The following is a 144,179-nucleotide window of genomic DNA, read 5'->3' as shown; positions in this document are numbered from 1 at the left end:
TAATATCTACCACTTCTGATGGGAGGCTGTTCCATTTATCTACTGCCCATTCAGTAAAGTATCTTACTTGGTCCTTGTAATTCTTTTATATTCAAGCTTATGCCCGTTGCATGCATGTTTAAACACTCCAGCCATCGCATGCACTTTAACCCCTTCAATCCCAGGGGTTTTTCGTACCTCAAAGCCCGGAGCAATTTTGCCATTTTTGCGGTATGCCGGTTCAGCGATTATTCTCTGTTCCTGTGAGTAGTGTACCTATGTAAACTATATATTGTTTTTTCAAGGAGAGATAGAGCTTTTGTTTGATACCATAGTTGGATGATTAGCTGTAAATTTAGAATGAGAAATTTTGTAAAAACTAGCGAAGATTAGAAAAGAAAACTATTTTTTTTTACATTTTCCCTCTGAATCCTCACAAAATTAGGTAAAGTGATGGAAAATCCCCTCCAAGTTTATCAATTCAGGTGTCCTGATTTCAGAAATACCTAATTTATATTATATAGATTTTCCAGACTTTCCCAGCACCAGGGAGCATACTATAAGGCAGGGGCGTCCAACCTGCGTCCCTCCAGCTGTTGCAGGACTACATCTCCCATAATGCTCTTTCAGCTAAGGGGCTGGCTGAGGAGGATGGGAGATGTAGTCCTGCAGCAGCTGGAGGGCCGCAGGTTGGACGCCCCTGCTATAAGGTGTACAATTTTCTATAATTTTTATGCCTATGGCTTAACGGGTTTGGGGGATGTGAATGGGGGCAGGAGGGTTATACTGGCTAGATGTTATGCTAGGGCAATGGGAAGTAAGGTTTTTTAATTATTTTTTTATTATCTTTTTTTATATATTTTTTTTTTATTTTAATTTTTTTACATTTTTTTTTGTATTTTTTGTATATATTTTTTTTACATAGAAATGGTTAGAGGTCCTCCTAGGGACCTCCTGAACATGCCAGTGATGTCACAATGACATCACAGCTCACATTATAATTTTTTTAAGTATTATTTATATTATTATTTTAATTTTTTAATATTATTTTAAATAATGAATTAACGTGGTTTTTTTTCAGCTTTTCTGTTTCAGGACGGGAGGGGGGGGTGAGAGACATGGTTTCTCACTCCCCTCCCCGCGATCCCCCTGCACTGATCACACTGCGATCTCTATGCAGGTCCTCACAGACGTGCATAGAGATCGCAGCCGGAAGCTGTTACAGGAGATCGGACAGCAGAAAGCCGGCAACGCCGGCTTCTGCTGTCAGTGGGGAGTCCAGGCTGTCAAACGACGGGCTGGACGTACCGGGACATCCATAGGGGTTTCTTAATAGGCGTTTTGTGGACGTCCCGGTACGTCTATAGGAGATTGAAGGGGTTAATGTGTATGAAACCTGCGGGGTGCACTTCATTTGTCATAGTGTCCCCTTTTAGATGCATTAGCAGAATCACCCCATATGTATCTGCCCTTTCCCTGCCCAGCAGTTATTTTCAGTGCAAGAGGTGTGCTCGGCCAAATGCGTCTCCCTATCCAGCTTCATAAACCCCCCCCTATGCGCATGCGCAGAAAGAGCTCCTATTGATTTCAATGGGATTTGTTTTGAGCAACTGATTGGCTGCTTGAAGGAAAACATCTATGAGTTCTCTTAAGTAAAACATTATATACAATTATTTTATTTACTGTAAATAAAAAGCAGACAGTTGGTTATTTGTCGTTAGTGACATCGTGATGTGACTTGGGTCTGCTTGCCCTGGGTTAGGATGAACCATGAGCTTTTATCACCCCTCCTGAATGATTGATCATCCTTGACCACCAGAGACCCCCAAACAGCCCTCCACCTCTTATGTAGGGGTGGTAAAGGAACAGTACCAAATTCTAAGACGTTTTGATGAGCTTTATTTTGTTGCGCTCTAAATCCACAAGAGGGAATAGTGGATACAGTTCACACAATTTACATTTTTATTGAGTGTATAAAAGGATTTAGTTTGATAGATATCAAAAATATGTAAGCTAGAAAGAAAAAATACAGTATTTAGGGACTGCACCCTAATAGACAATAGAAATAATGTGATTGTTAAAAAATATCTAAGTAACTGTTTGTTTTTGTAATTATAAGATCAATAAAATGTTCAACATGCTATACTTTGCGACTGGAGCAAGAAAGTCGAGATCACGTTGTGATGTCACAGAAGTCACCCCTAGTAACTGCTGCAACATTCTATTTGTGCTCAGTCACATCTGAGTCTCTGACAGATCTTCACACCTACACCCTTGGAGCTGATCCTCGTCTTCCCAGCACAGAAATCCTTGGATATGGGTGAGAGCTTGGAGGTTTACTACTTAAAATCTGACTTTTAGATTTGGGGGTTGTAGTTAGAGAGGTTTTCGTTGTATAGTACTACTACTCCTGTGCCATTTGCTCAAGCCTCGTGTCTCAACAAAGGGTATGAACATCCATTCTATTCATAATTTTGGGCTTCTAAAGATCTTCTGATGGATTAGCCAAGCGACTCGTGTAACATTTGTTATAGAATGGGAATTGTATCTATTTCATTGTTGCTGACCTTGAAATTTGGGGGTTCTAGCTAAGGAGGGTCCACATGATTAGAACCACATCTCGTGTACCATTTGCTGGAGACTGGTGACTCTGCAAAGGGTTTCAAGATCATTTTCATTTCTGCTGCCCACGAGCTTTGGGTGTTCTAGCTAAGGAGGTCCTAATTGATTAGAGCAGCAATTAGTGTACCATTTCTTGGAGACTAATGCAGCTACAAAATGGATCAACAACCATTAGGTTTGGTGGTTCTAACTAAGGAGGTTATAACTAGACTTGGGTGCCAGCATGGAACAGGAATGTCATAGAGATCACATTGTGATGTCACAGTAGTCACCCCTAGTAACTGCTGCAACATTATTTTTGTGATCAGTCACATCTGAGTCTCTGACAGATCTTCACACCTACACCCTTGGAGCTGATACTTGTCTTCACAGCAGGGCCAGACTAGCCCACCGGGATACCGGGAAATTTCCCGGTGGGACGGCAGGTCCGTGGGCTGGGAGGCCGGCAGACTAACACTGAAGACGGCATTGTAGACCTCCCCCGGCGCCAGGGGCGGGCTGGCAGGGGGGCAATTGCCCCCCCAGGCTGCCCGGAATCTAATCTAAGCGGCCGCTGGGTGCTGATGCGGTCGGCCGGCACTACTATAATACTTGATTTTTTAATTTAATATGGCAAACGGGTCCGGCTTGGCATATTAAATTTTAAAAATGTATTAAAGTAGCACCGGCCGGCGGCATCAGCAACCAGCAGCCGTGTGCGATGGCCGCCTAGTGATGGGAGCAGCGTGAGGGGTGAAAGCTCCGCCCCCTCGCACGGCGCTTTCACCCCTCACGCTGCTTCCATCACTATGCAGCCATCAGGTTGCTGGGAATGTAATCTAAACGGCCGATGCGTGCTGATGCCTGCCGACCGGCTCTGCTTTAATACTTTTTTTTTTTACTTTATATGGCAATCCGATCCAGCTTGCCATATTACATTTTAAAAAAAAGTGTCAAAGTTGCTCCGGCCGGCGGCATCAGCACGCATCGGCCGTTTCGATTACATTCCCAGCAACCTGTTGGCTGCATAGTGATGGGAGCAGCGTGAAGGGTGAAAGCTCCGCCCCCTCGCACTCAGACTGCTGGAGCACCGGATGTCGAGTCAGTGACATCCTGTCAGGATAGAGAAGAGAACAGTGTGCAGCTACCAGAGGACGGAAGTCAAGAGAAGTAGAAGGTCAGTAAACTAATGTATTTTTTGTACAAACTGTATATTTTTTTGCATTTGTTAAAAACAAAAAAAATCGGCATGTGTGTGTGTGTAAGTGTGTCCACCTATATGCCACTCTGCCTCCAGAAATTCCTTATACCCCCCTATATGCCACTCTGTCCCTTGATATGCCTTTTAACCCCCTATATGCCAGAGTGGCATATAGGGGTATAAGGCATTTCTGGATGCAGAGTGACATATAGTGGGTCAAAAGGCATATCTGGAGGCAGAGTGGCATATAGGGGATTAAAAGGCATATCATGGGGCAGAGTGGCATATAGGAGGGTATAAAGCATATATCGGGGAGGCAGAGTGGCATATAGGGGGGCATAAGGCTTTTCTGGAGGCAGAGTGCCGCATGATATGCCTTTTAACCCCCTTTATGCCACTCTGCCTCCAGAAATGCCTTATACCCCCCTATATGCCACTCTGTCCCATGATATGCCTTTTAACCCCCTATATGGCAGAGTGGCATATACTATAGTACTACTACTCCTGTGCCATTTGCTGAAGCCTCGTGTCTCAACAAAGGGGATGAACATCGATTCTATTCTTCATAATTTTCAAGCTAAGGAGGTCCTAATTTATTAGAGCAGAAATTAGTGTACCATTTCTTGGAGGCTAATGCAACCACAAAATTGATCAAAAACCTTCTCCACCCTAATAGACAATAGAAATAATGTGATTGTTAAAGTAATATCTAAATAACTATTTGTTTTTGTAATTATCAGATTAATAATATGTTCAAAATGCTATACTTTGCGACTGGAGCAAGAATGTCAAAGGGAGATCACGTTGTGATGTCACAGTAGTCACCCCTAGTAACTGCTGCAACATTCTATTTGTGCTCAGTCACATCTGAGTCTCTGACAGATCTTCACACCTACACCCTTGGAGCTGATCCTCGCCTTCCCAGCACAGAAATCCTTGGATATGGGTGAGAGTTTGGAGGTTTACTACTTAAAATCTGACTTTTAGATTTGGGGGTTGTAGTTAGAGAGGTTTTCGTTGTATAGTACTACTACTCCTGTGCCATTTGCTGAAGCCTTGTGTCTCAACAAAGGGTATGAAGATCCATTCTGTTCTTCATAATTTTGGACTTCTAAAGCTTTTGATGGATAAGCCAAGCGACTCGTGTAACATTTGTTATAGAATGGGAATTCTATCTATTCCATTGTTGCTGACCTTGAAAATTGGGGGTTCTAGCTAAGGAGGGTCCTCATGATTAGAACCACATCTCGTGTACCATTTGCTGGAGACTGGTGTCTCTGCAAAGGGTTTCAAGATCATTTTCATTTCTGCTGCCCACGAGCTTTGGGTGTTCTAGCTAAGGAGGTCCTAATTGATTAGAGCAGCAATTAGTGTACCATTGCATGGAGACTAATGCAGCTACAAAATGGATCTAAAACCATTAGGTTTGGTGGTTTTAACTAAGGAGGTTATAACTAGACTTGGGTGCCAGCATGGAACAGGAATGTCATAGAGAGACACATTGTGATATCACACTAGTCACCACTAGTAACTGCTGCAACATTCTTTTTGTGATTAGTGACATCTCAGTCTCTGACGGATCTTCACACCTACACCCTTGGAGCTGATCCTCGTCTTCACAGCACAGAAATCCTTGGATATTGGTGAGAGCTTGGAGGTTTACTACTTAAAATCTGACTTTTAGATTTGGGGGTTGTAGTTAGAGAGGTTTTCGTTGTATAGTACTACTACTCCTGTGCCATTTGCTCAAGCCTCGTGTCTCAACAAAGGGTATGAAAATCCATTCTATTCTTCATAATTTTGGGCTTCTAAAGAGCTTCTTATGGATTAGCCAAGCAACTCCTGTAACATTTGTTATAGACTGGGAATTGTATCTAGATCTATTTCATTGTTGCTGGCCTTGAAAATTGGGGGTTCTAGCTAAGGAGGGTCCTCATGGTTAGAACCACATCTCGTGTACCATTTCCTGGAGACTGGTGACTCTGCAAAGGGTTTCAAGATCATTTTCATTTCTGCTGGCCAGGAGCTTTGGATGTTTTAGCTAAGGAGTTCCTAATTGATTAGAGCAGCAATTAGTGTACCATTTCTTGGAGACTAATGCAACTAAAAAATTGATCAAAAACCTTCTCCACCCTAATAGACAATAGAAATAATGTGCTTGTTTTTGTAATTATCAGATTAATAATATGTTCAACATGCTATACTTTGCGACTGGAGCAAGAATGTCAAAGAGAGATCACGTTGTGATGTCACAGAAGTCACCACTAGTAACTGCTGCAACATTCTATTTGTGCTCAGTCACATCTGAGTCTCTGACAGATCTTCACACCTACACCCTTGGAGCTGATCCTCGTCTTCACAGCACAGAAATCCTTGGATATGGGTGAGAGCTTGGAGGTTTACTACTTAAAATCTGACTTTTAGATTTCGGGGTTGTAGTTAGAGAGGTTTTCGTTGTATAGTACTACTACTCCTGTGCCATATGCTGGGTATAAACATCCATTCTGTTCTTCATAATTTGGGGTTTCTAAAGAGCTTCTGATGGATTAGCCCAGCGACCATGTAACATTCCACTCCATTGTTGCTATGCTTGAAGATTGGGGGTCTAGTTAAGGAGGTTCTAATTAGAGCATTAATTTGTATCATTTTTTGAAGACTGGTGCCTCTGCCAAAGGTATTAATACTGTATCTATTGTTACTGATCTGCAAATTTGGGGATTTTAGCTCAGGAGGTTCAGACTGAGTAGTAAATCAACTCTTGTGTCATTTATTAGAGACTTGTGCCTCACCAAAAGGTATCATGATCTACTCTATTGTTTCTGACCTTGAGAGATAGGAAGTCTAGCTAAATATGTTCTAAATGAGTAGATCAGCAAATTAGGTACCTTTTATCCAATCCATTGTTGCTATCCTTTAGATTTGGGGGTCTAGCTAAGGAGGGTGTAGTTGATTAGAACATTAAGGTTGTTAACCTTGGCAGAGGCAAAAGTCTTTATCAACATTGTTTCTATTATTACTGATCTTCAAATGTGGGGATTCTAGCTCAGAAGGTTTAGTCTGAGTATAGCAGCAAATCGTGTGCCATTTATTAGAGACGAGTGCCTCTGCAAAGGGTATCCCAATCAACTCAATTGCTGCTGGCCTTGAGATTTAGGCATTCTAGCTAAATAGGTTTTGAATGATTAGAGCAGCAACATCTGAACCAGTTTTTGGAAACTGATGCCTCCATGAAGGGTATCATCAGTCATTCCATTGCTGCTGACATTTAGATATCAGGGTCCTAGTTTAGGACATTGTATCTGATAGGAGCAGCAACCTTTGTAACACTTTTGTGGATACTTTTTCCTCTCAAAGGGTATCAAAATCCACTCCATTGTTGCTATCCTTGAGATTTAGACAACTAGCTAGTGGGTTTTAATTAATTAGAGCATTAACTTGTGTTCCATTGCTGCTGACATTTAGATTTCAGGGTCCTAGTTTAGGACATTGTATCTGATAGGAGCAGCAACCTTTGTAACACTTTTGTGGATACTTTTTCCTCTCAAAGGATATCAAAATCCACTCCATCGTTGCTATCCTTGAGGTTTGGAGGTCTAGTTAAGGAGGTTCTAATTAATTAGAGCATTAACTTGTGTACTGTTTGTTAGAGACAAATGCCTCCACAAAGGGTATCATAAGTTATTCCATTGCTTCCAACATTGAGATTTGATAGCTGTAGCAAATTAGGTTCTAATTGATAAATTAGAACTTGTATGTAGTTTATTAGAGACAAATACCTCATCAAAAGGTGTCATGATTGATTCCATTGCTGCAAACCTTGCAATTTGAAGGTCTTACTTCAGGAGGATAAATCTGATATGAGAAGCAACTCTTGATTGTTTTTTTTTTTTGTAAGACTATTGCCTTTCTAAGACCTTGAGATTTATTGGTGTAGCTAAGTAGGGTCTAATTAATTAGAGCATTAACTAACGTACCATATGTTTAAGTATGGTGCCTCTGACAAGGGTATCAACATTGTTTGCTAACCTTGAGATTCAGGAGTCTAGCTAACAATGTTCTAATTAATTAGAGCAGGGCTCGACAAATCCCAGGCGCCAGGTCGCCATGGCAACAGAGAATTTTGTCCTGGCGCCTAGGTTTTGTCAGCCTCTTACATCCAGAAAAAATTGTGGATGTAAGAGGCTGAGTCACCACACGGGGGCGCTGCTTCTGCTGTCTGCCCAGGAGTCTGAGCAGACAGCACAGCCACTCAGAGCCCACCCCCGAGCCTGAGATCCCTCCCACGGAGTGATCCTGTAGGCTGAAAACGCGGTTGCTGCAAAACCAGCAATCGTGTTTTCAGCTGCCACAGGCGGCTTCAGGGAAGGGGGTTGTGTGTTGATTGGGTCCCCACACAAGTGTGGGGACCTGACCCAACACCCCCCTGCTGCCTGATCGCTCCATGAGAGCGACAGTGCAGCGTTAACCCCTTCAATGCCACAATTGTGTATGACACATTTGTGGCATTGCAGGGGTTAACATTTGTCCCCACAAGCTTGTGGGGACTAAATATCAGTCAATGCTGTGCTCCAATGGAACATCAGCATCGAAAGAGTTAATAAAAGTTAATTAAAAATTAATAAAAAAAAAAAAAACAGCACTGAATTGAAAGTCTAGGGTGCTTCCAGGTCAAACGCTGTGAGTTTAGTAAGTGGGCTGATGATGATCAGATCACTCCTGACCAACTGTTAGTTTAAAAAAATCCTGGCTCCTAACTTTTTTACCTGGCGCCTAGATTCACAACAAATTTGTCAAGCCCTGAATTAGAGGATTGACTCATGTACCATTTTTTGAAGACTGGTGCCTCTGCCAAAGGTATTAATATTGTATCTATTGTTACTGATCTGCAAATTTGGGGATTTTAGCTCAGGAGGTTCAGACTGAGTAGTAAATCAACTCTTGTGTCATTTATTAGAGACTTGTGCCTCACCAAAAGGTATCATGATCTACTCTATTGTTTCTGACCTTGAGAGATAGGAAGTCTAGCTAAATATGTTCTAAATGAGTAGATCAGCAAATTAGGTACCATTTATCCAATCCATTGTTGCTATCCTTTCGATCTGGGGGTCTAGCTAAGGAGGGTGTAGTTGATTAGATGATTAAGTCACGTACCAGTTGTTAACCATGGCAGAGGCAAAAGTCTTTATCAACATTGTTTCTATTATTACTGATCTTCAAATTTGGGGATTCTAGCTCAGGAGGTTTCGTCTGAGTATAGCAGCAAATCGTGTGCCATTTATTAGAGACGAGTGCCTCTGCAAAGGGTATCCCGATCAACTCAATTGCTGCTCGGCTTGAGATTTAGGCATTCTAGCTAAATAGGTTTTGAATGATTAGAGCAGGAACATCTGATCCAGTTTTTGGAAACTGATGCCTCCATGAAGGGTATCATCAGTCATTCCATTGCTGCTGACATTTAGATTTCAGGGTCCTAGTTTAGGACATTGTTTCTTTTAGGAGCAGCAACCTGTGTAACATTTTTGTGGATACTTTTTCCTCTCAAAGGGTATCAAAATCCACTCCATTGTTGGGATCCTTTAGATTTAGACAACTAGCTAGTGGGTTTTAATTAATTAGAGCATTAACTTGTGTTCCATTGCTGCGGACATTTATATTTCAGGGTCCTAGTTTAGGACATTGTATCTGATAGGAGCAGCAACCTTTGTAACATTTTTGTGGATACTTTTTCCTCTCAAAGGGTATCAAAATCCACTCCATCGTTGCTATCCTTGAGGTTTGGGGGTCTAGTTAAGGTGGTTCTAATTAATTAGAGCATTAACTTGTGTACTGTTTGTTAGAGATTAGTGCCTTCACAAAGGCTATCATAAGTTATTCCATTGCTTCCAACATTGAGATTTGATAGCTGTAGCAAATTAGGTTCTAATTGATAAATTAGAACTTGTATGTAGTTTATTAGAGACAAATGCCTCATCAGAAGGTGTAATGATTGATTCCATTGCTGCCAGCCTTGGGATTTGAAGGTCTTACTTCAGGAGGATAAATATGATATCAGCAGCAACTCTTGATTGTTATTTTTTGTAAGACTATTGCCTCTCTAAGACCTTGAGATTTATTGGTGTAGCTAAGTAGGGTCTATTTAATTAGAGCATTAACTAATGTACCATATTTTTAAGTCTGGTGCCTCTGACAAGGGTATCAGCATTGTTTGCTAACCTTGAGATTCAGGAGTCTAGCTAATAATGTTCTAATTAATTAGAGGATTGACTCATGTACTATTTTTTGAAGACTGGTGCCTCTACAAAAGGTATTAATATTGTATCTATTGTTACTGATCTGCAAATTTGGGGATTTTAGCTCAGGAGGTTCAGACTGAGTAGTAAATCAACTCTTGTGTCATTTATTAGAGACTTGTGCCTCACCAAAAGGTATCATGATCTACTCTATTGTTTCTGACCTTGACAGATAAGAAGTTTAGCTAAATATGTTCTAAATGAGTAGATCAGCAAATTAGGTACCTTTTATCCAATCCATTGTTGCTATCCTTTAGATTTGGGGGTCTAGCTAAGGAGGGTGTATTTGATTAGATCATTAAGTCATGTACCAGTTGTTAACCTTGGCAGAGGCAAAAGTCTTTATCAACATTGTTTCTATTATTACTGATCTTCAAATGTGGGGATTCTAGCTCAGGAGGTGTAGTCTGAGTATAGCAGCAAATCGTGTGCCATTTATTAGAGACGAGTGCCTCTGCAAAGGGTATCCCGATCAACTCAATTGCTGCTGGCCTTGAGATTTAGGCATTCTAGCTAAATAGGTTTTGAATGATTAGAGCAGCAACATCTGATCCAGTTTTTGGAAAATGATGCCTCCATGAAGGGTATCATCAGTCATTCCATTGCTGCTGACATTTAGATTTCAGGGTCCTAGTTTAGGACATTGTTTCTGATAGGAGCAGCAACCTTTGTAACACTTTTGTGGATACGTTTTCCTCTCAAAGGGTATCAAAATCCACTCCATTGTTGGTATCCTTTAGATTTAGACAACTAGCTAGTGGGTTTTAATTAATTAGAGCATTATCTTGTGTTCCATTGCTGCGGACATTTAGATATCAGGGTCCTAGTTTAGGACATTGTATCTGATAGGAGCAGCAACCTTTGTAACATTTTTGTGGATACTTTTTCCTCTCAAAGGGTATCAAAATCCACTCCATTGTTGGGATCCTTTAGATTTAGACAACTAGCTAGTGGGTTTTAATTAATTAGGGAATTAACTCGTGTACCCTATGTTAAAGACTGATGCCTCCACAAAGGGTATGATCAGTCATTCCATTGCTGCTGACATTTAGATTTCAGGGTCCTAGTTTAGGACATTGTTTCTTTTAGGAGCAGCAACCTGTGTAACATTTTTGTGGATACTTTTTCCTCTCAAAGGGTATCAAAATCCACTCCATTGTTGGGATCCTTTAGATTTAGACAACTAGCTAGTGGGTTTTAATTAATTAGAGCATTAACTTGTGTTCCATTGCTGCCATCATTTAGATTCCAGGGTCCTAGTTTAGGATATTGTTTCTGATAGGAGCAGCAACCTTTGTAACATTTTTGTGGATACTTTTTCCTCTCAAAGGGTATCAAAATCCACTCCATTGTTGGGATCCTTTAGATTTAGACAACTAGCTAGTGGGTTTTAATTAATTAGGGCATTAACTCGTGTACCCTATGTTAAAGACTGATGCCTCCACAAAGGGTATCATGAGTCATTCCATTGCTTCTGACATTAAGAAGCAATCTCAAGATGTGTGTCTCATAGGAGCAGCAACCAATGTACCATTTTTGAGAATACTGTTGCCTTTCAAAGGGCATCAAGTTTGATTTAGTTGTTGCTGACGTTAAGATTAAGGGTTTCTAGCTAAAGAGCTGGTAAATGACTAGAACACTTACTTGTGTACCATTTTTTGGAGCATGACATGAGTCCTTCCATTTATGCTTACCTTTTAATTTGAGAGTCCAAGCTCAGAATATTGTACCTGATAGGAGCAGCAACTGGCATACTATTTTTGGTGGAGAAGGTTGCCTCTCAGAGGGTATCAATATCTACTCCATCATTGCTATCCTTGAGATTTGGGGGTCTAGTTAAGGAGGTTCTAATTAATTAGAGCATTAACTTGTGTACTGTTTGTTAGAGATTGGTGCCTCCACAAAGGGTATCATAAGTTATTCCATTGCTTCCAACCTTGAGATTTGATAGCTGTAGCAAATTAGGTTCTAATTGATAAATTAGAACTTGTATGTAGTTTATTAGAGACAAATGCCTCATCAGAAGGTGTAATGATTGATTCCATTGCTGCCAACCTTGTGATTTGAAGGTCTTACTTCAGGAGGATAAATCTGATATCAGCAGCAACTCTTGATTGTTTTTTTTTGGTTAGACTATTGCCTCTCTAAGACCTTGAGATTTATTGGTGTAGCTAAGTAGGGTCTATTTAATTAGAGCATTAACTAACGTACCATATGTTTAAGTCTGGTGCCTCTGACAAGGGTATCAGCATTGTTTGCTAACCTTGAGATTCAGGAGTCTAGCTAACAATGTTCTAATTAATTAGAGGATTGACTCATGTACCATTTTTTGAAGACTGGTGCCTCTGCCAAAGGTATTAATACTGTATCTATTGTTACTGATCTGCAAATTTGGGGATTTTAGCTCAGGAGGTTCAGACTGAGTAGTAAATCAACTCTTGTGTCATTTATTAGAGACTTGTGCCTCACCAAAAGGTATCATGATCTACTCTATTGTTTCTGACCTTGAGAGATAGGAAGTCTAGCTAACTATGTTCTAAATGAGTAGATCAGCAAATTAGGTACCTTTTATCCAATCCATTGTTGCTATCCTTTAGATTTGGGGGTCTAGCTAAGGAGGGTGTAGTTGATTAGAACATTAAGGTTGTTAACCTTGGCAGAGGCAAAAGTCTTTATCAACATTGTTTCTATTATTACTGATCTTCAAATGTGGGGGATTCTAGCTCAGGAGGTTTAGTCTGAGTAAAGCAGCAAATCGTGTGCCATTTATTAGAGACGAGTGCCTCTGCAAAGGGTATCCCGATCAACTCAATTGCTGCTCGGCTTGAGATTTAGGCATTCTAGCTAAATAGGTTTTGAATGATTAGAGCAGCAACATCTGAACCAGTTTTTGGAAACTGATGCCTCCATGAAGGGTATCATCAGTCATTCCATTGCTGCTGACATTTAGATATCAGGGTCCTAGTTTAGGACATTGTATCTGATAGGAGCAGCAACCTTTGTAACACTTTTGTGGATACTTTTTCCTCTCAAAGGGTATCAAAATCCACTCCATTGTTGCTATCCTTGAGATTTAGACAACTAGCTAGTGGGTTTTAATTAATTAGAGCATTAACTTGTGTTCCATTGCTGCCAACAGTTAGATTCCAGGGTCCTAGTTTAGGATATTGTTTCTGATAGGAGCAGCAACCTTTGTAACATTTTTGTGGATACTTTTTCCTCTCAAAGGGTATCAAAATCCACTCCACTGTTGGGATCCTTTAGATTTAGACAACTAGCTAGTGGGTTTTAATTAATTAGGTAATTTACTCGTGTACCCTATGTTAAAGACTGATGCCTCCACAAAGGGTATGATCAGTCATTCCATTGCTGCTGACATTTAGATTTCAGGGTCCTAGTTTAGGATATTGTTTCTGATAGGAGCAGCAACCTTTGTAACATTTTTGTGGATACTTTTTCCTCTCAAAGGGTATCAAAATCCACTCCATTGTTGGGATCCTTTAGATTTAGACAACTAGCTAGTGGGTTTTAATTAATTAGGGAATTAACTCGTGTACCCTATGTTAAAGACTGATGCCTCCACAAAGGGTATGATCAGTCATTCCATTGCTGCTGACATTTAGATTTCAGGGTCCTGGTTTAGGACATTGTTTCTTTTAGGAGCAGCAACCTGTGTAACATTTTTGTGGATACTTTTTCCTCTCAAAGGGTATCAAAATCCACTCCATTGTTGGGATCCTTTAGATTTAGACAACTAGCTAGTGAGTTTTAATTAATTAGAGCATTAACTTGTGTTCCATTGCTGCAGACATTTAGATTTCAGGGTCCTAGTTTAGGACATTGTATCTGATAGGAGCAGCAACCTTTGTAACACTTTTGTGGATACTTTTTCCTCTCAAAGGGTATCAAAATCCACTCCATTGTTTCTATCCTTGAGATTTAGACAACTAGCTAGTGGGTTTTAATTAATTAGGGCATTAACTCGTGTACCCTATGTTAAAGACTGATGCCTCCACAAAGGGTATCATGAGTCATTCCATTGCTTCTGACATTAAGAAGCAATCTCAAGATGTGTGTCTCATAGGAGCAGCAACCAATGTACCATTTTTGAGAATACTGTTGCCTTTCAAAGGGCATCAAGTTTGATTTAGTTGTTGCTGACGTTAAGATTAAGGGTTTCTAGCTAAAGAGCTGGTAAATGACTAGAACACTTACTTGTGTACCATTTTTTGGAGCATGACATGAGTCCTTCCATTTATGCTTACCTTTTAATTTGAGAGTCCAAGCTCAGAATATTGTACCTGACAGGAGCAGCAACTGGTGTTACGGAATCAGGCACCGCAGGTGATGGACCCACTATGCAGAAATGGCGAGCAAATCCAATAAACAAGCCGGGATCGAGGCAGGCAGCACAGGAGCGAAGTCAAACAACAATAGCCAAGGTCGGGACGGGCAGCACAGGATCGTAGTCAAGAAACAATAGCCAAGGTCGGGACGGGCAGCGCAGGATCGTAGTCAAGGAACAATAGCCAAGGTCTGGTACACAAGAATAGTAATCAAAAGGCACTAGCGAAACAAACACCCCGAGAACAAAGATTTGGACTCGTTGAACGGGCAAGGAAACACAGGACCAGGAAGTTTAAATAGGGCCAATGGCGGGAAAGCAGGTACGATGACGTCATCGCGGCCGGCGCAAGAGAAGCGTCGTCGCGATGACAACGAACAAACACAAACCCTATTGCCTGTGGTACCTCCGCGAATGACGCGGAAGCGCCACACAGGCAGGGGAGGAAGAGACAGCAACCGTGGACAGGCAGCGGCGATCGAACACTCGATCGCCGCCGACACGTCCGCGGCGGCTAACCACACTCTCCTCTCTGCCTGTGTTGCCGCCGCGAGCGACGCGGCAGCGCCGCACAGGCAGAAGAGGTACTGGTCGGGTCGCCGCGAGCATGTAGCGGCAGATCGTCTCTTCGATCGCCGCTGACATGTAGCGGCAGCCCGATCAGGACTGACAGTGGCAGGAAGGCGTGCCTGCCCGATACACACGGGCGGGAAGGACGCCGAGGGACCCCAGCCGGCCGGGTAGGTACGACACAACCCCCCCTCCCAGGAGCGCGCTCCGGGCGCGAAGGACCGGGACGGAGAGGGAAGCGGGCATGGAATCGGGAGACACAGAGAGGCGCGTGCACAGCACGGGCAGGTATCCAGGACCGCTCCTCCGGACCGTACCCTCGCCAGTCGATCAGATACTGCAGGGAGCCGCGGTGCCAACGGGAGTCGAGCACGCGGCGGACGACGTGCTCCTCGTGGCCGCGGACAAGGACAGGGGCAGGAGGACGAAGGGCCACAGAACAGCGGTTACGCACACAGGGCTTGAGGAGAGACACGTGGAACGTGTTGGGGATACGCATGGAAGGAGGAAGAGCAAGGGACACGGCGACCTCGTTGACACGCCGGACGACGCGGAAGGGACCAAGAAACCGGGGACCTAGAGTCCTACAGGGTTGACGGAGTGCAACGTTCCGCGCGGATAGCCATACGTAGTCGCCGACCCTGTAGTGGGGAGGCGAAGCACGACGTTTGTCAGCAGCTGTCTTGCTGCGGGCTTGGGCCTTGACCAGCTGGTCATGGAGAGCCTGCCAATGGGCATGCATGTCAGCGACTCGTTCCTCGACGGCAGGGATAGTGACCCCGCGAGAGGTGGCAGGAGGCGGCAGGACAACTGGATGGTATCCCAACGCGGCAAAAAACGGCGAACAACGCAAGGCTTCATGGACAGCGTTGTTGTAGGACAATTCGGCCAAGGGTAACAGGGAAGACCAGTTGTCGTGGCGTTCATTGACGTGGAGGCGTAGGTACTGTTTCAAGGTCTGGTTGGTGCGTTCAGTCTGGCCGTTAGATTGTGGGTGATAAGCCGAGGACAGATGCGTCCGGATCCCTAACTTGCAGCAAAGGGCTCTCCAGTATTTGGATATAAACTGGGGACCCCTATCTGATACCACGTGGAGAGGCAGACCATGCAGGCGTACCACGTCTCTGATGAACACATCCGCCAACTGGGATGCCGAGGGTAGCTTGCGTAGGGCGATGAAGTGGGCCTGTTTCGTGAACCTGTCAACCACAACGAGGATGGTAGTGAACCCTTGAGAGACAGGAAGGTCGACAATGAAGTCCATAGCGATGTGAGTCCATGGGATTCTTGGGACTGGAAGAGGCAATAGGAAACCAGCAGGCCGAGTATGCATGGATTTGTGACGGGAACATTGAGGACAGGTGGCAATAAAGGCGCTGACGTCACGCGTTAAGGACGGCCACCAGAAGGTTTTCCGGATGTGGTACTCGGTCTTGCGGGCTCCAGGATGACCGGCTAGTGGTGGGTTATGACCCCAGTGGAGAACAGCAGCACGAAACTGTTGGGAGACATAGAGCCTTCCCGAAGGAGGTCGTTGGGACGCTGTAATGTGCGTCTGTTGCATACGAATCCGGTGCATCACGGAAGACGATAAGGCAGAGATGATGCGTGCCTGAGGGATGATGGGTTCCTCTTGGGCGACATCACGATGGCTGTCGAATTGACGGGAGAGAGCATCTGCTTTGATGTTTTTACTTCCGGGCTGATATGTCATGACGTAATTAAATCGGGTGAAGAACAAGGCCCATCTGGCCTGTCGAGGGTTCAGGCGTCGAGCGGATTCTACATATTGTAGATTCTTGTGGTCTGTCATGACCACAACAGGCAGTTTGGTTCCTTCGAGTAGGTGACGCCATTCCTCGAAGGCCAGTTTGACCGCGAGAAGTTCTCTGTTTCCTACGTCGTAGTTACGTTCGGCGGACGAGAAACCCTTGGAAAAGAACGCACAGGGGTGGTACTTGGAGGTTGTCGGATTCCGTTGAGAAAGCACAGCCCCCGCACCGGTCTCTGATGCGTCTACTTCAAGCAGGTATTGCAAAGTAGGATCTGGACGTTGCAGAACGGGAGCTGAACAGAAGGCATGTTTGAGGCGTTCGAAGGCTTTCACAGCTTCCACAGACCAGTACTTGGGATCAGCCCCTTTTTTAGTAAAGGCGATGATAGGCGCTGCGATGGAGGCATAATTGCGTATGAAGCGCCGATAATAATTGGCGAATCCCAAAAAGCGTTGTACTGCTTTTACGGTATGGGGGATTGGCCAATCGAGGATGGCCTTCAACTTGCTAGGGTCCATTTCGAGACCGTTAGCGGAGATGATGTACCCGAGGAACGGGAGGCTGTTTTTTTCGAAGTCGCACTTTTCGGCTTTGGCATAGAGACCGTTCTCACGCAGTCTCTGCAGCACTGAGCGTAGATGCAGGCGATGTGTTATGATGTCCGGTGAATAGACAAGGATGTCATCGAGGTAGACGACCACGTGTGATAGCAACATGTCTCGGAACACGTCATTGATGAAGGCTTGAAACACGGCAGGAGCGTTACATAGTCCGAAGGGCATCACCCGGTATTCATAATGACCGAATCTCGTATTGAAGGCGGTCTTCCATTCATCGTTTTCCTTAATGCGTACTAGGTTGTAAGCCCCTCTTAGATCGAGCTTGGTGAAAACCGTAGCCCCCTTCAACCTGTCATAGATCTCCGTGATTAACGGAAGAGGATACCGGTTCTTTACGGTGATACGATTTAGTCCCCTATAATCTATGCATGGCCGAAGGGAGCCCTCCTTTTTGGAGACAAAAAAGAATCCAGCCCCTGCTGGTGAGGAGGAGGGTCGGATGAAGCCCTTCTCCAGGCTCTCTTTGATGTATAGTTCCAGAGCTTCATTCTCTGGCTCAGATAGGGGATATGTACGTCCCCGAGGAGGCGTGGTACCTGGTAACAAGTCTATGGCACAGTCGTAGGGTCTGTGAGGAGGTAGGCGTTCTGCCTGTCGTTTGGAGAACACGTCCAGGAAGGCCCAATACTGTTGCGGCACTAGCAGCTTGGGGTCTGTAGGCTTGAGTTCCAAAACGAGATTCACCCTTGTGCAAGGTAAGGAACAAAGGCGGTGACAAGAAGGACTCCATGCAAGTATCTCGCCTTTGTCCCAATCGATGCGAGGATTGTGAAGCCTTAGCCAGGTGAACCCCAGTATCAAGGGGGCATGAGGTGATTGTATTAGTTCAAAAGTGATTGTTTCTCTGTGGGTTGCCCCAATGAACATAGAGAGCGGACAGGTCTCTCGTGTGACCACTCCCCGACCTAAGAGGCTACCGTCAACAGCGGTCACCACAGAAGGACTCTCTTTGGGACGTAGTGGTAGCCCATGTTGTACGGCCCATTGTTCGTCCAAAAACACTCCAGCCGCCCCGGAGTCTATGAAAGCTTGGGTGACCACGGAGTGGTCTAGCCACCTAAGCGAGACGGAGATCAACATGCGATGGGGAGGAGATGTGTTCTTACTGCTTAGGGGTTCTCCTCCTTTGGTCCCTAAGCTTTTTCGTTTCCCGGACGTAACGGACATGTACGTAGGAGGTGATCCGCTTGTCCGCAGTAGAAACAGAGACCGTGAGTCCTCCTTCGCGTTTTCTCTGCTTCCGTGAGGTGCCGTATAGTGCCGATCTCCATGGGTTCCTCGGGAGGTTGGCTGGGTGCAGTAGGTGGTGTGTGAGAACCGCAATGGGAGGAAAGCGGCCGATGTCGCCTGCCTTTGTCTTTCTCTGCGTTTCTCTCCTGAATGCGCTTGTCCACACGCAAACAGAGGGTAATAAAGTCCTCTAGATCAGATGGGGGATCGTGGAACAACAGCACGTCCTTGATCTTCTCATTGAGCCCCTTCCGATACGCTGCTCGGAGGGAACCCTGATCCCACTGGAGTTCACATGCCAGAGTACGGAATTCCACAGTATATTGGGCTAGAGTCTTATGTCCCTGCTGTAGCTCCAACAAGGAGTTTTCGGCTGTTTCTTTGCGGCCTGGAACATCAAAGACCGACCGTAAGGCCTCCATGAAAGCAGGACAGTCATCCATCAGGTCGGATCCCTGCTCGATAAGGGGAGAGGCCCACAGCAGTGCCTCACCCTTCAACAATGAAATGATGAAGGACACCCGTTTGGAGGAGGTGCGAAACGCCCGTGGATGGTTGCGGAAATGTAGCAAACATTGATTCAGGAATCCCCTGCATTCTTTGGGATCCCCAGCATACTTGTCCGGAAGAGGCAAGCGAGCGGCAGCGCCTCCGTCCTCAGGGCTGGGATCCCTGGGTACGAAAGGCGGTCTCGCAGAGGGAGCGACAGCCAGAGACCGTAGCAAGTCAGTCATAGTGTCCATTTTGCTGGATAAGGACTGCAGTTGCGAGGAGTGAGACGTAAGCAGCTGCTCCTGCAGGTCCTGGCGGGAGAGGACGTTAGCCATATCCGCGGGGTCCATGGTATGGCCCGTTCAATGTGTTACGGAATCAGGCACCGCAGGTGATGGACCCACTATGCAGAAATGGCGAGCAAATCCAATAAACAAGCCGGGATCGAGGCAGGCAGCACAGGAGCGAAGTCAAACAACAATAGCCAAGGTCGGGACGGGCAGCACAGGATCGTAGTCAAGAAACAATAGCCAAGGTCGGGACGGGCAGCGCAGGATCGTAGTCAAGGAACAATAGCCAAGGTCTGGTACACAAGAATAGTAATCAAAAGGCACTAGCGAAACAAACACCCCGAGAACAAAGATTTGGACTCGTTGAACGGGCAAGGAAACACAGGACCAGGAAGTTTAAATAGGGCCAATGGCGGGAAAGCAGGTACGATGACGTCATCGCGGCCGGCGCAAGAGAAGCGTCGTCGCGATGACAACGAACAAACACAAACCCTATTGCCTGTGGTACCTCCGCGAATGACGCGGAAGCGCCACACAGGCAGGGGAGGAAGAGACAGCAACCGTGGACAGGCAGCGGCGATCGAACACTCGATCGCCGCCGACACGTCCGCGGCGGCTAACCACACTCTCCTCTCTGCCTGTGTTGCCGCCGTGAGCGACGCGGCAGCGCCGCACAGGCAGAAGAGGTACTGGTCGGGCGCCGCGAGCATGTAGCGGCAGATCGTCTCTTCGATCGCCGCTGACATGTAGCGGCAGCCCGATCAGGACTGACAGTGGCAGGAAGGCGTGCCTGCCCGATACACACGCCCCCTCGTGTGCGCGCCGCACGCACGGCGACACACGAGGAGGACGGGCGCGAAGGACGCCGAGGGACCCCAGCCGGCCGGGTAGGTACGACAACTGGCATACTATTTTTGGTGGAGAAGGTTGCCTCTCAGAGGGTATCAATATCTACTCCATCGTTGCTATCCTTGAGGTTTGGGGGTCTAGTTAAGGAGGTTCTAATTAATTAGAGCATTAACTTGTGTACTGTTTGTTAGAGATTGGTGCCTCCACAAAGAGTATCATAAGTTATTCCATTGCTTCCAACATTGAGATTTGATAGCTGCAGCAAATTAGGTTCTAATTGATAAATTAGAACTTGTATGTAGTTTATTAGAGACAAATGCCTCATCAAAAGGTGTCATGATTGATTCCATTGCTGCAAACCTTGCAATTTGAAGGTCTTACTTCAGGAGGATAAATCTGATATGAGCAGCAACTCTTGATTGTTTTTTTTTGTAAGACTATTGCCTCTCTAAGACCTTGAGATTTATTGGTGTAGCTATGTAGGGTCAAATTAATTAGAGTATTAACTAACGTACCATATGTTTAAGTATCGTGCCTCTGACCAGGGTATCAACATTGTTTGCTAACCTTGAGATTCAGGAGTCTAGCTAACAATGTTCTAATTAAGTAGAGGATTGACTCATGTACCATTTTTTAAAGACTAGTGCCTCTGCCAAACATCCTTTCTATTTATGCTTACCTGGCAATTTGAGGGTTCTAGCTGAGGAGGTTGTAGCTGATTAGATTAACATGTACCATTTGTGCTTCTGCAAAAGATCCATTCCATGGTTGCTGACCTTGTGAGTTGGTGGTTATGTCACAAGGTTGTAAATGATTATAACAGCAACATCTGTAGACAAATCTTTTGCAAAGGGTCTCAACATTTCTTCCATTATTGTTTCTTTTGGGGGTGCAGATGGTAAGGAAGGGAACACAAACTTGGCAAATAATTCCATTCTGTTAAAACATAGATTGTAAATTCCTGCGGGAACAGGCCGCTTTATTTCTCTTGTAGCTGTATGTCAATTGCTGTATTGTACTTGTCGTTATCTGTAAAATTTTCAGCTCTGCAGAATCTAAAATATAATGATAATAATAATAATTTGAAAGAAACACACTGTTAATGGTAATTTTAATTGAAGAACAATTAAGGGCATTTTATATTTTCCTACTTAAGCCCAGAGGGAAGGGCAGTCCTTTTTGCCACGGTTCCCCAGAGGTTTCCTCCATAATGGGGGTTTTTCCTCTCCTGAGTGCTGAAGGATGACTCTTTGTGAGTCCAGATGTAGCCCTTATTTTGGCCATATTTCTGACTGTCATGTTGTCTCTTAACTTCTTAATGTTTTTATCCGGAAACTGCAAAATGTTTCTGATTCTGTTTAATTTTTCTAAATAAATGTGAAGTTTCTAAATCTATATTGTCTAATGTTGGTTTTATTCGTCTCATTTACTCAATTTGTTTACATTAAAAATGGAGGTTATTTTGTGTAGTGAGATTTTGGAATCAGGTGATTTTGATCATTATGGGATTTAATTTATAGGATACAAAAATAATCAAGATAGTGTGTGAGAAAAACACAATAAAACAGTTTTTGAGAAGACAAAGAGTAGAAGAGGTATGAGCAAAGTTTAGAAAAGGACATTGCCCTGCTGTATGCTTACCTGAGAAAGAACTACAAAGCTCATAATCTCAGATGACCATATGCATGCTTCTCATCCTTAAAGATTCTGACTAAACTCAAGGAAATCATAGGCCCATGACAGCTGGAGAGCCACTATTTTTCTATCTATTTGCCATGTGCCACTTCTCACATTGTTTATTTCAGTTAACAATGAGTTATTAATCATAGTTATTAAACAGTAAAAATATCAATCATGTTCTATGTTATCGCACAAAAACATACCTATATTGATGGTATAGAACCCATTGCAGGAGACTGTCTCGTAACCAAGGCAGTCTGTAGGAACCAATTAGCAACCACCTATGTCATACAATCACTGTGATTGGCCGATAAATGTATACTGCATGGCACACTGTTTGTCTCTCTGCCTCCATATTCTGTCTTTTCTGAACACTATTTAGTGATACATTGAGTTCCACTGAGAATAAAGGCAACCTGATTACTGATAATTCTGTACAATGTTTTTTCATTGCACCCAGACCGATTTTATTCTAAGCACCATTGCTGCCACTCACAAGATGGCACTACCAACTGAACAGCTAATGACTTCACAAGGGTCTGTCCAGGCACTGAATTCAACCATGCAGTCAATGGAGCCCAGCTCACTAACCACAAGTGATCCGTAAAATCATAATAATAATAAAATAGTTTAAAAAATGTGTAACATGTAAAAATAATTTGCCACGGATGTCAGCATCAGGAGAACCATCCAGTTTCACAAATCAGATATGAGCAAACATTATCACATGGAAAGAGTTTAAAAAAATGGTGTTGTAAATGCCCATGGAGTATGTAGTTTAAAAAAATGTATGATTTGATGGGGTAGATCGACTTGGCCAGGTTGAAAGATCTCCTAAAAATAGGACATGGCACATGGCAGGAATGCGCACTACTCCAAGCAGGCACGTGACTTATTTTTGCGGTAAGAGGGTCTAAATCACTATCTGTCTTCACTAGACTGGAAAATAATAATTAAATGCACCGCTTACACACCTCTCACTCTGATATAAAGATAGGTAATGCTGCCACCAAACCTGGTTAAAACGCTCAATTTACTTTTTAATCTACTGTCCCCAAATAGTTTATGAAAGATATCCAAACATGCAGATTAGCCAAGCATCTAAGAAGACTACGGATTATTAAATAACTCTCTTCAAGGCAAATGTGGTTCTTATACCAGACAAAGGCAGGAACTTAATAAATGAATGATTTATTATAAAATAAAAAATATTCACAGTAAATACAAAAACAGATATTAACAATTTAGCCACACCAAGCAGATAAAAATAAAAGGGAGAACAGTTAATAGAAATCCTACTTACAGAAGTACTTTATTCTACTCCCGGAAGAGCTTTTGGCAAGAATAATGGCGATTTATTGCAAAATTAGATCTTGGCCACCAAAATAAGGACACCTTAATATCGAAGTACACAATACTTTATACCTGTTGACTGCAGGTCAGATGGCATGGCTGCAGTCCGCAGAAGAATAGGAGGAGCTACGAGATTGGGCCACTTATTCGACACCTAGCAAAGGGTTTTTCTATCCAGTTACAGAATATAAAGGTTATATTTTTTCAGATCCAGACTTGTCAGAAATGCCTCTTTCCATAATGACCTTCCTTGGTCAGTCTGTGATCTAACACTGCAGACATTAGTTTATCGATTAAATGATTGGAGATAACCCAACCTTGTCTGATGTCATTCTGCTAGGAAAAATGTGGGCACCTCAAATATACATATGAGGACCCCAGATCCCTGGATCTAGATTTAATCTTTTAAATATAACCTTTAGTAGAAAAGGGGCTGAGATTGTAACGCCTTTGTTTGTTGGAGGGTTCTTTGCAGGGTCAAAATGGTGCCTTTCTGGCTAGGAGAGGTGTCACATTTGCCAACTTGGAATGGTTTAGGCAAAATGAGTCCCATAATAACACAAAGAAACTAATCGACTGGAGTAAACCTCATGTATGGTTCATTGGGTTCACACCGCATCTTATTTAAACTCCGTTAACTCTCGCCACTCCACCCTCGTACCATTTCTGACTGAAAGGGTAACGGCTCCATGTATCTACTACACACATATTGGCTAAACACTAGATTCACAATAAACCAAGTCTACTAGGCCTGGCAGCACAGACTGATGTTGAAACTGAAAGAAAAATGCAAACCTTGCCAAGATGGCCTTTTACCTCCCAGACAACCCAACAAACCCCTATGCGTGGGGGTGTCCCTGTACTCAGTGTTGCTGAACACAAATTGGGCTGTTTTTTGACAGTAACATATACCAGGAGCTGCAAATTCATACATAAATGTGTGTGGAAAAAAACACAAAAAATACTACTGCAAATGTTGAGAAAGGCTGGTGATAAAAAATGAAAATATCAATATTTGAAATACCCTGGGGTTTAGTTTTCAAAAATATATAATATATGATATGTAATGTTTGTGGTAAAATGTGTATATAATGTGTGCGGATGCACAAAATGACCGCAAAAATATTAAAACAGCCTTTGCCCAAACGTGTACAGTCTTATCATTAAGGGGTTAATGCAATAAAAAGGAAGGCTGATATTTAAACAACATATAAGTTCCAAGAGGGCAAGGTAACGGTCAAGCTGTACAAGCTTTGTTAAAGAGACGGACATTCCTTTTCTTTTTGGATTTATGGGGTGGGGGGGTCACTTGCAATTAAATTACCCAGGCTATGCCGGCTCTGTGGGGATAAGTGGTGAAAATTGCCTGGAACCTCATCTCAACCCGTCTTAATAATGGGTATCATATGTACATTGACAACTACCACTGAAGTGTCCCTTTATTCGGAAATATTTATTTGGAACCGTGGCCTGTGGGACTGAACAAAAACAACTGCCACCAAAGGTAAGCCACGGAGAAGTTGTAGGGTCTGCTGCTAAATAAAATGACATGTGGAAGGACAGTAGCTTTTACTGCCCTCTCGCCCATCGCTGTATCGGAAGTTGCTTTCAAAACTACAACCCACAGTGCTATTAATCACAAGGACCAACAATGACTCCCTAACAAGCCCAGGTTATCCAGTTGCAATTTGTTAGCTGCAATAAATTACCTGTACCTGAGCTTTATGTCTTTAATGTCATCAAAGTCCCTGGAATAAACATCTGCTACCGATCTAAGAGATAGAATTACCCCAAAAACTTTGCCTGAAAAGTACTCGGATATGCAATAAAGTCTGTATATTCCTCCTGGAACAAAATTTGGCAGTTTTCAAAATAATATGAAAAATATTTCAATAATGACTTTGTTTCTTTGTGTAGTGATTTTTGTTACACTATATGCCGCTGGAACACCAATAAATTATTCAGCCAGGGATTTTTTTTTTACTATTAAATTGTTGTGGTATCTTTACTCAGCAATTGTACATCAGGTTTGTTATGTTTCCTTCTGCGTGATGATTATACCTAAAAATATGCAGATTTTAAATATAAAAGTTTTCCTGGACCTGAGAGCAAGTTGGCAAGCCCAAAAAATATTCTATACACAAAGGTGGGGAACTGGTTCAATGAAGGGTAATGTAAACAATGGGTGGGGGTAGCAAATTACCCTATACCGCCATATCCCACTATTGTGTGACTGCCCGATGGATACGGGCGACCGCACACTCCAAAACTGTAATAACGTTACTCGCAGCCACACATATCCTGCTGATCTCTGCACAAATGTTATTTGGTGGCCTTCAAGTGCCAGAGCCAGTTGGTCATCCTCAGTCAAGCCCTGTTTAGAGTCAGGTCCTTTAGTTTTTTAATACCGCTCCCGCTGATTTTGTGACCATTACCGCCCGCTTCCGCAATGTGTGTGTTCCACTCCCAACCGCTCCCGCAACATATGTGTCCAATCCCGCCCGCTCCCGCAACATATGTGGTCAATCACACCCACTCCCTTACCTGTACTGCAGATTTTCTGTGCAGTCCCGCAAGGCTGCCTTCATGTTGCTCCCGTACAGCGTCTCTTCTCTTGTTCCACCCAGGAGCTGAGCAGAGTCATGTGACATGACGTAAAATCACGTGACTCCGCTGGCTTCCTTTTGCGGAACAAGAGAATAGATGTTGTGAGGGAGCAACGCGAAGGCAGCCTTGCGGGAGTGCGCGGGATTACTGGGACCCGCAGGTACAGTGCCTGACCGCCTGCAGCGCCCGAAAGACCACCCGAGTCTGCTGTTTGTAGCTATTCACCAACAGTAGACTTGTCAGGAAAGTTGTGGTTTCAGCTCCTTGATTTCACGAACTTCCCTCTGATACATTGTGAAATGCCTTTATTTATGGAAATGTTTCTATAATACCCCCCCTCCTCTGTTTTCTATATTGAGCCCCCATGTTATTTCCTGATAGATCCCTCAGTCTTTTTTTGATAGATCATTTGTACCAGCCTATGGTGCTGCTCCATATTCAGCCCTAGGCTGTAGACGATTGTATTGAGTGTATATACAGGTACTCAGTATATTTCATAAGATATTGGAATACTTCAACAAGTTTGTTTAAGGTTTTATTCTGAAAACCCATGACCTTTAAGTAAAGGTCAGTATATACATTGCAGACCATTTACAAACACACATGCAGAAGCGCATTAATAAGTATAATGAGGTTTGTTAAATGCATGTTCCAGCAACATTGTATCACTTTTGTTCTTCTAATGCTTGTCTTTTTTCTTCTCTCCTCCCTGTAAGATATTTAGAAAGAAAAAGAAATACTTAACATCAGAAATTCATATAAATATAAATCACACAAAATAAGTGACAAGTGAGCTTTTGTTACTTTATATGTATTTCTATTTCAGCCTAATAAAGTGTATCAACTGTCTAAAGGCTCCATTTTCTCTTGGAATAATACAGCCATATCATTTTTTTTCTTACTGCATGACTTTACTTCTATATTGACCCAAACATTATGTCACGTTGCCGCTCCGTCATAGAAGCCCCGGCACATTGCGCAGATGTCCACCAGCTGACAGAGACAAGGATCCAGGTCCCCTGTAGCGCTGCGGGGATCTGGATCTTACTCTTATTTGAGGTTGGATTTTAAAATGAGGGGTATTTTTCAGAGCATTTCCCTTTAATGGCTTTAATCCTATTTCCCATTAAGACATACTTGCCAGGGGCTGGTAATTGACTCTAAAAAATGAAAAATATACAATATACAAAAATCTTTATGTATTAGTTATTGGCAGGGCTGGATTAAGATCATCGTGGGCCTGGTGCTGAGGATTTTAGTGGGCCTTTTTATAGAAATAAATACAATAGACTCTTAGAATCTTAACTCCTCAGCATCCATGTGTACTGGATAAGATGACATCAGTGCTAGGCAGATAATATAGGATAGAATCTAATGTGATGGGATCGGGAGTACATCAGTACACTAAAAAAGTCATCATACACAGGATGCCTGAAGTCACTAATCAATTTTAATAAAATATGCAGATTGAAATAGAGTAAATAACACAATAACTTTACTTCTCCTCTGATTTTTGGGCCTGGAAAGGTTTGTCCTCTGACGTGATCTACAAAGGAGGGTGCTTTATCTCTGAAATGGTAAAAATTAAATAGTTCAATTTATTTCTACAGTGCCAGGTAACAGATGACCAAACACACACACCAGGACAGGCTCTGCCACACCAACACCCAAACACACCAGGACATGCTCTGCCACACCGACAAACACACCAGGACAGGCTCTGCCACACCAGCACCCAAGCACAGACACCAGGACAGGCTCTTCCACATCTACACCCAGATGCACACACACACCAGGGTAGGCTCTGCCACACGGGGACACACATCAGGACAGGCTCTGCCACACCAACACCCAAACACACACACCAGGACATTGACACCCAAACACACACACCAGGACAGGCTCTGCCGCACTGACACACACACCAGGACAGGCTCTTCCACATCGACACCCAAACACACACACACACCAGGACAGGCTCTGTCACACATCTGGATGGGCTAAGCTACAACAATAAAAACAATGTTTTTCCCCCACACTTCTTTGTCATTGACCCCCCCTTTTGTGTTTTTGCCCCCAGCCAGCCCCTCCTTTTAGTATTGATTTATGTAATGGCCCCAGCTGCCCCTTGTGTATTGATGCTGCCAGCACAGATAAAATGATGCCCCATACTGCAGGTTTTGTCAGCAATATGTAAAAATTATATGTGTCCTGGAAAACAAGGCCAATTTGGTCACCCTAAAGCCCCCACACCCTTGCTGAATTTTCGAAAATGAGAGAATGTGTAAAAAAGTTACTTGGTGCCATTTAATGGAGTACAGGAGGAATGAGATTATTTAAAAGTTCAATTATTGAAGGTAACAAAGTTTTATTAGGCTGGTCAGTAAGAGCAAACATTAAAGAAAACACTGTGATACCCCGCAGAAGTGGCCAGAATAGTAAAAAACAAGAAGCATTTAGTAAATACAGAGAAAAGCAAAGTTAGGAAGACAGACAGATCTATAAGATTAGACAGAAAGAGGAAAAGCATGTTATAAGAGCTGCCAGACCACATGCAGAAGAGAGAATTGCTCTGTTAATAAAAAGGGCCAGGGCTTCTTTGGTGGAGCACTGGAAGGTCATGTGATGCCGGCGCTCTGTCATAGAAGCCACTGGCTGCCAGAGAGAAGGATTCAGGTCCCCTGCAGCGCTGCGGGGAATCTGGATCTTAGTCTTGTAGTCAGATCTCTATTTGAGGTTTGATTATAATAAATATAAGACGAGGGATATTTTTCAGACCATTTACTCAAAAACGGTATTTACCTAATTTCTTCAATTTCTCCTTTTTAGTCATATTTACATGTTAATATAAAACAATTTGAGTAAACACAAAATGCAGCTTTTAAATCATTATTTTAATTATTGAAGGTAAAGAGTTCATCAAAACCTTTTTTACTCATGTGAAAAAATAATGCCATTACTGGTTGCCATCCTTTGCGCAAAAAGTGCAATCAAACATTTGCAATAAATAGCAATATTATTATTAATATTGGTGACTCTCCTTGGTAGAGTTGTCTTAATTCAGCCACATTGGAAGGTTTTCGAGCATTACCAACGGATTTAAGTCAGGACTTTGACTTGGTAGCACCGAACCTTCATTTTGTTTATTTTGAGCCATTAAGAGGTGGACTTGCTTATGTGCTTCGGATCACGGTCCTGCTGCATAACCAACTGCGCTTGTGCTTTAGGTCACAAACTGATGGCTGGACATTCTCCTTCAGGATTTTCTGGTAGAGAGCAAAATTCATGGTGTCATCAATTCTGGGAAGTCGCCCAGGCCCTGAAACAGCAAAGCAGCCCCAGGCCACCACACTACCACCACCACCACGTTTAACTGTTGGTGTGAAGTTCTTGTTATGGAATGCTGTGTTAAGATTTACTTCAGATTTACCAGGAAGCATGTCTTTCAAAAAAATTCCACTTTAGACTCATCAGTCCACAGAATATTATCCCAAAAGTCTTGAGGATCATCAAGATATATTTTGGCAAATGTCAGACAAGAGTTTGTGTTCTTTTTGTTTGTTTTCTCCATTTGTAGATAATGGCTCTCACAGTGCTTTGCTGGAGTCCCAGAGCCTTAGAAATTGCTTTGGATGATTCCCAGTTGTTTCTTCTTTGATCTGGAGTTTCTTCAGATTGTGGCATCATGTGCTGCTTTCTAAGACCTTTAAGCCTACATCACTTCGCAAAAAACATTCTATTTAATTGATATTTAGATTCAGCAGGGCTGGCAGTAATCAGTGTCTAGTGAAATTGAACCCAATTATCATTTAAATTTGGTTAATTAATTGATTCAATAAGTAAGGGGGCAATTACTTTTTCACATAGTGCCAGGTTGGGTAGGATAGCTTAGCATTTTCCTCCCATACATAAAATCTTCATTTCAAAACTGCATTTTGTGTTTTACTGGAGTTATCTTTATTTAATATTAAAATTAGTTTGATGATCTGAAACATTTCAATGTGACAAATATGCAAAAGCCAGAAAAAATAGGAAAGAGTGGAAATACTTTTTCACAGTACAATGTATATGTACGCATATTTATTTTTTACTACGTGTTTGTGCATCTACGTAGCGCTTTACAGTATAATAAAAGGGGAGGTACAATAAGTGCAGTCATATAATATGTGACGTTGTCTAAAGACATTTTGATTGGGGTACGATAAGTATTAGTCCCTGTCCCATCCAGAGCCGGCCTTAGGTGTTCTGGCGCCCTGTGCGGACTACTCCTCTGGCGCCACCCCCATCCCAAAAAAGAAAGGAATAAAAACTTGTAAAAAAACTCCCCTTTCTCACTATCTATCCCCCTGTATCACTATCTACCACCTCTGCCCCTTCTCACTGACCCCCACTCTTCTCACTGACCCCCCCTTCTGCCCCTTCCCCTTACTTACCTTGTTGAGTCCATCGGTGGGAGCGGGAGGCGTCTGTCTTCCCGTGGTGCGCGCTTCACAGCTGAACGCCGGAATATTCTGGCGCTCAGCATAAAACGCAGCACCGCGATGGAGTCACGGAGCGTGAGGGGCGCCGAGCGGTTGCTGAAAACTTCACAAGCAACCGCTCGGCACCCCTGCACGGGACATAAATGAAAACATTGGGGGGTTTTTTGTGTGTTTTAACTTTATTTAACATCCTGCATGTTAAATAAAGTTAAAAAAACTTTATTTAACATGGAGGATGTTAAATAAAGTTAAAAAAAAACCCCGATGTTTTAATTTAGGTACAGAGGGGGCGGCAGTGGACCCAGCGGCAGCGGCGTCGGACCCCGCGGCGGCGGCGGTCGCACACCCCAAAGGCCGGCCCTGGTCCCATCATTAGCTGTCCCACTGTGTCAGTCCCTCCACTAGCTCTGCATACCCTCTGAAACTAAATTTAAAATGTGGCCCTTTACCTATAGCTTGCTCTGACTCTTTCTCCTGGCTCACACTGTATTGATGACATCAGATGTATCTCAACATTTCAATCTTATGCCCCCTGAGCCAGAGGTAAGTTATGAATTTGGTTCCTACTGTTTGTGATTTTTGTATGTCTCTTGGTAAGGTAAACCTGCAGTATCCCAATCATACCAAAACTTAAGGTTACCTTCACATTCGCTATTGTGTCACATGAATCAATGGATGCAGCTTTTAGAGGAGCTATGAGGGTAGCGGCGTCTGGACTGGACGACTTCAAGTAATGAGAGACCTCGTCTAACAGCTCTTCAGGAGATGAAGGCCCCCGGAAAACCAAGATCTACAACATAATTACATTAAATGTTACATGTGTCGATATTCAACGTACTCTACAGAATATACTTTTGTAACTAAATATACATACAGTTTTGAAATAATTCTTGAATGATAATAATTATTATTATTATTAATTGTTGCTATGGCAATATAATTGTTTAATTCCCAATGTATGTAGTCCATTATGGCTACGGTTCTCAATGCCAATGTAGAGTTCTTCTGTGTATGTCCAGGCATTAAGGGTCTTTTTTGTGGCCCCTAGTGGGTGGGGGTCCAACCTACTTATACATTGCGGGTATTTTCTTACATTACATTGGGACCTACTTTCATTGGAGGACACCATATTTTCTGGAGTGACAGCTGGCATTCTCCTGGTCCAGGCAGGGCTGTAGCAAGGGTGAGGCGAGTGAGGCACTCGCCTTGGGCGCACCTGCGAGGGGGTGCACAGCCGCCCGATCAGAAGCTGCAGCCCCCAGGTCTGCTTGGGGAGATCACGGACAGTACCATTTCTATATGGGAGAGGGTGACCGGAAAGGCCCCCTCCCCTGTGCCGGTCTTCAGGGGACTGCACGATTGTGCTCTCCCCAAACAGCCCTGCTCATCAGGCGCCCCTGTGAGCAGTGCGCACCCAGGCACCATCAGCCCTGGTCTGGGGTGGAGGTGCCCGATGAGCAGGGCTGGTTGGGGATATCACAATCCCCCTCAAACCGGCCCAACATTAGGGAGCGTGAGGTCTGTCAATTCAGACCTCGTCTTCCGTTCTCCCTAACCACTATGCGACGGCAAATGATGCAGAGCTACGGGATATGATGTCAAGCAGAGGCCTGGAGTGACAGACCTCGAGCTCCCACCACAGGATGGAAGATGAGAAAAGTAATAGATGAGAGAAAGGGCTGTGTATAGGTGTGTGTTTGTAAGCTGGTGTGTGTGAGGGCTGTGTATGTGTGTGTGTTTGTAAGCTGGTGTGTGTGTATGGGCAGTGTGTGTGTGTATGTGTATGGGCAGTGTGTGTGTGTGTGTGTGTGTGTGTGTCTATGGGCAGTGTAGGTATTTCTGTGTTTGTAAGCTGGTGTGTGTGTGTATATGTGCGTGTGTAAATGTAGGGAAGTGTGAGGGCAGTGTATGTGTATACACGTGTTAAAGGGCAGGTGTGTGTTTGTAAGCTGGTGTGTGTGCGTGTGTAAGGGCAGTGTAGGTATTTGTATGTTTGTAAGCTGGTGTATGTGTATATGCATATTAATGGAAAGGTGTGTGTGTAAGGGCAGTTGCGTGTAAGGGCAGTGTATGTGTGTGTTTATGGGCAGTTGTGTGTAAAGGCAACGTGTATGTGTATTTATGGACAGGTGTGTGTAAGGGCAGTGTAAATAAAACAACCTCTGTAAAAAAAAAAAAAAAAAAATAGCTGGGGGGGGCAATTTTCCATTGTTGCCTCGGGTGCAAAAGGGACTAGCTCCGGCTCTTGGTCCAGGTGCCACAGAAGGGCACCATCTGTCACCCAGAAAATAATGTCAGTATGTGGAAGTAGGTCTGATCGCCCATACTACATGTAGCACTATATGTGTCTCATAGACAGAACCCAGTGACTCCCTCTTGGATGTTCGAGAAAGTGTCACCAGACTGCTCTGAAGTATTCAATAGCTACCAACAGCACTCAGGTTAAAGATCTCGCTAATTACTTATCGTTAAATGCTGCTTATTACCCAAGCCGTGTCATAAGCATTCAAAGAAAAGGAATCCCAGCACTCCAAACAGCTTCCAGTCTCTAGGACACTTTATTAAGCGAAAACAAACAAAAGCAACGTTTCGGCCAAACAGGGCCTTTGTCAAGCTGTCATAAGCAGACACACAGCGTTCACAGGTGCTCCCCGATCCACCCAGAACTGGTTTACGTTCCTCCTACTCCACAGGTAGCTATGATTTTAGATAATCTGCTATTGGACAGAACATAAAAAAAAACCTAACATGGCAAACATTCGTAAATCTAAATATGTCAGCGTCTGCAGAGCAGGGTGAGAGACAAGGAACGTTCCCTCTCTCACCCAAACGTCCAATTTTGCACCAAAGAATAAGTGAGCCCCATAATTCTTGTAAGAGCCTAGCTGGGAACTCTTAAAGTTTGACCCGGAGTCCGTGGTTTGTTGCCCAAATATCAGCGTCTCTGGATGAAGGAGTAAAATCTCCAGATCACACGGTCTGGAACTGACTCCTGTCCTATTCTACACTGCTGTGATCATACATAAGACCCCTGCTTATGATACCAGTATGTTATGGATGATATCCCTGCTTGAATGCAGGTGACTCAGTAAAGTCTTACAATTTGGCAAATCACTCCAAAGAATCTTCTTGACGTGCTATTAAAGGGTTAATACCTAAAGAGTCTCAGTCAGCTGACTAAGGAAGCTCTCCAAGGTATGCCTAACAGGCACTGATGTCACGTCTGATGGTTCAACTAACCTGAGGCTATCAGAGATGAGTCCAGTCTTGGACATGCGCCTCTACCTCCGTCTTTCCCCCTCTCCATCTAAGAAGGTTCTGCACTTTAATGCATTGCTGGGCTCTGGGCAGACATTTCAATACCTGAAAGACCCTCTAAGCCTAATCTAATGGTAGGAGGGCACAGATCAACCACCAGTACAAATATTTTAAGTAACAAAAAAGGTTTTTAGGTTCCATTCTCAGGATGGCGTCCTACGTAGACACAATTAAGGGCACCTAACATGCTGCCACCAGCGTAATGCCCTTAATGCTCATTGGATACATCATTTGGGCAACATATACAGGGTTCTCCACTTATACGCTACAATGGCGGTATATACAACAATAAATAATAATAACAATCATACAACAGGCCATTAAAAGACAGAAACGCACTGATAATGATCACTGTCCACAATTTTACAAAAACTCAATATGCACTGGCTATGGATGAGTTAATCCCGGTATATAATAGCAATGATCATATATAATGTGATATATGATCTACTCTTATATCATCATGAGGATCACATATAGACATTTAAATGCCCCCCTCCCCCGGCACCTCCTACAGAAACTCACCCATCACAACTCCTCTGGAGGCCACTTTTGCTGCCTCTTCGTGGTCCTGGAGTGAGAGCAGATCGCGCAGGTCGCTTCTCACCCTGTTCAGTCTGGTTTCGCTCTGCAGGCACTGCTCCAGCAGGTTGCATAAAAGGGTGTTACATTTCAGCTCCTGGGCACCCCTGGGCTTCAGCTTGCAAACGTGGCACCTGTCCACTGCTGGCCCCCGCAAGCACCTTTTGCAGAAAGAGTGGCCGCATCTTACAGTTACAGGGTCCCAGAGGGCCTGCTGGCAGGAGGGGCAGTTAAAGACATCCATGGGTCACAGGAGGGTAACTCTCCACGCAAGAACAATAAAGCCGAGGGCATAAAACAGCACAGGGCGGGTGATCAGAGGCTCATATTATACAAAGTCTATAACCTCCTCCACACAGCAGCTGACGAGGGGAGTCCTTGCCCCGGCATCAGTGACAGCGAGCAGCTGATCAGAGTCCTATAGGTGGGGAGAAGAGATGTCACGGAGCTCCTCTTCTGACGGGGTTAGATCGTTATGGATGGTCGGGCAGACCCCGCTTGGCACGGAGCGGATCCGGACTCCGGCGGAGACAAAGTGGGGGGAAGAAGAAGAAGAAGCACAAAGAGCCCCTGTCATAACAATGTGCGGCAACATTACATAAAGTGTGTGCTCACGTGACCGGCAGGGCGGCCTCCCATTGGCTGTCACTGGGCTGCCCTCCCTTGAAACAGCCCATGTTTTTGGTTTCATAAAGGCTGCGATGAGGAGGGGGGAGGCGCAGGCTGTTTACATGTGTGTAGGGAAGCCACACATGTGCAGGTGTTACAGGAACATGTATGTATACAGTGCACTCTGGGAGAATATATATATATATATAGATCTATATATATAGATCTATATATATATATATATATATATATACATAATATACATATAAATGCCAGATTATTCTTAACGGATTTTTCGGTTTTTCAAAATCAACGCTTTTCAGCCCATCTAGTCTGCACATTATTCCTGATTGTAGAGACTCAGAATTTAATCAGTCGTTGGTCTTGTCTGAGAATCATGACCTTTATGTCATGCATGCTTAAATCCCTTCAATGTATTAATATCTACCACTTCTGATGGGAGGCTGTTCCATTTATCTACTGCCCATTCAGTAAAGTATCTTACTTGGTCCTTGTAATTCTTTTATATTCAAGCTTATGCCCGTTGCATGCATGTTTAAACACTCCAGCCATCGCATGCACTTTAACCCCTTCAATCCCAGGGGTTTTTCGTACCTCAAAGCCCGGAGCAATTTTGCCATTTTTGCGGTATGCCGGTTCAGCGATTATTCTCTGTTCCTGTGAGTAGTGTACCTATGTAAACTATATATTGTTTTTTCAAGGAGAGATAGAGCTTTTGTTTGATACCATAGTTGGATGATTAGCTGTAAATTTAGAATGAGAAATTTTGTAAAAACTAGCGAAGATTAGAAAAGAAAACTATTTTTTTTTACATTTTCCCTCTGAATCCTCACAAAATTAGGTAAAGTGATGGAAAATCCCCTCCAAGTTTATCAATTCAGGTGTCCTGATTTCAGAAATACCTAATTTATATAGATTTTCCAGACTTTCCCAGCACCAGGGAGCATACTATAAGGCAGGGGCGTCCAACCTGCGTCCCTCCCGCTGTTGCAGGACTACATCTCCCATAATGCTCTTTCAGCTAAGGGGCTGGCTGAGGAGGATGGGAGATGTAGTCCTGCAGCAGCTGGAGGGCCGCAGGTTGGACGCCCCTGCTATAAGGTGTACAATTTTCTATAATTTTTATGCCTATGGCTTAACGGGTTTGGGGGATGTGAATGGGGGCAGGAGGGTTATACTGGCTAGATGTTATGCTAGGGCAATGGGAAGTAAGGTTTTTTAATTATTTTTTTATTATCTTTTTTTATATATTTTTTTTTTACTTTTTTTATTTTCATTTTTTTACATTTTTTTGGTATTTTTTATATATTTTTTTTACACAGAAATGGTTAGAGGTCCTCCTAGGGACCTCCTGAACATGCCAGTGATGTCACAATGACATCACAGCTCACATTATAATTTTTTTAAGTATTATTTATATTATTATTTTAATTTTTTAATATTATTTTAAATAATGAATTAACGTGTTTTTTTTTCAGCTTTTCTGTTTCAGGACGGGAGGGGGGGTGAGAGACATGGTTTCTCACTCCCCTCCCCGCGATCCCCCTGCACTGATCACACTGCGATCTCTATGCAGGTCCTCACAGACGTGCATAGAGATCGCAGCCGGAAGCTGTTACAGGAGATCGGACAGCAGAAAGCCGGCAACGCCGGCTTCTGCTGTCAGTGGGGAGTCCAGGCTGTCAAACGACGGGCTGGACGTACCGGGACATCCATAGGGGTTTCTTAATAGGCGTTTTGTGGACGTCCCGGTACGTCTATAGGGGATTGAAGGGGTTAATGTGTATGAAACCTGCGGGGTGCACTTCATTTGTCATAGTGTCCCCTTTTAGATGCATTAGCAGAATCACCCCATATGTATCTGCCCTTTCCCTGCCCAGCAGTTATTTTCAGTGAAAGAGGTGTGCTCGGCCAAATGCGTCTCCCTATCCAGCTTCAGCACCGGCGTGGCTTTCATAAACCCCCCCCTATGCGCATGCGCAGAAAGAGCTCCTATTGATTTCAATGGGATTTGTTTTGAGCAACTGATTGGCTGCTTGAAGGAAAACATCTATGAGTTCTCTTAAGTAAAACATTATATACAATTATTTTATTTACTGTAAATAAAAAGCAGACAGTTGGTTATTTGTCGTTAGTGACATCGTGATGTGACTTGGGTCTGCTTGCCCTGGGTTAGGATGAACCATGAGCTTTTATCACCCCTCCTGAATGATTGATCATCCTTGACCACCAGAGACCCCCAAACAGCCCTCCACCTCTTATGTAGGGGTGGTAAAGGAACAGTACAAAATTCTAAGACGTTTTGATGAGCTTTATTTTGTTGCGCTCTAAATCCACAAGAGGGAATAGTGGATACAGTTCACACAATTTACATTTTTATTGAGTGTATAAAAGGATTTAGTTTGATAGATATCAAAAATATGTAAGCTAGAAAGAAAAAATACAGTATTTAGGGACTGCACCCTAATAGACAATAGAAATAATGTGATTGTTAAAAAATATCTAAGTAACTGTTTGTTTTTGTAATTATAAGATCAATAAAATGTTCAACATGCTATACTTTGCGACTGGAGCAAGAAAGTCGAAGGGAGATCACGTTGTGATGTCACAGAAGTCACCCATAGTAACTGCTGCAACATTCTATTTGTGCTCAGTCACATCTGAGTCTCTGACAGATCTTCACACCTACACCCTTGGAGCTGATCCTCGTCTTCCCAGCACAGAAATCCTTGGATATGGGTGAGAGCTTGGAGGTTTACTACTTAAAATCTGACTTTTAGATTTGGGGGTTGTAGTTAGAGAGGTTTTCGTTGTATAGTACTACTACTCCTGTGCCATTTGCTCAAGCCTCGTGTCTCAACAAAGGGTATGAACATCCATTCTATTCATAATTTTGGGCTTCTAAAGATCTTCTGATGGATTAGCCAAGCGACTCGTGTAACATTTGTTATAGAATGGGAATTGTATCTATTTCATTGTTGCTGACCTTGAAATTTGGGGGTTCTAGCTAAGGAGGGTCCACATGATTAGAACCACATCTCGTGTACCATTTGCTGGAGACTGGTGACTCTGCAAAGGGTTTCAAGATCATTTTCATTTCTGCTGCCCACGAGCTTTGGGTGTTCTAGCTAAGGAGGTCCTAATTGATTAGAGCAGCAATTAGTGTACCATTTCTTGGAGACTAATGCAGCTACAAAATGGATCAACAACCATTAGGTTTGGTGGTTCTAACTAAGGAGGTTATAACTAGACTTGGGTGCCAGCATGGAACAGGAATGTCATAGAGATCACATTGTGATGTCACAGTAGTCACCCCTAGTAACTGCTGCAACATTATTTTTGTGATTAGTGACATCTCAGTCTCTGACGGATCTTCACACCTACACCCTTGGAGCTGATCCTCGTCTTCACAGCACAGAAATCCTTGGATATTGGTGAGAGCTTGGAGGTTTACTACTTAAAATCTGACTTTTAGATTTGGGGGTTGTAGTTAGAGAGGTTTTCGTTGTATAGTACTACTACTCCTGTGCCATTTGCTCAAGCCTCGTGTCTCAACAAAGGGTATGAAAATCCATTCTATTCTTCATAATTTTGGGCTTCTAAAGAGCTTCTTATGGATTAGCCAAGCAACTCCTGTAACATTTGTTATAGACTGGGAATTGTATCTAGATCTATTTCATTGTTGCTGGCCTTGAAAATTGGGGGTTCTAGCTAAGGAGGGTCCTCATGGTTAGAACCACATCTCGTGTACCATTTCCTGGAGACTGGTGACTCTGCAAAGGGTTTCAAGATCATTTTCATTTCTGCTGGCCAGGAGCTTTGGATGTTTTAGCTAAGGAGTTCCTAATTGATTAGAGCAGCAATTAGTGTACCATTTCTTGGAGACTAATGCAACTAAAAAATTGATCAAAAACCTTCTCCACCCTAATAGACAATAGAAATAATGTGCTTGTTTTTGTAATTATCAGATTAATAATATGTTCAACATGCTATACTTTGCGACTGGAGCAAGAATGTCAAAGAGAGATCACGTTGTGATGTCACAGAAGTCACCACTAGTAACTGCTGCAACATTCTATTTGTGCTCAGTCACATCTGAGTCTCTGACAGATCTTCACACCTACACCCTTGGAGCTGATCCTCGTCTTCACAGCACAGAAATCCTTGGATATGGGTGAGAGCTTGGAGGTTTACTACTTAAAATCTGACTTTTAGATTTCGGGGTTGTAGTTAGAGAGGTTTTCGTTGTATAGTACTACTACTCCTGTGCCATATGCTGGGTATAAACATCCATTCTGTTCTTCATAATTTGGGGTTTCTAAAGAGCTTCTGATGGATTAGCCCAGCGACCATGTAACATTCCACTCCATTGTTGCTATGCTTGAAGATTGGGGGTCTAGTTAAGGAGGTTCTAATTAGAGCATTAATTTGTATCATTTTTTGAAGACTGGTGCCTCTGCCAAAGGTATTAATACTGTATCTATTGTTACTGATCTGCAAATTTGGGGATTTTAGCTCAGGAGGTTCAGACTGAGTAGTAAATCAACTCTTGTGTCATTTATTAGAGACTTGTGCCTCACCAAAAGGTATCATGATCTACTCTATTGTTTCTGACCTTGAGAGATAGGAAGTCTAGCTAAATATGTTCTAAATGAGTAGATCAGCAAATTAGGTACCTTTTATCCAATCCATTGTTGCTATCCTTTAGATTTGGGGGTCTAGCTAAGGAGGGTGTAGTTGATTAGAACATTAAGGTTGTTAACCTTGGCAGAGGCAAAAGTCTTTATCAACATTGTTTCTATTATTACTGATCTTCAAATGTGGGGATTCTAGCTCAGAAGGTTTAGTCTGAGTATAGCAGCAAATCGTGTGCCATTTATTAGAGACGAGTGCCTCTGCAAAGGGTATCCCAATCAACTCAATTGCTGCTGGCCTTGAGATTTAGGCATTCTAGCTAAATAGGTTTTGAATGATTAGAGCAGCAACATCTGAACCAGTTTTTGGAAACTGATGCCTCCATGAAGGGTATCATCAGTCATTCCATTGCTGCTGACATTTAGATATCAGGGTCCTAGTTTAGGACATTGTATCTGATAGGAGCAGCAACCTTTGTAACACTTTTGTGGATACTTTTTCCTCTCAAAGGGTATCAAAATCCACTCCATTGTTGCTATCCTTGAGATTTAGACAACTAGCTAGTGGGTTTTAATTAATTAGAGCATTAACTTGTGTTCCATTGCTGCTGACATTTAGATTTCAGGGTCCTAGTTTAGGACATTGTATCTGATAGGAGCAGCAACCTTTGTAACACTTTTGTGGATACTTTTTCCTCTCAAAGGATATCAAAATCCACTCCATCGTTGCTATCCTTGAGGTTTGGAGGTCTAGTTAAGGAGGTTCTAATTAATTAGAGCATTAACTTGTGTACTGTTTGTTAGAGACAAATGCCTCCACAAAGGGTATCATAAGTTATTCCATTGCTTCCAACATTGAGATTTGATAGCTGTAGCAAATTAGGTTCTAATTGATAAATTAGAACTTGTATGTAGTTTATTAGAGACAAATACCTCATCAAAAGGTGTCCTGATTGATTCCATTGCTGCAAACCTTGCAATTTGAAGGTCTTACTTCAGGAGGATAAATCTGATATGAGAAGCAACTCTTGATTGTTTTTTTTTTTTGTAAGACTATTGCCTTTCTAAGACCTTGAGATTTATTGGTGTAGCTAAGTAGGGTCTAATTAATTAGAGCATTAACTAACGTACCATATGTTTAAGTATGGTGCCTCTGACAAGGGTATCAACATTGTTTGCTAACCTTGAGATTCAGGAGTCTAGCTAACAATGTTCTAATTAATTAGAGCAGGGCTCGACAAATCCCAGGCGCCAGGTCGCCATGGCAACAGAGAATTTTGTCCTGGCGCCTAGGTTTTGTCAGCCTCTTACATCCAGAAAAAATTGTGGATGTAAGAGGCTGAGTCACCACACGGGGGCGCTGCTTCTGCTGTCTGCCCAGGAGTCTGAGCAGACAGCACAGCCACTCAGAGCCCACCCCCGAGCCTGAGATCCCTCCCACGGAGTGATCCTGTAGGCTGAAAACGCGGTTGCTGCAAAACCAGCAATCGTGTTTTCAGCTGCCACAGGCGGCTTCAGGGAAGGGGGTTGTGTGTTGATTGGGTCCCCACACAAGTGTGGGGACCTGACCCAACACCCCCCTGCTGCCTGATCGCTCCATGAGAGCGACAGTGCAGCGTTAACCCCTTCAATGCCACAATTGTGTATGACACATTTGTGGCATTGCAGGGGTTAACATTTGTCCCCACAAGCTTGTGGGGACTAAATATCAGTCAATGCTGTGCTCCAATGGAACATCAGCATCGAAAGAGTTAATAAAAGTTAATTAAAAATTAATAAAAAAAAAAAAAACAGCACTGAATTGAAAGTCTAGGGTGCTTCCAGGTCAAACGCTGTGAGTTTAGTAAGTGGGCTGATGATGATCAGATCACTCCTGACCAACTGTTAGTTTAAAAAAATCCTGGCTCCTAACTTTTTTACCTGGCGCCTAGATTCACAACAAATTTGTCAAGCCCTGAATTAGAGGATTGACTCATGTACCATTTTTTGAAGACTGGTGCCTCTGCCAAAGGTATTAATATTGTATCTATTGTTACTGATCTGCAAATTTGGGGATTTTAGCTCAGGAGGTTCAGACTGAGTAGTAAATCAACTCTTGTGTCATTTATTAGAGACTTGTGCCTCACCAAAAGGTATCATGATCTACTCTATTGTTTCTGACCTTGAGAGATAGGAAGTCTAGCTAAATATGTTCTAAATGAGTAGATCAGCAAATTAGGTACCATTTATCCAATCCATTGTTGCTATCCTTTCGATCTGGGGGTCTAGCTAAGGAGGGTGTAGTTGATTAGATGATTAAGTCACGTACCAGTTGTTAACCATGGCAGAGGCAAAAGTCTCTATCAACATTGTTTCTATTATTACTGATCTTCAAATTTGGGGATTCTAGCTCAGTAGGTTTAGTCTGAGTAAAGCTGCAAATCGTGTGCCATTTATTAGAGACGAGTGCCTCTGCAAAGGGTATCCCGATCAACTCAATTGCTGCTCGGCTTGAGATTTAGGCATTCTAGCTAAATAGGTTTTGAATGATTAGAGCAGCAACATCTGAACCAGTTTTTGGAAACTGATGCCTCCATGAAGGGTATCATCAGTCATTCCATTGCTGCTGACATTTAGATATCAGGGTCCTAGTTTAGGACATTGTATCTGATAGGAGCAGCAACCTTTGTAACACTTTTGTGGATACTTTTTCCTCTCAAAGGGTATCAAAATCCACTCCATTGTTGCTATCCTTGAGATTTAGACAACTAGCTAGTGAGTTTTAATTAATTAGAGCATTAACTTGTGTTCCATTGCTGCCAACATTTAGATTCCAGGGTCCTAGTTTAGGATATTGTTTCTGATAGGAGCAGCAACCTTTGTAACATTTTTGTGGATACTTTTTCCTCTCAAAGGGTATCAAAATCCACTCCATTGTTGCTATCCTTGAGGTTTAGACAACTAGCTAGTGGGTTTTAATTAATTAGGGCATTAACTCGTGTACCCTATGTTAAAGACTGATGCCTCCACAAAGGGTATCTTGAGTCATTCCATTGCTTCTGACATTAAGAAGCAATCTCAAGATGTGTGTCTCATAGGAGCAGCAACTAATGTACCATTTTTGAGAATACTGTTGCCTTTCAAAGGGCATCAAGTTTGATTCAGTTGTTGCTGACGTTAAGATTAAGTGTTTCTAGCTAAAGAGCTGGTAAATGATTAGAACACTTACTTGTGTACCCTTTTTTGGAGCATGACATGAGTCCTTCCATTTATGCTTACCTTTTAATTTGAGAATCCAAGCTCCGAATATTGTACCTGATAGGAGCAGCAACTGGCATACTATTTTTGGTGGAGAAGGTTGCCTCTCAGAGGGTATCAATATCTACTCCATTGTTGGGATCCTTTAGATTTAGACAACTAGCTAGTGGGTTTTAATTAATTAGAGCATTAACTTGTGTTCCATTGCTGCGGACATTTATATTTCAGGGTCCTAGTTTAGGACATTGTATCTGATAGGAGCAGCAACCTTTGTAACATTTTTGTGGATACTTTTTCCCTCTCAAAGGGTATCAAAATCCACTCCATTGTTGCTATCCTTGAGATTTAGACAACTAGCTAGTGGGTTTTAATTAATTAGGGAATTAACTCATGTACCCTATGTTAAAGACTGATGCCTCCACAAAGGGTATGATCAGTCATTCCATTGCTGCTGACATTTAGATTTCAGGGTCCTAGTTTAGGACATTGTTTCTTTTAGGAGCAGCAACCTGTGTAACATTTTTGTGGATACTTTTTCCTCTCAAAGGGTATCAAAATCCACTCCATTGTTGGGATCCTTTAGATTTAGACAGCTAGCTAGTGGGTTTTAATTAATTAGAGCATTAACTTGTGTTCCATTGCTGCGGACATTTAGATTTCAGGGTCCTAGTTTAGGACATTGTATCTGATAGGAGCAGCAACCTGTGTAACATTTTTGTGGATACTTTTTCCTCTCAAAGGGTATCAAAATCCACTCCATTGTTGGGATCCTTTAGATTTAGACAACTAGCTAGTGGGTTTTAATTAATTAGAGCATTAACTTGTGTTTCATTGCTGCGGACATTTAGATATCAGGGTCCTAGTTTAGGACATTGTATCTGATAGGAGCAGCAACCTTTGTAACATTTTTGTGGATACTTTTTCCTCTCAAAGGGTATCAAAATCCACTCCATTGTTGCTAACCTTGAGATTCAGGAGTCTAGCTAACAATGTTCTAATTAATTAGAGGATTGACTCATGTACCATTTTTTGAAGACTGGTGCCTCTACAAAAGGTATTAATACTGTATCTATTGTTACTGATCTGCAAATTTGGGGATTTTAGCTCAGGAGGTTCAGACTGAGTAGTAAATCAACTCTTGTGTCATTTATTAGAGACTTGTGCCTCACCAAAAGGTATCATGATCTACTCTATTGTTTCTGACCTTGAGAGATAGGAAGTCTAGCTAAATATGTTCTAAATGAGTAGATCAGCAAATTAGGTACCTTTTATCCAATCCATTGTTGCTATCCTTTAGATTTGGGGGTCTAGCTAAGGAGGGTGTATTTGATTAGATCATTAAGTCATGTACCAGTTGTTAACCTTGGCAGAGGCAAAAGTCTTTATCAACATTGTTTCTATTATTACTGATCTTCAAATATGGGGATTCTAGCTCAGGAGGTGTAGTCTGAGTATAGCAGCAAATCGTGTGCCATTTATTATAGACGAGTGCCTCTGCAAAGTGTATCCCGATCAACTCAATTGCTGCTGGCCTTGAGATTTAGGCATTCTAGCTAAATAGGTTTTGAATGATTAGAGCAGCAACATCTGATCCAGTTTTTGGAAAATGATGCCTCCATGAAGGGTATCATCAGTCATTCCATTGCTGCTGACATTTAGATTTCAGGGTCCTAGTTTAGGACATTGTTTCTGATAGGAGCAGCAAGCTTTGTAACACTTTTGTGGATACGTTTTCCTCTCAAAGGGTATCAAAATCCACTCCATTGTTGTTATCCTTTAGATTTAGACAACTAGCTAGTGGGTTTTAATTAATTAGAGCATTAACTTGTGTTCCATTGCTGCGGACATTTCGATTTCAGGGTCCTAGTTTAGGACATTGTATCTGATAGGAGCAGCAACCTTTGTAACACTTTTGTGGATACTTTTTCCTCTCAAAGGATATCAAAATCCACTCCATTGTTTCTATCCTTGAGATTTAGACAACTAGCTAGTGGGTTTTAATTAATTAGAGCATTAACTTGTGTTCCATTGCTGCGGACATTTATATTTCAGGGTCCTAGTTTAGGACATTGTATCTGATAGGAGCAGCAACCTTTGTAACACTTTTGTGGATACTTTTTCCTCTCAAAGGGTATCAAAATCCACTCCATTGTTGCTATCCTTGAGGTTTAGAGAACTAGCTAGTGGGTTTTAATTAATTAGGGCATTAACTCGTGTACCCTATGTTAAAGACTGATGCCTCCACAAAGGGTATCTTGAGTCATTCCATTGCTTCTGACATTAAGAAGCAATCTCAAGATGTGTGTCTCATAGGAGCAGCAACTAATGTACCAATTTTGAGAATACTGTTGCCTTTCAAAGGGCATCAAGTTTGATTCAGTTGTTGCTGACGTTAAGATTAAGTGTTTCTAGCTAAAGAGCTGGTAAATGACTAGAACACTTACTTGTGTACTATTTTTTGGAGCATGACATGAGTCCTTCCATTTATGCTTACCTTTTAATTTGAGAATCCAAGCTCCGAATATTGTACCTGATAGGAGCAGCAACTGGCATACTATTTTTGGTGGAGAAGGTTGCCTCTCAGAGGGTATCAATATCTACTCCATCATTGCTATCCTTGAGGTTTGGGGGTCTAGTTAAGGAGGTTCTAATTAATTAGAGCATTAACTTGTGTACTGTTTGTTAGAGATTGGTGCCTTCACAAAGGCTATCATAAGTTATTCCATTGCTTCCAACATTGAGATTTAATAGCTGTAGCAAATTAGGTTCTAATTGATAAATTAGAACTTGTATGTAGTTTATTAGAGACAAATGCCTCATCAGAAGGTGTAATGATTGATTCCATTGCTGCCAACCTTGGGATTTGAAGGTCTTACTTCAGGAGGATAAATCTGATATCAGCAGCAACTCTTGATTGGTTTTTTTTGGTTAGACTATTGCCTCTCTAAGACCTTGAGATTTATTGGTGTAGCTAAGTAGGGTCTATTTAATTAGAGCATTAACTAACGTACCATATGTTTAAGTCTGGTGCCTCTGACAAGGGTATCAGCATTGTTTGCTAACCTTGAGATTCAGGAGTCTAGCTAACAATGTTCTAATTAATTAGAGGATTGACTCATGTACCATTTTTTGAAGACTGGTGCCTCTGCCAAAGGTATTAATACTGTATCTATTGTTACTGATCTGCAAATTTGGGGATTTTAGCTCAGGAGGTTCAGACTGAGTAGTAAATCAACTCTTGTGTCATTTATTAGAGACTTGTGCCTCACCAAAAGGTATCATGATCTACTCTATTGTTTCTGACCTTGAGAGATAGGAAGTCTAGCTAACTATGTTCTAAATGAGTAGATCAGCAAATTAGGTACCTTTTATCCAATCCATTGTTGCTATCCTTTAGATTTGGGGGTCTAGCTAAGGAGGGTGTATTTGATTAGATCATTAAGTCATGTACCAGTTGTTAACCTTGGCAGAGGCAAAAGTCTTTATCAACATTGTTTCTATTATTACTGATCTTCAAATGTGGGGATTCTAGCTCAGGAGGTTTAGTCTGAGTAAAGCAGCAAATCGTGTGCCATTTATTAGAGACGAGTGCCTCTGCAAAGGGTATCCCGATCAACTCAATTGCTGCTGCCCTTGAGATTTAGGCATTCTAGCTAAGTAGGTTTTGAATGATTAGAGCAGCAACATCTGAACCAGTTTTTGGAAACTGATGCCTCAATGAAGGGTATCATCACTCATTCCATTGCTGCTGACATTTAGATATCAGGGTCCTAGTTTAGGACATTGTATCTGATAGGAGCAGCAACCTTTGTAACACTTTTGTGGATACTTTTTCCTCTCAAAGGGTATCAAAATCCACTCCATTGTTGCTATCCTTGAGATTTAGACAACTAGCTAGTGGGTTTTAATTAATTAGAGCATTAACTTGTGTTCCATTTGCTGCCAACATTTAGATTCCCGGGTCCTAGTTTAGGATATTGTTTCTGATATTAGCAGCAACCTTTGTAACATTTTTGTGGATACTTTTTCCTCTCAAAGGGTATCAATATCCACTCCATTGTTGGGATCCTTTAGATTTAGACAACTAGCTAGTGGGTTTTAATTAATTAGGGAATTAACTCGTGTACCCTATGTTAAAGACTGATGCCTCCACAAAGGGTATGATCAGTCATTCCATTGCTGTTGACATTTAGATTTCAGGGTCCTAGTTTAGGACATTGTATCTGATAGGAGCAGCAACCTTTGTAACACTTTTGTGGATACTTTTTCCTCTCAAAGGGTATCAAAATCCACTCCATTGTTGCTATCCTTGAGATTTAGACAACTAGCTAGTGGGTTTTAATTAATTAGAGCATTAACTTGTGTTCCATTTGCTGCCAACATTTAGATTCCCGGGTCCTAGTTTAGGATATTGTTTCTGATATTAGCAGCAACCTTTGTAACACTTTTGTGGATACTTTTTCCTCTCAAAGGGTATCAAAATCCACTCCATTGTTTCTATCCTTGAGATTTAGACAACTAGCTAGTGGGTTTTAATTAATTAGAGCATTATCTTGTGTTCCATTGCTGCGGACATTTAGATATCAGGGTCCTAGTTTAGGACATTGTATCTGATAGGAGCAGCAACCTTAGTAACATTTTTGTGGATACTTTTTCCTCTCAAAGGATATCAAAATCCACTCCATTGTTGCTAACCTTGAGATACAGGAGTCTAGCTAACAATGTTCTAATTAATTAGAGGATTGACTCATGTACCATTTTTTGAAGACTGGTGCCTCTACAAAAGGTATTAATATTGTATCTATTGTTACTGATCTGCAAATTTGGGTATTTTAGCTCAGGAGGTACAGCCTGAGTAGTAAATCAACTCTTGTGTCATTTATTAGAGACTTGTGCCTTACCAAAAGGTATCATGATCTACTCCAGGGGTTCTCAAACTGCGGCCCTCCAGCTGCTGCAGGACTACATCTCCCATAATGCTCCTTCAGCTAAGGGGCTGGCTGAGGAGTATGGGAGATGTAGTCCTGCAGCAGCTGGAGGGCCGCAGTTTGAGAACCCCTGATCTACTCTATTGTTTCTGACCTTGAGAGATAGGAAGTCTAGCTAAATATGTTCTAAATGAGTAGATCAGCAAATTAGGTACCATTTATCCAATCCATTGTTGCTATCCTTTCGATCTGGGGGTCTAGCTAAGGAGGGTGTAGTTGATTAGATGATTAATTCACGTACCAGTTGTTAACCATGGCAGAGGCAAAAGTCTTTATCAACATTGTTTCTATTATTACTGATCTTCAAATTTGGGGATTCTAGCTCAGGAGGTTTCGTCTGAGTATAGCAGCAAATCGTGTGCCATTTATTAGAGACGAGTGCCTCTGCAAAGGGTATCCCGATCAACTCAATTGCTGCTCGGCTTGAGATTTAGGCATTCTAGCTAAATAGGTTTTGAATGATTAGAGCAGGAACATCTGATCCAGTTTTTGGAAACTGATGCCTCCATGAAGGGTATCATCAGTCATTCCATTGCTGCTGACATTTAGATTTCAGGGTCCTAGTTTAGGACATTGTTTCTTTTAGGAGCAGCAACCTGTGTAACATTTTTGTGGATACTTTTTCCTCTCAAAGGGTATCAAAATCCACTCCATTGTTGGGATCCTTTAGATTTAGACAACTAGCTAGTGGGTTTTAAATTAATTAGAGCATTAACTTGTGTTCCATTGCTGCGGACATTTATATTTCAGGGTCCTAGTTTAGGACATTGTATCTGATAGGAGCAGCAACCTTTGTAACATTTTTGTGGATACTTTTTCCTCTCAAAGGGTATCAAAATCCACTCCATCGTTGCTATCCTTGAGGTTTGGGGGTCTAGTTAAGGTGGTTCTAATTAATTAGAGCATTAACTTGTGTACTGTTTGTTAGAGATTAGTGCCTTCACAAAGGCTATCATAAGTTATTCCATTGCTTCCAACATTGAGATTTGATAGCTGTAGCAAATTAGGTTCTAATTGATAAATTAGAACTTGTATGTAGTTTATTAGAGACAAATGCCTCATCAGAAGGTGTAATGATTGATTCCATTGCTGCCAGCCTTGGGATTTGAAGGTCTTACTTCAGGAGGATAAATATGATATCAGCAGCAACTCTTGATTGTTATTTTTTGTAAGACTATTGCCTCTCTAAGACCTTGAGATTTATTGGTGTAGCTAAGTAGGGTCTATTTAATTAGAGCATTAACTAATGTACCATATTTTTAAGTCTGGTGCCTCTGACAAGGGTATCAGCATTGTTTGCTAACCTTGAGATTCAGGAGTCTAGCTAATAATGTTCTAATTAATTAGAGGATTGACTCATGTACTATTTTTTGAAGACTGGTGCCTCTACAAAAGGTATTAATATTGTATCTATTGTTACTGATCTGCAAATTTGGGGATTTTAGCTCAGGAGGTTCAGACTGAGTAGTAAATCAACTCTTGTGTCATTTATTAGAGACTTGTGCCTCACCAAAAGGTATCATGATCTACTCTATTGTTTCTGACCTTGACAGATAAGAAGTTTAGCTAAATATGTTCTAAATGAGTAGATCAGCAAATTAGGTACCTTTTATCCAATCCATTGTTGCTATCCTTTAGATTTGGGGGTCTAGCTAAGGAGGGTGTATTTGATTAGATCATTAAGTCATGTACCAGTTGTTAACCTTGGCAGAGGCAAAAGTCTTTATCAACATTGTTTCTATTATTACTGATCTTCAAATGTGGGGATTCTAGCTCAGGAGGTGTAGTCTGAGTATAGCAGCAAATCGTGTGCCATTTATTAGAGACGAGTGCCTCTGCAAAGGGTATCCCGATCAACTCAATTGCTGCTGGCCTTGAGATTTAGGCATTCTAGCTAAATAGGTTTTGAATGATTAGAGCAGCAACATCTGATCCAGTTTTTGGAAAATGATGCCTCCATGAAGGGTATCATCAGTCATTCCATTGCTGCTGACATTTAGATTTCAGGGTCCTAGTTTAGGACATTGTTTCTGATAGGCGCAGCAACCTTTGTAACACTTTTGTGGATACGTTTTCCTCTCAAAGGGTATCAAAATCCACTCCATTGTTGGTATCCTTTAGATTTAGACAACTAGCTAGTGGGTTTTAATTAATTAGAGCATTATCTTGTGTTCCATTGCTGCGGACATTTAGATATCAGGGTCCTAGTTTAGGACATTGTATCTGATAGGAGCAGCAACCTTTGTAACATTTTTGTGGATACTTTTTCCTCTCAAAGGGTATCAAAATCCACTCCATTGTTGGGATCCTTTAGATTTAGACAACTAGCTAGTGGGTTTTAATTAATTAGGGAATTAACTCGTGTACCCTATGTTAAAGACTGATGCCTCCACAAAGGGTATCATGAGTCATTCCATTGCTTCTGACATTAAGAAGCAATCTCAAGATGTGTGTCTCATAGGAGCAGCAACCAATGTACCATTTTTGAGAATACTGTTGCCTTTCAAAGGGCATCAAGTTTGATTTAGTTGTTGCTGACGTTAAGATTAAGGGTTTCTAGCTAAAGAGCTGGTAAATGACTAGAACACTTACTTGTGTACCATTTTTTGGAGCATGACATGAGTCCTTCCATTTATGCTTACCTTTTAATTTGAGAGTCCAAGCTCAGAATATTGTACCTGATAGGAGCAGCAACTGGCATACTATTTTTGGTGGAGAAGGTTGCCTCTCAGAGGGTATCAATATCTACTCCATCGTTGCTATCCTTGAGATTTGGGGGTCTAGTTAAGGAGGTTCTAATTAATTAGAGCATTAACTTGTGTACTGTTTGTTAGAGATTGGTGCCTCCACAAAGGGTATCATAAGTTATTCCATTGCTTCCAACCTTGAGATTTAATAGCTGTAGCAAATTATCTTCTAATTGATAAATTAGAACTTGTATGTAGTTTATTAGAGACAAATGCCTCATCAGAAGGTGTAATGATTGATTCCATTGCTGCCAGCCTTGGGATTTGAAGGTCTTACTTCAGGAGGATAAATATGATATCAGCAGCAACTCTTGATTGTTTTTTTTTGGTTAGACTATTGCCTCTCTAAGACCTTGAGATTTATTGGTGTAGCTAAGTAGGGTCTATTTAATTAGAGCATTAACTAACGTACCATATGTTTAAGTCTGGTGCCTCTGACAAGGGTATCAGCATTGTTTGCTAACCTTGAGATTCAGGAGTCTAGCTAACAATGTTCTAATTAATTAGAGGATTGACTCATGTACCATTTTTGAAGACTGGTGCCTCTACAAAAGGTATTAATACTGTATCTATTGTTACTGATCTGCAAATTTGGGGATTTTAGCTCAGGAGGTTCAGACTGAGTAGTAAATCAACTCTTGTGTCATTTATTAGAGACTTGTGCCTCACCAAAAGGTATCATGATTATTATGACATAGTGGGTATAACAGAGACATGGTTGGATGATAGCTATGACTGGGCGGTTAACATACAGGGGTATAGTCTATTCAGGAAGGATCGGAAAAAACGAAAAGGGGGAGGAGTTTGCCTTTATGTAAAGTCCAGCCTAAAGGCCACACTGCGGGAGAATATATGTGAGGGAAATGATAATGTGGAGTCATTATGGGTAGAAATATATGGAAAGAAAAATAATAAAATACTGATCGGGGTTTGCTATAAGCCACCAAATATAATGGAAGCAGCAGAAGATCAATTATTAAAGCAAATAAACAAGGCAGCTAATCACAATGAGGTGGTTATTATGGGGGACTTTAACTATCCCGACATAAACTGGGAAACCGAGACCTGTGAATCTCATAAAGGAAACTGGTTTCTGACTATAAGTAAGGATAATTATCTGTCCCAAATGGTACAGGACCCGACCAGAGGGGGCGCCCTACTGGACTTAATATTAACCAACAGACCTGACAGAGTAACTAATGTGCAGGTCAGGGGACATCTAGGAAATAGTGATCACAATATGATGCATTATAACTTGTCCTTCAATAAGGGAACTCTTAGAGGAGCCACAAGAACTATGCACTTTAGGAGGGCAAAGTTTGATCAACTAAGAGAAGCCCTTAACACTGTAAATTGGGAAAATGTCCTCAAAAACAAGAGTACAGACGCTCAATGGGAGATTTTTAAGAATATCTTAAATTCTCACTGTGAAAGGTACATACCGTATGGGAATAAAAGAGTCAGGAACAAGAGAAAACCAATGTGGATAAATAAAAATGTAAAGGGGGCAATAAATGGCAAAAAAAAGGCATTTAAGCTACTAAAACAAGAAGGCAGTGAGGAAGCACTAAAAAGCTATCGGGAAAAAAATAAAAAATGTAAAAATCAGATAAAAGCAGCAAAATTGGAGACAGAAAGACTCATTGCCAAAGAGAGTAAAACAAACCCCAAAATGTTCTTTAACTATATAAATAGTAAAAAGGTTAACAATGAAAGCGTTGGCCCCTTAAAAAGTAATGAGGGAGAAGTTATAGACGGGGATCAGGAAAAAGCTAATCTATTAAATATATTCTTCTCTGCTGTATTCACAGAGGAAAATGAAATGCTAGGTAATATACAGCAGGATGAGATAAATGCCCCAGTACATGTCGCCTGTCTAACCCAGGAAGAAGTGCAGTGCCGCCTAAAAAAAATCAAAATAGACAAATCACCAGGTCCAGATGGCATTCACCCCCGCGTTCTAAGGGAGTTAAGTAATGTAATAGACAGACCCCTATTTCTAATATTCAAGGACTCTATAGTGACAGGGTCTGTTCCCCAGGACTGGCGCATAGCAAATGTTGTGCCAATATTCAAAAAGGGGACAAAAAGTGACCCGGGGAATTATAGGCCTGTTAGTTTAACTTCTGTTGTGTGTAAACTGTTTGAGGGTTTCCTAAGAGATGCTATTTTGGAGTATCTCAATGAAAATAAGTGTATGACTCCATATCAGCATGGGTTTACAAGGGATCGGTCCTGTCAAACTAACCTGATCAGCTTTTATGAGGAGGTGAGCTCAAGACTGGATCGGGGTGAATCGCTGGATGTCGTATATCTTGATTTTTCCAAAGCATTTGATACGGTGCCACATAAAAGGCTCGTACATAAAATGAGAATGCTTGGGCTGGGGGAGAATGTGTGTATGTGGGTAAGTAACTGGCTCAGTGATAGGAAACAGAGGGTGGTTATTAATGGTACATACTCTGAGTGGGTGACTGTTGCTAGTGGGGTACCACAGGGGTCAGTTTTGGGTCCTATTCTTTTTAATATATTTATTAATGACCTTGTAGAGGGATTGCATAGTAAAGTATCAATCTTTGCAGACGATACTAAGCTCTGTAACGTGGTTAACACAATAGAGGACAGCGCACGATTACAAATGGATCTGCATAGGTTGGAGGCTTGGGCTGGGATGTGGCAGATGAGGTTCAACACAGATAAATGTAAGGTTATGCACATGGGGAAGAAAAATCCAGGCTGGGAATATGTATTAAATGGGAAAACACTGGGGACGACTGACATGGAAAAGGACTTAGGAGTTTTAGTTAACAGTAAATTTACCTGTAGCGACCAGTGTCAGGCAGCTGCTGCTAAGGCAAATAAAATCATGGGGTGCATCAAAAGGGGCATAGATGCCCACGACAAGGAAATAATTCTACCCCTGTACAAGTCACTAGTCAGACCACACATGGAATACTGTGTACAGTACTGGGCACCAGTGTACAAGAAAGATATAGTGGAGCTGGAGAGGGTTCAAAGACGGGCAACCAGAGTAATAAGGGGAATGGGAGGACTACAGTACCCAGAAAGATTATCAGAATTGGGGTTATTTAGTTTGGAAAAAAGACGGCTTAGGGGGGACTTAATAACTATGTATAAATATATAAGGGGACAGTACAGAGATCACTCCCAGGACCTATTTATACCCAGGACTGTATCTATAACAAGGGGACATCCTCTACGGCTGGAGGAAAGAAGGTTTCTACACCAGCACAGACGGGGGTTCTTTACAGTAAGAGCGGTGAGATTATGGAACTCTCTGCCAGAGGAAGTGGTGATGGTAAACTCAATAAAAGAGTTCAAAAGGAGCCTGGACGTGTTTCTTGAAAGCAATAATATTACAAGTTATGGATATTAGATTAATAGGGACAGAACGTTGATCCAGGGATTTATTCTGATTGCCATATTTGGAGTCGGGAAGGAATTTTCCCCCTGGTATGGGGCAATTAGCATCTGCTTCATAAGGGTTTTTTGCCTTCCTCTGGATCAACACAGTAGGGACACAATATGTATATAGGTTGAACTTGATGGACTTTGGTCTTTTTTCAACCTTATGAACTATGTTACTATGTTACTATGTTACTATGATCTACTCTATTGTTTCTGACCTTGAGAGATAGGAAGTCTAGCTAAATATGTTCTAAATGAGTAGATCAGCTAATTAGGTACCTTTTATCCAATCCATTGTTGCTATCCTTTAGATTTGGGGGTCTAGCTAAGGAGGGTGTATTTGATTAGATCATTCAGTCATGTACCAGTTGTTAACCATGGCAGAGGCAAAAGTCTTTATCAACATTGTTTCTATTATTACTGATCTTCAAATGTGGGGATTCTAGCTCAGGAGGTGTAGTCTGAGTATAGCAGCAAATCGTGTGCCGTTTATTAGAGACGAGTGCCTCTGCAAAGGGTATCCCGATCAACTCAATTGCTGCTCGGCTTGAGATTTAGGCATTCTAGCTAAATAGGTTTTGAATGATTAGAGCAGCAACATCTGAACCAGTTTTTGGAAACTGATGCCTCCATGAAGGGTATCATCACTCATTCCATTGCTGCTGACATTTAGATATCAGGGTCCTAGTTTAGGACATTGTATCTGATAGGATCAGCAACCTTTGTAACACTTTTGTGGATACTTTTTCCTCTCAAAGGGTATCAAAATCCACTCCATCGTTGCTATCCTTGAGGTTTGGGGGTCTAGTTAAGGAGGTTCTAATTAATTAGAGCATTAACTTGTGTTCCATTGCTGCGGACATTTAGATTTCAGGGTCCTAGTTTAGGACATTGTATCTGATAGGAGCAGCAACCTTTGTAACATTTTTGTGGATACTTTTTCCTCTCAAAGGGTATCAAAATCCACTCCATTGTTGCTAACCTTGAGATTCAGGAGTCTAGCTAACAATGTTCTAATTAATTAGAGGATTGACTCATGTACCATTTTTTGAAGACTGGTGCCTCTACAAAAGGTATTAATATTGTATCTATTGTTACTGATCTGCAACTTTGGGTATTTTAGCTCAGGAGGTACAGCCTGAGTAGTAAATCAACTCTTGTGTCATTTATTAGAGACGTGTGCCTTAACAAAGTCTTTATCAACATTGTTTCTATTATTACTGATCTTCAAATGTGGGGGATTCTAGCTCAGGAGGTTTAGTCTGAGTAAAGCAGCAAATCGTGTGCCATTTATTAGAGACGAGTGCCTCTGCAAAGGGTATCCCGATCAACTCAATTGCTGCTCGGCTTGAGATTTAGGCATTCTAGCTAAATAGGTTTTGAATGATTAGAGCAGCAACATCTGAACCAGTTTTTGGAAACTGATGCCTCCATGAAGGGTATCATCAGTCATTCCATTGCTGCTGACATTTAGATTTCAGGGTCCTAGTTTAGGACATTGTTTCTGATAGGAGCAGCAACCTTTGTAACATTTTTGTGGATACTTTTTCCTCTCAAAGGGTATCAAAATCCACTCCATTGTTGGGATCCTTTAGATTTAGACAACTAGCTAGTGGGTTTTAATTAATTAGAGCATTAACTTGTGTTTCATTGCTGCGGACATTTAGATATCAGGGTCCTAGTTTAGGACATTGTATCTGATAGGAGCAGCAACCTTTGTAACATTTTTGTGGATACTTTTTCCTCTCAAAGGCTATCAAAATCCACTCCATTGTTGCTAACCTTGAGATTCAGGAGTCTAGCTAACAATGTTCTAATTAATTAGAGGATTGACTCATGTACCATTTTTTGCAGACTGGTGCCTCTACAAAAGGTATTAATATTGTATCTATTGTTACTGATCTGCAAATTTGGGGATTTTAGCTCAGGAGGTTCAGACTGAGTAGTAAATCAACTCTTGTGTCATTTATTAGAGACTTGTGCCTCACCAAAAGGTATCATGATCTACTCTATTGTTTCTGACCTTGAGAGATAGGAAGTCTAGCTAAATATGTTCTAAATGAGTAGATCAGCAAATTAGGTACCTTTTATCCAATCCATTGTTGCTATCCTTTAGATTTGGGGGTCTAGCTAAGGAGGGTGTAGTTGATTAGAACATTAAGGTTGTTAACCTTGGCAGAGGCAAAAGTCTTTATCAACATTGTTTCTATTATTACTGATCTTCAAATGTGGGGGATTCTAGCTCAGGAGGTTTAGTCTGAGTAAAGCAGCAAATCGTGTGCCATTTATTAGAGACGAGTGCCTCTGCAAAGGGTATCCCGATCAACTCAATTGCTGCTCGGCTTGAGATTTAGGCATTCTAGCTAAATAGGTTTTGAATGATTAGAGCAGCAACATCTGAACCAGTTTTTGGAAACTGATGCCTCCATGAAGGGTATCATCAGTCATTCCATTGCTGCTGACATTTAGATATCAGGGTCCTAGTTTAGGACATTGTATCTGATAGGAGCAGCAACCTTTGTAACACTTTTGTGGATACTTTTTCCTCTCAAAGGGTATCAAAATCCACTCCATTGTTGCTATCCTTGAGATTTAGACAACTAGCTAGTGGGTTTTAATTAATTAGAGCATTAACTTGTGTTCCATTGCTGCCAACATTTAGATTCCAGGGTCCTAGTTTAGGATATTGTTTCTGATAGGAGCAGCAACCTTTGTAACATTTTTGTGGATACTTTTTCCTCTCAAAGGGTATCAAAATCCACTCCACTGTTGGGATCCTTTAGATTTAGACAACTAGCTAGTGGGTTTTAATTAATTAGGTAATTTACTCGTGTACCCTATGTTAAAGACTGATGCCTCCACAAAGGGTATGATCAGTCATTCCATTGCTGCTGACATTTAGATTTCAGGGTCCTAGTTTAGGATATTGTTTCTGATAGGAGCAGCAACCTTTGTAACATTTTTGTGGATACTTTTTCCTCTCAAAGGGTATCAAAATCCACTCCATTGTTGGGATCCTTTAGATTTAGACAACTAGCTAGTGGGTTTTAATTAATTAGGGAATTAACTCGTGTACCCTATGTTAAAGACTGATGCCTCCACAAAGGGTATGATCAGTCATTCCATTGCTGCTGACATTTAGATTTCAGGGTCCTGGTTTAGGACATTGTTTCTTTTAGGAGCAGCAACCTGTGTAACATTTTTGTGGATACTTTTTCCTCTCAAAGGGTATCAAAATCCACTCCATTGTTGGGATCCTTTAGATTTAGACAACTAGCTAGTGAGTTTTAATTAATTAGAGCATTAACTTGTGTTCCATTGCTGCAGACATTTAGATTTCAGGGTCCTAGTTTAGGACATTGTATCTGATAGGAGCAGCAACCTTTGTAACACTTTTGTGGATACTTTTTCCTCTCAAAGGGTATCAAAATCCACTCCATTGTTTCTATCCTTGAGATTTAGACAACTAGCTAGTGGGTTTTAATTAATTAGGGCATTAACTCGTGTACCCTATGTTAAAGACTGATGCCTCCACAAAGGGTATCTTGAGTCATTCCATTGCTTCTGACATTAAGAAGCAATCTCAAGATGTGTGTCTCATAGGAGCAGCAACCAATGTACCATTTTTGAGAATACTGTTGCCTTTCAAAGGGCATCAAGTTTGATTTAGTTGTTGCTGACGTTAAGATTAAGGGTTTCTAGCTAAAGAGCTGGTAAATGACTAGAACACTTACTTGTGTACCATTTTTTGGAGCATGACATGAGTCCTTCCATTTATGCTTACCTTTTAATTTGAGAGTCCAAGCTCAGAATATTGTACCTGACAGGAGCAGCAACTGGCATACTATTTTTGGTGGAGAAGGTTGCCTCTCAGAGGGTATCAATATCTACTCCATCGTTGCTATCCTTGAGGTTTGGGGGTCTAGTTAAGGAGGTTCTAATTAATTAGAGCATTAACTTGTGTACTGTTTGTTAGAGATTGGTGCCTCCACAAAGAGTATCATAAGTTATTCCATTGCTTCCAACATTGAGATTTGATAGCTGCAGCAAATTAGGTTCTAATTGATAAATTAGAACTTGTATGTAGTTTATTAGAGACAAATGCCTCATCAAAAGGTGTCATGATTGATTCCATTGCTGCAAACCTTGCAATTTGAAGGTCTTACTTCAGGAGGATAAATCTGACATGAGTAGCAACTCTTGATTGTTTTTTTTTTGTAAGACTATTACCTTTCTAAGACCTTGAGATTTATTGCTGTAGCTATGTAGGGTCAAATTAATTAGAGCATTAACTAACGTACCATATGTTTAAGTATCGTGCCTCTGACCAGGGTATCAACATTGTTTGCTAACCTTGAGATTCAGGAGTCTAGCTAACAATGTTCTAATTAATTAGAGGATTGACTCATGTACCATTTTTTGAAGACTGGTGCCTCTACAAAAGGTATTAATATTGTATCTATTGTTACTGATCTGCAAATTTGGGTATTTTAGCTCAGGAGGTACAGCCTGAGTAGTAAATCAACTCTTGTGTCATTTATTAGAGACTTGTGCCTTACCAAAAGGTATCATGATCTACTCCAGGGGTTCTCAAACTGCGGCCCTCCAGCTGCTGCAGGACTACATCTCCCATAATGCTCCTTCAGCTAAGGGGCTGGCTGAGGAGTATGGGAGATGTAGTCCTGCAGCAGCTGGAGGGCCGCAGTTTGAGAACCCCTGATCTACTCTATTGTTTCTGACCTTGAGAGATAGGAAGTCTAGCTAAATATGTTCTAAATGAGTAGATCAGCAAATTAGGTACCATTTATCCAATCCATTGTTGCTATCCTTTCGATCTGGGGGTCTAGCTAAGGAGGGTGTAGTTGATTAGATCATTAAGTCACGTACCAGTTGTTAACCATGGCAGAGGCAAAAGTCTTTATCAACATTGTTTCTATTATTACTGATCTTCAAATTTGGGGATTCTAGCTCAGTAGGTTTAGTCTGAGTAAAGCTGCAAATCGTGTGCCATTTATTAGAGACGAGGGCCTCTGCAAAGGGTATCCCGATCAACTCAATTGCTGCTCGGCTTGAGATTTAGGCATTCTAGCTAAATAGGTTTTGAATGATTAGAGCAGCAACATCTGAACCAGTTTTTGGAAACTGATGCCTCCATGAAGGGTATCATCAGTCATTCCATTGCTGCTGACATTTAGATATCAGGGTCCTAGTTTAGGACATTGTATCTGATAGGAGCAGCAACCTTTGTAACACTTTTGTGGATACTTTTTCCTCTCAAAGGGTATCAAAATCCACTCCATTGTTGCTATCCTTGAGATTTAGACAACTAGCTAGTGGGTTTTAATTAATTAGAGCATTAACTTGTGTTCCATTGCTGCCAACATTTAGATTCCAGGGTCCTAGTTTAGGATATTGTTTCTGATAGGAGCAGCAACCTTTGTAACATTTTTGTGGATACTTTTTCCTCTCAAAGGGTATCAAAATCCACTCCATTGTTGCTATCCTTGAGGTTTAGACAACTAGCTAGTGGGTTTTAATTAATTAGGGCATTAACTCGTGTACCCTATGTTAAAGACTGATGCCTCCACAAAGGGTATCATCAGTCATTCCATTGCTGCTGACATTTAGATTTCAGGGTCCTAGTTTAGGACATTGTTTCTGATAGGAGCAGCAACCTTTGTAACATTTTTGTGGATACTTTTTCCTCTCAAAGGGTATCAAAATCCACTCCATTGTTGGGATCCTTTAGATTTAGACAACTAGCTAGTGGGTTTTAATTAATTAGGGCATTAACTCGTGTACCCTATGTTAAAGACTGATGCCTCCACAAAGGGTATCATCAGTCATTCCATTGCTGCTGACATTTAGATTTCAGGGTCCTAGTTTAGGACATTGTTTCTAATAGGAGCAGCAACCTTTGTAACATTTTTGTGGATACTTTTTCCTCTCAAAGGGTATCAAAATGCACGCCATTGTTGGGATCCTTTAGATTTAGACAACTAGCTAGTGGGTTTTAATTAATTAGAGCATTAACTTGTGTTCCATTGCTGCGGACATTTAGATTTCAGGGTCCTAGTTTAGGACATTGTATCTGATAGGAGCAGCAACCTTTGTAACACTTTTGTGGATACTTTTTCCTCTCAAAGGGTATCAAAATCCACTCCATTGTTTCTATCCTTGAGATTTAGACAACTAGCTAGTGGGTTTTAATTAATTAGGGCATTAAGTCGTGTACCCTATGTTAAAGACTGATGCCTCCACAAAGGGTATCTTGAGTCATTCCATTGCTTCTGACATTAAGAAGCAATCTCAAGATGTGTGTCTCATAGGAGCAGCAACCAATGTACCATTTTTGAGAATACTGTTGCCTTTCAAAGGGCATCAAGTTTGATTTAGTTGTTGCTGACGTTAAGATTAAGGGTTTCTAGCTAAAGAGCTGGTAAATGACTAGAACACTTACTTGTGTACCATTTTTTGGAGCATGACATGAGTCCTTCCATTTATGCTTACCTTTTAATTTGAGAGTCCAAGCTCAGAATATTGTACCTGATAGGAGCAGCAACTGGCATACTATTTTTGGTGGAGAAGGTTGCCTCTCAGAGGGTATCAATATCTACTCCATCGTTGCTATTCTTGAGGTTTGGGGGTCTAGTTAAGGAGGTTCTAATTAATTAGAGCATTAACTTGTGTACTGTTTGTTAGAGATTGGTGCCTCCACAAAGGGTATCATAAATTATTCCATTGCTTCCAACATTGAGATTTGATAGCTGCAGCAAATTAGGTTCTAATTGATAAATTAGAACTTGTATGTAGTTTATTAGAGACAAATGCCTCATCAAAAGGTGTCATGATTGATTCCATTGCTGCAAACCTTGCAATTTGAAGGTCTTACTTCAGGAGGATAAATCTGACATGAGTAGCAACTCTTGATTGTTTTTTTTTTGTAAGACTATTACCTTTCTAAGACCTTGAGATTTATTGGTGTAGCTATGTAGGGTCAAATTAATTAGAGCATTAACTAACGTACCATATGTTTAAGTATCGTGCCTCTGACCAGGGTATCAACATTGTTTGCTACCCTGAAGATTCAGGAGTCTAGCTAACAATGTTCTAATTAATTAGAGGATTGACTCATGTACCATTTTTTGAAGACTGGTGCCTCTACAAAAGGTATTAATATTGTATCTATTGTTACTGATCGGCAAATTTGGGTATTTTAGCTCAGGAGGTACAGCCTGAGTAGTAAATCAACTCTTGTGTCATTTATTAGAGACTTGTGCCTTACCAAAAGGTATCATGATCTACTCCAGGGGTTCTCAAACTGCGGCCCTCCAGCTGCTGCAGGACTACATCTCCCATAATGCTCCTTCAGCTAAGGGGCTGGCTGAGGAGTATGGGAGATGTAGTCCTGCAGCAGCTGGAGGGCCGCAGTTTGAGAACCCCTGATCTACTCTATTGTTTCTGACCTTGAGAGATAGGAAGTCTAGCTAAATATGTTCTAAATGAGTAGATCAGCAAATTAGGTACCATTTATCCAATCCATTGTTGCTATCCTTTCGATCTGGGGGTCTAGCTAAGGAGGGTGTAGTTGATTAGATCATTAAGTCACGTACCAGTTGTTAACCATGGCAGAGGCAAAAGTCTTTATCAACATTGTTTCTATTATTACTGATCTTCAAATTTGGGGATTCTAGCTCAGGAGGTTTCGTCTGAGTATAGCAGCAAATCGTGTGCCATTTATTAGAGACGAGTGCCTCTGCAAAGGGTATCCCGATCAACTCAATTGCTGCTCGGCTTGAGATTTAGGCATTCTAGCTAAATAGGTTTTGAATGATTAGAGCAGGAACATCTGATCCAGTTTTTGGAAACTGATGCCTCCATGAAGGGTATCATCAGTCATTCCATTGCTGCTGACATTTAGATTTCATAGTCCTAGTTTAGGACATTGTTTCTTTTAGGAGCAGCAACCTGTGTAACATTTTTGTGGATACTTTTTCCTCTCAAAGGGTATCAAAATCCACTCCATTGTTGGGATCCTTTAGATTTAGACAACTAGCTAGTGGGTTTTAATTAATTAGGGCATTAACTCGTGTACCCTATGTTAAAGACTGATGCCTCCACAAAGGGTATCATGAGTCATTCCATTGCTTCTGACATTAAGAAGCAATCTCAAGATCTGTGTCTCATAGGAGCAGCAACCAATGTACCATTTTTGAGAATACTGTTGCCTTTCAAAGGGCATGAAGTTTGATTTAATTGTTGCTGACGTTAAGATTAAGGGTTTCTAGCTAAAGAGCTGGTAAATGACTAGAACACTTACTTGTGTACCATTTTTTGGAGCATGACATGAGTCCTTCCATTTATGCTTACCTTTTAATTTGAGAGTCCAAGCTCAGAATATTGTACCTGATAGGAGCAGCAACTGGCATACTATTTTTGGTGGGGAAGGTTGCCTTCCAGAGGGTATCAATATATACTCCATCGTTGCTATCCTTGAGGTTTGGGGGTCTAGTTAAGGAGGTTCTAATTAATTAGAGCATTAACTTGTGTAATGTTTGTCAGAGATTGGTGCCTCCACAAAGGGTATCATAAATTATTCCATTGCTTCCAACATTGAGATTTGATAGCTGTAGCAAATCAGGTTCTAATTGATAAATTAGAACTTGTATGTAGTTTATTAGAGACAAATGCCTCCACAAAGGGTATCATAAGTTATTCCATTGCTTCCAACATTGAGATTTGATAGCTGTAGCAAATTAGGTTCTAATTGATAAATTAGAACTTGTATGTAGTTTATTAGAGACAAATGCCTCATCAAAAGGTGTCATGATTGATTCCATTTCTGCTAACCTTGAGATTTGAAGGTCTTACTTCAGGAGGATAATTCTGATATGAGCAGCAACTCTTGATTGGTTTTTTTTGTAAGACTATTGCCTCTCTAAGACCTTGAGATTTATTGGTGTAGCTATGTAGGGTCAAATTAATTAGAGCATTAACTAACGTACCATATGTTTAAGTATCGTGCCTCTGACCAGGGTATCAACATTGTTTGCTAACCTTGAGATTCTGGAGTCTAGCTAACAATGTTCTAATTAAGTAGATGATTGACTCATGTACCATTTTTTAAAGACTAGTGCCTCTGCCAAACATCCTTTCTATTTATGCTTACCTTGCAATTTGAGGGTTCTAGCTGATTAGATTAACATGTACCATTTGTGCTTCTGCAAAAGATCCATTCCATGGTTGCTGACCTTGTGAGTTGGTGGTTATGTCACAAGGTTGTAAATGATTATAACAGCAACATCTGTAGACAAATCTTTTGCAAAGGGTCTCAACATTTTTTCCATTATTGTTTCTTTTGGAGGGGGTGCAGATGGTAAGGAAGGGAACACAAACTTGGCAAATAATTCCATTCTGTTAAAACATAGATTGTAAATTCCTGCGGGAACAGGCCGCTTTATTTCTCTTGTAGCTGTATGTCAATTGCTGTATTGTACTTGTCGTTATCTGTAAAATTTTCAGCTCTGCAGAATCTAAAATATAATGATAATAATAATAATTTGAAAGAAACACACTGTTAAAGGTAATTTTAATTGAAGAACAATTAAGGGCATTTTACATTTTCCTACTTAAGCCCAGAGGGAAGGGCAGTCCTTTTTGCCATGGTTCCCCAGAGGTTTCCTCCATCATGGGGGTTTTTCCTCTCCTGAGTGCTGAAGGATGACTCTTTGTGAGTCCAGATGTAGCCCTTATTTTGGCCATATTTCTGACTGTCATGTTGTCTCTTAACTTCTTAATGTTTTTATCCGGAAACTGCAAAATGTTTCTGATTCTGTTTAATTTTTCTAAATAAATGTGAAGTTTCTAAATCTATATTGTCTAATGTTGGTTTTATTCGTCTCATTTACTCAATTTGTTTACATTAAAAAGGGAGGTTATTTTGTGTAGTGAGATTTTGGAATCAGGTGATTTTGATCATTATGGGATTTAATTTATAGGATACAAAAATAATCAAGATAGTGTGTGAGAAAAACACAATAAAACAGTTTTTGAGAAGACAAAGAGTAGAAGAGGTATGAGCAAAGTTTAGAAAAGGACATTGCCCTGCTGTATGCTTACCTGAGAAAGAACTACAAAGCTCATAATCTCAGATGACCATATGCATGCTTCTCTTCCTTAAAGATTCTGACTAAACTCAAGGAAATCATAGGCCCATGACAGCTGGAGAGCCACTATTTTTCTATCTATTTGCCATGTGCCACTTCTCACATTGTTTATTTCAGTTAACAATGAGTTATTAATCATAGTTATTAAACAGTAAAAATATCAATCATGTTCTATGTTATCGCACAAAAACATACCTATATTGATGGTATAGAACCCATTGCAGGAGACTGTCTCGTAACCAAGGCAGTCTGTAGGAACCAATTAGCAACCACCTATGTCATACAATCACTGTGATTGGCCGATAAATGTATACTGCATGGCACACTGTTTGTCTCTCTGCCTCCATATTCTGTCTTTTCTGAACACTATTTAGTGATACATTGAGTTCCACTGAGAATAAAGGCAACCTGATTACTGATAATTCTGTACAATGTTTTTTCATTGCACCCAGACCGATTTTATTCTAAGCACCATTGCTGCCACTCACAAGATGGCACTACCAACTGAACAGCTAATGACTTCACAAGGGTCTGTCCAGGCACTGAATTCAACCATGCAGTCAATGGAGCCCAGCTCACTAATCACAAGTGATCCGTAAAATCATAATAATAATAAAATAGTTTAAAAAATGTGTAACATGTAAAAATAATTTGCCACGGATGTCAGCATCAGGAGAACCATCCAGTTTCACAAATCAGATATGAGCAAACATTATCACATGGAAAGAGTTGAAAAAAATGGTGTTGTAAATGCCCATGGAGTATGTAGTTTAAAAAAATGTATGATTTGATGGGGTAGATCGACTTGGCCAGGTTGAAAGATCTCCTAAAAATAGGACATGGCACATGGCAGGAATGCCCACTACTCCAAGCAGGCACGTGACTTATTTTTGCGGTAAGAGGGTCTAAATCACTATCTGTCTTCACTAGACTGGAAAATAATAATTAAATGCACCGCTTACACACCTCTCACTCTGATATAAAGATAGGTAATGCTGCCACCAAACCTGGTTAAAACGCTCAATTTACTTTTTAATCTACTGTCCCCAAATAGTTTATGAAAGATATCCAAACATGCAGATTAGCCAAGCATCTAAGAAGACTACGGATTATTAAATAACTCTCTTCAAGGCAAATGTGGTTCTTATACCAGACAAAGGCAGGAACTTAATAAATGAATGATTTATTATAAAATAAAAAATATTCACAGTAAATACAAAAACAGATATTAACAATTTAGTCACACCAAGCAGATAAAAATAAAAGGGAGAACAGTTAATAGAAATCCTACTTACAGAAGTACTTTATTCTATTCCCGGAAGAGCTTTTGGCAAGAATAATGGCGATTTATTGCAAAATTAGATCTTGGCCACCAAAATAAGGACACCTTAATATCGAAGTACACAATACTTTATACCTGTTGACTGCAGGTCAGATGGCATGGCTGCAGTCCGCAGAAGAATAGGAGGAGCTACGAGATTGGGCCACTTATTCGACACCTAGCAAAGGGTTTTTCTATCCAGTTACAGAATATAAAGGTTATATTTTTTCAGATCCAGACTTGTCAGAAATGCCTCTTTCCATAATGACCTTCCTTGGTCAGTCTGTGATCTAACACTGCAGACTTTAGTTTATCGATTAAATGATTGGAGATAACCCAACCTTGTCTGATGTCATTCTGCTAGGAAAAATGTGGGCACCTCAAATATACATATGAGGACCCCAGATCCCTGGATCTAGATTTAATCTTTTAAATATAACCTTTAGTAGAAAAGGGGCTGAGATTGTAACGCCTTTGTTTGTTGGAGGGTTCTTTGCAGGGTCAAAATGGTGCCTTTCTGGCTAGGAGAGGTGTCACATTTGCCAACTTGGAATGGTTTAGGCAAAATGAGTCCCATAATAACACAAAGAAACTAATCGACTGGAGTAAACCTCATGTATGGTTCATTGGGTTCACACCGCATCTTATTTAAACTCCGTTAACTCTCGCCACTCCACCATCGTACCATTTCTGACTGAAAGGGTAACGGCTCCATGTATCTACTACACACATATTGGCTAAACACTAGATTCACAATAAACCAAGTCTACTAGGCCTGGCAGCACAGACTGATGTTGAAACTGAAAGAAAAATGCAAACCTTGCCAAGATGGCCTTTTACCTCCCAGACAACCCAACAAACCCCTATGCGTGGGGGTGTCCCTGTACTCAGTGTTGCTGAACACAAATTGGGCTGTTTTTTGACAGTAACATATACCAGGAGCTGCAAATTCATACATAAATGTGTGTGGAAAAAAACACAAAAAATACTACTGCAAATGTTGAGAAAGGCTGGTGATAAAAAATGAAAATATCAATATTTGAAATACCCTGGGGTTTAGTTTTCAAAAATATATAATATATGATATGTAATGTTTGTGGTAAAATGTGTATATAATGTGTGCGGATGCACAAAATGACCGCAAAAATATTAAAACAGCCTTTGCCCAAACGTGTACAGTCTTATCATTAAGGGGTTAATGCAATAAAAAGGAAGGCTGATATTTAAACAACATATAAGTTCCAAGAGGGCAAGGTAACGGTCAAGCTGTACAAGCTTTGTTAAAGAGACGGACATTCCTTTTCTTTTTGGATTTATGGGGTGGGGGGGTCACTTGCAATTAAATTACCCAGGCTATGCCGGCTCTGTGGGGATAAGTGGTGAAAATTGCCTGGAACCTCATCTCAACCCGTCTTAATAATGGGTATCATATGTACATTGACAACTACCACTGAAGTGTCCCTTTATTCGGAAATATTTATTTGGAACCGTGGCCTGTGGGATTTAACAAAAACAACTGCCACCAAAGGTAAGCCACGGAGAAGTTGTAGGGTCTGCTGCTAAATAAAATGACATGTGGAAGGACAGTAGCTTTTACTGCCCTCTCGCCCATCGCTGTATCGGAAGTTGCTTTCAAAACTACAACCCACAGTGCTATTTATTTGGTGATCACAAGGACCAACAATGACTCCCTAACAAGCCCAGGTTATCCAGTTGCAATTTGTTAGCTGCAATAAATTACCTGTACCTGAGCTTTATGTCTTTAATGTCATCAAAGTCCCTGGAATAAACATCTGCTACCGATCTAAGAGTACTTGCCTGAAAAGTACTCGGATATGCAATAAAGTCTGTATATTCCTCCTGGAACAAAATTTGGCAGTTTTCAAAATAATATGAAAAATATTTCAATAATTCCCAAAATGAATTTGTTTCTTTGTGTAGTGATTTTTGTTACACTATATGCCGCTGGAACACCAATAAATTATTCAGCCAGGGATTTTTTTTTACTATTAAATTGTTGTGGTATCTTTACTCAGCAATTGTACATCAGGTTTGTTATGTTTCCTTCTGCGTGATGATTATACCTAAAAATATGCAGATTTTAAATATAAAAGTTTTCCTGGACCTGAGAGCAAGTTGGCAAGCCCCAAAAATATTCTATACACAAAGGTGGGGAACTGGTTCAATGAAGGGTAATATAAACAATGGGTGGGGGTAGCAAATTACCCTATACCGCCATATCCCATATCCCACTATTGTGTGACTGCCCGATGGATACGGGCGACCGCACACTCCAAAACTGTAATAACGTTACTCGCAGCCACACATATCCTGCTGATCTCTGCACAAATGTTATTTGGTGGCCTTCAAGTGCCAGAGCCAGTTGGTCATCCTCAGTCAAGCCCTGTTTAGAGTCAGGTCCTTTAGTTTTTTAATACCGCTCCCGCTGATTTTGTGACCATTACCGCCCGCTTCCGCAATGTGTGTGTTCCACTCCCAACCGCTCCCGCAACATATGTGTCCAATCCCGCCCGCTCCCGCAACATATGTGGTCAATCACACCCACTCCCTTACCTGTACTGCAGATTTTCTGTGCAGTCCCGCAAGGCTGCCTTCATGTTGCTCCCGTACAGCGTCTCTTCTCTTGTTCCACCCAGGAGCTGAGCAGAGTCATGTGACATGACGTAAAATCACGTGACTCCGCTGGCTTCCTTTTGCGGAACAAGAGAATAGATGTTGTGAGGGAGCAACGCGAAGGCAGCCTTGCAGGAGTGCGCGGGATTACTGGGACCCGCAGGTACAGTGCCTGACCGCCTGCAGCGCCCGAAAGACCACCCGAGTCTGCTGTTTGTAGCTATTCACCAACAGTAGACTTGTCAGGAAAGTTGTGGTTTCAGCTCCTTGATTTCACGAACTTCCCTCTGATACATTGTGAAATGCCTTTATTTATGGAAATGTTTCTATAATACCCCCCCTCCTCTGTTTTCTATATTGAGCCCCCATGTTATTTCCTGATAGATCCCTCAGTCTTTTTTTGATAGATCATTTGTACCAGCCTATGGTGCTGCTCCATATTCAGCCCTAGGCTGTAGACGATTGTATTGAGTGTATATACAGGTACTCAGTATATTTCATAAGATATTGGAATACTTCAACAAGTTTGTTTAAGGTTTTATTCTGAAAACCCATGACCTTTAAGTAAAGGTCAGTATATACATTGCAGACCATTTACAAACACACATGCAGAAGCGCATTAATAAGTATAATGGAGGTTTGTTAAATGCATGTTCCAGCAACATTGTATCACTTTTGTTCTTCTAATGCTTGTCTTTTTTCTTCTCTCCTCCCTGTAAGATATTTAGAAAGAAAAAGAAATACTTAACATCAGAAATTCATATAAATATAAATCACACAAAATAAGTGACAAGTGAGCTTTTGTTACTTTATATGTATTTCTATTTCAGCCTAATAAAGTGTATCAACTGTCTAAAGGCTCCCTTTTCTCTTGGAATAATACAGCCATATCATTTTTTTTCTTACTGCATGACTTTACTTCTATATTGACCCAAACATTATGTCACGTTGCCGCTCCGTCATAGAAGCCCCGGCACATTGCGCAGATGTCCACCAGCTGACAGAGACAAGGATCCAGGTCCCCTGTAGCGCTGCGGGGATCTGGATCTTACTCTTATTTGAGGTTGGATTTTAAAATGAGGGGTATTTTTCAGAGCATTTCCCTTTAATGGCTTTAATCCTATTTCCCATTAAGACATACTTGCCAGGGGCTAGTAATTGACTCTAAAAAATGAAAAATATACAATATACAAAAATCTTTATGTATTAGTTATTGGCAGGGCTGGATTAAGATCATCGTGGGCCTGGTGCTGAGGATTTTAGTGGGCCTTTTTATAGAAATAAATACAATAGACTCTTAGAATCTTAACTCCTCAGCATCCATGTGTACTGGATAAGATGACATCAGTGCTAGGCAGATAATATAGGATAGAATCTAATGTGATGGGATCGGGAGTACATCAGTACACTAAAAAAGTCATCATACACAGGATGCCTGAAGTCACTAATCAATTTTAATAAAATATGCAGATTGAAATAGAGTAAATAACACAATAACTTTACTTCTCCTCTGATTTTTGGGCCTGGAAAGGTTTGTCCTCTGACGTGATCTACAAAGGAGGGTGCTTTATCTCTGAAATGGTAAAAATTAAATAGTTCAATTTATTTCTACAGTGCCAGGTAACAGATGACCAAACACACACACCAGGACAGGCTCTGCCACACCAACACCCAAACACAGACACCAGGACAGGCTCTTCCACATCTACACCCAGATGCACACACACACCAGGGTAGGCTCTGCCACACGGGGACACACATCAGGACAGGCTCTGCCACACCAACACCCAAACACACACACCAGGACATTGACACCCAAACACACACACACCAGGACAGGCTCTGCCGCACTGACACACACACCAGGACAGGCTCTTCCACATCGACACCCAAACACACACACACCAGGACAGGCTCTGTCACACATCTGGATGGGCTAAGCTACAGCAATAAAAACAATGTTTTTCCCCCACACTTCTTTGTCATTGACCCCCCCTTTTGTGTTTTTGCCCCCAGCCAGCCCCTCCTTTTAGTATTGATTTATGTAATGGCCCCAGCTGCCCCTTGTGTATTGATGCTGCCAGCACAGATAAAATGATGCCCCATACTGCAGGTTTTGTCAGCAATATGTAAAAATTATATGTGTCCTGGAAAACAAGGCCAATTTGGTCACCCTAAAGCCCCCACACCCTTGCTGAATTTTCGAAAATGAGAGAATGTGTAAAAAAGTTACTTGGTGCCATTTAATGGAGTACAGGAGGAATGAGATTATTTAAAAGTTCAATTATTGAAGGTAACAAAGTTTTATTAGGCTGGTCAGTAAGAGCAAACATTAAAGAAAACACTGTGATACCCCGCAGAAGTGGCCAGAATAGTAAAAAACAAGAAGCATTTAGTAAATACAGAGAAAAGCAAAGTTAGGAAGACAGACAGATCTATAAGATTAGACAGAAAGAGGAAAAGCATGTTATAAGAGCGGCCAGACCACATGCAGAAGAGAGAATTGCTCTGTTAATAAAAAGGGCCAGGGCTTCTTTGGTGGAGCACTGGAAGGTCATGTGATGCCGGCGCTCTGTCATAGAAGCCACTGGCTGCCAGAGAGAAGGATTCAGGTCCCCTGCAGCGCTGCGGGGAATCTGGATCTTAGTCTTGTAGTCAGATCTCTATTTGAGGTTTGATTATAATAAATATAAGACGAGGGATATTTTTCAGACCATTTACTCAAAAACGGTATTTACCTAATTTCTTCAATTTCTCCTTTTTAGTCATATTTACATGTTAATATAAAACAATTTGAGTAAACACAAAATGCAGCTTTTAAATCATTATTTTAATTATTGAAGGTAAAGAGTTCATCAAAACCTTTTTTACTCATGTGAAAAAATAATGCCATTACTGGTTGCCATCCTTTGCGCAAAAAGTGCAATCAAACATTTGCAATAAATAGCAATATTATTATTAATATTGGTGACTCTCCTTGGTAGAGTTGTCTTAATTCAGCCACATTGGAAGGTTTTCGAGCATTACCAACGGATTTAAGTCAGGACTTTGACTTGGTAGCACCGAACCTTCATTTTGTTTATTTTGAGCCATTAAGAGGTGGACTTGCTTATGTGCTTCGGATCACGGTCCTGCTGCATAACCAACTGCGCTTGTGCTTTAGGTCACAAACTGATGGCTGGACATTCTCCTTCAGGATTTTCTGGTAGAGAGCAAAATTCATGGTGTCATCAATTATGGGAAGTCGCCCAGGCCCTGAAACAGCAAAGCAGCCCCAGGCCACCACACTACCACCACCACCACGTTTAACTGTTGGTGTGAAGTTCTTGTTATGGAATGCTGTGTTAAGATTTACCAGGAAGCATGTCTTTCAAAAAAATTCCACTTTAGACTCATCAGTCCACAGAATATTATCCCAAAAGTCTTGAGGATCATCAAGATATATTTTGGCAAATGTCAGACAAGAGTTTGTGTTCTTTTTGTTCGTTTTCTCCATTTGTAGATAATGGCTCTCACAGTGCTTTGCTGGAGTCCCAGAGCCTTAGAAATTGCTTTGGATGATTCCCAGTTGTTTCTTCTTTGATCTGGAGTTTCTTCAGATTGTGGCATCATGTGCTGCTTTCTAAGACCTTTAAGCCTACATCACTTCGCAAAAAACATTCTATTTAATTGATATTTAGATTCAGCAGGGCTGGCAGTAATCAGTGTCTAGTGAAATTGAACCCAATTATCATTTAAATTTGGTTAATTAATTGATTCAATAAGTAAGGGGGCAATTACTTTTTCACATAGTGCCAGGTTGGGTAGGATAGCTTAGCATTTTCCTCCCATACATAAAATCTTCATTTCAAAACTGCATTTTGTGTTTTACTGGAGTTATCTTTATTTAATATTAAAATTAGTTTGATGATCTGAAACATTTCAATGTGACAAATATGCAAAAGCCAGAAAAAATAGGAAAGAGTGGAAATACTTTTTCACAGTACAATGTATATGTACGCATATTTATTTTTTACTACGCGTTTGTGCATCTACGTAGCGCTTTACAGTATAATAAAAGGGGAGGTACAATAAGTGCAGTCATATAATATGTGACGTTGTCTAAAGACATTTTGATTGGGGTACGATAAGTATTAGTCCCTGTCCCATCCAGAGCCGGCCTTAGGTGTTCTGGCGCCCTGTGCGGACTACTCCTCTGGCGCCACCCCCATCCCAAAAAAGAAAGGAATAAAAACTTGTAAAAAAACTCCCCTTTCTCACTATCTATCCCCCTGTATCACTATCTACCACCTCTGCCCCTTCTCACTGACCCACACTCTTCTCACTGACCCCCCCTTCTGCCCCTTCCCCTTACTTACCTTGTTGAGTCCATCGGTGGGAGCGGGAGGCGTCTGTCTTCCCGTGGTGCGCGCTTCACAGCTGAACGCCGGAATATTCTGGCGCTCAGCATAAAACGCAGCACCGCGATGGAGTCACGGAGCGTGAGGGGCGCCGAGCGGTTCCTGAAAACTTCACAAGCAACCGCTCGGCACCCCTGCCCGGGACATAAATGAAAACATTGGGGGGTTTTTTGTGTGTTTTAACTTTATTTAACATCCTGCATGTTAAATAAAGTTAAAAAAAACTTTATTTAACATGGAGGATGTTAAATAAAGTAAAAAAAAAAACCCCGATGTTTTAATTTAGGTACAGAGGGGGCGGCAGTGGACCCAGCGGCAGCGGCGTCGGACCCCGCGGCGGCGGCGGTCGCACACCCCAAAGGCCGGCCCTGGTCCCATCATTAGCTGTCCCACTGTGTCAGTCCCTCCACTAGCTCTGCATACCCTCTGAAACTAAATTTAAAATGTGGCCCTTTACCTATAGCTTGCTCTGACTCTTTCTCCTGGCTCACACTGTATTGATGACATCAGATGTATCTCAACATTTCAATCTTATGCCCCCTGAGCCAGAGGTAAGTTATGAATTTGGTTCCTACTGTTTGTGATTTTTGTATGTCTCTTGGTAAGGTAAACCTGCAGTATCCCAATCATACCAAAACTTAAGGTTACCTTCACATTCGCTATTGTGTCACATGAATCAATGGATGCAGCTTTTAGAGGAGCTATGAGGGTAGCGGCGTCTGGACTGGACGACTTCAAGTAATGAGAGACCTCGTCTAACAGCTCGTCAGGAGATGAAGGCCCCCGGAAAACCAAGATCTACAACATAATTACATTAAATGTTACATGTGTCGATATTCAACGTACTCTACAGAATATACTTTTGTAACTAAATATACATACAGTTTTGAAATAATTCTTGAATGATAATAATTATTATTATTATTATTAATTGTTGCTATGGCAATATAATTGTTTAATTCCCAATGTATGTAGTCCATTATGGCTACGGTTCTCAATGCCAATGTAGAGTTCTTCTGTGTATGTCCAGGCATTAAGGGTCTTTTTTGTGGCCCCTAGTGGGTGGGGGTCCAACCTACTTATACATTGCGGGTATTTTCTTACATTACATTGGGACCTACTTTCATTGGAGGACACCATATTTTCTGGAGTGACAGCTGGCATTCTCCTGGTCCAGGCAGGGCTGTAGCAAGGGTGAGGCGAGTGAGGCACTCGCCTTGGGCGCACCTGAGAGGGGGTGCACAGCCGCCCGATCAGAAGCTGCAGCCCCCAGGTCTGCTTGGGGAGATCACGGACAGTACCATTTCTATATGGGAGAGGGTGACCGGAAAGGCCCCCTCCCCTGTGCCGGTCTTCAGGGGACTGCACGATTGTGCTCTCCCCAAACAGCCCTGCTCATCAGGCGCCCCTGTGAGCAGTGCGCACCCAGGCACCATCAGCCCTGGTCTGGGGTGGAGGTGCCCGATGAGCAGGGCTGGTTGGGGATATGACAATCCCCCTCAAACCGGCCCAACATTAGGGAGCGTGAGGTCTGTCAATTCAGACCTCGTCTTCCGTTCTCCCTAACCACTATGCGACGGCAAATGATGCAGAGCTACGGGATATGATGTCAAGCAGAGGCCTGGAGTGACAGACCTCGAGCTCCCACCACAGGATGGAAGATGAGAAAAGTAATAGATGAGAGAAAGGGCTGTGTATAGGTGTGTGTTTGTAAGCTGGTGTGTGTGAGGGCTGTGTATGTGTGTGTGTTTGTAAGCTGGTGTGTGTGTATGGGCAGTGTGTGTGTGTATGGGCAGTATGTGTGTGTATGTGTATGGGCAGTGTAGGTATTTCTGTGTTTGTAAGCTGGTGTGTGTGTGTGTATATGTGCGTGTGTAAATGTAGGGAAGTGTGAGGGCAGTGTATGTGTATACACGTGTTAAAGGGCAGGTGTGTGTTTGTAAGCTGGTGTGTGTGCGTGTGTAAGGGCAGTGTAGGTATTTGTATGTTTGTAAGCTGGTGTATGTGTATATGCATATTAATGGAAAGGTGTGTGTGTAAGGGCAGTTGCGTGTAAGGGCAGTGTATGTGTGTGTTTATGGGCAGTTGTGTGTAAAGGCAACGTGTATGTGTATTTATGGACAGGTGTGTGTAAGGGCAGTGTAAATAAAACAACCTCTGTAAAAAAAAAAAAAAAAAAATAGCTGGGGGGGGCAATTTTCCATTGTTGCCTCGGGTGCAAAAGGGACTAGCTCCGGCTCTTGGTCCAGGTGCCACAGAAGGGCACCATCTGTCACCCAGAAAATAATGTCAGTATGTGGAAGTAGGTCTGATCGCCCATACTACATGTAGCACTATATGTGTCTCATAGACAGAACCCAGTGACTCCCTCTTGGATGTTCGAGAAAGTGTCACCAGACTGCTCTGAAGTATTCAATAGCTACCAACAGCACTCAGGTTAAAGATCTCGCTAATTACTTATCGTTAAATGCTGCTTATTACCCAAGCCGTGTCATAAGCATTCAAAGAAAAGGAATCCCAGCACTCCAAACAGCTTCCAGTCTCTAGGACACTTTATTAAGCGAAAACAAACAAAAGCAACGTTTCGGCCAAACAGGGCCTTTGTCAAGCTGTCATAAGCAGACACACAGCGTTCACAGGTGCTCCCCGATCCACCCAGAACTGGTTTACGTTCCTCCTACTCCACAGGTAGCTATGATTTTAGATAATCTGCTATTGGACAGAACATAAAAAAAAACCTAACATGGCAAACATTCGTAAATCTAAATATGTCAGCGTCTGCAGAGCAGGGTGAGAGACAAGGAACGTTCCCTCTCTCACCCAAACGTCCAATTTTGCACCAAAGAATAAGTGAGCCCCATAATTCTTGTAAGAGCCTAGCTGGGAACTCGTAAAGTTTGACCCGGAGTCCGTGGTTTGTTGCCCAAATATCAGCGTCTCTGGATGAAGGAGTAAAATCTCCAGATCACACGGTCTGGAACTGACTCCTGTCCTATTCTACACTGCTGTGATCATACATAAGACCCCTGCTTATGATACCAGTATGTTATGGATGATATCCCTGCTTGAATGCAGGTGACTCAGTAAAGTCTTACAATTTGGCAAATCACTCCAAAGAATCTTCTTGACGTGCTATTAAAGGGTTAATACCTAAAGAGTCTCAGTCAGCTGACTAAGGAAGCTCTCCAAGGTATGCCTAACAGGCACTGATGTCACGTCTGATGGTTCAACTAACCTGAGGCTATCAGAGATGAGTCCAGTCTTGGACATGCGCCTCTACCTCCGTCTTTCCCCCTCTCCATCTAAGAAGGTTCTGCACTTTAATGCATTGCTGGGCTCTGGGCAGACATTTCAATACCTGAAAGACCCTCTAAGCCTAATCTAATGGTAGGAGGGCACAGATCAACCACCAGTACAAATATTTTAAGTAACAAAAAAGGTTTTTAGGTTCCATTCTCAGGATGGCGTCCTACGTAGACACAATTAAGGGCACCTAACATGCTGCCACCAGCGTAATGCCCTTAATGCTCATTGGATACATCATTTGGGCAACATATACAGGGTTCTCCACTTATACGCTACAATGGCGGTATATACAACAATAAATAATAATAACAATCATACAACAGGCCATTAAAAGACAGAAACGCACTGATAATGATCACTGTCCACAATTTTACAAAAACTCAATATGCACTGGCTATGGATGAGTTAATCCCGGTATATAATAGCAATGATCATATATAATGTGATATATGATCTACTCTTATATCATCATGAGGATCACATATAGACATTTAAATGCCCCCCTCCCCCGGCACCTCCTACAGAAACTCACCCATCACAACTCCTCTGGAGGCCACTTTTGCTGCCTCTTCGTGGTCCTGGAGTGAGAGCAGATCGCGCAGGTCGCTTCTCACCCTGTTCAGTCTGGTTTCGCTCTGCAGGCACTGCTCCAGCAGGTTGCATAAAAGGGTGTTACATTTCAGCTCCTGGGCACCCCTGGGCTTCAGCTTGCAAACGTGGCACCTGTCCACTGCTGGCCCCCGCAAGCACCTTTTGCAGAAAGAGTGGCCGCATCTTACAGTTACAGGGTCCCAGAGGGCCTGCTGGCAGGAGGGGCAGTTAAAGACATCCATGGGTCACAGGAGGGTAACTCTCCACGCAAGAACAATAAAGCCGAGGGCATAAAACAGCACAGGGCGGGTGATCAGAGGCTCATATTATACAAAGTCTATAACCTCCTCCACACAGCAGCTGACGAGGGGAGTCCTTGCCCCGGCATCAGTGACAGCGAGCAGCTGATCAGAGTCCTATAGGTGGGGAGAAGAGATGTCACGGAGCTCCTCTTCTGACGGGGTTAGATCGTTATGGATGGTCGGGCAGACCCCGCTTGGCACGGAGCGGATCCGGACTCCGGCGGAGACAAAGTGGGGGGAAGAAGAAGAAGAAGCACAAAGAGCCCCTGTCATAACAATGTGCGGCAACATTACATAAAGTGTGTGCTCACGTGACCGGCAGGGCGGCCTCCCATTGGCTGTCACTGGGCTGCCCTCCCTTGAAACAGCCCATGTTTTTGGTTTCATAAAGGCTGCGATGAGGAGGGGGGAGGCGCAGGCTGTTTACATGTGTGTAGGGAAGCCACACATGTGCAGGTGTTACAGGAACATGTATGTATACAGTGCACTCTGGGAGAATATATATATATATATAGATCTATATATATAGATCTATATATATATATATATATATATATATATACATATACATAATATACATATAAATGCCAGATTATTCTTAACGGATTTTTCGGTTTTTCAAAATCAACGCTTTTCAGCCCATCTAGTCTGCACATTATTCCTGATTGTAGAGACTCAGAATTTAATCAGTCGTTGGTCTTGTCTGAGAATCATGACCTTTATGTCATGCATGCTTAAATCCCTTCAATGTATTAATATCTACCACTTCTGATGGGAGGCTGTTCCATTTATCTACTGCCCATTCAGTAAAGTATCTTACTTGGTCCTTGTAATTCTTTTATATTCAAGCTTATGCCCGTTGCATGCATGTTTAAACACTCCAGCCATCGCATGCACTTTAACCCCTTCAATCCCAGGGATTTTTCGTACCTCAAAGCCCGGAGCAATTTTGCCATTTTTGCGGTATGCCGGTTCAGCGATTATTCTCTGTTCCTGTGAGTAGTGTACCTATGTAAACTATATATTGTTTTTTCAAGGAGAGATAGAGCTTTTGTTTGATACCATAGTTGGATGATTAGCTGTAAATTTAGAATGAGAAATTTTGTAAAAACTAGCGAAGATTAGAAAAGAAAACTATTTTTTTTTACATTTTCCCTCTGAATCCTCACAAAATTAGGTAAAGTGATGGAAAATCCCCTCCAAGTTTATCAATTCAGGTGTCCTGATTTCAGAAATACCTAATTTATATAGATTTTCCAGACTTTCCCAGCACCAGGGAGCATACTATAAGGCAGGGGCGTCCAACCTGCGTCCCTCCAGCTGTTGCAGGACTACATCTCCCATAATGCTCTTTCAGCTAAGGGGCTGGCTGAGGAGGATGGGAGATGTAGTCCTGCAGCAGCTGGAGGGCCGCAGGTTGGACGCCCCTGCTATAAGGTGTACAATTTTCTATAATTTTTATGCCTATGGCTTAACGGGTTTGGGGGATGTGAATGGGGGCAGGAGGGTTATACTGGCTAGATGTTATGCTAGGGCAATGGGAAGTAAGGTTTTTTAATTATTTTTTTATTATCTTTTTTTATATATTTTTTTTTTACTTTTTTTATTTTCATTTTTTTACATTTTTTTGGTATTTTTTATATATTTTTTTTACACAGAAATGGTTAGAGGTCCTCCTATGGACCTCCTGAACATGCCAGTGATGTCACAATGACATCACAGCTCACATTATAATTTTTTTAAGTATTATTTATATTATTATTTTAATTTTTTAATATTATTTTAAATAATGAATTAACGTGTTTTTTTTTCAGCTTTTCTGTTTCAGGACGGGAGGGGGGGGTGAGAGACATGGTTTCTCACTCCCCTCCCCGCGATCCCCCTGCACTGATCACACTGCGATCTCTATGCAGGTCCTCACAGACGTGCATAGAGATCGCAGCCGGAAGCTGTTACAGGAGATCGGACAGCAGAAAGCCGGCAACGCCGGCTTCTGCTGTCAGTGGGGAGTCCAGGCTGTCAAACGACGGGCTGGACGTACCGGGACATCCATAGGGGTTTCTTAATAGGCGTTTTGTGGACGTCCCGGTACGTCTATAGGGGATTGAAGGGGTTAATGTGTATGAAACCTGCGGGGTGCACTTCATTTGTCATAGTGTCCCCTTTTAGATGCATTAGCAGAATCACCCCATATGTATCTGCCCTTTCCCTGCCCAGCAGTTATTTTCAGTGAAAGAGGTGTGCTCGGCCAAATGCGTCTCCCTATCCAGCTTCAGCACCGGCGTGGCTTTCATAAACCCCCCCCTATGCGCATGCGCAGAAAGAGCTCCTATTGATTTCAATGGGATTTGTTTTGAGCAACTGATTGGCTGCTTGAAGGAAAACATCTATGAGTTCTCTTAAGTAAAACATTATATACAATTATTTTATTTACTGTAAATAAAAAGCAGACAGTTGGTTATTTGTCGTTAGTGACATCGTGATGTGACTTGGGTCTGCTTGCCCTGGGTTAGGATGAACCATGAGCTTTTATCACCCCTCCTGAATGATTGATCATCCTTGACCACCAGAGACCCCCAAACAGCCCTCCACCTCTTATGTAGGGGTGGTAAAGGAACAGTACCAAATTCTAAGACGTTTTGATGAGCTTTATTTTGTTGCGCTCTAAATCCACAAGAGGGAATAGTGGATACAGTTCACACAATTTACATTTTTATTGAGTGTATAAAAGGATTTAGTTTGATAGATATCAAAAATATGTAAGCTAGAAAGAAAAAATACAGTATTTAGGGACTGCACCCTAATAGACAATAGAAATAATGTGATTGTTAAAAAATATCTAAGTAACTGTTTGTTTTTGTAATTATAAGATCAATAAAATGTTCAACATACTATACTTTGCGACTGGAGCAAGAAAGTCGAAGGGAGATCACGTTGTGATGTCACAGAAGTCACCCATAGTAACTGCTGCAACATTCTATTTGTGCTCAGTCACATCTGAGTCTCTGACAGATCTTCACACCTACACCCTTGGAGCTGATCCTCGTCTTCCCAGCACAGAAATCCTTGAATATGGGTGAGAGCTTGGAGGTTTACTACTTAAAATCTGACTTTTAGATTTGGGGGTTGTAGTTAGAGAGGTTTTCGTTGTATAGTACTACTACTCCTGTGCCATTTGCTCAAGCCTCGTGTCTCAACAAAGGGTATGAACATCCATTCTATTCATAATTTTGGGCTTCTAAAGATCTTCTGATGGATTAGCCAAGCGACTCGTGTAACATTTGTTATAGAATGGGAATTGTATCTATTTCATTGTTGCTGACCTTGAAATTTGGGGGTTCTAGCTAAGGAGGGTCCACATGATTAGAACCACATCTCGTGTACCATTTGCTGGAGACTGGTGACTCTGCAAAGGGTTTCAAGATCATTTTCATTTCTGCTGCCCACGAGCTTTGGGTGTTCTAGCTAAGGAGGTCCTAATTGATTAGAGCAGCAATTAGTGTACCATTTCTTGGAGACTAATGCAGCTACAAAATGGATCAACAACCATTAGGTTTGGTGGTTCTAACTAAGGAGGTTATAACTAGACTTGGGTGCCAGCATGGAACAGGAATGTCATAGAGATCACATTGTGATGTCACAGTAGTCACCCCTAGTAACTGCTGCAACATTATTTTTGTGATCAGTCACATCTGAGTCTCTGACAGATCTTCACACCTACACCCTTGGAGCTGATACTTGTCTTCACAGCAGGGCCAGACTAGCCCACCGGGATACCGGGAAATTTCCCGGTGGGACGGCAGGTCCGTGGGCTGGGAGGCCGGCAGACTAACACTGAAGACGGCATTGTAGACCTCCCCCGGCGCCAGGGGCGGGCTGGCAGGGGGGCAATTGCCCCCCCAGGCTGCCCGGAATCTAATCTAAGCGGCCGCTGGGTGCTGATGCGGTCGGCCGGCACTACTATAATACTTGTTTTTTTAATTTAATATGGCAAACGGGTCCGGCTTGGCATATTAAATTTTAAAAATGTATTAAAGTAGCACCGGCCGGCGGCATCAGCAACCAGCAGCCGTGTGCGATGGCCGCCTAGTGATGGGAGCAGCGTGAGGGGTGAAAGCTCCGCCCCCTCGCACGGCGCTTTCACCCCTCACGCTGCTTCCATCACTATGCAGCCATCAGGTTGCTGGGAATGTAATCTAAACGGCCGATGCGTGCTGATGCCGCCGGCCGGCTCTGCTTTAATACTTTTTTTTTTTACTTTATATGGCAAGCCGATCCAGCTTGCCATATTACATTTTAAAAAAAAGTGTCAAAGTTGCTCCGGCCGGCGGCATCAGCACGCATCGGCCGTTTCGATTACATTCCCAGCAACCTGTAGGCTGCATAGTGATGGGAGCAGTGTGAAGGGTGAAAGCTCCGCCCCCTCGCACTCAGACTGCTGGAGCACCGGATGTCGAGTCAGTGACATCCTGTCAGGATAGAGAAGAGAACAGTGTGCAGCTACCAGAGGACGGAAGTCAAGAGAAGTAGAAGGTCAGTAAACTAATGTATTTTTTGTACAAACTGTATATTTTTTTGCATTTGTTAAAAACAAAAAAAATCGGCATGTGTGTGTATGTAAGTGTGTCCACCTATATGCCACTCTGCCTCCAGAAATTCCTTATACCCCCCTATATGCCACTCTGTCCCTTGATATGCCTTTTAACCCCCTATATGCCAGAGTGGCATATAGGGGTATAAGGCATTTCTGGATGCAGAGTGACATATAGTGGGTCAAAAGGCATATCTGGAGGCAGAGTGGCATATAGGGGATTAAAAGGCATATCATGGGGCAGAGTGGCATATAGGAGGGTATAAAGCATATATCGGGGAGGCAGAGTGGCATATAGGGGGGCATAAGGCTTTTCTGGAGGCAGAGTGCCGCATGATATGCCTTTTAACCCCCTTTATGCCACTCTGCCTCCAGAAATGCCTTATACCCCCCTATATGCCACTCTGTCCCATGATATGCCTTTTAACCCCCTATATGGCAGAGTGGCATATACTATAGTACTACTACTCCTGTGCCATTTGCTGAAGCCTCGTGTCTCAACAAAGGGGATGAACATCGATTCTATTCTTCATAATTTTCAAGCTAAGGAGGTCCTAATTTATTAGAGCAGAAATTAGTGTACCATTTCTTGGAGGCTAATGCAACCACAAAATTGATCAAAAACCTTCTCCACCCTAATAGACAATAGAAATAATGTGATTGTTAAAGTAATATCTAAATAACTATTTGTTTTTGTAATTATCAGATTAATAATATGTTCAAAATGCTATACTTTGCGACTGGAGCAAGAATGTCAAAGGGAGATCACGTTGTGATGTCACAGTAGTCACCCCTAGTAACTGCTGCAACATTCTATTTGTGCTCAGTCACATCTGAGTCTCTGACAGATCTTCACACCTACACCCTTGGAGCTGATCCTCGCCTTCCCAGCACAGAAATCCTTGGATATGGGTGAGAGTTTGGAGGTTTACTACTTAAAATCTGACTTTTAGATTTGGGGGTTGTAGTTAGAGAGGTTTTCGTTGTATAGTACTACTACTCCTGTGCCATTTGCTGAAGCCTTGTGTCTCAACAAAGGGTATGAAGATCCATTCTGTTCTTCATAATTTTGGACTTCTAAAGCTTTTGATGGATAAGCCAAGCGACTCGTGTAACATTTGTTATAGAATGGGAATTCTATCTATTCCATTGTTGCTGACCTTGAAAATTGGGGGTTCTAGCTAAGGAGGGTCCTCATGATTAGAACCACATCTCGTGTACCATTTGCTGGAGACTGGTGTCTCTGCAAAGGGTTTCAAGATCATTTTCATTTCTGCTGCCCACGAGCTTTGGGTGTTCTAGCTAAGGAGGTCCTAATTGATTAGAGCAGCAATTAGTGTACCATTTCATGGAGACTAATGCAGCTACAAAATGGATCTAAAACCATTAGGTTTGGTGGTTTTAACTAAGGAGGTTATAACTAGACTTGGGTGCCAGCATGGAACAGGAATGTCATAGAGAGACACATTGTGATATCACACTAGTCACCACTAGTAACTGCTGCAACATTCTTTTTGTGATTAGTGACATCTCAGTCTCTGACGGATCTTCACACCTACACCCTTGGAGCTGATCCTCGTCTTCACAGCACAGAAATCCTTGGATATTGGTGAGAGCTTGGAGGTTTACTACTTAAAATCTGACTTTTAGATTTGGGGGTTGTAGTTAGAGAGGTTTTCGTTGTATAGTACTACTACTCCTGTGCCATTTGCTCAAGCCTCGTGTCTCAACAAAGGGTATGAAAATCCATTCTATTCTTCATAATTTTGGGCTTCTAAAGAGCTTCTTATGGATTAGCCAAGCAACTCCTGTAACATTTGTTATAGACTGGGAATTGTATCTAGATCTATTTCATTGTTGCTGGCCTTGAAAATTGGGGGTTCTAGCTAAGGAGGGTCCTCATGGTTAGAACCACATCTCGTGTACCATTTCCTGGAGACTGGTGACTCTGCAAAGGGTTTCAAGATCATTTTCATTTCTGCTGGCCAGGAGCTTTGGATGTTTTAGCTAAGGAGTTCCTAATTGATTAGAGCAGCAATTAGTGTACCATTTCTTGGAGACTAATGCAACTAAAAAATTGATCAAAAACCTTCTCCACCCTAATAGACAATAGAAATAATGTGCTTGTTTTTGTAATTATCAGATTAATAATATGTTCAACATGCTATACTTTGCGACTGGAGCAAGAATGTCAAAGAGAGATCACGTTGTGATGTCACAGAAGTCACCACTAGTAACTGCTGCAACATTCTATTTGTGCTCAGTCACATCTGAGTCTCTGACAGATCTTCACACCTACACCCTTGGAGCTGATCCTCGTCTTCACAGCACAGAAATCCTTGGATATGGGTGAGAGCTTGGAGGTTTACTACTTAAAATCTGACTTTTAGATTTCGGGGTTGTAGTTAGAGAGGTTTTCGTTGTATAGTACTACTACTCCTGTGCCATATGCTGGGTATAAACATCCATTCTGTTCTTCATAATTTGGGGTTTCTAAAGAGCTTCTGATGGATTAGCCCAGCGACCATGTAACATTCCACTCCATTGTTGCTATGCTTGAAGATTGGGGGTCTAGTTAAGGAGGTTCTAATTAGAGCATTAATTTGTATCATTTTTTGAAGACTGGTGCCTCTGCCAAAGGTATTAATACTGTATCTATTGTTACTGATCTGCAAATTTGGGGATTTTAGCTCAGGAGGTTCAGACTGAGTAGTAAATCAACTCTTGTGTCATTTATTAGAGACTTGTGCCTCACCAAAAGGTATCATGATCTACTCTATTGTTTCTGACCTTGAGAGATAGGAAGTCTAGCTAAATATGTTCTAAATGAGTAGATCAGCAAATTAGGTACCTTTTATCCAATCCATTGTTGCTATCCTTTAGATTTGGGGGTCTAGCTAAGGAGGGTGTAGTTGATTAGAACATTAAGGTTGTTAACCTTGGCAGAGGCAAAAGTCTTTATCAACATTGTTTCTATTATTACTGATCTTCAAATGTGGGGATTCTAGCTCAGAAGGTTTAGTCTGAGTATAGCAGCAAATCGTGTGCCATTTATTAGAGACGAGTGCCTCTGCAAAGGGTATCCCAACCAACTCAATTGCTGCTGGCCTTGAGATTTAGGCATTCTAGCTAAATAGGTTTTGAATGATTAGAGCAGCAACATCTGAACCAGTTTTTGGAAACTGATGCCTCCATGAAGGGTATCATCAGTCATTCCATTGCTGCTGACATTTAGATATCAGGGTCCTAGTTTAGGACATTGTATCTGATAGGAGCAGCAACCTTTGTAACACTTTTGTGGATACTTTTTCCTCTCAAAGGGTATCAAAATCCACTCCATTGTTGCTATCCTTGAGATTTAGACAACTAGCTAGTGGGTTTTAATTAATTAGAGCATTAACTTGTGTTCCATTGCTGCTGACATTTAGATTTCAGGGTCCTAGTTTAGGACATTGTATCTGATAGGAGCAGCAACCTTTGTAACACTTTTGTGGATACTTTTTCCTCTCAAAGGATATCAAAATCCACTCCATCGTTGCTATCCTTGAGGTTTGGAGGTCTAGTTAAGGAGGTTCTAATTAATTAGAGCATTAACTTGTGTACTGTTTGTTAGAGACAAATGCCTCCACAAAGGGTATCATAAGTTATTCCATTGCTTCCAAGATTGAGATTTGATAGCTGTAGCAAATTAGGTTCTAATTGATAAATTAGAACTTGTATGTAGTTTATTAGAGACAAATACCTCATCAAAAGGTGTCATGATTGATTCCATTGCTGCAAACCTTGCAATTTGAAGGTCTTACTTCAGGAGGATAAATCTGATATGAGAAGCAACTCTTGATTGTTTTTTTTTTTTGTAAGACTATTGCCTTTCTAAGACCTTGAGATTTATTGGTGTAGCTAAGTAGGGTCTAATTAATTAGAGCATTAACTAACGTACCATATGTTTAAGTATGGTGCCTCTGACAAGGGTATCAACATTGTTTGCTAACCTTGAGATTCAGGAGTCTAGCTAACAATGTTCTAATTAATTAGAGCAGGGCTCGACAAATCCCAGGCGCCAGGTCGCCATGGCAACAGAGAATTTTGTCCTGGCGCCTAGGTTTTGTCAGCCTCTTACATCCAGAAAAAATTGTGGATGTAAGAGGCTGAGTCACCACACGGGGGCGCTGCTTCTGCTGTCTGCCCAGGAGTCTGAGCAGACAGCACAGCCACTCAGAGCCCACCCCCGAGCCTGAGATCCCTCCCACGGAGTGATCCTGTAGGCTGAAAACGCGGTTGCTGCAAAACCAGCAATCGTGTTTTCAGCTGCCACAGGCGGCTTCAGGGAAGGGGGTTGTGTGTTGATTGGGTCCCCACACAAGTGTGGGGACCTGACCCAACACCCCCCTGCTGCCTGATCGCTCCATGAGAGCGACAGTGCAGCGTTAACCCCTTCAATGCCACAATTGTGTATGACACATTTGTGGCATTGCAGGGGTTAACATTTGTCCCCACAAGCTTGTGGGGACTAAATATCAGTCAATGCTGTGCTCCAATGGAACATCAGCATCGAAAGAGTTAATAAAAGTTAATTAAAAATTAATAAAAAAAAAAAAACAGCACTGAATTGAAAGTCTAGGGTGCTTCCAGGTCAAACGCTGTGAGTTTAGTAAGTGGGCTGATGATGATCAGATCACTCCTGACCAACTGTTAGTTTAAAAAAATCCTGGCTCCTAACTTTTTTACCTGGCGCCTAGATTCACAACAAATTTGTCAAGCCCTGAATTAGAGGATTGACTCATGTACCATTTTTTGAAGACTGGTGCCTCTGCCAAAGGTATTAATATTGTATCTATTGTTACTGATCTGCAAATTTGGGGATTTTAGCTCAGGAGGTTCAGACTGAGTAGTAAATCAACTCTTGTGTCATTTATTAGAGACTTGTGCCTCACCAAAAGGTATCATGATCTACTCTATTGTTTCTGACCTTGAGAGATAGGAAGTCTAGCTAAATATGTTCTAAATGAGTAGATCAGCAAATTAGGTACCATTTATCCAATCCATTGTTGCTATCCTTTAGATCTGGGGGTCTAGCTAAGGAGGGTGTAGTTGATTAGATGATTAAGTCACGTACCAGTTGTTAACCATGGCAGAGGTAAAAGTCTTTATCAACATTGTTTCTATTATTACTGATCTTCAAATGTGGGGATTCTAGCTCAGGAGGTTTAGTCTGAGTAAAGCAGCAAATCGTGTGCCATTTATTAGAGACGAGTGCCTCTGCAAAGGGTATCCCGATCAACTCAATTGCTGCTGCCCTTGAGATTTAGGCATTCTAGCTAAATAGGTTTTGAATGATTAGAGCAGCAACATCTGATCCAGTTTTTGGAAAATGATGCCTCCATGAAGGGTATCCTCAGTCATTCCATTGCTGCTGACATTTAGATTTCAGGGTCCTAGTTTAGGACATTGTTTCTGATAGGAGCAGCAAACTTTGTAACACTTTTGTGGATACTTTTTCCTCTCAAAGGGTATCAAAATCCACTCCATTGTTGGGATCCTTTAGATTTAGACAACTAGCTAGTGGGTTTTAATTAATTAGAGCATTAACTTGTGTTTCATTGCTGTGGACATTTAGATATCAGGGTCCTAGTTTAGGACATTGTATCTGATAGGAGCAGCAACCTTTGTAACATTTTTGTGGATACTTTTTCCTCTCAAAGGGTATCAAAATCCACTCCATTGTTGCTAACCTTGAGATTCAGGAGTCTAGCTAACAATGTTCTAATTAATTAGAGGATTGACTCATGTACCATTTTTTGAAGACTGGTGCCTCTACAAAAGGTATTAATACTGTATCTATTGTTACTGATCTGCAAATTTGGGGATTTTAGCTCAGGAGGTTCAGACTGAGTAGTAAATCAACTCTTGTGTCATTTATTAGAGACTTGTGCCTCACCAAAAGGTATCATGATCTACTCTATTGTTTCTGACCTTGAGAGATAGGAAGTCTAGCTAAATATGTTCTAAATGAGTAGATCAGCAAATTAGGTACCTTTTATCCAATCCATTGTTGCTATCCTTTAGATTTGGGCGTCTAGCTAAGGAGGGTGTAGTTGATTAGAACATTAAGGTTGTTAACCTTGGCAGAGGCAAAAGTCTTTATCAACATTGTTTCTATTATTACTGATCTTCAAATGTGGGGGATTCTAGCTCAGGAGGTTTAGTCTGAGTAAAGCAGCAAATCGTGTGCCATTTATTAGAGACGAGTGCCTCTGCAAAGGGTATCCCGATCAACTCAATTGCTGCTGCCCTTGAGATTTAGGCATTATAGCTAAATAGGTTATGAATGATTAGAGCAGCAACATCTGAACCAGTTTTTGGAAACTGATGCCTCCATGAAGGGTATTATCAGTCATTCCATTGCTGCTGACATTTAGATTTCAGGGTCCTAGTTTAGGACATTGTTTCTGATAGGAGCAGCAACCTTTGTAACATTTTTGTGGATACTTTTTCCTCTCAAAGGGTATCAAAATCCACTCCATTGTTGTGATCCTTTAGATTTAGACAACTAGCTAGTGGGTTTTAATTAATTAGGGAATTAACTCGTGTACCCTATGTTAAAGACTGATGCCTCCACAAAGGGTATCATCAGTCATTCCATTGCTGCTGACATTTAGATTTCAGGGTCCTAGTTTAGGACATTGTTTCTTTTAGGAGCAGCAACCTGTGTAACATTTTTGTGGATACTTTTTCCTCTCAAAGGGTATCAAAATCCACTCCATTGTTGGGATCCTTTAGATTTAGACAACTAGCTAGTGGGTTTTAATTAATTAGAGCATTAACTTGTGTTCCATTGCTGCGGACATTTAGATTTCGGGGTCCTAGTTTAGGACATTGTATCTGATAGGAGCAGCAACCTTTGTAACACTTTTGTGGATACTTTTTCCTCTCAAAGGGTATCAAAATCCACTCCATTGTTTCTATCCTTGAGATTTAGACAACTAGCTAGTGGGTTTTAATTAATTAGGGCATTAACTCGTGTACCCTATGTTAAAGACTGATGCCTCCACAAAGGGTATCTTGAGTCATTCCATTGCTTCTGACATTAAGAAGCAATCTCAAGATGTGTGTCTCATAGGAGCAGCAACCAATGTACCATTTTTGAGAATACTGTTGCCTTTCAAAGGGCATCAAGTTTGATTTTTTTGTTGCTGACGTTAAGATTAAGGGTTTCTAGCTAAAGAGCTGGTAAATGACTAGAACACTTACCTGTGTACCATTTTTTGGAGCATGACATGAGTCCTTCCATTTATGCTTACCTTTTAATTTGAGAGTCCAAGCTCAGAATATTGTACCTGATAGGAGCAGCAACTGGCATACTATTTTTGGTGGGGAAGGTTGCCTCCCAGAGGGTATCAATATATACTCCATCGTTGCTATCCTTGAGGTTTGGGGGTCTAGTTAAGGAGGTTCTAATTAATTAGAGCATTAACTTGTGTACTGTTTGTCAGAGATTGGTGCCTCCACAAAGGGTATCATAAGTTATTCCATTGCTTCCAACATTGAGATTTGATAGCTGTAGCAAATCAGGTTCTAATTGATAAATTAGAACTTGTATGTAGTTTATTAGAGACAAATGCCTCCACAAAGGGTATCATAAGTTATTCCATTGCTTCCAACATTGAGATTTGATAGCTGTAGCAAATTAGGTTCTAATTGATAAATTAGAACTTGTATGTAGTTTATTAGAGACAAATGCCTCATCAAAAGGTGTCATGATTGATTCCATTTCTGCTAACCTTGCGATTTGAAGGTCTTACTTCAGGAGGATAAATCTGATATGAGCAGCAACTCTTGATTGTTTTTTTTTGTAAGACTATTGCCTCTCTAAGACCTTGAGATTTATTGGTGTAGCTATGTAGGGTCAAATTAATTAGAGCATTAACTAACGTACCATATGTTTAAGTATCGTGCCTCTGACCAGGGTATCAACATTGTTTGCTAACCTTGAGATTCAGGAGTCTAGCTAACAATTTTCTAATTAAGTAGAGGATTGACTCATGTACCATTTTTTAAAGACTAGTGCCTCTGCCAAACATCCTTTCTATTTATGCTTACCTTGCAATTTGAGGGTTCTAGCTGAGGAGGTTGTAGCTGATTAGATTAACATGTACCATTTGTGCTTCTGCAAAAGATCCATTCCATGGTTGCTGACCTTGTGAGTTGGTGGTTATGTCACAAGGTTGTAAACGATTATAACAGCAACATCTGTAGACAAATCTTTTGCAAAGGGTCTCAACATTTTTTCCATTATTGTTTCTTTTGGAGGGGGTGCAGATGGTAAAGAAGGGAACACAAACTTGGCAAATAATTCCATTCTGTTAAAACATAGATTGTAAATTCCTGCGGGAACAGGCCGCTTTATTTCTCTTGTAGCTGTATGTCAATTGCTGTATTGTACTTGTCGTTATCTGTAAAATTTTCAGCTCTGCAGAATCTAAAATATAATGATAATAATAATAATTTGAAAGAAACACACTGTTAAAGGTAATTTTAATTGAAGAACAATTAAGGGCATTTTACATTTTCCTACTTAAGCCCAGAGGGAAGGGCAGTCCTTTTTGCCACGGTTCCCCAGAGGTTTCCTCCATAATGGGGGTTTTTCCTCTCCTGAGTGCTGAAGGATGACTCTTTGTGAGTCCAGATGTAGCCCTTATTTTGGCCATATTTCTGACTGTCATGTTGTCTCTTAACTTCTTAATGTTTTTATCCGGAAACTGCAAAATGTTTCTGATTCTGTTTAATTTTTCTAAATAAATGTGAAGTTTCTAAATCTATATTGTCTAATGTTGGTTTTATTCGTCTCATTTACTCAATTTGTTTACATTAAAAATGGAGGTTATTTTGTGTAGTGAGATTTTGGAATCAGGTGATTTTGATCATTATGGGATTTAATTTATAGGATACAAAAATAATCAAGATAGTGTGTGAGAAAAACACAATAAAACAGTTTTTGAGAAGACAAAGAGTAGAAGAGGTATGAGCAAAGTTTAGAAAAGGACATTGCCCTGCTGTATGCTTACCTGAGAAAGAACTACAAAGCTCATAATCTCAGATGACCATATGCATGCTTCTCATCCTTAAAGATTCTGACTAAACTCAAGGAAATCATAGGCCCATGACAGCTGGAGAGCCACTATTTTTCTATCTATTTGCCATGTGCCACTTCTCACATTGTTTATTTCAGTTAACAATGAGTTATTAATCATAGTTATTAAACAGTAAAAATATCAATCATGTTCTATGTTATCGCACAAAAACATACCTATATTGATGGTATAGAACCCATTGCAGGAGACTGTCTCGTAACCAAGGCAGTCTGTAGGAACCAATTAGCAACCACCTATGTCATACAATCACTGTGATTGGCCGATAAATGTATACTGCATGGCACACTGTTTGTCTCTCTGCCTCCATATTCTGTCTTTTCTGAACACTATTTAGTGATACATTGAGTTCCACTGAGAATAAAGGCAACCTGATTACTGATAATTCTGTACAATGTTTTTTCATTGCACCCAGACCGATTTTATTCTAAGCACCATTGCTGCCACTCACAAGATGGCACTACCAACTGAACAGCTAATGACTTCACAAGGGTCTGTCCAGGCACTGAATTCAACCATGCAGTCAATGGAGCCCAGCTCACTAACCACAAGTGATCCGTAAAATCATAATAATAATAAAATAGTTTAAAAAATGTGTAACATGTAAAAATAATTTGCCACGGATGTCAGCATCAGGAGAACCATCCAGTTTCACAAATCAGATATGAGCAAACATTATCACATGGAAAGAGTTTAAAAAAATGGTGTTGTAAATGCCCATGGAGTATGTAGTTTAAAAAAATGTATGATTTGATGGGGTAGATCGACTTGGCCAGGTTGAAAGATCTCCTAAAAATAGGACATGGCACATGGCAGGAATGCGCACTACTCCAAGCAGGCACGTGACTTATTTTTGCGGTAAGAGGGTCTAAATCACTATCTGTCTTCACTAGACTGGAAAATAATAATTAAATGCACCGCTTACACACCTCTCACTCTGATATAAAGATAGGTAATGCTGCCACCAAACCTGGTTAAAACGCTCAATTTACTTTTTAATCTACTGTCCCCAAATAGTTTATGAAAGATATCCAAACATGCAGATTAGCCAAGCATCTAAGAAGACTACGGATTATTAAATAACTCTCTTCAAGGCAAATGTGGTTCTTATACCAGACAAAGGCAGGAACTTAATAAATGAATGATTTATTATAAAATAAAAAATATTCACAGTAAATACAAAAACAGATATTAACAATTTAGCCACACCAAGCAGATAAAAATAAAAGGGAGAACAGTTAATAGAAATCCTACTTACAGAAGTACTTTATTCTACTCCCGGAAGAGCTTTTGGCAAGAATAATGGCGATTTATTGCAAAATTAGATCTTGGCCACCAAAATAAGGACACCTTAATATCGAAGTACACAATACTTTATACCTGTTGACTGCAGGTCAGATGGCATGGCTGCAGTCCGCAGAAGAATAGGAGGAGCTACGAGATTGGGCCACTTATTCGACACCTAGCAAAGGGTTTTTCTATCCAGTTACAGAATATAAAGGTTATATTTTTTCAGATCCAGACTTGTCAGAAATGCCTCTTTCCATAATGACCTTCCTTGGTCAGTCTGTGATCTAACACTGCAGACATTAGTTTATCGATTAAATGATTGGAGATAACCCAACCTTGTCTGATGTCATTCTGCTAGGAAAAATGTGGGCACCTCAAATATACATATGAGGACCCCAGATCCCTGGATCTAGATTTAATCTTTTAAATATAACCTTTAGTAGAAAAGGGGCTGAGATTGTAACGCCTTTGTTTGTTGGAGGGTTCTTTGCAGGGTCAAAATGGTGCCTTTCTGGCTAGGAGAGGTGTCCCATTTGCCAACTTGGAATGGTTTAGGCAAAATGAGTCCCATAATAACACAAAGAAACTAATCGACTGGAGTAAACCTCATGTATGGTTCATTGGGTTCACACCGCATCTTATTTAAACTCCGTTAACTCTCGCCACTCCACCCTCGTACCATTTCTGACTGAAAGGGTAACCGCTCCATGTATCTACTACACACATATTGGCTAAACACTAGATTCACAATAAACCAAGTCTACTAGGCCTGGCAGCACAGACTGATGTTGAAACTGAAAGAAAAATGCAAACCTTGCCAAGATGGCCTTTTACCTCCCAGACAACCCAACAAACCCCTATGCGTGGGGGTGTCCCTGTACTCAGTGTTGCTGAACACAAATTGGGCTGTTTTTTGACAGTAACATATACCAGGAGCTGCAAATTCATACATAAATGTGTGTGGAAAAAAACACAAAAAATACTACTGCAAATGTTGAGAAAGGCTGGTGATAAAAAATGAAAATATCAATATTTGAAATACCCTGGGGTTTAGTTTTCAAAAATATATAATATATGATATGTAATGTTTGTGGTAAAATGTGTATATAATGTGTGCGGATGCACAAAATGACCGCAAAAATATTAAAACAGCCTTTGCCCAAACGTGTACAGTCTTATCATTAAGGGGTTAATGCAATAAAAAGGAAGGCTGATATTTAAACAACATATAAGTTCCAAGAGGGCAAGGTAACGGTCAAGCTGTACAAGCTTTGTTAAAGAGACGGACATTCCTTTTCTTTTTGGATTTATGGGGTGGGGGGGTCACTTGCAATTAAATTACCCAGGCTATGCCGGCTCTGTGGGGATAAGTGGTGAAAATTGCCTGGAACCTCATCTCAACCCGTCTTAATAATGGGTATCATATGTACATTGACAACTACCACTGAAGTGTCCCTTTATTCGGAAATATTTATTTGGAACCGTGGCCTGTGGGACTGAACAAAAACAACTGCCACCAAAGGTAAGCCACGGAGAAGTTGTAGGGTCTGCTGCTAAATAAAATGACATGTGGAAGGACAGTAGCTTTTACTGCCCTCTCGCCCATCGCTGTATCGGAAGTTGCTTTCAAAACTACAACCCACAGTGCTATTAATCACAAGGACCAACAATGACTCCCTAACAAGCCCAGGTTATCCAGTTGCAATTTGTTAGCTGCAATAAATTACCTGTACCTGAGCTTTATGTCTTTAATGTCATCAAAGTCCCTGGAATAAACATCTGCTACCGATCTAAGAGATAGAATTACCCCAAAAACTTTGCCTGAAAAGTACTCGGATATGCAATAAAGTCTGTATATTCCTCCTGGAACAAAATTTGGCAGTTTTCAAAATAATATGAAAAATATTTCAATAATGACTTTGTTTCTTTGTGTAGTGATTTTTGTTACACTATATGCCGCTGGAACACCAATAAATTATTCAGCCAGGGATTTTTTTTTTACTATTAAATTGTTGTGGTATCTTTACTCAGCAATTGTACATCAGGTTTGTTATGTTTCCTTCTGCGTGATGATTATACCTAAAAATATGCAGATTTTAAATATAAAAGTTTTCCTGGACCTGAGAGCAAGTTGGCAAGCCCAAAAAATATTCTATACACAAAGGTGGGGAACTGGTTCAATGAAGGGTAATGTAAACAATGGGTGGGGGTAGCAAATTACCCTATACCGCCATATCCCATATCCCACTATTGTGTGACTGCCCGATGGATACGGGCGACCGCACACTCCAAAACTGTAATAACGTTACTCGCAGCCACACATATCCTGCTGATCTCTGCACAAATGTTATTTGGTGGCCTTCAAGTGCCAGAGCCAGTTGGTCATCCTCAGTCAAGCCCTGTTTAGAGTCAGGTCCTTTAGTTTTTTAATACCGCTCCCGCTGATTTTGTGACCATTACCGCCCGCTTCCGCAATGTGTGTGTTCCACTCCCAACCGCTCCCGCAACATATGTGTCCAATCCCGCCCGCTCCCGCAACATATGTGGTCAATCACACCCACTCCCTTACCTGTACTGCAGATTTTCTGTGCAGTCCCGCAAGGCTGCCTTCATGTTGCTCCCGTACAGCGTCTCTTCTCTTGTTCCACCCAGGAGCTGAGCAGAGTCATGTGACATGACGTAAAATCACGTGACTCCGCTGGCTTCCTTTTGCGGAACAAGAGAATAGATGTTGTGAGGGAGCAACGCGAAGGCAGCCTTGCGGGAGTGCGCGGGATTACTGGGACCCGCAGGTACAGTGCCTGACCGCCTGCAGCGCCCGAAAGACCACCCGAGTCTGCTGTTTGTAGCTATTCACCAACAGTAGACTTGTCAGGAAAGTTGTGGTTTCAGCTCCTTGATTTCACGAACTTCCCTCTGATACATTGTGAAATGCCTTTATTTATGGAAATGTTTCTATAATACCCCCCCTCCTCTGTTTTCTATATTGAGCCCCCATGTTATTTCCTGATAGATCCCTCAGTCTTTTTTTGATAGATCATTTGTACCAGCCTATGGTGCTGCTCCATATTCAGCCCTAGGCTGTAGACGATTGTATTGAGTGTATATACAGGTACTCAGTATATTTCATAAGATATTGGAATACTTCAACAAGTTTGTTTAAGGTTTTATTCTGAAAACCCATGACCTTTAAGTAAAGGTCAGTATATACATTGCAGACCATTTACAAACACACATGCAGAAGCGCATTAATAAGTATAATGGAGGTTTGTTAAATGCATGTTCCAGCAACATTGTATCACTTTTGTTCTTCTAATGCTTGTCTTTTTTCTTCTCTCCTCCCTGTAAGATATTTAGAAAGAAAAAGAAATACTTAACATCAGAAATTCATATAAATATAAATCACACAAAATAAGTGACAAGTGAGCTTTTGTTACTTTATATGTATTTCTATTTCAGCCTAATAAAGTGTATCAACTGTCTAAAGGCTCCATTTTCTCTTGGAATAATACAGCCATATCATTTTTTTTCTTACTGCATGACTTTACTTCTATATTGACCCAAACATTATGTCACGTTGCCGCTCCGTCATAGAAGCCCCGGCACATTGCGCAGATGTCCACCAGCTGACAGAGACAAGGATCCAGGTCCCCTGTAGCGCTGCGGGGATCTGGATCTTACTCTTATTTGAGGTTGGATTTTAAAATGAGGGGTATTTTTCAGAGCATTTCCCTTTAATGGCTTTAATCCTATTTCCCATTAAGACATACTTGCCAGGGGCTGGTAATTGACTCTAAAAAATGAAAAATATACAATATACAAAAATCTTTATGTATTAGTTATTGGCAGGGCTGGATTAAGATCATCGTGGGCCTGGTGCTGAGGATTTTAGTGGGCCTTTTTATAGAAATAAATACAATAGACTCTTAGAATCTTAACTCCTCAGCATCCATGTGTACTGGAGAAGATGACATCAGTGCTAGGCAGATAATATAGGATAGAATCTAATGTGATGGGATCGGGAGTACATCAGTACACTAAAAAAGTCATCATACACAGGATGCCTGAAGTCGCTAATCAATTTTAATAAAATATGCAGATTGAAATAGAGTAAATAACACAATAACTTTACTTCTCCTCTGATTTTTGGGCCTGGAAAGGTTTGTCCTCTGACGTGATCTACAAAGGAGGGTGCTTTATCTCTGAAATGGTAAAAATTAAATAGTTCAATTTATTTCTACAGTGCCAGGTAACAGATGACCAAACACACACACCAGGACAGGCTCTGCCACACCAACACCCAAACACACCAGGACATGCTCTGCCACACCGACAAACACACCAGGACAGGCTCTGCCACACCAGCACCCAAGCACAGACACCAGGACAGGCTCTTCCACATCTACACCCAGATGCACACACACACCAGGGTAGGCTCTGCCACACGGGGACACACATCAGGACAGGCTCTGCCACACCAACACCCAAACACACACACCAGGACATTGACACCCAAACACACACACCAGGACAGGCTCTGCCGCACTGACACACACACCAGGACAGGCTCTTCCACATCGACACCCAAACACACACACACACCAGGACAGGCTCTGTCACACATCTGGATGGGCTAAGCTACAACAATAAAAACAATGTTTTTCCCCCACACTTCTTTGTCATTGACCCCCCCTTTTGTGTTTTTGCCCCCAGCCAGCCCCTCCTTTTAGTATTGATTTATGTAATGGCCCCAGCTGCCCCTTGTGTATTGATGCTGCCAGCACAGATAAAATGATGCCCCATACTGCAGGTTTTGTCAGCAATATGTAAAAATTATATGTGTCCTGGAAAACAAGGCCAATTTGGTCACCCTAAAGCCCCCACACCCTTGCTGAATTTTCGAAAATGAGAGAATGTGTAAAAAAGTTACTTGGTGCCATTTAATGGAGTACAGGAGGAATGAGATTATTTAAAAGTTCAATTATTGAAGGTAACATAAAGTTTTATTAGGCTGGTCAGTAAGAGCAAACATTAAAGAAAACACTGTGATACCCCGCAGAAGTGGCCAGAATAGTAAAAAACAAGAAGCATTTAGTAAATACAGAGAAAAGCAAAGTTAGGAAGACAGACAGATCTATAAGATTAGACAGAAAGAGGAAAAGCATGTTATAAGAGCTGCCAGACCACATGCAGAAGAGAGAATTGCTCTGTTAATAAAAAGGGCCAGGGCTTCTTTGGTGGAGCACTGGAAGGTCATGTGATGCCGGCGCTCTGTCATAGAAGCCACTGGCAGCCAGAGAGAAGGATTCAGGTCCCCTGCAGCGCTGCGGGGAATCTGGATCTTAGTCTTGTAGTCAGATCTCTATTTGAGGTTTGATTATAATAAATATAAGACGAGGGATATTTTTCAGACCATTTACTCAAAAACGGTATTTACCTAATTTCTTCAATTTCTCCTTTTTAGTCATATTTACATGTTAATATAAAACAATTTGAGTAAACACAAAATGCAGCTTTTAAATCATTATTTTAATTATTGAAGGTAAAGAGTTCATCAAAACCTTTTTTACTCATGTGAAAAAATAATGCCATTACTGGTTGCCATCCTTTGCGCAAAAAGTGCAATCAAACATTTGCAATAAATAGCAATATTATTATTAATATTGGTGACTCTCCTTGGTAGAGTTGTCTTAATTCAGCCACATTGGAAGGTTTTCGAGCATTACCAACGGATTTAAGTCAGGACTTTGACTTGGTAGCACCGAACCTTCATTTTGTTTATTTTGAGCCATTAAGAGGTGGACTTGCTTATGTGCTTCGGATCACGGTCCTGCTGCATAACCAACTGCGCTTGTGCTTTAGGTCACAAACTGATGGCTGGACATTCTCCTTCAGGATTTTCTGGTAGAGAGCAAAATTCATGGTGTCATCAATTCTGGGAAGTCGCCCAGGCCCTGAAACAGCAAAGCAGCCCCAGGCCACCACACTACCACCACCACCACGTTTAACTGTTGGTGTGAAGTTCTTGTTATGGAATGCTGTGTTAAGATTTACTTCAGATTTACCAGGAAGCATGTCTTTCAAAAAAATTCCACAGAATATTATCCCAAAAGTCTTGAGGATCATCAAGATATATTTTGGCAAATGTCAGACAAGAGTTTGTGTTCTTTTTGTTTGTTTTCTCCATTTGTAGATAATGGCTCTCACAGTGCTTTGCTGGAGTCCCAGAGCCTTAGAAATTGCTTTGGATGATTCCCAGTTGTTTCTTCTTTGATCTGGAGTTTCTTCAGATTGTGGCATCATGTGCTGCTTTCTAAGACCTTTAAGCCTACATCACTTCGCAAAAAACATTCTATTTAATTGATATTTAGATTCAGCAGGGCTGGCAGTAATCAGTGTCTAGTGAAATTGAACCCAATTATCATTTAAATTTGGTTAATTAATTGATTCAATAAGTAAGGGGGCAATTACTTTTTCACATAGTGCCAGGTTGGGTAGGATAGCTTAGCATTTTCCTCCCATACATAAAATCTTCATTTCAAAACTGCATTTTGTGTTTTACTGGAGTTATCTTTATTTAAAATTAAAATTAGTTTGATGATCTGAAACATTTCAATGTGACAAATATGTAAAAGCCAGAAAAACTAGGAAAGAGTGGAAATACTTTTTCACAGTACAATGTATATGTACGCATATTTATTTTTTACTACGTGTTTGTGCATCTACGTAGCGCTTTACAGTATAATAAAAGGGGAGGTACAATAAGTGCAGTCATATAATATGTGACGTTGTCTAAAGACATTTTGATTGGGGTACGATAAGTATTAGTCCCTGTCCCATCCAGAGCCGGCCTTAGGTGTTCTGGCGCCCTGTGCGGACTACTCCTCTGGCGCCACCCCCATCCCAAAAAAGAAAGGAATAAAAACTTGTAAAAAAACTCCCCTTTCTCACTATCTATCCCCCTGTATCACTATCTACCACCTCTGCCCCTTCTCACTGACCCCCACTCTTCTCACTGACCCCCCCTTCTGCCCCTTCCCCTTACTTACCTTGTTGAGTCCATCGGTGGGAGCGGGAGGCGTCTGTCTTCCCGTGGTGCGCGCTTCACAGCTGAACGCCGGAATATTCTGGCGCTCAGCATAAAACGCAGCACCGCGATGGAGTCACGGAGCGTGAGGGGCGCCGAGCGGTTGCTGAAAACTTCACAAGCAACCGCTCGGCACCCCTGCACGGGACATAAATGAAAACATTGGGGGGTTTTTTGTGTGTTTTAACTTTATTTAACATCCTGCATGTTAAATAAAGTTAAAAAAACTTTATTTAACATGGAGGATGTTAAATAAAGTAAAAAAAAAACCCCGATGTTTTAATTTAGGTACAGAGGGGGCGGCAGTGGACCCAGCGGCAGCGGCGTCGGACCCCGCGGCGGCGGCGGTCGCACACCCCAAAGGCCGGCCCTGGTCCCATCATTAGCTGTCCCACTGTGTCAGTCCCTCCACTAGCTCTGCATACCCTCTGAAACTAAATTTAAAATGTGGCCCTTTACCTATAGCTTGCTCTGACTCTTTCTCCTGGCTCACACTGTATTGATGACATCAGATGTATCTCAACATTTCAATCTTATGCCCCCTGAGCCAGAGGTAAGTTATGAATTTGGTTCCTACTGTTTGTGATTTTTGTATGTCTCTTGGTAAGGTAAACCTGCAGGATCCCAATCATACCAAAACTTAAGGTTACCTTCACATTCGCTATTGTGTCACATGAATCAATGGATGCAGCTTTTAGAGGAGCTATGAGGGTAGCGGCGTCTGGACTGGACGACTTCAAGTAATGAGAGACCTCGTCTAACAGCTCTTCAGGAGATGAAGGCCCCCGGAAAACCAAGATCTACAACATAATTACATTAAATGTTACATGTGTCGATATTCAACGTACTCTACAGAATATACTTTTGTAACTAAATATACATACAGTTTTGAAATAATTCTTGAATGATAATAATTATTATTATTATTAATTGTTGCTATGGCAATATAATTGTTTAATTCCCAATGTATGTAGTCCATTATGGCTACGGTTCTCAATGCCAATGTAGAGTTCTTCTGTGTATGTCCAGGCATTAAGGGTCTTTTTTGTGGCCCCTAGTGGGTGGGGGTCCAACCTACTTATACATTGCGGGTATTTTCTTACATTACATTGGGACCTACTTTCATTGGAGGACACCATATTTTCTGGAGTGACAGCTGGCATTCTCCTGGTCCAGGCAGGGCTGTAGCAAGGGTGAGGCGAGTGAGGCACTCGCCTTGGGCGCACCTGCGAGGGGGTGCACAGCCGCCCGATCAGAAGCTGCAGCCCCCAGGTCTGCTTGGGGAGATCACGGACAGTACCATTTCTATATGGGAGAGGGTGACCGGAAAGGCCCCCTCCCCTGTGCCGGTCTTCAGGGGACTGCACGATTGTGCTCTCCCCAAACAGCCCTGCTCATCAGGCGCCCCTGTGAGCAGTGCGCACCCAGGCACCATCAGCCCTGGTCTGGGGTGGAGGTGCCCGATGAGCAGGGCTGGTTGGGGATATCACAATCCCCCTCAAACCGGCCCAACATTAGGGAGCGTGAGGTCTGTCAATTCAGACCTCGTCTTCCGTTCTCCCTAACCACTATGCGACGGCAAATGATGCAGAGCTACGGGATATGATGTCAAGCAGAGGCCTGGAGTGACAGACCTCGAGCTCCCACCACAGGATGGAAGATGAGAAAAGTAATAGATGAGAGAAAGGGCTGTGTATAGGTGTGTGTTTGTAAGCTGGTGTGTGTGAGGGCTGTGTATGTGTGTGTGTTTGTAAGCTGGTGTGTGTGTATGGGCAGTGTGTGTGTGTGTGTGTATGGGCAGTGTGTGTGTGTATGTGTATGGGCAGTGTGTGTGTGTGTGTGTGTATGGGCAGTGTAGGTATTTCTGTGTTTGTAAGCTGGTGTGTGTGTGTATATGTGCGTGTGTAAATGTAGGGGAGTGTGAGGGCAGTGTATGTGTATACACGTGTTAAAGGGCAGGTGTGTGTTTGTAAGCTGGTGTGTGTGCGTGTGTAAGGGCAGTGTAGGTATTTGTATGTTTGTAAGCTGGTGTATGTGTATATGCATATTAATGGAAAGATGTGTGTGTAAGGGCAGTTGCGTGTAAGGGCAGTGTATGTGTGTGTTTATGGGCAGTCGTGTGTAAAGGCAACGTGTATGTGTATTTGTGTGTTTATGGACAGGTGTGTGTAAGGGCAGTGTAAATAAAACAACCTCTGTAAAAAAAAAAACCAAAAAAAAATAGCTGGGGGGGGCAATTTTCCATTGTTGCCTCGGGTGCAAAAGGGACTAGCTCCGGCTCTTGGTCCAGGTGCCACAGAAGGGCACCATCTGTCACCCAGAAAATAATGTCAGTATGTGGAAGTAGGTCTGATCGCCCATACTACATGTAGCACTATATGTGTCTCATAGACAGAACCCAGTGACTCCCTCTTGGATGTTCGAGAAAGTGTCACCAGACTGCTTTGAAGTATTCAATAGCTACCAACAGCACTCAGGTTAAAGATCTCGCTAATTACTTATCGTTAAATGCTGCTTATTACCCAAGCCGTGTCATAAGCATTCAAAGAAAAGGAATCCCAGCACTCCAAACAGCTTCCAGTCTCTAGGACACTTTATTAAGCGAAAACAAACAAAAGCAACGTTTCGGCCAAACAGGGCCTTTGTCAAGCTGTCATAAGCAGACACACAGCGTTCACAGGTGCTCCCCGATCCACCCAGAACTGGTTTACGTTCCTCCTACTCCACAGGTAGCTATGATTTTAGATAATCTGCTATTGGACAGAACATAAAAAAAAACCTAACATGGCAAACATTCGTAAATCTAAATATGTCAGCGTCCGCAGAGCAGGGTGAGAGACAAGGAACGTTCCCTCTCTCACCCAAACGTCCAATTTTGCACCAAAGAATAAGTGAGCCCCATAATTCTTGTAAGAGCCTAGCTGGGAACTCTTAAAGTTTGACCCGGAGTCTGTGGTTTGTTGCCCAAATATCAGCGTCTCTGGATGAAGGAGTAAAATCTCCAGATCACACGGTCTGGAACTGACTCCTGTCCTATTCTACACTGCTGTGATCATACATAAGACCCCTGCTTATGATACCAGTATGTTATGGATGATATCCCTGCTTGAATGCAGGTGACTCAGTTAAGCGCATCTTTAAAAAAAATGACAAGTCTTACAATTTGGCAAATCACTCCAAAGAATCTTCTTGACGTGCTATTAAAGGGTTAATACCTAAAGAGTCTCAGTCAGCTGACTAAGGAAGCTCTCCAAGGTATGCCTAACAGGCACTGATGTCACGTCTGATGGTTCAACTAACCTGAGGCTATCAGAGATGAGTCCAGTCTTGGACATGCGCCTCTACCTCCGTCTTTCCCCCTCTCCATCTAAGAAGGTTCTGCACTTTAATGCATTGCTGGGCTCTGGGCAGACATTTCAATACCTGAAAGACCCTCTAAGCCTAATCTAATGGTAGGAGGGCACAGATCAACCACCAGTACAAATATTTTAAGTAACAAAAAAGGTTTTTAGGTTCCATTCTCAGGATGGCGTCCTACGTAGACACAATTAAGGGCACCTAACATGCTGCCACCAGCGTAATGCCCTTAATGCTCATTGGATACATCATTTGGGCAACATATACAGGGTTCTCCACTTATACGCTACAATGGCGGTATATACAACAATATACAACAATAAATAATAATAACAATCATACAACAGGCCATTAAAAGACAGAAACGCACTGATAATGATCACTGTCCACAATTTTACAAAAACTCAATATGCACTGGCTATGGATGAGTTAATCCCGGTATATAATAGCAATGATCATATATAATGTGATATATGATCTACTCTTATATCATCATGAGGATCACATATAGACATTTAAATGCCCCCCTCCCCCGGCACCTCCTACAGAAACTCACCCATCACAACTCCTCTGGAGGCCACTTTTGCTGCCTCTTCGTGGTCCTGGAGTGAGAGCAGATCGCGCAGGTCGCTTCTCACCCTGTTCAGTCTGGTTTCGCTCTGCAGGCACTGCTCCAGCAGGTTGCATAAAAGGGTGTTACATTTCAGCTCCTGGGCACCCCTGGGCTTCAGCTTGCAAACGTGGCACCTGTCCACTGCTGGCCCCCGCAAGCACCTTTTGCAGAAAGAGTGGCCGCATCTTACAGTTACAGGGTCCCAGAGGGCCTGCTGGCAGGAGGGGCAGTTAAAGACATCCATGGGTCACAGGAGGGTAACTCTCCACGCAAGAACAATAAAGCCGAGGGCATAAAACAGCACAGGGCGGGTGATCAGAGGCTCATATTATACAAAGTCTATAACCTCCTCCACACAGCAGCTGACGAGGGGAGTCCTTGCCCCGGCATCAGTGACAGCGAGCAGCTGATCAGAGTCCTATAGGTGGGGAGAAGAGATGTCACGGAGCTCCTCTTCTGACGGGGTTAGATTGTTATGGATGGTCGGGCAGACCCCGCTTGGCACGGAGCGGATCCGGACTCCGGCGGAGACAAAGTGGGGGGAAGAAGAAGAAGCACAAAGAGCCCCTGTCATAACAATGTGCGGCAACATTACATAAAGTGTGTGCTCACGTGACCGGCAGGGCGGCCTCCCATTGGCTGTCACTGGGCTGCCCTCCCTTGAAACAGCCCATGTTTTGGGTTTCATAAAGGCTGCGATGAGGAGGGGGGAGGCGCAGGCTGTTTACATGTGTGTAGGGAAGCCACACATGTGCAGGTGTTACAGGAACATGTATGTATACAGTGCACTCTGGGAGAATATATATATATATATATAGAGCTATATATATATATATATATATATATATATATATATATATATATATATATATATATATATATATATACATAATATACATATAAATGCCAGATTATTCTTAACGGATTTTTCGGTTTTTCAAAATCAACGCTTTTCAGCCCATCTAGTCTGCACATTATTCCTGATTGTAGAGACTCAGAATTTAATCAGTCGTTGGTCTTGTCTGAGAATCATGACCTTTATGTCATGCATGCTTAAATCCCTTCAATGTATTAATATCTACCACTTCTGATGGGAGGCTGTTCCATTTATCTACTGCCCATTCAGTAAAGTATCTTACTTGGTCCTTGTAATTCTTTTATATTCAAGCTTATGCCCGTTGCATGCATGTTTAAACACTCCAGCCATCGCATGCACTTTAACCCCTTCAATCCCAGGGGTTTTTCGTACCTCAAAGCCCGGAGCAATTTTGCCATTTTTGCGGTATGCCGGTTCAGCGATTATTCTCTGTTCCTGTGAGTAGTGTACCTATGTAAACTATATATTGTTTTTTCAAGGAGAGATAGAGCTTTTGTTTGATACCATAGTTGGATGATTAGCTGTAAATTTAGAATGAGAAATTTTGTAAAAACTAGCGAAGATTAGAAAAGAAAACTATTTTTTTTTACATTTTCCCTCTGAATCCTCACAAAATTAGGTAAAGTGATGGAAAATCCCCTCCAAGTTTATCAATTCAGGTGTCCTGATTTCAGAAATACCTAATTTATATTATATAGATTTTCCAGACTTTCCCAGCACCAGGGAGCATACTATAAGGCAGGGGCGTCCAACCTGCGTCCCTCCAGCTGTTGCAGGACTACATCTCCCATAATGCTCTTTCAGCTAAGGGGCTGGCTGAGGAGGATGGGAGATGTAGTCCTGCAGCAGCTGGAGGGCCGCAGGTTGGACGCCCCTGCTATAAGGTGTACAATTTTCTATAATTTTTATGCCTATGGCTTAACGGGTTTGGGGGATGTGAATGGGGGCAGGAGGGTTATACTGGCTAGATGTTATGCTAGGGCAATGGGAAGTAAGGTTTTTTAATTATTTTTTTATTATCTTTTTTTATTTATTTTTTTTTTACTTTTTTTATTTTCATTTTTTTACATTTTTTTGGTATTTTTTATATATTTTTTTTACACAGAAATGGTTAGAGGTCCTCCTAGGGACCTCCTGAACATGCCAGTGATGTCACAATGACATCACAGCTCACATTATAATTTTTTTAAGTATTATTTATATTATTATTTTAATTTTTTAATATTATTTTAAATAATGAATTAACGTGTTTTTTTTTCAGCTTTTCTGTTTCAGGACGGGGGGGGGGGTGAGAGACATGGTTTCTCACTCCCCTCCCCGCGATCCCCCTGCACTGATCACACTGCGATCTCTATGCAGGTCCTCACAGACGTGCATAGAGATCGCAGCCGGAAGCTGTTACAGGAGATCGGACAGCAGAAAGCCGGCAGTGGGGAGTCCAGGCTGTCAAACGACGGGCTGGACGTACCGGGACATCCATAGGGGTTTCTTAATAGGCGTTTTGTGGACGTCCCGGTACGTCTATAGGGGATTGAAGGGGTTAATGTGTATGAAACCTGCGGGGTGCACTTCATTTGTCATAGTGTCCCCTTTTAGATGCATTAGCAGAATCACCCCATATGTATCTGCCCTTTCCCTGCCCAGCAGTTATTTTCAGTGAAAGAGGTGTGCTCGGCCAAATGCGTCTCCCTATCCAGCTTCAGCACCGGCGTGGCTTTCATAAACCCCCCCCCTATGCGCATGCGCAGAAAGAGCTCCTATTGATTTCAATGGGATTTGTTTTGAGCAACTGATTGGCTGCTTGAAGGAAAACATCTATGAGTTCTCTTAAGTAAAACATTATATACAATTATTTTATTTACTGTAAATAAAAAGCAGACAGTTGGTTATTTGTCGTTAGTGACATTGTGATGTGACTTGGGTCTGCTTGCCCTGGGTTAGGATGAACCATGAGCTTTTATCACCCCTCCTGAATGATTGATCATCCTTGACCACCAGAGACCCCCAAACAGCCCTCCACCTCTTATGTAGGGGTGGTAAAGGAACAGTACCAAATTCTAAGACGTTTTGATGAGCTTTATTTTGTTGCGCTCTAAATCCACAAGAGGGAATAGTGGATACAGTTCACACAATTTACATTTTTATTGAGTGTATAAAAGGATTTAGTTTGATAGATATCAAAAATATGTAAGCTAGAAAGAAAAAATACAGTATTTAGGGACTGCACCCTAATAGACAATAGAAATAATGTGATTGTTAAAAAATATCTAAGTAACTGTTTGTTTTTGTAATTATAAGATCAATAAAATGTTCAACATGCTATACTTTGCGACTGGAGCAAGAAAGTCGAAGGGAGATCACGTTGTGATGTCACAGAAGTCACCCATAGTAACTGCTGCAACATTCTATTTGTGCTCAGTCACATCTGAGTCTCTGACAGATCTTCACACCTACACCCTTGGAGCTGATCCTCGTCTTCCCAGCACAGAAATCCTTGGATATGGGTGAGAGCTTGGAGGTTTACTACTTAAAATCTGACTTTTAGATTTGGGGGTTGTAGTTAGAGAGGTTTTCGTTGTATAGTACTACTACTCCTGTGCCATTTGCTCAAGCCTCGTGTCTCAACAAAGGGTATGAACATCCATTCTATTCATAATTTTGGGCTTCTAAAGATCTTCTGATGGATTAGCCAAGCGACTCGTGTAACATTTGTTATAGAATGGGAATTGTATCTATTTCATTGTTGCTGACCTTGAAATTTGGGGGTTCTAGCTAAGGAGGGTCCACATGATTAGAACCACATCTCGTGTACCATTTGCTGGAGACTGGTGACTCTGCAAAGGGTTTCAAGATCATTTTCATTTCTGCTGCCCACGAGCTTTGGGTGTTCTAGCTAAGGAGGTCCTAATTGATTAGAGCAGCAATTAGTGTACCATTTCTTGGAGACTAATGCAGCTACAAAATGGATCAACAACCATTAGGTTTGGTGGTTCTAACTAAGGAGGTTATAACTAGACTTGGGTGCCAGCATGGAACAGGAATGTCATAGAGATCACATTGTGATGTCACAGTAGTCACCCCTAGTAACTGCTGCAACATTATTTTTGTGATCAGTCACATCTGAGTCTCTGACAGATCTTCACACCTACACCCTTGGAGCTGATACTTGTCTTCACAGCAGGGCCAGACTAGCCCACCGGGATACCGGGAAATTTCCCGGTGGGACGGCAGGTCCGTGGGCTGGGAGGCCGGCAGACTAACACTGAAGACGGCATTGTAGACCTCCCCCGGCGCCAGGGGCGGGCTGGCAGGGGGGCAATTGCCCCCCCAGGCTGCCCGGAATCTAATCTAAGCGGCCGCTGGGTGCTGATGCGGTCGGCCGGCACTACTATAATACTTGTTTTTTTAATTTAATATGGCAAACGGGTCCGGCTTGGCATATTAAATTTTAAAAATGTATTAAAGTAGCACCGGCCGGCGGCATCAGCAACCAGCAGCCGTGTGCGATGGCCGCCTAGTGATGGGAGCAGCGTGAGGGGTGAAAGCTCCGCCCCCTCGCACGGCGCTTTCACCCCTCACGCTGCTTCCATCACTATGCAGCCATCAGGTTGCTGGGAATGTAATCTAAGCGGCCGATGCGTGCTGATGCCGCCGGCCGGCTCTGCTTTAATACTTTTTTTTTTTACTTTATATGGCAAGCCGATCCAGCTTGCCATATTACATTTTAAAAAAAAGTGTCAAAGTTGCTCCGGCCGGCGGCATCAGCACGCATCGGCCGTTTCGATTACATTCCCAGCAACCTGTTGGCTGCATAGTGATGGGAGCAGCGTGAAGGGTGAAAGCTCCGCCCCCTCGCACTCAGACTGCTGGAGCACCGGATGTCGAGTCAGTGACATCCTGTCAGGATAGAGAAGAGAACAGTGTGCAGCTACCAGAGGACGGAAGTCAAGAGAAGTAGAAGGTCAGTAAACTAATGTATTTTTTGTACAAACTGTATATTTTTTTGCATTTGTTAAAAACAAAAAAAATCGGCATGTGTGTGTATGTAAGTGTGTCCACCTATATGCCACTCTGCCTCCAGAAATTCCTTATACCCCCCTATATGCCACTCTGTCCCTTGATATGCCTTTTAACCCCCTATATGCCAGAGTGGCATATAGGGGTATAAGGCATTTCTGGATGCAGAGTGACATATAGTGGGTCAAAAGGCATATCTGGAGGCAGAGTGGCATATAGGGGATTAAAAGGCATATCATGGGGCAGAGTGGCATATAGGAGGGTATAAAGCATATATCGGGGAGGCAGAGTGGCATATAGGGGGGCATAAGGCTTTTCTGGAGGCAGAGTGCCGCATGATATGCCTTTTAACCCCCTTTATGCCACTCTGCCTCCAGAAATGCCTTATACCCCCCTATATGCCACTCTGTCCCATGATATGCCTTTTAACCCCTATATGGCAGAGTGGCATATACTATAGTACTACTACTTCTGTGCCATTTGCTGAAGCCTCGTGTCTCAACAAAGGGGATGAACATCGATTCTATTCTTCATAATTTTCAAGCTAAGGAGGTCCTAATTTATTAGAGCAGAAATTAGTGTACCATTTCTTGGAGGCTAATGCAACCACAAAATTGATCAAAAACCTTCTCCACCCTAATAGACAATAGAAATAATGTGATTGTTAAAGTAATATCTAAATAACTATTTGTTTTTGTAATTATCAGATTAATAATATGTTCAAAATGCTATACTTTGCGACTGGAGCAAGAATGTCAAAGGGAGATCACGTTGTGATGTCACAGAAGTCACCCCTAGTAACTGCTGCAACATTCTATTTGTGCTCAGTCACATCTGAGTCTCTGACAGATCTTCACACCTACACCCTTGGAGCTGATCCTCGCCTTCCCAGCACAGAAATCCTTGGATATGGGTGAGAGTTTGGAGGTTTACTACTTAAAATCTGACTTTTAGATTTGGGGGTTGTAGTTAGAGAGGTTTTCGTTGTATAGTACTACTACTCCTGTGCCATTTGCTGAAGCCTTGTGTCTCAACAAAGGGTATGAAGATCCATTCTGTTCTTCATAATTTTGGACTTCTAAAGCTTTTGATGGATAAGCCAAGCGACTCGTGTAACATTTGTTATAGAATGGGAATTGTATCTATTCCATTGTTGCTGACCTTGAAAATTGGGGGTTCTAGCTAAGGAGGGTCCTCATGATTAGAACCACATCTCGTGTACCATTTGCTGGAGACTGGTGTCTCTGCAAAGGGTTTCAAGATCATTTTCATTTCTGCTGCCCACGAGCTTTGGGTGTTCTAGCTAAGGAGGTCCTAATTGATTAGAGCAGCAATTAGTGTACCATTTCATGGAGACTAATGCAGCTACAAAATGGATCTAAAACCATTAGGTTTGGTGGTTTTAACTAAGGAGGTTATAACTAGACTTGGGTGCCAGCATGGAACAGGAATGTCATAGAGAGACACATTGTGATATCACACTAGTCACCACTAGTAACTGCTGCAACATTCTTTTTGTGATTAGTGACATCTCAGTCTCTGACGGATCTTCACACCTACACCCTTGGAGCTGATCCTCGTCTTCACAGCACAGAAATCCTTGGATATTGGTGAGAGCTTGGAGGTTTACTACTTAAAATCTGACTTTTAGATTTGGGGGTTGTAGTTAGAGAGGTTTTCGTTGTATAGTACTACTACTCCTGTGCCATTTGCTCAAGCCTCGTGTCTCAACAAAGGGTATGAAAATCCATTCTATTCTTCATAATTTTGGGCTTCTAAAGAGCTTCTTATGGATTAGCCAAGCAACTCCTGTAACATTTGTTATAGACTGGGAATTGTATCTAGATCTATTTCATTGTTGCTGGCCTTGAAAATTGGGGGTTCTAGCTAAGGAGGGTCCTCATGGTTAGAACCACATCTCGTGTACCATTTCCTGGAGACTGGTGACTCTGCAAAGGGTTTCAAGATCATTTTCATTTCTGCTGGCCAGGAGCTTTGGATGTTTTAGCTAAGGAGTTCCTAATTGATTAGAGCAGCAATTAGTGTACCATTTCTTGGAGACTAATGCAACTAAAAAATTGATCAAAAACCTTCTCCACCCTAATAGACAATAGAAATAATGTGCTTGTTTTTGTAATTATCAGATTAATAATATGTTCAACATGCTATACTTTGCGACTGGAGCAAGAATGTCAAAGAGAGATCACGTTGTGATGTCACAGAAGTCACCACTAGTAACTGCTGCAACATTCTATTTGTGCTCAGTCACATCTGAGTCTCTGACAGATCTTCACACCTACACCCTTGGAGCTGATCCTCGTCTTCACAGCACAGAAATCCTTGGATATGGGTGAGAGCTTGGAGGTTTACTACTTAAAATCTGACTTTTAGATTTCGGGGTTGTAGTTAGAGAGGTTTTCGTTGTATAGTACTACTACTCCTGTGCCATATGCTGGGTATAAACATCCATTCTGTTCTTCATAATTTGGGGTTTCTAAAGAGCTTCTGATGGATTAGCCCAGCGACCATGTAACATTCCACTCCATTGTTGCTATGCTTGAAGATTGGGGGTCTAGTTAAGGAGGTTCTAATTAGAGCATTAATTTGTATCATTTTTTGAAGACTGGTGCCTCTGCCAAAGGTATTAATACTGTATCTATTGTTACTGATCTGCAAATTTGGGGATTTTAGCTCAGGAGGTTCAGACTGAGTAGTAAATCAACTCTTGTGTCATTTATTAGAGACTTGTGCCTCACCAAAAGGTATCATGATCTACTCTATTGTTTCTGACCTTGAGAGATAGGAAGTCTAGCTAAATATGTTCTAAATGAGTAGATCAGCAAATTAGGTACCTTTTATCCAATCCATTGTTGCTATCCTTTAGATTTGGGGGTCTAGCTAAGGAGGGTGTAGTTGATTAGAACATTAAGGTTGTTAACCTTGGCAGAGGCAAAAGTCTTTATCAACATTGTTTCTATTATTACTGATCTTCAAATGTGGGGGATTCTAGCTCAGGAGGTTTAGTCTGAGTAAAGCAGCAAATCGTGTGCCATTTATTAGAGACGAGTGCCTCTGCAAAGGGTATCCCGATCAACTCAATTGCTGCTCGGCTTGAGATTTAGGCATTCTAGCTAAATAGGTTTTGAATGATTAGAGCAGCAACATCTGAACCAGTTTTTGGAAACTGATGCCTCCATGAAGGGTATCATCAGTCATTCCATTGCTGCTGACATTTAGATATCAGGGTCCTAGTTTAGGACATTGTATCTGATAGGAGCAGCAACCTTTGTAACACTTTTGTGGATACTTTTTCCTCTCAAAGGGTATCAAAATCCACTCCATTGTTGCTATCCTTGAGATTTAGACAACTAGCTAGTGGGTTTTAATTAATTAGAGCATTAACTTGTGTTCCATTGCTGCCAACATTTAGATTCCAGGGTCCTAGTTTAGGATATTGTTTCTGATAGGAGCAGCAACCTTTGTAACATTTTTGTGGATACTTTTTCCTCTCAAAGGGTATCAAAATCCACTCCATTGTTGGGATCCTTTAAATTTAGACAACTAGCTAGTGGGTTTTAATTAATTAGGGAATTAACTCGTGTACCCTATGTTAAAGACTGATGCCTCCACAAAGGGTATGATCAGTCATTCCATTGCTGCTGACATTTAGATTTCAGGGTCCTAGTTTAGGACATTGTTTCTGATAGGAGCAGCAACCTTTGTAACATTTTTGTGGATACTTTTTCCTCTCAAAGGGTATCAAAATCCACTCCATTGTTGGGATCCTTTAGATTTAGACAACTAGCTAGTGGGTTTTAATTAATTAGGGAATTAACTCGTGTACCCTATGTTAAAGACTGATGCCTCCACAAAGGGTATGATCAGTCATTCCATTGCTGCTGACATTTAGATTTCAGGGTCCTAGTTTAGGACATTGTTTCTGATAGGAGCAGCAACCTTTGTAACATTTTTGTGGATACTTTTTCCTCTCAAAGGGTATCAAAATCCACTCCATTGTTGGGATCCTTTAGATTTAGACAACTAGCTAGTGGGTTTTAATTAATTAGAGCATTAACTTGTGTTCCATTGCTGCGGACATTTATATTTCAGGGTCCTAGTTTAGGACATTGTATCTGATAGGAGCAGCAACCTTTGTAACATTTTTGTGGATACTTTTTCCTCTCAAAGGGTATCAAAATCCACTCCATCGTTGCTATCCTTGAGGTTTGGGGGTCTAGTTAAGGTGGTTCTAATTAATTAGAGCATTAACTTGTGTACTGTTTGTTAGAGATTAGTGCCTTCACAAAGGCTATCATAAGTTATTCCATTGCTTCCAACATTGAGATTTGATAGCTGTAGCAAATTAGGTTCTAATTGATAAATTAGAACTTGTATGTAGTTTATTAGAGACAAATGCCTCATCAGAAGGTGTAATGATTGATTCCATTGCTGCCAGCCTTGGGATTTGAAGGTCTTACTTCAGGAGGATAAATATGATATCAGCAGCAACTCTTGATTGTTATTTTTTGTAAGACTATTGCCTCTCTAAGACCTTGAGATTTATTGGTGTAGCTAAGTAGGGTCTATTTAATTAGAGCATTAACTAACGTACCATATGTTTAAGTCTGGTGCCTCTGACAAGGGTATCAGCATTGTTTGCTAACCTTGAGATTCAGGAGTCTAGCTAACAATGTTCTAATTAATTAGAGGATTGACTCATGTACCATTTTTTGAAGACTGGTGCCTCTGCCAAAGGTATTAATATTGTATCTATTGTTACTGATCTGCAAATTTGGGGATTTTAGCTCAGGAGGTTCAGACTGAGTAGTAAATCAACTCTTGTGTCATTTATTAGAGACTTGTGCCTCACCAAAAGGTATCATGATCTACTCTATTGTTTCTGACCTTGAGAGATAGGAAGTCTAGCTAAATATGTTCTAAATGAGTAGATCAGCTAATTAGGTACCTTTTATCCAATCCATTGTTGCTATCCTTTAGATTTGGGGGTCCAGCTAAGGAGGGTGTATTTGATTAGATCATTCAGTCATGTACCAGTTGTTAACCATGGCAGAGGCAAAAGTCTTTATCAACATTGTTTCTATTATTACTGATCTTCAAATGTGGGGATTCTAGCTCAGGAGGTGTAGTCTGAGTATAGCAGCAAATCGTGTGCCGTTTATTAGAGACGAGTGCCTCTGCAAAGGGTATCCCGATCAACTCAATTGCTGCTGGCCTTGAGATTTAGGCATTCTAGCTAAATAGGTTTTGAATGATTAGAGCAGCAACATCTGAACCAGTTTTTGGAAACTGATGCCTCCATGAAGGGTATCATCACTCATTCCATTGCTGCTGACATTTAGATATCAGGGTCCTAGTTTAGGACATTGTATCTGATAGGATCAGCAACCTTTGTAACACTTTTGTGGATACTTTTTCCTCTCAAAGGGTATCAAAATCCACTCCATCGTTGCTATCCTTGAGGTTTGGGGGTCTAGTTAAGGAGGTTCTAATTAATTAGAGCATTAACTTGTGTTCCATTGCTGAGGATATTTAGATTTCAGGGTCCTAGTTTAGGACATTGTATCTGATAGGAGCAGCAACCTTTGTAACATTTTTGTGGATACTTTTTCCTCTCAAAGGGTATCAAAATCCACTCCATTGTTGCTAACCTTGAGATTCAGGAGTCTAGCTAACAATGTTCTAATTAATTAGAGGATTGACTCATGTACCATTTTTTGAAGACTGGTGCCTCTACAAAAGGTATTAATATTGTATCTATTGTTACTGATCTGCAAATTTGGGTATTTTAGCTCAGGAGGTACAGCCTGAGTAGTAAATCAACTCTTGTGTCATTTATTAGAGACGTGTGCCTTAACAAAGTCTTTATCAACATTGTTTCTATTATTACTGATCTTCAAATGTGGGGGATTCTAGCTCAGGAGGTTTAGTCTGAGTAAAGCAGCAAATCGTGTGCCATTTATAAGAGACGAGTGCCTCTGCAAAGGGTATCCCGATCAACTCAATTGCTGCTCGGCTTGAGATTTAGGCATTCTAGCTAAATAGGTTTTGAATGATTAGAGCAGCAACATCTGAACCAGTTTTTGGAAACTGATGCCTCCATGAAGGGTATCATCAGTCATTCCATTGCTGCTGACATTTAGATATCAGGGTCCTAGTTTAGGACATTGTTTCTGATAGGAGCAGCAACCTTTGTAACACTTTTGTGGATACTTTTTCCTCTCAAAGGGTATCAAAATCCACTCCATTGTTGCTATCCTTGAGATTTAGACAACTAGCTAGTGGGTTTTAATTAATTAGAGCATTAACTTGTGTTCCATTGCTGCCAACATTTAGATTCCAGGGTCCTAGTTTAGGATATTGTTTCTGATAGGAGCAGCAACCTTTGTAACATTTTTGTGGATACTTTTTCCTCTCAAAGGGTATCAAAATCCACTCCATTGTTGGGATCCTTTAAATTTAGACAACTAGCTAGTGGGTTTTAATTAATTAGGGAATTAACTCGTGTACCCTATGTTAAAGACTGATGCCTCCACAAAGGGTATGATCAGTCATTCCATTGCTGCTGACATTTAGATTTCAGGGTCCTAATTTGGGACATTGTTTCTGATAGGAGCAGCAACCTTTGTAACATTTTTGTGGATACTTTTTCCTCTCAAAGGGTATCAAAATCCACTCCATTGTTGGGATCCTTTAGATTTAGACAACTAGCTAGTGGGTTTTAATTAATTAGGGAATTAACTCGTGTACCCTATGTTAAAGACTGATGCCTCCACAAAGGGTATGATCAGTCATTCCATTGCTGCTGACATTTAGATTTCAGGGTCCTAGTTTAGGACATTGTTTCTGATAGGAGCAGCAACCTTTGTAACATTTTTGTGGATACTTTTTCCTCTCAAAGGGTATCAAAATCCACTCCATTGTTGGGATCCTTTAGATTTAGACAACTAGCTAGTGGGTTTTAATTAATTAGAGCATTAACTTGTGTTCCATTGCTGCGGACATTTATATTTCAGGGTCCTAGTTTAGGACATTGTATCTGATAGGAGCAGCAACCTTTGTAACATTTTTGTGGATACTTTTTCCTCTCAAAGGGTATCAAAATCCACTCCATCGTTGCTATCCTTGAGGTTTGGGGGTCTAGTTAAGGTGGTTCTAATTAATTAGAGCATTAACTTGTGTACTGTTTGTTAGAGATTAGTGCCTTCACAAAGGCTATCATAAGTTATTCCATTGCTTCCAACATTGAGATTTGATAGCTGTAGCAAATTAGGTTCTAATTGATAAATTAGAACTTGTATGTAGTTTATTAGAGACAAATGCCTCATCAGAAGGTGTAATGATTGATTCCATTGCTGCCAGCCTTGGGATTTGAAGGTCTTACTTCAGGAGGATAAATATGATATCAGCAGCAACTCTTGATTGTTATTTTTTGTAAGACTATTGCCTCTCTAAGACCTTGAGATTTATTGGTGTAGCTAAGTAGGGTCTATTTAATTAGAGCATTAACTAACGTACCATATGTTTAAGTCTGGTGCCTCTGACAAGGGTATCAGCATTGTTTGCTAACCTTGAGATTCAGGAGTCTAGCTAACAATGTTCTAATTAATTAGAGGATTGACTCATGTACCATTTTTTGAAGACTGGTGCCTCTGCCAAAGGTATTAATATTGTTTCTATTGTTACTGATCTGCAAATTTGGGGATTTTAGCTCAGGAGGTTCAGACTGAGTAGTAAATCAACTCTTGTGTCATTTATTAGAGACTTGTGCCTCACCAAAAGGTATCATGATCTACTCTATTGTTTCTGACCTTGAGAGATAGGAAGTCTAGCTAAATATGTTCTAAATGAGTAGATCAGCTAATTAGGTACCTTTTATCCAATCCATTGTTGCTATCCTTTAGATTTGGGGGTCCAGCTAAGGAGGGTGTATTTGATTAGATCATTCAGTCATGTACCAGTTGTTAACCATGGCAGAGGCAAAAGTCTTTATCAACATTGTTTCTATTATTACTGATCTTCAAATGTGGGGATTCTAGCTCAGGAGGTGTAGTCTGAGTATAGCAGCAAATCGTGTGCCGTTTATTAGAGACGAGTGCCTCTGCAAAGGGTATCCCGATCAACTCAATTGCTGCTGGCCTTGAGATTTAGGCATTCTAGCTAAATAGGTTTTGAATGATTAGAGCAGCAACATCTGAACCAGTTTTTGGAAACTGATGCCTCCATGAAGGGTATCATCACTCATTCCATTGCTGCTGACATTTAGATATCAGGGTCCTAGTTTAGGACATTGTATCTGATAGGATCAGCAACCTTTGTAACACTTTTGTGGATACTTTTTCCTCTCAAAGGGTATCAAAATCCACTCCATCGTTGCTATCCTTGAGGTTTGGGGGTCTAGTTAAGGAGGTTCTAATTAATTAGAGCATTAACTTGTGTTCCATTGCTGAGGATATTTAGATTTCAGGGTCCTAGTTTAGGACATTGTATCTGATAGGAGCAGCAACCTTTGTAACATTTTTGTGGATACTTTTTCCTCTCAAAGGGTATCAAAATCCACTCCATTGTTGCTAACCTTGAGATTCAGGAGTCTAGCTAACAATGTTCTAATTAATTAGAGGATTGACTCATGTACCATTTTTTGAAGACTGGTGCCTCTACAAAAGGTATTAATATTGTATCTATTGTTACTGATCTGCAAATTTGGGTATTTTAGCTCAGGAGGTACAGCCTGAGTAGTAAATCAACTCTTGTGTCATTTATTAGAGACGTGTGCCTTAACAAAGTCTTTATCAACATTGTTTCTATTATTACTGATCTTCAAATGTGGGGGATTCTAGCTCAGGAGGTTTAGTCTGAGTAAAGCAGCAAATCGTGTGCCATTTATAAGAGACGAGTGCCTCTGCAAAGGGTATCCCGATCAACTCAATTGCTGCTCGGCTTGAGATTTAGGCATTCTAGCTAAATAGGTTTTGAATGATTAGAGCAGCAACATCTGAACCAGTTTTTGGAAACTGATGCCTCCATGAAGGGTATCATCAGTCATTCCATTGCTGCTGACATTTAGATATCAGGGTCCTAGTTTAGGACATTGTTTCTGATAGGAGCAGCAACCTTTGTAACACTTTTGTGGATACTTTTTCCTCTCAAAGGGTATCAAAATCCACTCCATTGTTGCTATCCTTGAGATTTAGACAACTAGCTAGTGGGTTTTAATTAATTAGAGCATTAACTTGTGTTCCATTGCTGCCAACATTTAGATTCCAGGGTCCTAGTTTAGGATATTGTTTCTGATAGGAGCAGCAACCTTTGTAACATTTTTGTGGATACTTTTTCCTCTCAAAGGGTATCAAAATCCACTCCATTGTTGGGATCCTTTAAATTTAGACAACTAGCTAGTGGGTTTTAATTAATTAGGGAATTAACTCGTGTACCCTATGTTAAAGACTGATGCCTCCACAAAGGGTATGATCAGTCATTCCATTGCTGCTGACATTTAGATTTCAGGGTCCTAATTTGGGACATTGTTTCTGATAGGAGCAGCAACCTTTGTAACATTTTTGTGGATACTTTTTCCTCTCAAAGGGTATCAAAATCCACTCCATTGTTGGGATCCTTTAGATTTAGACAACTAGCTAGTGGGTTTTAATTAATTAGGGAATTAACTCGTGTACCCTATGTTAAAGACTGATGCCTCCACAAAGGGTATGATCAGTCATTCCATTGCTGCTGACATTTAGATTTCAGGGTCCTAGTTTAGGACATTGTTTCTGATAGGAGCAGCAACCTTTGTAACATTTTTGTGGATACTTTTTCCTCTCAAAGGGTATCAAAATCCACTCCATTGTTGGGATCCTTTAGATTTAGACAACTAGCTAGTGGGTTTTAATTAATTAGAGCATTAACTTGTGTTCCATTGCTGCGGACATTTATATTTCAGGGTCCTAGTTTAGGACATTGTATCTGATAGGAGCAGCAACCTTTGTAACATTTTTGTGGATACTTTTTCCTCTCAAAGGGTATCAAAATCCACTCCATCGTTGCTATCCTTGAGGTTTGGGGGTCTAGTTAAGGTGGTTCTAATTAATTAGAGCATTAACTTGTGTACTGTTTGTTAGAGATTAGTGCCTTCACAAAGGCTATCATAAGTTATTCCATTGCTTCCAACATTGAGATTTGATAGCTGTAGCAAATTAGGTTCTAATTGATAAATTAGAACTTGTATGTAGTTTATTAGAGACAAATGCCTCATCAAAAGGTGTCATGATTGATTCCATTGCTGCAAACCTTGCAATTTGAAGGTCTTACTTCAGGAGGATAAATCTGACATGAGTAGCAACTCTTGATTGTTTTTTTTTTGTAAGACTATTACCTTTCTAAGACCTTGAGATTTATTGGTGTAGCTATGTAGGGTCAAATTAATTAGAGCATTAACTAACGTACCATATGTTTAAGTATCGTGCCTCTGACCAGGGTATCAACATTGTTTGCTAACCTTGAGATTCAGGAGTCTAGCTAACAATGTTCTAATTAATTAGAGGATTGACTCATGTACCATTTTTTGAAGACTGGTGCCTCTACAAAAGGTATTAATATTGTATCTATTGTTACTGATCGGCAAATTTGGGTATTTTAGCTCAGGAGGTACAGCCTGAGTAGTAAATCAACTCTTGTGTCATTTATTAGAGACTTGTGCCTTACCAAAAGGTATCATGATCTACTCCAGGGGTTCTCAAACTGCGGCCCTCCAGCTGCTGCAGGACTACATCTCCCATAATGCTCCTTCAGCTAAGGGGCTGGCTGAGGAGTATGGGAGATGTAGTCCTGCAGCAGCTGGAGGGCCGCAGTTTGAGAACCCCTGATCTACTCTATTGTTTCTGACCTTGAGAGATAGGAAGTCTAGCTAAATATGTTCTAAATGAGTAGATCAGCAAATTAGAAACCATTTATCCAATCCATTGTTGCTATCCTTTCGATCTGGGGGTCTAGCTAAGGAGGGTGTAGTTGATTAGATGATTAAGTCACGTACCAGTTGTTAACCATGGCAGAGGCAAAAGTCTTTATCAACATTGTTTCTATTATTACTGATCTTCAAATTTGGGGATTCTAGCTCAGGAGGTTTCGTCTGAGTATAGCAGCAAATCGTGTGCCATTTATTAGAGACGAGTGCCTCTGCAAAGGGTATCCCGATCAACTCAATTGCTGCTCGGCTTGAGATTTAGGCATTCTAGCTAAATAGGTTTTGAATGATTAGAGCAGGAACATCTGATCCAGTTTTTGGAAACTGATGCCTCCATGAAGGGTATCATCAGTCATTCCATTGCTGCTGACATTTAGATTTCAGGGTCCTAGTTTAGGACATTGTTTCTGATAGGAGCAGCAACCTTTGTAACATTTTTGTGGATACTTTTTCCTCTCAAAGGGTATCAAAATCCACTCCATTGTTGGGATCCTTTAGATTTAGACAACTAGCTAGTGGGTTTTAATTAATTAGGGCATTAACTCGTGTACCCTATGTTAAAGACTGATGCCTCCACAAAGGGTATCATCAGTCATTCCATTGCTGCTGACATTTAGATTTCAGGGTCCTAGTTTAGGACATTGTTTCTGATAGAAGCAGCAACCTTTGTAACATTTTTGTGGATACTTTTTCCTCTCAAAGGGTATCAAAATCCACTCCATCGTTGCTATCCTTGAGGTTTGGGGGTCTAGTTAAGGTGGTTCTAATTAATTAGAGCATTAACTTGTGTACTGTTTGTTAGAGATTAGTGCCTTTACAAAGGCTATCATAAGTTATTCCATTGCTTCCAACATTGAGATTTGATAGCTGTAGCAAATTAGGTTCTAATTGATAAATTAGAACTTGTATGTAGTTTATTAGAGACAAATGCCTCATCAGAAGGTGTAATGATTGATTCCATTGCTGCCAGCCTTGGGATTTGAAGGTCTTACTTCAGGAGGATAAATATGATATCAGCAGCAACTCTTGATTGTTATTTTTTGTAAGACTATTGCCTCTCTAAGACCTTGAGATTTATTGGTGTAGCTAAGTAGGGTCTATTTAATTAGAGCATTAACTAACGTACCATATGTTTAAGTCTGGTGCCTCTGACAAGGGTATCAGCATTGTTTGCTAACCTTGAGATTCAGGAGTCTAGCTAACAATGTTCTAATTAAGTAGAGGATTGACTCATGTACCATTTTTGAAGACTGGTGCCTCTACAAAAGGTATTAATACTGTATCTATTGTTACTGATCTGCAAATTTGGGGATTTTAGCTCAGGAGGTTCAGACTGAGTAGTAAATCAACTCTTGTGTCATTTATTAGAGACTTGTGCCTCACCAAAAGGTATCATGATCTACTCTATTGTTTCTGACCTTGAGAGATAGGAAGTCTAGCTAAATATGTTCTAAATGAGTAGATCAGCAAATTAGGTACCTTTTATCCAATCCATTGTTGCTATCCTTTAGATTTGGGGGTCTAGCTAAGGAGGGTGTAGTTGATTAGAACATTAAGGTTGTTAACCTTGGCAGAGGCAAAAGTCTTTATCAACATTGTTTCTATTATTACTGATCTTCAAATGTGGGGGATTCTAGCTCAGGAGGTTTAGTCTGAGTAAAGCAGCAAATCGTGTGCCATTTATTAGAGACGAGTGCCTCTGCAAAGGGTATCCCGATCAACTCAATTGCTGCTCGGCTTGAGATTTAGGCATTCTAGCTAAATAGGTTTTGAATGATTAGAGCAGCAACATCTGAACCAGTTTTTGGAAACTGATGCCTCCATGAAGGGTATCATCAGTCATTCCATTGCTGCTGACATTTAGATTTCAGGGTCCGAGTTTAGGACATTGTTTCTGATAGGAGCAGCAACCTTTGTAACATTTTTGTGGATACTTTTTCCTCTCACAGGGTATCAAAATCCACTCCATTGTTGGGATCCTTTAGATTTAGACAACTAGCTAGTGGGTTTTAATTAATTAGGGAATTAACTCGTGTACCCTATGTTAAAGACTGATGCCTCCACAAAGGGTATCATCAGTCATTCCATTGCTGCTGACATTTAGATTTCAGGGTCCTAGTTTAGGACATTGTTTCTTTTAGGAGCAGCAACCTGTGTAACATTTTTGTGGATACTTTTTCCTCTCAAAGGGTATCAAAATCCACTCCATTGTTGGGATCCTTTAGATTTAGACAACTAGCTAGTGGGTTTTAATTAATTAGAGCATTAACTTGTGTACCCTATGTTAAAGACTGATGCCTCCACAAAGGGTATCTTGAGTCATTCCATTGCTTCTGACATTAAGAAGCAATCTCAAGATGTGTGTCTCATACGAGCAGCAACCAATGTACCATTTTTGAGAATACTGTTGCCTTTCAAAGGGCATCAAGTTTGATTTTTTTGTTGCTGACGTTAAGATTAAGGGTTTCTAGCTAAACAGCTGGTAAATGACTAGAACACTTACTTGTGTACCATTTTTTGGAGCATGACATGAGTCCTTCCATTTATGCTTACCTTTTAATTTGAGAGTCCAAGCTCAGAATATTGTACCTGATAGGAGCAGCAACTGGCATACTATTTTTGGTGGAGAAGGTTGCCTCTCATAGGGTATCAATATCTTCTCCATCGTTGCTATCCTTGAGGTTTGGGGGTCTAGTTAAGGAGGTTCTAATTAATTAGAGCATTAACTTGTGTACTGTTTGTTAGAGATTGGTGCCTCCACAAAGGGTATCATAAATTATTCCATTGCTTCCAACATTGAGATTTGATAGCTGCACCAAATTAGGTTCTAATTGATAAATTAGAACTTGTATGTAGTTTATTAGAGACAAATGCCTCATCAAAAGGTGTCATGATTGATTCCATTGCTGCAAACCTTGCAATTTGAAGGTCTTACTTCAGGAGGATAAATCTGACATGAGTAGCAACTCTTGATTGTTTTTTTTTTGTAAGACTATTACCTTTCTAAGACCTTGAGATTTATTGGTGTAGCTATGTAGGGTCAAATTAATTAGAGCATTAACTAACGTACCATATGTTTAAGTATCGTGCCTCTGACCAGGGTATCAACATTGTTTGCTACCCTGAAGATTCAGGAGTCTAGCTAACAATGTTCTAATTAATTAGAGGATTGACTCATGTACCATTTTTTGAAGACTGGTGCCTCTACAAAAGGTATTAATATTGTATCTATTGTTACTGATCGGCAAATTTGGGTATTTTAGCTCAGGAGGTACAGCCTGAGTAGTAAATCAACTCTTGTGTCATTTATTAGAGACTTGTGCCTTACCAAAAGGTATCATGATCTACTCCAGGGGTTCTCAAACTGCGGCCCTCCAGCTGCTGCAGGACTACATCTCCCATAATGCTCCTTCAGCTAAGGGGCTGGCTGAGGAGTATGGGAGATGTAGTCCTGCAGCAGCTGGAGGGCCGCAGTTTGAGAACCCCTGATCTACTCTATTGTTTCTGACCTTGAGAGATAGGAAGTCTAGCTAAATATGTTCTAAATGAGTAGATCAGCAAATTAGGTACCATTTATCCAATCCATTGTTGCTATCCTTTCGATCTGGGGGTCTAGCTAAGGAGGGTGTAGTTGATTAGATCATTAAGTCACGTACCAGTTGTTAACCATGGCAGAGGCAAAAGTCTTTATCAACATTGTTTCTATTATTACTGATCTTCAAATTTGGGGATTCTAGCTCAGGAGGTTTCGTCTGAGTATAGCAGCAAATCGTGTGCCATTTATTAGAGACGAGTGCCTCTGCAAAGGGTATCCCGATCAACTCAATTGCTGCTCGGCTTGAGATTTAGGCATTCTAGCTAAATAGGTTTTGAATGATTAGAGCAGGAACATCTGATCCAGTTTTTGGAAACTGATGCCTCCATGAAGGGTATCATCAGTCATTCCATTGCTGCTGACATTTAGATTTCAGGGTCCTAGTTTAGGACATTGTTTCTGATAGGAGCAGCAACCTTTGTAACATTTTTGTGGATACTTTTTCCTCTCAAAGGGTATCAAAATCCACTCCATTGTTGGGATCCTTTAGATTTAGACAACTAGCTAGTGGGTTTTAATTAATTAGGGCATTAACTCGTGTACCCTATGTTAAAGACTGATGCCTCCACAAAGGGTATCATCAGTCATTCCATTGCTGCTGACATTTAGATTTCAGGGTCCTAGTTTAGGACATTGTTTCTTTTAGGAGCAGCAACCTGTGTAACATTTTTGTGGATACTTTTTCCTCTCAAAGGGTATCAAAATCCACTCCATTGTTGGGATCCTTTAGATTTAGACAACTAGCTAGTGGGTTTTAATTAATTAGGGCATTAACTCGTGTACCCTATGTTAAAGACTGATGCCTCCACAAAGGGTATCATGAGTCATTCCATTGCTTCTGACATTAAGAAGCAATCTCAAGATGTGTGTCTCATAGGAGCAGCAACCAATGTACCATTTTTGAGAATACTGTTGCCTTTCAAAGGGCATGAAGTTTGATTTAATTGTTGCTGACGTTAAGATTAAGGGTTTCTAGCTAAAGAGCTGGTAAATGACTAGAACACTTACTTGTGTACCATTTTTTGGAGCATGACATGAGTCCTTCCATTTATGCTTACCTTTTAATTTGAGAGTCCAAGCTCAGAATATTGTACCTGATAGGAGCAGCAACTGGCATACTATTTTTGGTGGGGAAGGTTGCCTTCCAGAGGGTATCAATATATACTCCATCGTTGCTATCCTTGAGGTTTGGGGGTCTAGTTAAGGAGGTTCTAATTAATTAGAGCATTAACTTGTGTAATGTTTGTCAGAGATTGGTGCCTCCACAAAGGGTATCATAAATTATTCCATTGCTTCCAACATTGAGATTTGATAGCTGTAGCAAATCAGGTTCTAATTGATAAATTAGAACTTGTATGTAGTTTATTAGAGACAAATGCCTCCACAAAGGGTATCATAAGTTATTCCATTGCTTCCAACATTGAGATTTGATAGCTGTAGCAAATTAGGTTCTAATTGATAAATTAGAACTTGTATGTAGTTTATTAGAGACAAATGCCTCATCAAAAGGTGTCATGATTGATTCCATTTCTGCTAACCTTGAGATTTGAAGGTCTTACTTCAGGAGGATAATTCTGATATGAGCAGCAACTCTTGATTGGTTTTTTTTGTAAGACTATTGCCTCTCTAAGACCTTGAGATTTATTGGTGTAGCTATGTAGGGTCAAATTAATTAGAGCATTAACTAACGTACCATATGTTTAAGTATCGTGCCTCTGACCAGGGTATCAACATTGTTTGCTAACCTTGAGATTCTGGAGTCTAGCTAACAATGTTCTAATTAAGTAGAGGATTGACTCATGTACCATTTTTTAAAGACTAGTGCCTCTGCCAAACATCCTTTCTATTTATGCTTACCTTGCAATTTGAGGGTTCTAGCTGATTAGATTAACATGTACCATTTGTGCTTCTGCAAAAGATCCATTCCATGGTTGCTGACCTTGTGAGTTGGTGGTTATGTCACAAGGTTGTAAATGATTATAACAGCAACATCTGTAGACAAATCTTTTGCAAAGGGTCTCAACATTTTTTCCATTATTGTTTCTTTTGGAGGGGGTGCAGATGGTAAGGAAGGAAACACAAACTTGGCAAATAATTCCATTCTGTTAAAACATAGATTGTAAATTCCTGCGGGAACAGGCCGCTTTATTTCTCTTGTAGCTGTATGTCAATTGCTGTATTGTACTTGTCGTTATCTGTAAAATTTTCAGCTCTGCAGAATCTAAAATATAATGATAATAATAATAATTTGAAAGAAACACACTGTTAAAGGTAATTTTAATTGAAGAACAATTAAGGGCATTTTACATTTTCCTACTTAAGCCCAGAGGGAAGGGCAGTCCTTTTTGCCATGGTTCCCCAGAGGTTTCCTCCATCATGGGGGTTTTTCCTCTCCTGAGTGCTGAAGGATGACTCTTTGTGAGTCCAGATGTAGCCCTTATTTTGGCCATATTTCTGACTGTCATGTTGTCTCTTAACTTCTTAATGTTTTTATCCGGAAACTGCAAAATGTTTCTGATTCTGTTTAATTTTTCTAAATAAATGTGAAGTTTCTAAATCTATATTGTCTAATGTTGGTTTTATTCGTCTCATTTACTCAATTTGTTTACATTAAAAAGGGAGGTTATTTTGTGTAGTGAGATTTTGGAATCAGGTGATTTTGATCATTATGGGATTTAATTTATAGGATACAAAAATAATCAAGATAGTGTGTGAGAAAAACACAATAAAACAGTTTTTGAGAAGACAAAGAGTAGAAGAGGTATGAGCAAAGTTTAGAAAAGGACATTGCCCTGCTGTATGCTTACCTGAGAAAGAACTACAAAGCTCATAATCTCAGATGACCATATGCATGCTTCTCTTCCTTAAAGATTCTGACTAAACTCAAGGAAATCATAGGCCCATGACAGCTGGAGAGCCACTATTTTTCTATCTATTTGCCATGTGCCACTTCTCACATTGTTTATTTCAGTTAACAATGAGTTATTAATCATAGTTATTAAACAGTAAAAATATCAATCCTGTTCTATGTTATCGCACAAAAACATACCTATATTGATGGTATAGAACCCATTGCAGGAGACTGTCTCGTAACCAAGGCAGTCTGTAGGAACCAATTAGCAACCACCTATGTCATACAATCACTGTGATTGGCCGATAAATGTATACTGCATGGCACACTGTTTGTCTCTCTGCCTCCATATTCTGTCTTTTCTGAACACTATTTAGTGATACATTGAGTTCCACTGAGAATAAAGGCAACCTGATTACTGATAATTCTGTACAATGTTTTTTCATTGCACCCAGACCGATTTTATTCTAAGCACCATTGCTGCCACTCACAAGATGGCACTACCAACTGAACAGCTAATGACTTCACAAGGGTCTGTCCAGGCACTGAATTCAACCATGCAGTCAATGGAGCCCAGCTCACTAACCACAAGTGATCCGTAAAATCATAATAATAATAAAATAGTTTAAAAAATGTGTAACATGTAAAAATAATTTGCCACGGATGTCAGCATCAGGAGAACCATCCAGTTTCACAAATCAGATATGAGCAAACATTATCACATGGAAAGAGTTTAAAAAAATGGTGTTGTAAATGCCCATGGAGTATGTAGTTTTAAAAAAATGTATGATTTGATGGGGTAGATCGACTTGGCCAGGTTGAAAGATCTCCTAAAAATAGGACATGGCACATGGCAGGAATGCGCACTACTCCAAGCAGGCACGTGACTTATTTTTGCGGTAAGAGGGTCTAAATCACTATCTGTCTTCACTAGACTGGAAAATAATAATTAAATGCACCGCTTACACACCTCTCACTCTGATATAAAGATAGGTAATGCTGCCACCAAACCTGGTTAAAACGCTCAATTTACTTTTTAATCTACTGTCCCCAAATAGTTTATGAAAGATATCCAAACATGCAGATTAGCCAAGCATCTAAGAAGACTACGGATTATTAAATAACTCTCTTCAAGGCAAATGTGGTTCTTATACCAGACAAAGGCAGGAACTTAATAAATGAATGATTTATTATAAAATAAAAAATATTCACAGTAAATACAAAAACAGATATTAACAATTTAGCCACACCAAGCAGATAAAAATAAAAGGGAGAACAGTTAATAGAAATCCTACTTACAGAAGTACTTTATTCTACTCCCGGAAGAGCTTTTGGCAAGAATAATGGCGATTTATTGCAAAATTAGATCTTGGCCACCAAAATAAGGACACCTTAATATCGAAGTACACAATACTTTATACCTGTTGACTGCAGGTCAGATGGCATGGCTGCAGTCCGCAGAAGAATAGGAGGAGCTACGAGATTGGGCCACTTATTCGACACCTAGCAAAGGGTTTTTCTATCCAGTTACAGAATATAAAGGTTATATTTTTTCAGATCCAGACTTGTCAGAAATGCCTCTTTCCATAATGACCTTCCTTGGTCAGTCTGTGATCTAACACTGCAGACATTAGTTTATCGATTAAATGATTGGAGATAACCCAACCTTGTCTGATGTCATTCTGCTAGGAAAAATGTGGGCACCTCAAATATACATATGAGGACCCCAGATCCCTGGATCTAGATTTAATCTTTTAAATATAACCTTTAGTAGAAAAGGGGCTGAGATTGTAACGCCTTTGTTTGTTGGAGGGTTCTTTGCAGGGTCAAAATGGTGCCTTTCTGGCTAGGAGAGGTGTCACATTTGCCAACTTGGAATGGTTTAGGCAAAATGAGTCCCATAATAACACAAAGAAACTAATCGACTGGAGTAAACCTCATGTATGGTTCATTGGGTTCACACCGCATCTTATTTAAACTCTGTTAACTCTCGCCACTCCACCCTCGTACCATTTCTGACTGAAAGGGTAACGGCTCCATGTATCTACTACACACATATTGGCTAAACACTAGATTCACAATAAACCAAGTCTACTAGGCCTGGCAGCACAGACTGATGTTGAAACTGAAAGAAAAATGCAAACCTTGCCAAGATGGCCTTTTACCTCCCAGACAACCCAACAAACCCCTATGCGTGGGGGTGTCCCTGTACTCAGTGTTGCTGAACACAAATTGGGCTGTTTTTTGACAGTAACATATACCAGGAGCTGCAAATTCATACATAAATGTGTGTGGAAAAAAACACAAAAAATACTACTGCAAATGTTGAGAAAGGCTGGTGATAAAAAATGAAAATATCAATATTTGAAATACCCTGGGGTTTAGTTTTCAAAAATATATAATATATGATATGTAATGTTTGTGGTAAAATGTGTATATAATGTGTGCGGATGCACAAAATGACCGCAAAACGTGTACAGTCTTATCATTAAGGGGTTAATGCAATAAAAAGGAAGGCTGATATTTAAACAACATATAAGTTCCAAGAGGGCAAGGTAACGGTCAAGCTGTACAAGCTTTGTTAAAGAGACGGACATTCCTTTTCTTTTTGGATTTATGGGGTGGGGGGGTCACTTGCAATTAAATTACCCAGGCTATGCCGGCTCTGTGGGGATAAGTGGTGAAAATTGCCTGGAACCTCATCTCAACCCGTCTTAATAATGGGTATCATATGTACATTGACAACTACCACTGAAGTGTCCCTTTATTCGGAAATATTTATTTGGAACCGTGGCCTGTGGGATTTAACAAAAACAACTGCCACCAAAGGTAAGCCACGGAGAAGTTGTAGGGTCTGCTGCTAAATAAAATGACATGTGGAAGGACAGTAGCTTTTACTGCCCTCTCGCCCATCGCTGTATCGGAAGTTGCTTTCAAAACTACAACCCACAGTGCTATTTATTTGGTGATCACAAGGACCAACAATGACTCCCTAACAAGCCCAGGTTATCCAGTTGCAATTTGTTAGCTGCAATAAATTACCTGTACCTGAGCTTTATGTCTTTAATGTCATCAAAGTCCCTGGAATAAACATCTGCTACCGATCTAAGAGTACTTGCCTGAAAAGTACTCGGATATGCAATAAAGTCTGTATATTCCTCCTGGAACAAAATTTGGCAGTTTTCAAAATAATATGAAAAATATTTCAATAATTCCCAAAATGAATTTGTTTCTTTGTGTAGTGATTTTTGTTACACTATATGCCGCTGGAACACCAATAAATTATTCAGCCAGGGATTTTTTTTTACTATTAAATTGTTGTGGTATCTTTACTCAGCAATTGTACATCAGGTTTGTTATGTTTCCTTCTGCGTGATGATTATACCTAAAAATATGCAGATTTTAAATATAAAAGTTTTCCTGGACCTGAGAGCAAGTTGGCAAGCCCCAAAAATATTCTATACACAAAGGTGGGGAACTGGTTCAATGAAGGGTAATATAAACAATGGGTGGGGGTAGCAAATTACCCTATACCGCCATACCCCATATCCCACTATTGTGTGACTGCCCGATGGATACGGGCGACCGCACACTCCAAAACTGTAATAACGTTACTCGCAGCCACACATATCCTGCTGATCTCTGCACAAATGTTATTTGGTGGCCTTCAAGTGCCAGAGCCAGTTGGTCATCCTCAGTCAAGCCCTGTTTAGAGTCAGGTCCTTTAGTTTTTTAATACCGCTCCCGCTGATTTTGTGACCATTACCGCCCGCTTCCGCAATGTGTGTGTTCCACTCCCAACCGCTCCCGCAACATATGTGTCCAATCCCGCCCGCTCCCGCAACATATGTGGTCAATCACACCCACTCCCTTACCTGTACTGCAGATTTTCTGTGCAGTCCCGCAAGGCTGCCTTCATGTTGCTCCCGTACAGCGTCTCTTCTCTTGTTCCACCCAGGAGCTGAGCAGAGTCATGTGACATGACGTAAAATCACGTGACTCCGCTGGCTTCCTTTTGCGGAACAAGAGAATAGATGTTGTGAGGGAGCAACGCGAAGGCAGCCTTGCGGGAGTGCGCGGGATTACTGGGACCCGCAGGTACAGTGCCTGACCGCCTGCAGCGCCCGAAAGACCACCCGAGTCTGCTGTTTGTAGCTATTCACCAACAGTAGACTTGTCAGGAAAGTTGTGGTTTCAGCTCCTTGATTTCACGAACTTCCCTCTGATACATTGTGAAATGCCTTTATTTATGGAAATGTTTCTATAATACCCCCCCTCCTCTGTTTTCTATATTGAGCCCCCATGTTATTTCCTGATAGATCCCTCAGTCTTTTTTTGATAGATCATTTGTACCAGCCTATGGTGCTGCTCCATATTCAGCCCTAGGCTGTAGACGATTGTATTGAGTGTATATACAGGTACTCAGTATATTTCATAAGATATTGGAATACTTCAACAAGTTTGTTTAAGGTTTTATTCTGAAAACCCATGACCTTTAAGTAAAGGTCAGTATATACATTGCAGACCATTTACAAACACACATGCAGAAGCGCATTAATAAGTATAATGGAGGTTTGTTAAATGCATGTTCCAGCAACATTGTATCACTTTTGTTCTTCTAATGCTTGTCTTTTTTCTTCTCTCCTCCCTGTAAGATATTTAGAAAGAAAAAGAAATACTTAACATCAGAAATTCATATAAATATAAATCACACAAAATAAGTGACAAGTGAGCTTTTGTTACTTTATATGTATTTCTATTTCAGCCTAATAAAGTGTATCAACTGTCTAAAGGCTCCCTTTTCTCTTGGAATAATACAGCCATATCATTTTTTTTCTTACTGCATGACTTTACTTCTATATTGACCCAAACATTATGTCACGTTGCCGCTCCGTCATAGAAGCCCCGGCACATTGCGCAGATGTCCACCAGCTGACAGAGACAAGGATCCAGGTCCCCTGTAGCGCTGCGGGGATCTGGATCTTACTCTTATATGAGGTTGGATTTTAAAATGAGGGGTATTTTTCAGAGCATTTCCCTTTAATGGCTTTAATCCTATTTCCCATTAAGACATACTTGCCAGGGGCTGGTAATTGACTCTAAAAAATGAAAAATATACAATATACAAAAATCTTTATGTATTAGTTATTGGCAGGGCTGGATTAAGATCATCGTGGGCCTGGTGCTGAGGATTTTAGTGGGCCTTTTTATAGAAATAAATACAATAGACTCTTAGAATCTTAACTCCTCAGCATCCATGTGTACTGGAGAAGATGACATCAGTGCTAGGCAGATAATATAGGATAGAATCTAATGTGATGGGATCGGGAGTACATCAGTACACTAAAAAAGTCATCATACACAGGATGCCTGAAGTCACTAATCAATTTTAATAAAATATGCAGATTGAAATAGAGTAAATAACACAATAACTTTACTTCTCCTCTGATTTTTGGGCCTGGAAAGGTTTGTCCTCTGACGTGATCTACAAAGGAGGGTGCTTTATCTCTGAAATGGTAAAAATTAAATAGTTCAATTTATTTCTACAGTGCCAGGTAACAGATGACCAAACACACACACCAGGACAGGCTCTGCCACACCAACACCCAAACACAGACACCAGGACAGGCTCTTCCACATCTACACCCAGATGCACACACACACCAGGGTAGGCTCTGCCACACGGGGACACACATCAGGACAGGCTCTGCCACACCAACACCCAAACACACACACCAGGACATTGACACCCAAACACACACACACCAGGACAGGCTCTGCCGCACTGACACACACACCAGGACAGGCTCTTCCACATCGACACCCAAACACACACACACCAGGACAGGCTCTGTCACACATCTGGATGGGCTAAGCTACAGCAATAAAAACAATGTTTTTCCCCCACACTTCTTTGTCATTGACCCCCCCTTTTGTGTTTTTGCCCCCAGCCAGCCCCTCCTTTTAGTATTGATTTATGTAATGGCCCCAGCTGCCCCTTGTGTATTGATGCTGCCAGCACAGATAAAATGATGCCCCATACTGCAGGTTTTGTCAGCAATATGTAAAAATTATATGTGTCCTGGAAAACAAGGCCAATTTGGTCACCCTAAAGCCCCCACACCCTTGCTGAATTTTCGAAAATGAGAGAATGTGTAAAAAAGTTACTTGGTGCCATTTAATGGAGTACAGGAGGAATGAGATTATTTAAAAGTTCAATTATTGAAGGTAACAAAGTTTTATTAGGCTGGTCAGTAAGAGCAAACATTAAAGAAAACACTGTGATACCCCGCAGAAGTGGCCAGAATAGTAAAAAACAAGAAGCATTTAGTAAATACAGAGAAAAGCAAAGTTAGGAAGACAGACAGATCTATAAGATTAGACAGAAAGAGGAAAAGCATGTTATAAGAGCGGCCAGACCACATGCAGAAGAGAGAATTGCTCTGTTAATAAAAAGGGCCAGGGCTTCTTTGGTGGAGCACTGGAAGGTCATGTGATGCCGGCGCTCTGTCATAGAAGCCACTGGCTGCCAGAGAGAAGGATTCAGGTCCCCTGCAGCGCTGCGGGGAATCTGGATCTTAGTCTTGTAGTCAGATCTCTATTTGAGGTTTGATTATAATAAATATAAGACGAGGGATATTTTTCAGACCATTTACTCAAAAACGGTATTTACCTAATTTCTTCAATTTCTCCTTTTTAGTCATATTTACATGTTAATATAAAACAATTTGAGTAAACACAAAATGCAGCTTTTAAATCATTATTTTAATTATTGAAGGTAAAGAGTTCATCAAAACCTTTTTTACTCATGTGAAAAAATAATGCCATTACTGGTTGCCATCCTTTGCGCAAAAAGTGCAATCAAACATTTGCAATAAATAGCAATATTATTATTAATATTGGTGACTCTCCTTGGCAGAGTTGTCTTAATTCAGCCACATTGGAAGGTTTTCGAGCATTACCAACGGATTTAAGTCAGGACTTTGACTTGGTAGCACCGAACCTTCATTTTGTTTATTTTGAGCCATTAAGAGGTGGACTTGCTTATGTGCTTCGGATCACGGTCCTGCTGCATAACCAACTGCGCTTGTGCTTTAGGTCACAAACTGATGGCTGGACATTCTCCTTCAGGATTTTCTGGTAGAGAGCAAAATTCATGGTGTCATCAATTATGGGAAGTCGCCCAGGCCCTGAAACAGCAAAGCAGCCCCAGGCCACCACACTACCACCACCACCACGTTTAACTGTTGGTGTGAAGTTCTTGTTATGGAATGCTGTGTTAAGATTTACCAGGAAGCATGTCTTTCAAAAAAATTCCACTTTAGACTCATCAGTCCACAGAATATTATCCCAAAAGTCTTGAGGATCATCAAGATATATTTTGGCAAATGTCAGACAAGAGTTTGTGTTCTTTTTGTTCGTTTTCTCCATTTGTAGATAATGGCTCTCACAGTGCTTTGCTGGAGTCCCAGAGCCTTAGAAATTGCTTTGGATGATTCCCAGTTGTTTCTTCTTTGATCTGGAGTTTCTTCAGATTGTGGCATCATGTGCTGCTTTCTAAGACCTTTAAGCCTACATCACTTCGCAAAAAACATTCTATTTAATTGATATTTAGATTCAGCAGGGCTGGCAGTAATCAGTGTCTAGTGAAATTGAACCCAATTATCATTTAAATTTGGTTAATTAATTGATTCAATAAGTAAGGGGGCAATTACTTTTTCACATAGTGCCAGGTTGGGTAGGATAGCTTAGCATTTTCCTCCCATACATAAAATCTTCATTTCAAAACTGCATTTTGTGTTTTACTGGAGTTATCTTTATTTAATATTAAAATTAGTTTGATGATCTGAAACATTTCAATGTGACAAATATGCAAAAGCCAGAAAAAATAGTAAAGAGTGGAAATACTTTTTCACAGTACAATGTATATGTACGCATATTTATTTTTTACTACGCGTTTGTGCATCTACGTAGCGCTTTACAGTATAATAAAAGGGGAGGTACAATAAGTGCAGTCATATAATATGTGACGTTGTCTAAAGACATTTTGATTGGGGTACGATAAGTATTAGTCCCTGTCCCATCCAGAGCCGGCCTTAGGTGTTCTGGCGCCCTGTGCGGACTACTCCTCTGGCGCCACCCCCATCCCAAAAAAGAAAGGAATAAAAACTTGTAAAAAAACTCCCCTTTCTCACTATCTATCCCCCTGTATCACTATCTACCACCTCTGCCCCTTCTCACTGACCCCCACTCTTCTCACTGACCCCCCCTTCTGCCCCTTCCCCTTACTTACCTTGTTGAGTCCATCGGTGGGAGCGGGAGGCGTCTGTCTTCCCGTGGTGCGCGCTTCACAGCTGAACGCCGGAATATTCTGGCGCTCAGCATAAAACGCAGCACCGCGATGGAGTCACGGAGCGTGAGGGGCGCCGAGCGGTTCCTGAAAACTTCACAAGCAACCGCTCGGCACCCCTGCCCGGGACATAAATGAAAACATTGGGGGGTTTTTTGTGTGTTTTAACTTTATTTAACATCCTGCATGTTAAATAAAGTTAAAAAAAACTTTATTTAACATGGAGGATGTTAAATAAAGTAAAAAAAAAAACCCCGATGTTTTAATTTAGGTACAGAGGGGGCGGCAGTGGACCCAGCGGCAGCGGCGTCGGACCCCGCGGCGGCGGCGGTCGCACACCCCAAAGGCCGGCCCTGGTCCCATCATTAGCTGTCCCACTGTGTCAGTCCCTCCACTAGCTCTGCATACCCTCTGAAACTAAATTTAAAATGTGGCCCTTTACCTATAGCTTGCTCTGACTCTTTCTCCTGGCTCACACTGTATTGATGACATCAGATGTATCTCAACATTTCAATCTTATGCCCCCTGAGCCAGAGGTAAGTTATGAATTTGGTTCCTACTGTTTGTGATTTTTGTATGTCTCTTGGTAAGGTAAACCTGCAGTATCCCAATCATACCAAAACTTAAGGTTACCTTCACATTCGCTATTGTGTCACATGAATCAATGGATGCAGCTTTTAGAGGAGCTATGAGGGTAGCGGCGTCTGGACTGGACGACTTCAAGTAATGAGAGACCTCGTCTAACAGCTCTTCAGGAGATGAAGGCCCCCGGAAAACCAAGATCTACAACATAATTACATTAAATGTTACATGTGTCGATATTCAACGTACTCTACAGAATATACTTTTGTAACTAAATATACATACAGTTTTGAAATAATTCTTGAATGATAATAATTATTATTATTATTATTAATTGTTGCTATGGCAATATAATTGTTTAATTCCCAATGTATGTAGTCCATTATGGCTACGGTTCTCAATGCCAATGTAGAGTTCTTCTGTGTATGTCCAGGCATTAAGGGTCTTTTTTGTGGCCCCTAGTGGGTGGGGGTCCAACCTACTTATACATTGCGGGTATTTTCTTACATTACATTGGGACCTACTTTCATTGGAGGACACCATATTTTCTGGAGTGACAGCTGGCATTCTCCTGGTCCAGGCAGGGCTGTAGCAAGGGTGAGGCGAGTGAGGCACTCGCCTTGGGCGCACCTGAGAGGGGGTGCACAGCCGCCCGATCAGAAGCTGCAGCCCCCAGGTCTCCTTGGGGAGATCACGGACAGTACCATTTCTATATGGGAGAGGGTGACCGGAAAGGCCCCCTCCCCTGTGCCGGTCTTCAGGGGACTGCACGATTGTGCTCTCCCCAAACAGCCCTGCTCATCAGGCGCCCCTGTGAGCAGTGCGCACCCAGGCACCATCAGCCCTGGTCTGGGGTGGAGGTGCCCGATGAGCAGGGCTGGTTGGGGATATCACAATCCCCCTCAAACCGGCCCAACATTAGGGAGCGTGAGGTCTGTCAATTCAGACCTCGTCTTCCGTTCTCCCTAACCACTATGCGACGGCAAATGATGCAGAGCTACGGGATATGATGTCAAGCAGAGGCCTGGAGTGACAGACCTCGAGCTCCCACCACAGGATGGAAGATGAGAAAAGTAATAGATGAGAGAAAGGGCTGTGTATAGGTGTGTGTTTGTAAGCTGGTGTGTGTGAGGGCTGTGTATGTGTGTGTGTTTGTAAGCTGGTGTGTGTGTATGGGCAGTGTGTGTGTGTATGGGCAGTATGTGTGTGTATGTGTATGGGCAGTGTAGGTATTTCTGTGTTTGTAAGCTGGTGTGTGTGTGTGTATATGTGCGTGTGTAAATGTAGGGAAGTGTGAGGGCAGTGTATGCGTATACACGTGTTAAAGGGCAGGTGTGTGTTTGTAAGCTGGTGTGTGTGCGTGTGTAAGGGCAGTGTAGGTATTTGTATGTTTGTAAGCTGGTGTATGTGTATATGCATATTAATGGAAAGGTGTGTGTGTAAGGGCAGTTGCGTGTAAGGGCAGTGTATGTGTGTGTTTATGGGCAGTTGTGTGTAAAGGCAACGTGTATGTGTATTTATGGACAGGTGTGTGTAAGGGCAGTGTAAATAAAACAACCTCTGTAAAAAAAAAAAAAAAAAAAATAGCTGGGGGGGGCAATTTTCCATTGTTGCCTCGGGTGCAAAAGGGACTAGCTCCGGCTCTTGGTCCAGGTGCCACAGAAGGGCACCATCTGTCACCCAGAAAATAATGTCAGTATGTGGAAGTAGGTCTGATCGCCCATACTACATGTAGCACTATATGTGTCTCATAGACAGAACCCAGTGACTCCCTCTTGGATGTTCGAGAAAGTGTCACCAGACTGCTCTGAAGTATTCAATAGCTACCAACAGCACTCAGGTTAAAGATCTCGCTAATTACTTATCGTTAAATGCTGCTTATTACCCAAGCCGTGTCATAAGCATTCAAAGAAAAGGAATCCCAGCACTCCAAACAGCTTCCAGTCTCTAGGACACTTTATTAAGCGAAAACAAACAAAAGCAACGTTTCGGCCAAACAGGGCCTTTGTCAAGCTGTCATAAGCAGACACACAGCGTTCACAGGTGCTCCCCGATCCACCCAGAACTGGTTTACGTTCCTCCTACTCCACAGGTAGCTATGATTTTAGATAATCTGCTATTGGACAGAACATAAAAAAAAACCTAACATGGCAAACATTCGTAAATCTAAATATGTCAGCGTCTGCAGAGCAGGGTGAGAGACAAGGAACGTTCCCTCTCTCACCCAAACGTCCAATTTTGCACCAAAGAATAAGTGAGCCCCATAATTCTTGTAAGAGCCTAGCTGGGAACTCTTAAAGTTTGACCCGGAGTCCGTGGTTTGTTGCCCAAATATCAGCGTCTCTGGATGAAGGAGTAAAATCTCCAGATCACACGGTCTGGAACTGACTCCTGTCCTATTCTACACTGCTGTGATCATACATAAGACCCCTGCTTATGATACCAGTATGTTATGGATGATATCCCTGCTTGAATGCAGGTGACTCAGTAAAGTCTTACAATTTGGCAAATCACTCCAAAGAATCTTCTTGACGTGCTATTAAAGGGTTAATACCTAAAGAGTCTCAGTCAGCTGACTAAGGAAGCTCTCCAAGGTATGCCTAACAGGCACTGATGTCACGTCTGATGGTTCAACTAACCTGAGGCTATCAGAGATGAGTCCAGTCTTGGACATGCGCCTCTACCTCCGTCTTTCCCCCTCTCCATCTAAGAAGGTTCTGCACTTTAATGCATTGCTGGGCTCTGGGCAGACATTTCAATACCTGAAAGACCCTCTAAGCCTAATCTAATGGTAGGAGGGCACAGATCAACCACCAGTACAAATATTTTAAGTAACAAAAAAGGTTTTTAGGTTCCATTCTCAGGATGGCGTCCTACGTAGACACAATTAAGGGCACCTAACATGCTGCCACCAGCGTAATGCCCTTAATGCTCATTGGATACATCATTTGGGCAACATATACAGGGTTCTCCACTTATACGCTACAATGGCGGTATATACAACAATAAATAATAATAACAATCATACAACAGGCCATTAAAAGACAGAAACGCACTGATAATGATCACTGTCCACAATTTTACAAAAACTCAATATGCACTGGCTATGGATGAGTTAATCCCGGTATATAATAGCAATGATCATATATAATGTGATATATGATCTACTCTTATATCATCATGAGGATCACATATAGACATTTAAATGCCCCCCTCCCCCGGCACCTCCTACAGAAACTCACCCATCACAACTCCTCTGGAGGCCACTTTTGCTGCCTCTTCGTGGTCCTGGAGTGAGAGCAGATCGCGCAGGTCGCTTCTCACCCTGTTCAGTCTGGTTTCGCTCTGCAGGCACTGCTCCAGCAGGTTGCATAAAAGGGTGTTACATTTCAGCTCCTGGGCACCCCTGGGCTTCAGCTTGCAAACGTGGCACCTGTCCACTGCTGGCCCCCGCAAGCACCTTTTGCAGAAAGAGTGGCCGCATCTTACAGTTACAGGGTCCCAGAGGGCCTGCTGGCAGGAGGGGCAGTTAAAGACATCCATGGGTCACAGGAGGGTAACTCTCCACGCAAGAACAATAAAGCCGAGGGCATAAAACAGCACAGGGCGGGTGATCAGAGGCTCATATTATACAAAGTCTATAACCTCCTCCACACAGCAGCTGACGAGGGGAGTCCTTGCCCCGGCATCAGTGACAGCGAGCAGCTGATCAGAGTCCTATAGGTGGGGAGAAGAGATGTCACGGAGCTCCTCTTCTGACGGGGTTAGATCGTTATGGATGGTCGGGCAGACCCCGCTTGGCACGGAGCGGATCCGGACTCCGGCGGAGACAAAGTGGGGGGAAGAAGAAGAAGCCCAAAGAGCCCCTGTCATAACAATGTGCGGCAACATTACATAAAGTGTGTGCTCACGTGACCGGCAGGGCGGCCTCCCATTGGCTGTCACTGGGCTGCCCTCCCTTGAAACAGCCCATGTTTTTGGTTTCATAAAGGCTGCGATGAGGAGGGGGGAGGCGCAGGCTGTTTACATGTGTGTAGGGAAGCCACACATGTGCAGGTGTTACAGGAACATGTATGTATACAGTGCACTCTGGGAGAATATATGTATATATATAGATCTATATATATAGATCTATATATATATATATATATATATATATATACATAATATACATATAAATGCCAGATTATTCTTAACGGATTTTTCGGTTTTTCAAAATCAACGCTTTTCAGCCCATCTAGTCTGCACATTATTCCTGATTGTAGAGACTCAGAATTTAATCAGTCGTTGGTCTTGTCTGAGAATCATGACCTTTATGTCATGCATGCTTAAATCCCTTCAATGTATTAATATCTACCACTTCTGATGGGAGGCTGTTCCATTTATCTACTGCCCATTCAGTAAAGTATCTTACTTGGTCCTTGTAATTCTTTTATATTCAAGCTTATGCCCGTTGCATGCATGTTTAAACACTCCAGCCATCGCATGCACTTTAACCCCTTCAATCCCAGGGATTTTTCGTACCTCAAAGCCCGGAGCAATTTTGCCATTTTTGCGGTATGCCGGTTCAGCGATTATTCTCTGTTCCTGTGAGTAGTGTACCTATGTAAACTATATATTGTTTTTTCAAGGAGAGATAGAGCTTTTGTTTGATACCATAGTTGGATGATTAGCTGTAAATTTAGAATGAGAAATTTTGTAAAAACTAGCGAAGATTAGAAAAGAAAACTATTTTTTTTTACATTTTCCCTCTGAATCCTCACAAAATTAGGTAAAGTGATGGAAAATCCCCTCCAAGTTTATCAATTCAGGTGTCCTGATTTCAGAAATACCTAATTTATATAGATTTTCCAGACTTTCCCAGCACCAGGGAGCATACTATAAGGCAGGGGCGTCCAACCTGCGTCCCTCCAGCTGTTGCAGGACTACATCTCCCATAATGCTCTTTCAGCTAAGGGGCTGGCTGAGGAGGATGGGAGATGTAGTCCTGCAGCAGCTGGAGGGCCGCAGGTTGGACGCCCCTGCTATAAGGTGTACAATTTTCTATAATTTTTATGCCTATGGCTTAACGGGTTTGGGGGATGTGAATGGGGGCAGGAGGGTTATACTGGCTAGATGTTATGCTAGGGCAATGGGAAGTAAGGTTTTTTAATTATTTTTTTATTATCTTTTTTTATATATTTTTTTTTTACTTTTTTTATTTTCATTTTTTTACATTTTTTTGGTATTTTTTATATATTTTTTTTACACAGAAATGGTTAGAGGTCCTCCTAGGGACCTCCTGAACATGCCAGTGATGTCACAATGACATCACAGCTCACATTATAATTTTTTTAAGTATTATTTATATTATTATTTTAATTTTTTAATATTATTTTAAATAATGAATTAACGTGGTTTTTTTTCAGCTTTTCTGTTTCAGGACGGGAGGGGGGGGTGAGAGACATGGTTTCTCACTCCCCTCCCCGCGATCCCCCTGCACTGATCACACTGCGATCTCTATGCAGGTCCTCACAGACGTGCATAGAGATCGCAGCCGGAAGCTGTTACAGGAGATCGGACAGCAGAAAGCCGGCAACGCCGGCTTCTGCTGTCAGTGGGGAGTCCAGGCTGTCAAACGACGGGCTGGACGTACCGGGACATCCATAGGGGTTTCTTAATAGGCGTTTTGTGGACGTCCCGGTACGTCTATAGGGGATTGAAGGGGTTAATGTGTATGAAACCTGCGGGGTGCACTTCATTTGTCATAGTGTCCCCTTTTAGATGCATTAGCAGAATCACCCCATATGTATCTGCCCTTTCCCTGCCCAGCAGTTATTTTCAGTGAAAGAGGTGTGCTCGGCCAAATGCGTCTCCCTATCCAGCTTCAGCACCGGCGTGGCTTTCATAAACCCCCCCCTATGCGCATGCGCAGAAAGAGCTCCTATTGATTTCAATGGGATTTGTTTTGAGCAACTGATTGGCTGCTTGAAGGAAAACATCTATGAGTTCTCTTAAGTAAAACATTATATACAATTATTTTATTTACTGTAAATAAAAAGCAGACAGTTGGTTATTTGTCGTTAGTGACATCGTGATGTGACTTGGGTCTGCTTGCCCTGGGTTAGGATGAACCATGAGCTTTTATCACCCCTCCTGAATGATTGATCATCCTTGACCACCAGAGACCCCCAAACAGCCCTCCACCTCTTATGTAGGGGTGGTAAAGGAACAGTACAAAATTCTAAGACGTTTTGATGAGCTTTATTTTGTTGCGCTCTAAATCCACAAGAGGGAATAGTGGATACAGTTCACACAATTTACATTTTTATTGAGTGTATAAAAGGATTTAGTTTGATAGATATCAAAAATATGTAAGCTAGAAAGAAAAAATACAGTATTTAGGGACTGCACCCTAATAGACAATAGAAATAATGTGATTGTTAAAAAATATCTAAGTAACTGTTTGTTTTTGTAATTATAAGATCAATAAAATGTTCAACATGCTATACTTTGCGACTGGAGCAAGAAAGTCGAAGGGAGATCACGTTGTGATGTCACAGAAGTCACCCATAGTAACTGCTGCAACATTCTATTTGTGCTCAGTCACATCTGAGTCTCTGACAGATCTTCACACCTACACCCTTGGAGCTGATCCTCGTCTTCCCAGCACAGAAATCCTTGGATATGGGTGAGAGCTTGGAGGTTTACTACTTAAAATCTGACTTTTAGATTTGGGGGTTGTAGTTAGAGAGGTTTTCGTTGTATAGTACTACTACTCCTGTGCCATTTGCTCAAGCCTCGTGTCTCAACAAAGGGTATGAACATCCATTCTATTCATAATTTTGGGCTTCTAAAGATCTTCTGATGGATTAGCCAAGCGACTCGTGTAACATTTGTTATAGAATGGGAATTGTATCTATTTCATTGTTGCTGACCTTGAAATTTGGGGGTTCTAGCTAAGGAGGGTCCACATGATTAGAACCACATCTCGTGTACCATTTGCTGGAGACTGGTGACTCTGCAAAGGGTTTCAAGATCATTTTCATTTCTGCTGCCCACGAGCTTTGGGTGTTCTAGCTAAGGAGGTCCTAATTGATTAGAGCAGCAATTAGTGTACCATTTCTTGGAGACTAATGCAGCTACAAAATGGATCAACAACCATTAGGTTTGGTGGTTCTAACTAAGGAGGTTATAACTAGACTTGGGTGCCAGCATGGAACAGGAATGTCATAGAGATCACATTGTGATGTCACAGTAGTCACCCCTAGTAACTGCTGCAACATTATTTTTGTGATCAGTCACATCTGAGTCTCTGACAGATCTTCACACCTACACCCTTGGAGCTGATACTTGTCTTCACAGCAGGGCCAGACTAGCCCACCGGGATACCGGGAAATTTCCCGGTGGGACGGCAGGTCCGTGGGCTGGGAGGCCGGCAGACTAACACTGAAGACGGCATTGTAGACCTCCCCCGGCGCCAGGGGCGGGCTGGCAGGGGGGCAATTGCCCCCCCAGGCTGCCCGGAATCTAATCTAAGCGGCCGCTGGGTGCTGATGCGGTCGGCCGGCACTACTATAATACTTGTTTTTTTAATTTAATATGGCAAACGGGTCCGGCTTGGCATATTAAATTTTAAAAATGTATTAAAGTAGCACCGGCCGGCGGCATCAGCAACCAGCAGCCGTGTGCGATGGCCGCCTAGTGATGGGAGCAGCGTGAGGGGTGAAAGCTCCGCCCCCTCGCACGGCGCTTTCACCCCTCACGCTGCTTCCATCACTATGCAGCCATCAGGTTGCTGGGAATGTAATCTAAGCGGCCGATGCGTGCTGATGCCGCCGGCCGGCTCTGCTTTAATACTTTTTTTTTTTACTTTATATGGCAAGCCGATCCAGCTTGCCATATTACATTTTAAAAAAAAGTGTCAAAGTTGCTCCGGCCGGCGGCATCAGCACGCATCGGCCGTTTCGATTACATTCCCAGCAACCTGTTGACTGCATAATGATGGGAGCAGCGTGAAGGGTGAAAGCTCCGCCCCCTCGCACTCAGACTGCTGGAGCACCGGATGTCGAGTCAGTGACATCCTGTCAGGATAGAGAAGAGAACAGTGTGCAGCTACCAGAGGACGGAAGTCAAGAGAAGTAGAAGGTCAGTAAACTAATGTATTTTTTGTACAAACTGTATATTTTTTTGCATTTGTTAAAAACAAAAAAAATCGGCATGTGTGTGTATGTAAGTGTGTCCACCTATATGCCACTCTGCCTCCAGAAATTCCTTATACCCCCCTATATGCCACTCTGTCCCTTGATATGCCTTTTAACCCCCTATATGCCAGAGTGGCATATAGGGGTATAAGGCATTTCTGGATGCAGAGTGACATATAGTGGGTCAAAAGGCATATCTGGAGGCAGAGTGGCATATAGGGGATTAAAAGGCATATCATGGGGCAGAGTGGCATATAGGAGGGTATAAAGCATATATCGGGGAGGCAGAGTGGCATATAGGGGGGCATAAGGCTTTTCTGGAGGCAGAGTGCCGCATGATATGCCTTTTAACCCCCTTTATGCCACTCTGCCTCCAGAAATGCCTTATACCCCCCTATATGCCACTCTGTCCCATGATATGCCTTTTAACCCCCTATATGGCAGAGTGGCATATACTATAGTACTACTACTCCTGTGCCATTTGCTGAAGCCTCGTGTCTCAACAAAGGGGATGAACATCGATTCTATTCTTCATAATTTTCAAGCTAAGGAGGTCCTAATTTATTAGAGCAGAAATTAGTGTACCATTTCTTGGAGGCTAATGCAACCACAAAATTGATCAAAAACCTTCTCCACCCTAATAGACAATAGAAATAATGTGATTGTTAAAGTAATATCTAAATAACTATTTGTTTTTGTAATTATCAGATTAATAATATGTTCAAAATGCTATACTTTGCGACTGGAGCAAGAATGTCAAAGGGAGATCACGTTGTGATGTCACAGTAGTCACCCCTAGTAACTGCTGCAACATTCTATTTGTGCTCAGTCACATCTGAGTCTCTGACAGATCTTCACACCTACACCCTTGGAGCTGATCCTCGCCTTCCCAGCACAGAAATCCTTGGATATGGGTGAGAGTTTGGAGGTTTACTACTTAAAATCTGACTTTTAGATTTGGGGGTTGTAGTTAGAGAGGTTTTCGTTGTATAGTACTACTACTCCTGTGCCATTTGCTGAAGCCTTGTGTCTCAACAAAGGGTATGAAGATCCATTCTGTTCTTCATAATTTTGGACTTCTAAAGCTTTTGATGGATAAGCCAAGCGACTCGTGTAACATTTGTTATAGAATGGGAATTCTATCTATTCCATTGTTGCTGACCTTGAAAATTGGGGGTTCTAGCTAAGGAGGGTCCTCATGATTAGAACCACATCTCGTGTACCATTTGCTGGAGACTGGTGTCTCTGCAAAGGGTTTCAAGATCATTTTCATTTCTGCTGCCCACGAGCTTTGGGTGTTCTAGCTAAGGAGGTCCTAATTGATTAGAGCAGCAATTAGTGTACCATTGCATGGAGACTAATGCAGCTACAAAATGGATCTAAAACCATTAGGTTTGGTGGTTTTAACTAAGGAGGTTATAACTAGACTTGGGTGCCAGCATGGAACAGGAATGTCATAGAGAGACACATTGTGATATCACACTAGTCACCACTAGTAACTGCTGCAACATTCTTTTTGTGATTAGTGACATCTCAGTCTCTGACGGATCTTCACACCTACACCCTTGGAGCTGATCCTCGTCTTCACAGCACAGAAATCCTTGGATATTGGTGAGAGCTTGGAGGTTTACTACTTAAAATCTGACTTTTAGATTTGGGGGTTGTAGTTAGAGAGGTTTTCGTTGTATAGTACTACTACTCCTGTGCCATTTGCTCAAGCCTCGTGTCTCAACAAAGGGTATGAAAATCCATTCTATTCTTCATAATTTTGGGCTTCTAAAGAGCTTCTTATGGATTAGCCAAGCAACTCCTGTAACATTTGTTATAGACTGGGAATTGTATCTAGATCTATTTCATTGTTGCTGGCCTTGAAAATTGGGGGTTCTAGCTAAGGAGGGTCCTCATGGTTAGAACCACATCTCGTGTACCATTTCCTGGAGACTGGTGACTCTGCAAAGGGTTTCAAGATCATTTTCATTTCTGCTGGCCAGGAGCTTTGGATGTTTTAGCT

The sequence above is a fragment of the Sceloporus occidentalis genome, unplaced genomic scaffold (genome assembly GCF_023333645.1).
Source record: "Sceloporus occidentalis isolate IW3139 unplaced genomic scaffold, rSceOcc1.0.p SCAF_153, whole genome shotgun sequence".
Lineage (NCBI taxonomy): Eukaryota > Metazoa > Chordata > Lepidosauria > Squamata > Phrynosomatidae > Sceloporus > Sceloporus occidentalis.
The sequence above is the reverse complement of the archived record's forward strand: the minus strand, read 5'-3'. Positions refer to the sequence as shown.